This window comes from Protomyctophum bolini (assembly GCF_963924005.1).
Source record: "Protomyctophum bolini genome assembly, chromosome: 10".
Taxonomy (NCBI): Eukaryota; Metazoa; Chordata; class Actinopteri; order Myctophiformes; family Myctophidae; genus Protomyctophum; species Protomyctophum bolini.
The window spans coordinates 31,476,008-31,620,186 of NC_137871.1; the positions used below are offsets into that span (position 1 = coordinate 31,476,008).

The window sequence follows — 144,179 nt, forward strand, 5'->3', positions numbered from 1 at the left end:
TTGAGCCGTTTGATGTAGAGTAGGAGTGAGCGAGACACAACACAGCTGACTTGGAGAGACTAAGGGCTGTATTTTGCGTGTCTTAAGTACCAGGTCTTATTCCCTAACTTGAGTAAACTAAAGACCTGGAGGCGTGATCAATGCCATTTGGCTATTCTGAGTGGCCAAAGAGCATTGATCACGCCTCCAGGTCTTTAGTTTACTCAAGTTAGGGAATAAGACCTGGTACTTAAGACACGCAAAATACAACCCTAAGCATGCCAAGCATAATGCAGGTGATTTCCCAGTAAGCGCTGACAGTGATGGACAGCGGGGGGGTGTTGACGCAGAAGTGGTCATAAATCATACATGACAGCAGTCATGCTGCGTTGCTGAATGTACACGTGTTCAAATCGTTGTTTGACCAATACACTCAAATGTTTATTCAAAAAAACTAAAATTAATTATTTAGCACCTGCCGAGTGCCATGGCTTGCAGCTGTTTAGGTGGGAGATAGGCTTTTCGTTGTACCTTGACTAATAGGCATAGTTGAAAGAAACTACTTTTAACAACAGCGGCGTGTGGAGTAAATGTATTTGTCGAATTTGAAGATAATTGTCAAAGGTGACATCAGCGGAGGAAAAGATGTTTGAGCTGATGGAGCCCAGGGTATTAATTTGTGGATTGAGCAGTGTCATCATGGCCAAAGAATATTATTTCAGTTTGGTTTTCCTTGAGATTTAAAAAGTTTGTGTCCATCCAGATTTTTACATCATCTATAAGCAATCCTGGATACTAGCACTGAAGTGAATTACTGACATTGGCAGAGAGGGGTAGGTAGATTTAAACATCGTCGGTGTAGCAATGGAAAGCAATATCGTCAAAATTGAAATATACTGGGGCCAGGATAGAGCCTTGGGGGAGCCTAGACATGAGGGGGCTGCAGGATATTAAAAATCACCTCGCAAGACGCAAGGTATGACTGAAACCACGCCAGGGTAACTTGATGTATCCCTGGCACCCAAACTAAAAAAGCAGATTTACAAGTTCACAACAATTCACTTGTAGATCTTTTTAAATGTTTATTTTTTATTATTATTGGTATTGGTTGTACAGTATGTATACTGTATTTGATCTTCTTATAGCTGGTATTGCAAGGTGACTTTTCAGTCCCACTGGTCTTTGAAACATCAGGTACCAAACCTTTTCATGTCAAGGACCCCCACATTGACACTCATCAGCCCGACGGACCCCCATTTGAAAAAATATGCCAGGGGAGATTAAGATTAAGAGAGCTTCTCAACCCGTTTAATTTCAAGGACCCCCATTTGGACCTACATTAAGCTACGGACGGACCCCCCATTTAATGGCATTTGTCTCTCTGGGACACCAATTTATATAATGAAATCAATGTTAATTTAACTCTGAGAGTGTACAAATGGAATTCCATTTGTGTTGTACAGTGGGTAGGAACACTGACAAAGCAGAGACTCTCCATCCCCTGCCTTCCATGCAGAGACCAAGCATGAGAGAAAGCCTTGAGAATCAATTGCACAGCATGGGTTCACGATGATGAGAACGATCCGCATGTCAAGCTTTGCCCTGTGAACTATAGCCTGCGAGATGTGCTGTCAGTGGTGGAACAAGTACTCAGATGTTTTATTTAAGTATCAATACTGCAATATAGAAATGCTCTGTGAAGTATATTAATGTTGATAATGGTGGATATATACCATGCAGGCAGGCTTATAAGAACAGAGTGAAGGAGGAATGGTTCCCTGAAAGTACAATCCATTCAACCACGAGGCACTTTATATACTGCGTGTACTATACATGTACTAAGTGCATGTGAATCCCGTGCATGTGTGTGTGTGTGTGTGTGTGTGTGTGTGTGTGTGCTTGGATGTTTGTGTGCTTGGATGTGTGTGTATGTGTGTGTGCGCTTAGAAATGGTATGACCTTTGACCCTGCTGGCTCTCTTGTCTTCAGACCCTAATGATACCCAGATGTTAATCATCAGCAAGAATTTCCTGGGCTATTCAGCCATCTGACCTGTATGACCCAGGCCTGGCGAGGTTGCGGAATTCCCCTTAATATTGGCTCTTAGCTCTCAGCCAAATGCATGACCAAGATTCACTACTAGCTATTGGTGTGTGCGGCCACCTTCTTGTTTATTCAAGATCTCCTCTACAGTTTTCTCCCGTGCGTCGGCACCGCCACAAGGACTTTGGTGTGCGTAGAGCCTCTTTGTACACAAGATTCACTACTAAACATGAAATGTATAAAACTTCACCTAAACAACAACTCTTATTATTGCAATGTGAAATACATGACATATCGTAACATTGTGATATGGATGTAAGTACAGGTGTTTCCATATGTGTATTCATGACTTGATGAGAACAGAAACCATCTTAAGACATAGGACTAAATTCTGTTCTACCTCTGAGGGGGGAAGGGTGGCTTGGACGGTGGGTCTCCATTTAGGCAGCTGCATGCACAACTTGAGTACCCCCAGATGTTGGTCAGACCATCCCAGATCTGTCCCCAGATCTGTTTATCTAAATATATGCCTATGTCTGGGTGCCAATATACTTTGTTACAAGTAAGGCCTCACTCACACCTTCGCAACAGACTGATGTATGCTTGTTGTATACAAAGGCAGGGTGTGATACATCTTGCCCCAATGCATTTCCAATGGGAGTCACATGGTTTGACACATTTGTGTTGTATGAGGTTGTATGAGGCAGTCGAAACACAGCCGAAAGCCATAAAACAGCTTGTAGTCCAAAATGTTGTATCAAACCATGTGACTTCCATTGGAAATGCATTGGGGCGGCCATGACACTTACAGTACATCTTGCTTACATCTAGCATGCATCAATGCTGTAGCTAGATCGAAAGGTGTGAGTGAGGCCTAAGAGTCAAATCAAAATGTACTTGAGTAAAAGTACAAAAGTATTGTTATTAAAATGTACTTAAAGTACCAAAAGTAAAATGTACTCTTTATACACAATGTCCCATTTCATGTTTTCAAATGTATAAGAATCTTTTGAAAAGAGTAGATCTACAAGCTCACAATGTGTCGCCATGCGATGCATTGTGAGCTCGTCGATCGGCTATTTTCAAATGGCCGAAATTAATACATGGAGCTGAAGTGGTTAATGTATGTTTTGTAATAATAAAAAAAAAACTAAAGTTTTCGAATAATTGTAGTGGAGTAAAAGTAGGCCTACAATATTTGCCTCGGAGATGTAGCGGAGTAGAAGTAAAAGTATTGGAAATTGGAAATAGCCTACAATTTTGAGGTATTTTACTTAAGTACAGTACTTAAGTAAATGCAGTTAGTTACTTTCCACCACTTTTGTGCTGTATGCGTGCACGTTTGCCTCTACAATTTAGGCATTTAGAAGACTCTCTTAATCCAGAGCGATAGAGTGCTATACAGTATCTACATAATAAAGTGCTGTTTAGGTTACATAAATTGAGCCTATGCATACGCCTGTAGGAGGTCGAGGCAAGAGCAAGTACTACGCCAAGTGCTATGGGTCTGAAGAGGTGCGTTTTTAGACTGCGGTGGAAGCAAGCATACTGTTTGTCTCCGTTGCTAAATCTCAGTGTGCGTGCGTGCGTGGGTGGGTGGGTGTATAGGTGTGGGTGCGGTTGTGGATTTTGGAAAGGCACATGTTTATCTATTAAAGTTATTAAAGTTACAGCGTGGTTATCAAGGCGTTTTGCAGTGTATCCAAGCTCGACTGTTGATACGGCACCCTCCATGTACTTTTGAGATAAAAATTAATTAAATCAACAATCATCTCTGCCGCCTCATCCGCTGCAAAGCAGCACCGTGGAACAATGATCAAGATAAGTCCTCCAATTTTACACGGTAACACACCATTGGAGTCACAGGGATCACATTGACACAATGTGTGGACTGCTAATACCCCGAACAGATGGAAGGACTCCATTTTTAACACATATAGTCCTTGCTGACTGAAAACAACGTGGGGCCTTCCCGGCCTTAGTTGGCAGTTTTACAAAATTGTGGAAATGACGTCCATGGCATGCATGTGTTGTCTATGGGATATGTGTATGTGGAGATTTGGATAATGTCTGTCTCTTCAACTCAATCTGAGTATCGCGTGGTAATAGATGTTCATGGGTAATTTCACCCACTCATAAAAAATGTTGATCTAGTCTAATAATTTGATCTGGGAACAGTCAAATGGGCTTTGTCTGCCCATGCCCCCCCCCCCCTCTCTCTCTCTCTCTCGTGCATGAAATTGCATTTGCCATAGCATTACTTTCTCGGATGCGGCCACACTTCAGAGCCGTCTAATGGAGGCTTACAGGAAACATTTTCTGCTGATGGGGCCTTGTTTTTGGGGTTCCCGGAATGAAAGGCCCCTTAGTTCCCCTGCCACCTCTGCCTATACTGGGAGACCATAATATCTTCATGTTTGTGTGTTTGCTGTATAGGCAACACACTTTTGTTCTAGGTCCGATATTTTATGCCAGCTAAAGTAAACTTGTGTTAAAGGGATAGTTCAGAATTTTTAACTTAAGCCGTATGAAATACTTGCTATTAATATAGTGGTTGCAATTGTATTAATTGATTGCCTGAGTCCCGTGGTGGGAGTTCTGTTCTGGTTTTGGTGAAATATTAAGTAGTTCCGGTCACCGGTTTTGTGGGGGGCACTGGGGTCACTTATTAAACTTACATGGAACTATGTTTTTTGTGTCCATATCACCCACGGGACTCAGGGCAATCAATTAATACAGTTGCAAACACTATAGTAATGGCAAGTATTTCATACAACTTAAGTCCTTTAACCTTTTTTGTTCATTGAGCTCAATGGACATTTTTGTAACCTTTTCTCTAAACCCAAACCAACGTAAACTTTCTGGGGGTGCATATATATGTTGGTTAGTCATACTAACAGTCCAACAGGCATTAGTCCGACAACACCGTGGCTCCTGACATGCGTGGCAGGATAAAACGAACCCGTGGCTTCCTGTGAGGTTATAGGTTTAGGGTTTGGGTTTTTGGTATGGTGTCGGACTAATGCCCGTCGAACTGTTACTACGTCGGACCAAACACATGCGCCCCATTTTGCAAATGGCTTCCCGCATGAAGAAATACGAATACATGAAGAATTCGAGACATAATTCAATTCCCAGTGGATTCCTCGCGGCCCGCGTCAATACAACCACAATTTCCCAGAATTGCGATTGTATTGACACGTTGTATTGACCGTTACATGACAGAATTGTTCCATATAATTTTTCCGATCATCGGATTTTCCCGATCATTTCAGTAGCAAGAGCTTCAAAATGTCTTCTAAATCTAATCAACCCGGCCTGCAGTAGGCTATGCACTGTACAAAAATGAGCATGAGATTATTTCAATAAACTAGAAATACAAGGAATTGTTAGGAAGAAACAGAATCCAACTCAATCAACTTTAACGTCCGGTGGGAGTTCTCATTTAATGCACGGTAAGACCATGGTAATTTGTATTATTGCCATCACCTGAATGGATCAGTTGTGTAACTTTCCCGACGTTAAGCTGTGTGTGTTCAACAACACAGCCATGCAAAATAACAGCTATGAGGTGACGGAGGCTTACTATCCCTATAGCAACGGTTGCTAAACTATTTGGATTGCATTGGACAATGTGCATTTACATGCATTTGTGCGTGTGTGCGGTGTGAGCGACTATAATGAGACGGACCGAGAGAGAGAGAGAGAGAGAGAGAGACACTGGTGCGGTGTTTACATAAGTCATTTAACCCTGTCTTATCCAGATGATTATTTATGATCTATTCCCCCCTGCTAAATCACACCAACAGAGGGCAGATATTAATTCCAGTCAAGCTATACGTCTCCAGAATGGTCTTTGTATACGTTCATCTTTCCATCCACATGCAAGGCTGGCTTCTTTATGACATACACATAATGGATGAGTGAACTAATGTACATTGAGAGATATGAGATGCATCACTTGCATTTGGTAATCTCTGCATTAGATCATTGATTCATAGTCTACTTTAGGGACGGCTGACATTTTGCCAGTGTTATCTGTTCTTCCAAGAAGCAGTAATGAAAACCTTGAGGCAATCACAGCAATATAGATAATTTGAGTGGAAAGGAAGGAGGAAGAAAGGAAGGAAGGAAGGAAGGCAGTTGAGCTCCTAATATCGTTTACTGACATTAATTATTTTTCTGCCATCTACAAACATATTTGGACCCCCTATAGGCTATAGGGTACGGCATCAGCCATCTACGAACATGTTCGTACCCCCCATATACTCCATATACAGTATGAAAGCGGAGGCCGTCAATTTAGCTACGGAAAAGTAAAGCACTACAATTGCTTTGACAACGAGATGAGAGGAGAGGAGAGGAGAGGAGAGGAGACATGGTAAGATAATTGATAAGGTGATAAGGATATACGAGAAAGTATTGGATAAGAAAATATGTCATGTTTTATTAGCTCCAGCTAAGCATTGGCAGTGAATGGGGGAGGGGGGGGGGGGGGGAGGACAGTGGGGAAGCAGAATGGTTAAAGGGAACCCAGAATATCCCATGGTGACAGGAGTGCAGCCATTATCACGCAGCAGCATTGGATATTAAATTGAGTTATTTCCTGCCGCGTCCGGCTGGCACCCAGAGATAAGCTCTGCTCGTCTGAACCTGTGAACTCACCGACATCAGTGAGACGACGTGGTCCCCTCCACCTCCAAGCTAATTGAAGCATGCGCCGTTAGCTTGGAGTGGTCTGCAACCAGGCCCGGAATAACCATGGAACTTACTGGATCTTAGGCGCCATGGGGGCCTGCAGCTTGCAGGGTCCTGTGAGAGACTATTTCAATACAGCTGTTGCTTCCGCCGAAGCCGTATTCATATAGGTCACCTATTTGTAACGCAACACAGGAACCCTCTAGTGCTTTTGGTCGTCCAACAGTTTCTTAACCACTCGGTGGGAGGAGACTCAAAAACAGCAGATCCAGTGTCGGGACGACGGGGAGCAGCCAGCGGCGATAGTGCTGGCGGTGCGCTGAACGCACGCACGTTCATTGATTCACTGGGTGCGCAAATTAAAAAAGTGTTGTTCTTGATTGTGTTACGCACACGAATCACATGCACGTGTGCATGGAACCTTTTGATTTGGTGTAGCGCCAGGGCCCTCGGAGGGGTTGATTCGGCACTGTGCAACACAACCACATGATAAAACTGCTGTAAGGGGCTGAAAATCTGACTGAATTATTCTGAGTTTGAATGCGATTGCACAAGCAAAACAATAAATAAAATAAAAATAGGATTGCAGTGGTGGAAAAAGTACTCAAATGCTGCAATGTCGACCACTAAAGTGACTACTGGCCAATCACAGTGCATTTTTTCCGGGACTTGTCAGACCCGAACATACGCTCTGTGATGCACACGGAAGCTTGGCAAGCTTCCGCTAAGCTTCGCAAGGAATCTCGGGAAAGCTTTGCCCCCTCTTGAAAACACACACCCCAGAGCCGGAAGAGGCCTTAATAAGTCTATGCCAGCCCATCTAGACCAGAAATCATACAGGCTGGGACAAGCTAATTGATCCCTAACTGCCAGTCGTATATTTTCTAGGCGATGAACCAAAACAATCAATGTGACTATTACGCTCTACCCTGACCGTGTTCGGGATTCGTTGAGCTGACGATGGCCTCTGGCTACTCATGGAGAGCTAAAGACAGAAGCGTAGTTTAATCGATTAACTGGCGGGTTGTTAAGAAAATGTAGAAAGCATGAGCTGTAGCATCGATGTTTGTGATGATAATGATGAGGCCGATGGAGATGACGATAACAGAGATGATGGTAATGAGCAGTGGTGGTAAAATTACAAAAAAATATAAGTAAAAGTATCAATACTGCAATATGGAAATACTCTGAACGTAAAAGTCTGGAATTCAAAATGTACTTGAGTAAAAGTACAAAAGTAAGTAAGTCAATTTATTACAGAAAATTGGAAATGCTCCAGTAAAGTAAAAGTACCTCACAATAATTGTAACAATTGTATTGTTACTTTCCACCACTGGTAATTAGGATGATGATGATGATGGAGTTGGTATGTAGCCTCGGAAACCCAGACGTTTTTATTTCCAGGGAGGAAAAAAAAGTCTGTGTCCGAGTCCACTTCAATTCGGCATAGAGTAGCGCAAACATCACTCACTCTCTGCTGATTTCTGATCGTTTTCTGATCTTTGTTAAATTGACACACACACAGACACACACACACACACACACACACACACACACACACACACACACTCCTCTCTCTCTTTGTCGCTTTAATGAATTAGTCTCATGTCTAGCAGCTGCGCATAGTTTCTCCCGGCGGATCCTGCCGGGAGCTGCCTTGCCTGCCTATGCCAAAAAAAGCACAGGTGAGTTCCAGGCTAGTATGGTAGTGACAAACGCAATTATCATACTGCAAAAAATGTCTTTGCCTTCAAAAGCCACTTCATGTTTTGAAACCAAACGTTGTGATTGTATCCTTGTTTTCTATTGCTGATGTGTTTCCTGTTGCTATGTCATAGCCGCCGGCTAGTTAAACCTTTACAGGAATTTGACCTTCACTTCCCGCTGTCAGTTATACATCAAAGGAGTCCTTTAAAAAGAATAAAGAAATCCATTACACTAACCATCTCAAACTGTTTATGTCGGGTGAAACCAGCAATTACAGCTCAGCCTTCTGTGCATGGCATCATTTAATGTTTCTAAAGATAATGCGTATAGAAGGTCGGCACTTGGCAGCCATTTTTCGGAACATCAGGTGATGGATATTATGATTTTGCTCCTGTCTGTTTGTCTGTGTCTGTGAATCTGAATCAATACAATTAGTTGAGTTGCAGAAGGTTCCATTTATAGTACCCATGTTGTTTTTTGCCATGTTTTAATTTGGGATGTCCCGACTCCCGACTACACTTCTTTCGTTCCCGATCCGATCCCTATACCACAATTTCTGTGTTAGCCGATACAGAATACCGATACCAGTGTTGTGATCTCGTGTTGTGTTTTCTAGCTATATATCTCGTGCTGTCTATAGCAGACTCCTCACTCAAATGTGCACTTGCAGTTTGGGCAACTCGAAAGCAAACTCCACATGTCCCAACATTTTATTTACCTATAGTGTCAACCACTTACCCCTGTGTCGGATCGGTGGTTAGACTGGCATATCCGCCGATACCGATATGACCCGATATGACAAATAAGGGCCGATACCGATACCGCATTTATTTTTGTATACTATGGCTCTGCTCCCAAAACACATTTACATTTTATATGCATTTGCACTCAAAGGGCCACAATGGAAATGAGCTTTTTGGTGTTCTATGCTTTTGACAGGTATGTATAACTATGTTCATGTCACATGTGCACACTGCGTTTGCCAGTAGGCCAAAGAAAACGCTCCACCCACAAAAAGAATAAGGGAGAAATGTATTTCATAGGGATGCTATACCAGCCCACTTTACATTTTGGCCTATACCTTTTTGCAACTCCTGTAATTTTGTCACAGAACTTGCTGCTACCTACCCACTAGGCCACTACCTCTGGAGTCATAACATATACATGTAGGCTATCATATATTATTGAGGAGCACTAGCCCCTCCTATCCTATGCACAGCTTTGCTGCGTGTGTGAGTGAAGCTAAGTCAAGGTGGAGGTAGCAAGTGTGGCTAGGTTATTCCACTCCAGAATCCACGGATTAGGAGTTTAGAGTCTAGCGATTTGCATGTCTGTTGTGCAGTGAATGCTTTGGCACTCAAGTCATTGCCTGTCATCAAACACACTTCTGGACTTACAGTAGGCCTAATAAGCCTTTGCATTCATTTCTGGCCCACAGGCTTGTTTCCCCCCGTCTTCGTCTGTGCTCTGATAAAGCAAGTGATAAAGAGGATGTAAGTGGTGTGGAGCACTCTACTGACCTTGACAAGGCAGCCCGCCTCCTGCCATGATGAGGGCCTGTAGCCTATAGAGCAGGAATTTAAACAGCAGCTTATCTAAACAGCAGACTGACTGTGTGTGAGAGAGAGAGAGAGAGAGAGAGAGAGAGAGAGATGAAGGCTTCAGCTGCTGAACCCTCTTCAAAAGAGGTTTTTTTTCTCTCCCTGGGATTATACTGTAGGGTTTCACAGATCCATGTTGAGAGAGAATGCATGACAGGGTGGCTGCTGCCGATGCACAGGGGAGGAACAATGTTCTTCTCTGGATGGCAATGCATTTGTCTCTCAACAGAATATCTGCCAATTCAAACATAGAAAATAATACCCATGAATTATCAGATTTGGGTAGATTCCATAGATAAAATGTTGCACGATTCACTTCATGTGCTCATATTAAAGAAACGGATATCTAAATGACACAATGAAATTATGTTTAGACCGTAGTCAAATAAATTACTAAATAAAGTCACACTTGTCTTGTTTTAGCATGCTGGGAACTAGAGCTATGGCTGTGAAGCCCAGCCAATAGGAACACAGAGGGGGCGGGGTTTAAGCAATTACAGCAATTAAGCAATTACAGCAATTAAGCTCACAATGGAAACAAGCCTCTGGCTTTATTGCATTGTTTGATATAAAGATATTAAAGATATTTAATCTAGGATATGGTTATGACCGTCATGGCATTCGTCTTTGAACAAGGCAATAATCCTGAGCCCAAACTCTGAAGTAGGCTACAATCAGAATCTTTTCATTTGCCAAGTATTCACAATTTGAATACCTGATTAGAGCGGTGCCCGTTGGGAACTGGCCTACTTGGAATTATGCAAGTTGGAAATGCGTGCCACAGGCTTGTTTGTGTGTGTCTGTGTCCCGTTTATGCCCATATATGGAGTATATGCAGAGGAGATGTCCAGAGCTTGGGCAGGGGCTTTTGTGCTGGTTCTGGACAACCGGCGATCTGACGGACTTGACACCGGGTCCTGCACTCCCTTTGGTGGTGTCACTGGTGTGGAACGTGTGAGTCAAATTTGAAGTCGGAAGGGAGGGAGTGTTGGTCGAATGGTTATTGAGTTATGTACATCATCTCATTCGGTCCAATCACAATTTGCGTCCTCACGGTTTTCTTCAATGTTTGTGTTTACATGAACACTCAAAACTGACCATTCATTGTCAATGGCAGTCAATGTTTGTTTTTGCACAAATATTCAAAACTGACCATTCATTGTCAATGGCATTCAATGTTTGAGTTTGCACTCACAACACTAGCAGAAAACAGTGTGATCATTCCCATTAGGAATAAAATTGTGCCCTGGTGTGTGTGTGTGTGTGTGTGTGTGTGTGTGTGTGTGTGTGTGTGTGTGTGTGTGTGTGTGTGTGTGTGTGTGTGTGTGTGTGTGTGTGTGTGTGTGTGTGTGTGTGTGTGTGTGTGTGTGTGTGTGTGTGTGCGCGTGCGCGCGTTGGGCTCATTGCTCTGCATAATTCATTGGATGATGATGGGGGGGAGGGTGTGTAGAGAGTGGAAACAGATACAATGTGTGTTTGTTTACCCACAAACACCAAGGATCCTCTTCACCTCTGTGGAGACCACATCGATGCCTTGCTTTACTGTCTCCATATTCTTTTGATGTGGAAGCTGCCCCATTATTTCCTTCCAACAGTGGTGTAAAGTAACTACATTAAGTACATTTACTCTAATTGCTCAAGTACTGTAGTGTACATAAGTACAATTTTGCGGTATTTGTACTTTACTTGACTATGTCATTTCTTTACCAGCTGCTGTGTGAAGCACAGCGGAGCTGGTTTATGATCGATCGCTTTGCCTTTCTGGACTAGGAAGCTATCATTCTCATTGGCTGCCATGTTGGCTAGCTCGTCTCTAGGCAACCAGACACTTTTTGGCTCTAGCCTACCTCTCATCCACTTTTACTTAGGTCCACTTAGGGGGAGGCGTTTATGCATGTGCAAATTAAAGCACAGCCACGCATGCATGTGGAAATGAAACGACAGCTATGTGAACAGTACATGGACTGTTATTTATACTGCACACATGCGTACATTTCATAGCACAATTCTGCAGATATAATTAGGCAGGTGGTATTTTCTTTTCTTTTTTCTTTTTACTTCTACTCCACTACATTTCAGAGGCAAACATTGTAATTTTTACTGCAATTTTACTGTAATTTTACTTGGCTACATTTATGTTTTGAAAATAGCAGATCTACAAGCTCACAATGCGTTTTTTCAAAAGATTGTCATGCATTTGAAAACTACGAGTACTTTGTACTTTTGGTACTTTATAAGGGCGGCGGAATACAGACGCACAGTACATTTTGATGCCAATACTGCTTTGTACTTTTACTCAAGTACGTTTTGATACTTTTACTTAAGTACTTTTTCCACCACTGGGAAGAGTGGATGGGTGAGAATTCAGTTCAGAGAATGAAGAACATTGAAACTGTCAACATGGGGGTCATCACATCTGGAATGTGGTGCTTCATTATAGTGCCTCCACAGTCAAACTCCTCCAACCGATCTGTTGTGTTCAATACATTAAATATATGCTTTGTTTTTTGTTTTTTCTGTAGATTTTGTTCTCACTCTCTCCAGTAAATTGTGTGCCCCTATTGGAAAAGAATACTGCAGGGCTTTGGAGGGGGGTGAGGTATTATAATTAAACCCAGATTCAATCTGTGTGAAAACACAGCAAGGATGCAGGCAAGGCAATGGGAGCCGATAACAAACATGAGACATTTGATGTTCACAGTATGAAATTCCCCCCAAAAGGTTTGTAGTGTTGCACACTGCATCCTTTCTGCACACCCAGTGAGTGCAGCGGGCATCGTGCAGTGTTGCACACTGCATCCTTTCTGCACACCCAGTGAGTGCAGCGGGCATCGTGCAGTGTTGCACACTGCATCCTTTCTGCACACCCAGTGAGTGCAGCGGGCATCGTGCAGTGTTGCACACTGCATCCTTTCTGCACACCCAGTGAGTGCAGCGGGCATCGTGTAGTGTTGCACACTGCATCCTTTCTGCACACCCAGTGAGTGCAGCGTGCATCGTGCAGTGTTGCACACTGCATCCTTTCTGCACACCCAGTGAGTGCAGCGTGCATCGTGCAGTGTTGCACACTGCATCCTTTCTGCACACCCAGTGAGTGCAGCGGGCATCGTGCAGTGTTGCACACTCTGCATCCTTTCTGCACACCCAGTGAGTGCAGCGTGCATCGTGCAGTGTTGCACACTCTGCATCCTTTCTGCACACCCAGTGAGTGCAGCGGGCATCGTGCAGTGTTGCACACTCTGCATCCTTTCTGCACACCCAGTGAGTGCAGCGGGCATCGTGCAGTGTTGCACACTCTGCATCCTTTCTGCACACCCAGTGAGTGCAGCGGGCATCGTGCAGTGTTGCACACTCTGCATCCTTTCTGCACACCCAATGAGTGCAACATGCATCTTTCACAGGCAGATGCAAAAGGTACAAAGATGAAAGCTACACAGTGAATGCGCTGCTTTTGCAGCAGCTACAAATGTTGGTTGCATCTTTGCATCTTCATGTCGCTGGCTTCCATTGACAATGCATGGTAGATACTACTAGATAGGCATGTAATGATAATTATAATTATTATATCGTATAAACTGGTGGCAATTTAAATCGTAAAACATGTAATGCGATATATTTATGTTAGAGAATACACATGGATTTGAGATTTGAGAAGAGAAATGCTAAAAAGGTTCCTAAAAAGGTCATTTGTTACAGTATTGAAAACAAACACTGTTGCTACCCACAATACTGGATTTACGTAAGAGAAATAATTTAAAAAAAAAGTTTCCGTCAGAGGTCTGCAGGAAAAACTAATTGTGTTTAAAAAAAATCGTGAAAAATCATATTGTGAACCTAATATCGTGATTCGAATCGCATCATGAGTTGAGTGAATCGTTACATGGATAATGGTAGACTGTAGCTTTGCATCTGCCCGTGTGAACGCAGCATAAGGGCAGGAGGGGGGTTTCCACTTCCAGCACCAGAGGGGGCTTGGTGGAGTGGAGACATTTGGGGCTATAACAATAAAAGCCTGTGGTATAGCGATAAATGCATAAAGGAATGAGCTTGCGGCAAGTCGATAGCGTGGCAGTGGAATCCATCCCGACTGCTACACCAACCCTCTGTTATGAACATCTCTTTTCCATTATAGTATAATAGTATAGTATAGTAGCATTATAGTATCACAGCATGCACTATACAGTCTCTGTACAGGCTGAACAAACCATATAGGCTGCACAAACAAAAGCAAAAGGAAATAGGAGCTGTACATACAAACTTGATACAAATCAAGACCAATACAGTTGTACCACAAGACACAAATATCAAATGTGGATTTCTAAATATTAGATCTCTACGCAAAAAAGGAACATTAGTCAATGAAATTATATCAGACAATTGTCTTGATATATTTTTTCTGACTGAAACTTGGCTAGGTGAGCAAGAATATGTTAGCTTAAATACAGCCACCCCACCAAGTCACACCAATGCACATATACCTAGAGACAATGGGAAAACTGGAGGTGGAGTGGCTGCTATCTTCAATACAGGCCTAGCAATTAGTCTTAGAGCTAGAGCTACATACAAATCATTTGAAAGCTTGATTCTCAACCTTTCACACACAAGCTGGAAATCAATACAGCCGCTGATAGTCATTACAGTGTACCGCCCCCCCGGCGCTTACACACAATTTTTATCAGAGTTTTCAGAATTTCTATCAAGTCTAGTTCTCGAGTCTAATAAAATCATCATAATTGGTGATTTCAATATTCACGCGGACATAGGAACTGATAGCTTGAATAGAGCGTTCATCTCATTGATTGATTCAATCGGTTTCTCTCAATGTGTAGACAAACCTACACACACTCACAACCATACCCTTGACCTCATTCTGGTCTATGGTATTGCAATAGAGCACCTCACAGTTTTTCCAGAAAACCGTGATCTCTCTGATCATTATCTGATCACCTTCGATTTTACATTGATCGATTATACACCACTGGACAAAAATGTCCTTGGCAGAAGTATATCCGAGAGCGCTGTAAGCAAATTCAAGGAAATGGTTCCATCAGCCATCAACTCTGTATATTTCAACAAAATAGAGGACCTTCACACATATAGTTCTCATCAACTCGATCAACTTGTTGATAGTGTCACATGCTCATTTCAAACTACGCTAGACTCTGTTGCTCCCCTGAAAAGGAAGGTAATAAAGCAACAAAGGCTAGCCCCATGGTACAACTCGGAAACTAGAAACCTCAAGCGAACGTCTCGCAAACTCGAAAAGAAATGGCGTTCAACCAAACAGAAAGAATCATGTATAGACTGGCAGAATAGCCTCAAAATATACAAAAAGGCTCTCGACACGGCCAGAGCCACTTATTATTCATCCCTAATAGAGGGAAACAAAAGTAACCCAAAGTTTCTTTTTGATACTTTGGCAAAACTGACAAAAAGCTGTGATTCCACGGACCCACGGATTCCTACGACTCTCAATAGTAGCGATTTCATGAGGTTCTTCAATGGCAAAATAGAAACTATCAGAGATCAAATTGATCTACAACTACTCTCGGCTCCCACTGGACTGCCACCAAATATGGTGGTCTCAGAGGTGGCCGCAGACCCAAATATATATATGGATAGTCTCTCTCCAATCGAGCTCTCTGAGTTCACTTCAATGATATCTTCTTCAAAACCAACGACATGTACCCTGGATCCAGTTCCGACTAGATTACTCAAAGAGGTCCTGCCTCCGGTTGGTACATGCCTACTCAATATGATCAATATGTCTTTGGTGACAGGCTACGTGCCACAATCTTTCAAGGTAGCGGTAATCAAACCTCTACTCAAAAAGCCTACTCTTGATGCAGGCATTCTAGCTAGCTATAGACCTATATCGAACCTTCCGTTTCTCTCCAAAATTCTCGAGAAAGCGGTCGCCAAACAGTTGTGTGACTTTCTACAAAACAACAATATATTAGAAGGCTTTCAGTCGGGTTTCAGAGCTAACCATAGCACTGAGACGGCCCTGCTGAGAGTTACAAATGACCTCCTGACTGCAGCAGATAATAACCTCCTCTCCGTACTGGTGTTGCTGGACCTTAGTGCTGCATTCGACACTATTGACCACCACATTCTGCTACAGAGACTGGAACATCTGGTTGGCATCAGGGGTGCCGCACTGAAATGGTTCGAGTCCTATCTGTCTGATCGTTTTCAGTTTGTAGAGGTCAATAATGGCTCCTCTACACGTGAAAAGGTCAAATACGGAGTCCCACAAGGCTCTGTGCTTGGACCAATACTCTTCTCTTTATATATGCTCCCTCTGGGCAACATCATCAGGGAACACTCCATAGATTTTCATTGTTACGCAGACGACACTCAACTATATCTATCGATGAAACCGAACGAAACGGACCAACTAGTCAAACTTCAAGCATGTCTTAAAGACATAAAGAGTTGGATGGCAGGTAATTACCTACTCCTCAACTCTAACAAAACGGAAGTTATCGTGATCGGCCCTAAGCCCCTGAGAGACAAGTTGGTCGATGGGAACTTTTCTCTAGATGGCATTACTTTGGCCTCCAAGGCCACTGTGAGGAATCTGGGGGTTACCTTTGATCAAGACTTGTCTTTCAAATCTCATATCAAACAAATCTCAAAGAATGCTTTCTTTCACCTGCGAAATATTGCAAAGGTCAGGCACATCCTGTCCAAAAATGACGCAGAAAAACTTGTCCACGCCTTCGTCACCTCAAGGCTGGACTACTGCAATTCGCTATTATCAGGCTGCCCAGGCAAGTCTCTGAAAAGCCTACAGTTAGTTCAAAATGCTGCGGCGCGTGTGTTGACAGGTACCAGAAGAAGAGACCATATCACTCCTTCACTGGCCTCCCTACACTGGCTCCCGGTCAAATACAGAATAGAGTTCAAAGTTCTTCTTCTCACTTACAAAGCCCTCAATGGTCAGGCACCACAATATCTCAAGGATCTCATTGATCCCTACAAACCAAATAGAACAGCAGTGCGTTTGCAATATGCAAACATGGTTACTGTTCCAAAAATATCAAAAGTTACAATAGGAGGCAGGGCGTTTAGGTCCCAGGCACCGCAGCTGTGGAACCTTCTCCCGGCTTCGGTCCGTGGGGCTGACACGCTCTGCACATTCAAGACAAGGTTGAAAACCTTTCTCTACGACAAAGCCTATGGCCAGACTTGTCTCCGGGTCTAGCTGGATACCATGGTCGTACATTGTTGTGTGGGTTTGTCTCCCAGCAGTACTTGTAATATACACTATATAGGCTCCAGTAAGGCCTGCCACTAATCCAGCATCCGGGGAATCTCTCCCCGGAGTCTCTTTTCGTCCTCCCCGTCGCAGTTCTGTGGACCTCTAATATTAACCCCCAACTGACTGCCGAGTGTGACCGTGGATCAGGCCTCTTCATGGAGCCCACCAGAAGTGTGACCTGGACCCGGCCTCACAGAGCTCGACCTGGACCAGATGTGGACCAGACCCCTCCACGGAGCCCACCTGCCTATTCTCTGTCTTTTCTCTCTGTCTATCTCTCTCTCTCTCCCTCTACCCCCCCCCCCCCCCCCCCCGACACGGTCGAGGCAGATGGCCGCCCACCCTAGAGTCGGGTTCTGCCTGACGTTTCTTCCTAAAGGGGAGTTTTTCGTTACCATTGTCGCAATGTTGCTTGCTCTGGGTGGATCTTTGTTGGTTGTAAAGTGTCTTGAGACAACTTGTTGTGATTTGACACTATAATAAAATTGAATTGAATTGAATTGAATGCACATTGCTGCACTGACTGCTTTGTGTCGTTGTATTAATAGTGTCAAGATAACACCATTGAAACATCACTCCATACCACAAACCACAATGAATATTATTATTATTATTCATTTATTCATTCATTCAATAGTCTTCAATAGTTTTGCAGGGTAGCGAATGTTTTGTGTGCATTATTTCCATGCACATTGACTGCAGTGAGATATAATGCACTCACTATTTGCACGGATATGAAATGTGTTGATTTGCATTTTAGACTGGCTGCTGGTCAGTGGTGGAAAGTAACTAAGTACATTTACTTAAGTACTGTACTTAAGTACAATTTTGAGGTATTTTTTTACTTTACTGGAGTATTTCCCATTTTCAGTACTTTTTTTTACTTCTACTCCATTACATTTGAGAGGAAAATATTGTACTAGTTTAGTTACAACATTTCAAGTTGTGATTTAATATTTTACAAGTGTGTTTAAAGTAATGCTATATGTTCTGCAATTGTGTGTGATCACTTTAACAGCAGAGTGTATCAGTAGTCATGTGACCAGCAGAATGTCATGTGATCACCTGTAACCAGGAAGTACATTCAGTTTAGCATATGGCTGAGCACAGAGAGGCTGTGTTTTGTCAATGATAATCCAGCAACATCTACTGTACCTGCATCATACGCCTTTGATAGCATTGTGAGTATGTATCTAATGCTTAGATGTTTATTGATGATTGTACTGTACATGATTATTTTTGATATATTGTGGATATTGATTATGCTTTATTTGTATGTTTCAGTTTCATACTTCCTTGAATGTTAGTAAACCTGTGGATATGGAAACAACTGTCTTCAGAGTCTAAGGCCCAGGCTACACGTAGGCTATATAGATCTTTTGCAAAACGAATATTTTCGTCCTCTGTTTCCCAGTCATCACTGGACTAGTAGATCTATGTATTATTGGATGCAGCAGAGCAGAGCAGAACATGAACAATTGGATAGATATCCGTGTAGTTTCCATGCAGGCACAAGCTTCATTTCTCACCTAATTATAGTAAAAATGAAATGTGCTAATAAGCGGTGACATCATCGTTTCCCAAAAGCTCCGTTTCCCATGACTACACAGATCCACTGATCCGGATATTTTCGAAAATCTTCACTTATTTATCCGTTTGCAAAAACCTCTGTTTGAGTGGCCGAAAACGCTGTTTGCGTGTGGCTGAAAGGCCCAAACACACACAAAATAATGCATTTAGTAAAAGATCCATATACGTGTAGCCTGGGCGTTAATATCAAGAAGGAGTTTATCTGACTGTCATCATATCTAGCCACTTATATTGAGGACAGTACAGTACTTTTACTCCACTATACATTCATTCAGAAACTATTTACTTTGGAGACTGATTAGAAAACATACATTAACCACTTCATCCTTATACATTTTAATTTGCGTCGCATGGCGACACATTGTGAGCTTGTAGATCGGCAATTTTCAAAACATTTTGAACTTGTGAAATGGGACATTCTGCAATATGAGTACATTTACATTAACATTAAGTACATTTTGATATTTTTTTACTTTTACTTACATTTTGAATATGGGACTTCTAGTACACATCTACATTGCAGTATTGATACTTTTACTTAAGTAAAACATTGGAGTACTTTTTCCACCACTGCTGCTGGTGATGCCGTCTCCTTTGGGACCCAACCAGCTCATTCCACTGTAGTTAGCGGTGTTCACGAGAGCCACGGCGATAGCAGAGACTCACCCTCCCGCGGGGAAACACCATGAAAACAACACCACCACCACCCTCCATAGCTTTAAAGACAGCTGCGGTTTCCATAGGAACAGATATAAAAATCACCCTGAATGGGACTCGGAGAATTAGCCCTTCGCTAAGTCCCTCCCTAACTCCAATAGGCACGTTAGCAGCAAAGAGACAGGTCAAGCTGTCCTTCTCACCCATTGAGATGTATGTTAAATGACGGGATTTCTCCATATAAACAATGGATCATTTCAGAAGCAAAACCTTCAAAATGCATGTCTTCTAAATCTAGTCAACCAGGCCTGCAGTAGGCTATGCACTGGTACATGACATTATTTAAATAAACTAGAAATATGAGGAAATGACAGAGGGAGAAATCAACTTCTATCAACGCCCGACAGGAGTTTTCATGTTGCAAAAAAGTAGCATTCTTGAAGACTCATACTTGTGACTCAAGACTCATGTTGTTAACTCGTGTATTGTTAACAGCTAAATCATTCAAGAAGGCAATAAGCATGCAAATCTACTTTGAGTACCAACGCATAAGTACTCAAACAGATTTACATGTGTAACGCCCGGGATTCGAACTCGGGCCTGATGACAATTATGTGTGTCCTGGTCCATTATTCATTACTACAGTCGCTGTTCATGTTTTTTTTTAGGGCTGGTTTCAGTGCTATTTGGCATGACCCTCTACCATATTGTAAAGTTGCAAAAGCATGATGCTGCATGTATGTATTGGGGACAAAATGGCAATTCCTCTCCTCTCCTCTCTCCTCTCCTCTCCTGTAGGCCTATCCCTCCTCTCCTCTCCTCTCCACACCTCTACCCTCCCCTCCTCTCTTTTGCACGAATACTTTTTTCAGAGCTTTTACATTTGCTTCTCCATTTGCATCTTTCCCACTTCTCTCTTTTCTCTCCTCCTACTCTGTTCCCATCTCTCTGTCGGCCCCTCTCCCCCTCCCCCCTGACAGCTGCAGTTCATGCTTTCCTGCCATGTTCCGCAGCCCACGTCGTATCTGGGCATGGATTCATTGCGGCTGCCATTATTTCTCTCCTCCACATAGACCTTGCCCAGAGCTCCTCCAAAAAGGCAATCCATTTAAAAACATAATTCATGACATGGCATCGCACGGCAATACATGGAGGAGTAATGTGTTTTAATGCGACTGTCGACTGTGACCGGACAAAAAGTGTTGTCATTAACATTCATATCGATGTGTATAGGGAGGAAGATTGCAGCGTTGTTCGAATTTACATAGAAAACACGATACACATGTGGGCTTTTAGACATGAAAGGTTTCCCTGCAAATATCCAGTGAGATTTGTCTGCAGCCCACACATTATGCAAATTATGTTTTTGTCAACTTTTATCCAGTTCTATCATTTCTTTCTTCCTCGTGCATGCCTTTCTATCCATCCATCCAACCTCATGCCTTTCTGTCGATCCATTCATCCATCCATGAATCAATCCATCCATCCATCCATCTGGTCTTAGTTATCACAGAATTATTTGTAATTGTTTATTTTTGCTTTATATTCAGACTTACCGGTACTTGAAGAAATTAGTCATTATCTCAGTGTGTAGACAGATTGTTTTGATGGCTTTTTTCCCCTGATATGTCACTTCACCCCTTTTGCAACCAGATGTTTAGGACACAAGAAACACTTTCCTGGGGTTTTGATGTGTGTAATGTGTGTTTTTAGATATTTTACTGATATTGACCCAATTAATTGAGTGACCGCAGTTTATGTTCCTGGACTAAAGAAATAGTTTTTTTTTTCAATCAATATATGAATGAATACAAAATTTGAAGGTCAATCCGATGATCACTTACTTGGCCATGCTTTATTTACATTTGTTTATGTAATTTAATAATTTGAGTAAATTCAACGAATCACACCGTTTGCATGCAAGACATAATTACCTTTCACACCTTTAATTTTATGGTATTCGCTTCCTTTCCTTCTTGCCCCCCCCCCCCCCCCTTCTCTCTCCTTCCCCTTAATTCCGTCACCTTTCCTACATCAGCGCCGAGGCCATTTATAGTACAGTCACTTCAGGTGGAAGGCAGGGCATCAGTGGGAACTGTGATAATATGTCTGTTCATGCATATATGAATAGGGAATTAGTGGATCTGTCCCTCTGTCATGTATTAATGGAAAGCCATTAACCTCTTAACATCCGGCACATTCTGAGGGTCAGTTATAGCTCTCATTACACGTGCATTTATTTATTTAATGTGTTCGTTTTGCAAAGCTTATAAAAGCAGATGGATTCCCAGGTTTGCATGTCTCCACTTTGTTTCTGAAACACATCTGCCTCACTTGCTTTCGCGTGTACGAATGCATTTGACGACATTGACACACAGCATACTCCTTCGTCTGTAATGGCCGGGTGGAGGTTGGGCTGGATCGTTTTCCAGGGAAATTGTTCAATAGTTGCTGTGATGTCATAATTTCAGACCCATTACTGCACCACAAGCATCTTGGCTTAATCTATAAGAGAGAGAGAGAGAGAGAGAGATTTCATCCAACATTTTAAATGCTTTGACACAGAAATCCTGATATGTTACGTAATAATAAGGGAGAGCGGCGGAGAGGGGATAAGCAACACATTCATACCCCAAACTAGTCACAGATGCTTTGTCAGGACCCCTTGGCATACCCATTATGCACATAGTAACAATTCTCAATATGCGTGATTAAGAACATAGCAAATAAAACCTCTCTCTCTCTCCCCCCCCCCCTCCTCTCCTGTCTCTCTGTCTCCCAGTCCATATACTGTTTGCATGCTCCATGCATATTTAACGCACATCAAAGCTTTAAACCTGTTCATTAGGCCCACTGGCCTGAGGAGAAAAAAAGGGGACTGATGACAGGTGGGACAGCCAATCACCGGGTCCACTCAGGTTTTAGTCATTTAATACCTGAGTACCGAGACATACCCGTCAGTCACTACTTGTAAACAGATCTCAGGCTTACCCGAAGACCTCTAATCTCAAGTATTAAATTAAAGAGAGTGCAAAGAAAAAGGCACTGTACAGCTCCTTTTAATCGCCATTTTGGGAAGAGAAGAATTCTTGACACACTGTATACAGAAAATGTTTTGAACAGATATAATTTTTATGAGGATTTTGTAACTCATGTAGAGTGCAGGGGGCCGTGATTTTTACATATTTTTGTTTTCATTTATGTCTTATATATTTTTATGTTAATTTCATTTTAAAGTGAAATATCCCCTTAAAATGAACACAACAGATTTTACTGAGTAGGTGTGAGGACGTCCTTATGTGGTCATAAAGGTCATGGAGGTGCCGCTCTCTCTCTTTCCCCCTGTCATTGTTCTGTTGTCTCCCACTCTCAGCCTCTGCACAGAACACACACACACACACACACACACACAGGAGGCAGCTGGATGCAGGGCTAATTGGACAGGAAACAATGCCTGCCTCCTCTCATTCTGGGTTCAATAATAATGCTGCTGCCCATGGAACACACACACACACACACACACACACACAGATTAAATGAGAGGTTCCTTCCTCAGGGTGGTAAGGGCCAAAGGACACACATGCACACATGTGCACCAATGTCTTTTTTGACACCTGTCTCCTTTGACTGCTCCTGTGTATCTCTCGGTCTCCCCATTTCTCCCTCTTCCTCTCTCTCCATCTCTCTCCCTCTTTCCCTCTGCCTCCATACATGCAGAGAGAGAGATATATCCACGAGGAATGAGAGAGTAATCTGCAGAGAAACAGATTGACTTCCTGTCTGTACATCCCTCCCCGATCCCTCAAAGTGCCTCAAATTCATCTACTATAGCACTTACACAGCTTCACACAAATGCATGTGCACACACGCACGCGCGCACACACACACACACACACACACACACACACACACACACACACACACACGCTAAGATCCTCAAATATAACTTATACAACATTCACAGTCTCACGCAGGCGCGCACACACACACACACACACACACACACACACACACAGGATTCACACGCACACATATGTGTGCACCTAGGCCTATAGCCTAAAACAGTGCCGGCATGCATGCATGCATGCACCGCACCACACACATGTAAACAATAGATGTGCACGCTGGCATACAACACAATGTCCCGGTGTCCCCCTATTGACGGACCTCGCTGCTCTTCATTTCAAATCACCAAGACACTTGTGTCCACGTGTCCAGAGGAAAATGTTTGTGACTTGTGGGTCAATATCGGATGTTTTGAGCTGAAAAGGAAATTGATTTCTCTGCATGCACTGCACTGTGGCCTTCACAAGCTCAGCGACAAGCTCTTTTCTGGTGACTCGGTGAAGGACCCTTTGTACCCTCACGCTTGTTCCAAAACGAAACACAGAGAGCACAGTAAAGAGCACAGCATCGCACAGGAGAATGCCAGCCGTTCATCTTACAGTTTAACTGGACGGGCATGCACTTTCTTCTAGGCTCTATATCTCCTCACATTTGCCTAGATTTAAATTCCATTTCACAGTGGCTGCATGTTCAGTTAAAGATGCTGTGATTTTTCTTTTCACCCTAAAACATGATCATCGGGTACTATGATTATACTAACTAGGAGAAACTAGAAAAAAGTGTACAGGAAGTGTTAATATAAAGTTTTGTTCATGTGGCCACACCCACCAGTCCATGGGCATTTTGCCCATGTCCAGTTTGCTAATTCACAACTACCACTACTTTGTTGTTGAAACTTAGAATTTCTCGTAAATTCACGCTATGTGGGGATTATCTGACGAGGTTAACCCTTACATAGGCTACACTAAATTATAGCCTACTAAATTGGTCAATATAAGTAAAATATAATAGCCTTTCCATAGGAGTGTCCTATATTTTTCCAAGAAGAATACAGCCAGTACTACTGGCTGTTTTAGTTAGTTCAAATATTATGCTACTGGCCCAGTAGCATAATATTTGAACTAACTAAATTATAACTAATTTACATCAGATAATGTTTTCATTCTGGATAAAACCATAAGATGACATGTTATGTCAAGAAATTCATTGCAGGTGAGATTTTTCAAAGTGTTGGGGAAGTGCTCATTGACTATCACTCAATGGCCCATGCGTACCACCTGTTTTGAATTGCATAATGCAGGATGCAGCAGGACGTTGCTTTACTGATAACGAGCACTTCCAAACTCTGACACTTAGAAAATAAATCACCTGCAAGGTATTTCTTGACAGGAAGTAGCTCATAACATGTCTACGGTGGATTTTTATGAAACAAACACTTTTCTCTTTCCATGCTCACACACAAACGCACAAAGCTGGGCATAGGAGGGGATAGCGCCCCTCAAAAACTATTTATTTATTTATTTATGATCTATTTATTAATTCCAATATTGATCAGAGAGAGAGAGAGTGAGTGCAGGAGCTCCAGTTCAATACACAGCAAAAGTTTTGCAAAAAGTGTTGAGAGAGCGATGCAACACTTTACAGTAGCTGTATTGACCTGTCATCTCTCTCTCTCTCTCTCTCTCTCTCTCTCTCTCCTGCCCTTAGTTTACACCTCTCCTCTCCTTCTCTCCTTCTCCTCTCCTCGTTGGAGCCATCAGGCAGGCCTGAGATCATTAGAGCGTCCGTTCCAGTGAGCAGGAAGCACCCCTATCCAGCTGTGGCAGGCATGGTGTATGCAAACACACACACACACACACACACACGCACACACGCACACACAATCAAATTGACTGGGCTGGCGATGATTTCCCTGGGCAAATCTGTGACGGGTGGAAGCATTCAAAAAACACTGCAAATTCTGCTGCAACATATGAGCCATGACATTGGATTGCGCGCGCGTGTGTGTGTGCAATTTGTGCATGTATATTTTATGATTAACGGCAGTGCATTCATACCAGTTTCTTCTTCTTCTCTTAATTAACACTTTCAGGGTTGAAGCGGACAGCTCTCTCTCTCTCTTCCTCTGGCTACTGAAACCAGTGAGTAATAGGGTCCACTTTTGTTCCTCACAGTGTTTTATCACACTGTAAACCTCTTACTCCACAATGCTGGGGAACCCTGCAGTCAAAACATGTATTATACTGCTATATTATTCTGAAGGTATCACAGTGTGTGTGTGTGTGTGTGTGTGTGTGCACCCGTGTGTGCACCCCCTGTGACATAACAGCGATAATTATTCTGAGGATTGATTGTTTAGTGCACTATAACTGGCTGTCCATTCCACCTAATGGTCAGAACAAGTATGGGTCTGACTTCACCTGCTCACATTTCAGCAGGTCCAGTGGATCATTTATTGTCCCCTGACTTGATCTCACACTGTGTCTGATCTCATTTGGGCTGACCCCATTAGCGCTGTGAATTACTAATTTGTCGTGATTGATTCCTAAACGCTCGTTAAGAGGCAGGGAACCACCGGGCAAGGATATTCAGAATGACTGGCACCATGGTAGTTTCTCATGTCTGCATCCCTCGTGAAGAACTCCCAATGACCTCGTGTTACAAATAGGAGACACATCCATTGATTTACAAATCACATCTTGTACGGGGAAGGCAAAACCATGGCATCTCTTTGTTTTCCTTTAGCTGGAAGTGTTCTAATCTACACTATGTGGTTCCTAAACTTTTTCATGCAAGGACCCCCAAATTGGCACTCATTAGCCCACGGACCCCCATTTGATTGAAAAGATATGCCAGGGACCCCCATAAGAGAAGATTTTTACAGCTCTAGCAGTGATTTTCAACTATTTTCATTTCAAGGACCCCCCAGTCTGATATGCAACAGGCTATATGGACTCCCAATTAATGGCATTTCTATCTCTGAGACCCCAATTTATATTGTAAAATCATTGTTAATTTTACTCATAGTGTACAATTTGGTTCCATTTGTACACTCTCTGAGTTACAGAGCCATAAGGGTCCAATTGGTTCCTAATTATCATTTAGCTGGGGACCCCCTGGAACTCTCAAGGACCCCTAGGGGTCCCCGAACCCCACTTTGGGAACCACTGTTCTACACAGCAACCTGCCTACTTCTATCCTCAATGCAGTGGTGGGAAGCAACAGTACATTTCTTAAGTACAATTTTGAGGTAGTTGTACTTGTACTTTCTATTTCCAATACTTTTCCTTTTACTCCATTACATCTCAGAGGCAAATATTGTACTTTTAATCCACTACATTTATTTGGAAACTTTAGTTACTATAGTTACTAAATTTTAGATTTTATTTTTAAATATATGCATTACCCACTTCAGGCCTATATACATTTTGGCCATTTGAAAATAGCCTAGTATAGGGGCTCCATCTCCCTTACCCCTTATCCCTAAACTTATTTGCCATTTTTTTACTATTTTAAAACATTAAAAAAATGTTCAACTAGCCAATCTACATCGACACGTTGTTAGCTTGTAGATATTTGTACTATTTTAAAATAAGTAAATAAGTTTAGGGATGAATAAGTTTAGGGATAAGGGGTAAGGGGTGGTGCAAGATATAGGGCTATATCTACAAGCTCACATCACAATTCCGCATAATGAGTACTTTAACTTTGGTCCTTTCAGTAAAACATAGAATTCCGGACTTTTACTTGAGTACTACATTAATTGATACATTTACTTCAGTAAAACATGTAAACAAGTACTTTTTCCACCACTGCTTCAATGTTACCACGCATGTGTGAGACGGTGGATTGCAGAGCACACAGTCTGCTGCATGCCGCCTCCTCCACGAGGAGGTCAGAGGTATTCACAATATTTCTATTCCTCCCAGAGGAGGGGATTAATCACCATGGGGGCCAGGAATTAGAATTTGTCCCCCCGAAATCTGTCATGTCTGGGTGCGGTGATGCTCAATGTTCCGGAACCACACAAGCATCGACTCCATCAATCAGTATTACCACGGTATAACGTTGAGAGAGAGCTCCACTTCCCCCCGCGGCCGCTGGAGAGGAAAGGCAATTATGCAGCTAGTATATGAGAGAGAGGCACAGACGGATAAAGAAATACCGCGAGAGAGAGAGATAAATAGACAACGAGGGAGTAATATAACGCAATAAAGGGACAGAAGATGTCTGGAAAAAACACACCAATGTGTTTGTCCTCACTCCTTATACGTACTGCATTTGTGATTGAGAAGTTCCTCTAGAGTACTCTACTTTGTGTGTTTATGCTCTCTCTCTCTCTCTCTCTCTCTCTGTCTGTACATAAATGACATCTTCCAGTATATGATCCTAAATGATAAAAAAAAAAAACAGGATGAAATAAGAGTAGTCATAATGCCTTTCCCAATAATCCACTTAGTATAAATTCCCCTAAGGAATAGAGTGCCCCTCTGCACAAACCACCATGCAACCTCATGTGAATCCCAAACTCTAATTATGTTAGCATTATCTGTATTCTGAGAGTAAGTCAAGCTCTTACTCTGAGGCACACTTCGGACAGGGCCAAACAATCAATATTACCGAGGAGGCTAATTAAACCTCACGTCAATAACTCATCCCAATTAAGACACAGGGCAGACGGTGTAGGCATGCATTTCGGTGCACTCCAGTCATTGATTCTGCACTTTTGCCAGGCTTCTGTCCAAGCCTAGTCTGTTTGCTGGCTGTATGGCAGTGGTGGAAAAAGTACTCAAATGTAGATGTACTCTGTTACAAGTAGTAAAGGAGCAAGCCGGGAATTCAAAATGTACTTGAGCTTGTAGCTCACAAGCTCACAATTGTCAGCCTGTAGATTGGCTATTTTCAAATGGCCGAAATGTATTTAGGGCTGAAGTGGTTAATGTATGTTTTGTAATAATCAAAATCTACAAAGTAACTATAGTAACTAAAACTTTCAAATTAATGTAGTAAAAGTACAATATTTGGATCCCAGATGTAGTGGATTAGAAGTAACATATTGGAAGTTTGAATTACAATTTTGGAATTACGCCAACATTGGACTTAAGTACAATACTTCAGTAAATGTACTTAATTACTTTCCACCACTGCTGTATGGTATAGGTCAGTGAGTGCTATAATCAAATCCACTGTATACATACAAAGCAGAAACATGACAAACCATAAATGATTCATGTGTGTTACATGAGTCAGATTCATGAACCGAGGGAACAGAGGCACACTCCCAAACTAAAGCAGTGGTGTACACTGCTGTACACTCAAGACCCTTAGATCTCCATATATGGAACTGACATTCCATATGTTGATCTGACCTCATCACACCCTGTACACTCAAGACACGCTACATATGGCCATTACATAATTCATTCCATATGTTGATCTGACCCCCTCTCATGGCCAGCGCTTGCCCAATCTGCCGTCACGCGACCTTGGTCGCTTCTCGCACTTTCGCCACAATGAACTGTTCCACGTTTTGGCCTCCCTTTTAGAAGTCCCTCCGCTTTTTTATTTCATCCTCAAAGCATTGCTCTGAACCATGCTCTGAACCAAAGCTAGTGTAAATCTATAATTTACTGCATGAGCCACTGTTGTCTCACTCCCTTGCATATATATCATTTGATATGCCACTAGAGAGGCTGCCAAATAGTAATATATATATATATATATATATATATTTTTTTTTTTCCTTCTTCCATTTGCTACCTCCACAACTGATGTTTTGGGTGGATTCCATGACTGTAATCCTTGAAGCTATTTTTTGTAGTTATGAAAAAGCAATTGTTTGAAATATCTTTCTATTGAGCATGGCGTGTCTGTAACGCATTACATTCATGCAGTGCCTGTGTGACTAGAAGAGTAGAAGTACAGTATGCCCGATTGAGGTTTTTATCAGAAACCATTTCTGTCAAATTGCAAGCACTAGGAACTCTACTTCAGCATAAGCCTCTAATCTCCGGAATTGCATTGTCTGTCTGAAGAAGAAAATGATAATGTGCTCTTCCATTTTGTGGAAATAAGTGGATGAACTTAATTTTACCATTAACTAAGAGGAAGTCGTCTGCCTGCAGTTTGAGCTCATCCTTAATCCCAGTAATTGTTTGAAAGGCTGGATTTTCCACGTAGTTTTTCCAAACAAGCGCAGAGGCCTCACCAGTGGTGGAAGTAATTTATTACATGTACTTAAGTACTGTACTTAAGTACAATGTTGAGGTATTTGTACTTTACTAGAGTATTTCCAATACTTTTACTTCTACTCCTCTACATCGAAATCAAATATTTCCACTACATTTATTTGACAACTATTGTTACTATAACGGGGTCATCAAACCATGTGACTCCCATTGGAAAAGCATTGTGGTGGCCCAAAAAAACAACCAAACATTGCTTGATTGGTGTTTGGAACGGGTGAATGAGGCCTCAGAGTTAAATTAACATTGATTTTACAATAGGCTATACATTGGGGTCCCAGAGATAGAAATGCAAATGGGGGTCTAGGCTAATGCATGTCAAACTGGGGGTCCTTGAAATTAAACGGGTTGAGAATCACTGCTAGAGCTGGAACAATCTTCTCTTTTGGGCATATATTTTCTAATGGGGGGTCTGTGGGCTAATGAGTGTTGATTTGGGGGTCCTTGACATGAAGAAGTTTGGGAACCACTGGCATAGGTTACTCAACTGTCATGTTATATGTACTCGGTTCACATACCACCAAGTGTCTGATATTAACTGAAGGTCGATTTAAGTAATAACTATAGAGATAAAATGATGAGATCCTTATAATGCCATTGTATTCAGTGTTTGGAAGAATTCCAGTTTCGGTGCATTAACTTCTGCATTACTGCAGTTATTTATATTGGCCCCGTTGGTCAGCTTCTTAAAAGGAAAACATTAATCAGGAACCCTAAATTACAGCCTTTTTTTTTTTTTGAGAATCAGCAAAGCCTGAATCCTCATGCGAAATCCCTTCAAGCTGTAAATGTTCCTAAAGAAGAAGAAAAAAAAAGACAGACAAATGTATTGATGTTAAAATACAGAATACCATGCATGCAGTTTAGGATTTACATCTGTGGCTGATGAACACTTAAAATTATTACAATGCATTTGATCACTCATTTCAGATTGTACTAGCTTAATTATGTATACAGCTGCAAGCCTATATCCAAATATCTATATCCTAATAGTCTAGTGGTTTTCAAAGTGGTGTCTAGAGAGCCCTGGGGTGTCCTTGAGGGCGAGTCCCCAGTGAAATGAGACGTACTTTAATATTTCATATTTGTAACTATTCTAACAATACTATGATTCAAATCGTCTTGTATGCCTAAAATGTTAAAATAAACAAAAATATTGTTGTTGTTTTTCCATATCAGGGTGGCTTTGACAGAATACTTTTTAATGAGGTCCATAACCTAATGAAAATCAATTTGGAAAAGTAGGCAAACGTGTTTTGCAACTTTACGATTGTGATAACCCCCAACCCCCCTCTCTGTCCTTTCATATTTTACTTTAATTCAGTTCACAATGTTATTTCTATGGCTGACTATTCTAAAACGATAGGATTCAATTCTACTATTTGTCTTGTAGGTCTAAAATAAACTAAAAGAGTGTTGTTGTTTTTCGATATGCTGCAGGGTGGCTTTGACAGAATAATTTATAATGGGTTCCATGACCTAATGAAAATCAATTTGAAAAAGTCAGAAAACGTGTTTTGCAATTTTAAGATATAATACTCCCATGGCACTCTAGCTGTTGCCAGACCTGGGCAGACTAAGCCCACAGTGCAGCTCTCCAATGTTGAAGCACTGGGACCTAGTGGTAAGAGGTGGGACTGCAGGCGGACCCGTGGAGTTAGGACTAGGAAACCCTGTCCAGCTGTGGTTTAACATTGAGCGCCCGTTTGCACTTCCGCATAAAAAATGCGGAAGTAGACGGTTCTTCCGGCTGCTTCAAAACGCCACTGAGCAACTTCCACTGAAATTAATAGCGGGGAGGGGGCGGGGCTATCGCTCCGGTTCAGTCTCTATCCTTTTTATACTCTATGGGGCAGACAGGCGCGGCCTCGACGGCCAGATTCCCGGAAACGCTTGCCCCAGTGGCAATGCCGCATGGGTGAAGATTCTTTTCCATCCACCATAAATATACATTACCTTTATTGAGAAAAGGATATCCCTTGAGATGTATCATCTCGTTTTCGAGGGGGTCCAGCAACATACAACAAATGCAGAACAATACAACAAGTACATACATAATCGAGGACAAAACAAACAACAAAGCTCTCCTAAAACTAGCCGCCCCACCTAATCACCCGCAACAATTTATCAATAAATCAATATACTGTAGTCATGTAATTATACAAGTATGTAAAGATGATGAACATACACAAGCCAAGCAACAGGCCGAGCATCATAACAGACATGCGAATGCGATTTCCTGCATTAACAACATTGTTGATGAATACATAGAGTACAAACATGCACGTGCACCAGTCGTTAAATAGTAAATAGTAAATTCGCCACATGATGTAAGAGAAGAGAGAACAATCAGAACAATCAGAGGCATTTAGAAACGGGAGCATGGGGTTTGAAGATGAGTAATGATAGATAGACACTTAAAATATTGAGGGATCGAGTTAATGGATCTGAGGGAACTGGGGAGATTGTTCCAGTCGACAGGAGCTTTCAATTTAAAAGCACGCCAACCAACTTATTTTCTGATGTTGGTGGGGACTATAAGGTAAGGATAGTCTGTGTGCCTCAGGTTGTATGGTGAGCTGAAGGGACGTAGATATTGTTTTAGATATTCCGGGTAATTACAGTATATGCATTTAAAGATAAATAATAGCCAGTGAGAGTGTCTTCAAGCTTTTGGTGTTGAGGGACTCATACATAGTACAAATTACAATGGTGGGTCATGTAGGGACACCTCAGTATAAATCTGCAGAGATTGTTATATGTTATATGGATAGAGGTGTATATCGGAGGTATTTTGGTAAACAATGTCAGTGTAACATGGTTAATAGTGCTTCCACTTGCCCAGGCATATTGTATATTGTTGACGCTACCGCACTTCCTATTTTATATTGGCTTTGAAAGCGGTAGGTTGTGTTTATTTTTGCTCTGCAGATTATTTTATTATTTTCATTAATAAAGCTCAATATAGGACACAACAACATCAACATCCCATATTCCAATTGCTGAACTGCCATTGTCTGAAGGGCATATGGATGAACGAATGAATGATGGAGTGCCCTGTAGGCCAGCCAGGTGTAGCTAATCAACAGTTAAAGAGCTAAATCAACAGTAATGGCTGCGCCCAGCTAGGGCACGGGCACCCCTCCGTGGATTCGTCTATACAAGCCATAACTCCACAAAGTCAAGACAATAGGCTGTGTACTACTAGCCTCTTGGGATAGTTTGTTTATGAATGCCCTGCATACAAACCGGAAGAACTTAAGAAGGGATAAGTGGACGAGTCAAGGCTAGTGAGAACGAACAGCTGGTTGTAAATAAAAAGCTCTTTTTGTCGACACCGTCGTACTACGGACTATAATACACGAGACCGTCATTGTGCTGTGCGTCTTCAGGAGAACTTGTGGTGGGTGGGTGCGCTCTTTGCGTTCTACTGTGGAGTCACCACCACTCGTGTATTAACACAATCCAAGGACACACGCAGCCAGCCTCGGCGTCAGTAGCGCACAGGAGACAGCGAAACAAGAGAAGAGAAGACTGGAATAGAGAAGAGATTCAAGAGAGAGAAGAAGCCTGACCACCAGGTGTTATTAAAACGAAAACTGTTTCTCCCCCCGTTGAATCGATGGCGATGTGACTGCAGCTCCAAAAGCGAGTAGCGGAGAGGGGGAGGATTTAACACCGCGGACGGTCCTTTATATATGCTTGGATTTTGGCTCATTTTCCTCAAGCCAATGCAAAAGGAAATATGCAGGGAAGCTTCGCCATCCTCTGCGCCAGTTTACTGGGGATGTGCTTGGGTTCAAGCTCAAGTTTTCCAAGTAACATCAACATAGGTAAGATAGACGAATGGTGCATGTCACGAATGTTTGCGCTCCGTTGAGAGCACAACACTAGCCCACATAGACTTGTAGCCTACACAATTGTTAATAAGTTTGATGCCGCATGATCACACATAATTATGGCTATCTCGTTTCATTTCAGTGATAGACCATACACTCAATTATCAATCATAACCTGATTATCATCAGAGTGTGAGTGGTGAGAGCCCATTGGGTTCAAAGAGATTCCAGTAATAACACCGCAGGTTCCTTGTGTTCTTACAGGAGGATTATTCCCAAACCAATCGCACGAATATGAGGTTTTTCGGTTCGCGCTCACTCATCACCAGGACATCCCCAAACTGGTGCCGCAGGTGGATGTGATCAAGATGGGGAACAGCTTTTCCATGACATATGCCTGTGAGTACAATTGATATATAATAACGCATGACTTCATAAAACAGTTTTACACTGCTGGCATTTTCCTGCGAAACTGTTTCCTCAATCTGTTGCTTGATACAGTGATGAAAAGAGCGTTTTTTCTTTAGTTTTTTTAAATTTATACAGAAATAAGGCTGCATTTCTGATAGTAGTCTAAATGAAAAATAAATAGCAGTATGTATGGATTATAATCTCATTAATAATAGCATTGTGCCGAGGATTCAATTGTTTTGTGCCTTGAGCGAGAACCAATTGGCATGGGTAACTACTGTATGGGGCTCAGACTCACAGCTGATTGGATAAAGCTCCCCAGAGGGCGACCATGGAAACCACACAGTTACACATCATCATCAGCAGAGGCTGCCGATGCGCGCGCGCACACACACACACACACACACACACACACACACACACACACAGTACACGTGTGCACCAATTATATCATGGTTGTGTTGTTTATTGTAAAGATAGGCTGATCCATGCAGATTTTTGTTTTGTTTTTACGCACGTCATCTTTTTTTTTGCATGCATTTTAAAACGATCCCCTGCCTTTACCCTGAGGTAAAGAACAGCATTTAATTGTGCCACTGCTGCACAGTAACCCTACAGAGGGAGAAACCTCTTTCAGTGCAATTCCTAATAAGCCATGGATTGCTACTTTATCCCCCACCACACACACGCGCGCCAGGCACGGTTCTAGCCTACCCCGCTAGGGTGGGCAGACTGAAAATATGGGGGGGACGGGGGATCCTCGTAAACCCCCAAAATGCATTGAAAACTATATACATCTATCTATCTTCTCTTTCTTTGACCAACAGTAATCCAATTTCAATTAGCATTCAGCACCGTGTCTGTTAACAGCACTGATGGCAAACGGCGTTCAGGTGGGTCAATGTCTCTAAAAATGCTGCCCACCCAATCAACCCAGCACACTGAAGGCTGGATAGCTGAAACGTCATTCGATGTTGTAATACAAACTAAAATGCAGTCTTGGTGTGTGTGACCCATCAAAAAGTATTGAATATTATAATAAGGGGGAGCCTTATTTATAGATTTTTCAACATCATTATAACATAATAATTATTATCGCAACATAATATAGGCCTATGTAAATTTTTTAGGCCTTATTTTATTCACTCTCTACCTGCTTGTATAGCTGAAGCTATGCAAAGAAAATGTTCAGCTCTGCTTGCTAACAGGCTGGCCGTTTAACACGGTTAGTTAAATGGGTGATTGCCCATAACGCTCTAGCCTATAGTTGACAGTTGATCTGTACCTTTTAGCATTATGTAATTTAATCCTATTACAGTGAAGACATGTGAAGTCGATAAAGCCGAACCTCCTTTTTTATCTCTCTAAATTGTTTTCAGTTGTTCATCGGGGGGGGGGGGGTTTCAAATGTATACAAATCATCAATAGCCGATATAGGGCTGGAGTGGTTAATGTATGTTGTGTAATAATTTAAATCTACAAAGTAACCATACAGTAGTAACTAAGTTTTCAAATAAGTGGAGTAGATGTAAAAGTACTAAACATTGGAAAATACAGGGGCACGGTGCACAGTTGGTGGTGCTGTCGCCTCACAGCTAGAAGGTCCTGGGTTCGATTTCCACTGGGGGCGTGTTCTCGCTAAAAAACTAAATAATAATAATACATTGGAAAATACTTCAAAGCACTTGAGTGAATGTACTTACTTACTTTCCACCACTGGGGAAGGGCTGCCTGCAGTCTTATACCAAATGTAAACGGTGCCACGACATCGGTCTCATTAATGTGACAGTGCTCTCGTTCCAGTGTGGATATGTGATGTCAGGCTGTAGGACGAACGAACGTCCAGCATAGTGGGCTCACACATTCTGTATAGCAGCAGGGGAGGGAGATGGACAGAGAGGCTTCATTACACCGACTGAGTAGCATGCAGCCTGCAGCTCCAAGTCGGCGGCTAGGCGACACATGCAGGATGCGTAGGCGTGACATGGCCAGTGTATCTCCATTCTCCACAGTGATGAAACCGTAGAGGCGGAATGTGGTGTCTGGGTCATACTGTGAGCCCCCTTTTTATTCAACTTAAATCGAAAAAAGATCGAGATCTGGATTCAGACACCTATGCAATCTCATTTTGTGAAGAATCGTAAAGAATCGTGCTGCACATGTTGCTTGTCCAATTCACTTTACGTTTACTCATTTTTGTTTGTTTGTTTTATAAATAATTTCATGGAAAGGAATCATGATCTCAATTCATGGAAAATCGTGATTCACATTTGAGCAAAGATTGTGCAGCACTATGGGGGTGGGGGGGGGGGTGGGGGGTAGGCACTGTAACAATGTACATGTGTGAAAGTGCTGCCGGGGTGGGGGCTGTATTATGCAGCAAATTCAATATACTCGCAGGCCAGGATATATTTTCATTATCTGACTTCACTCAACCTGCCGATCACATTCACGCCATAGCAGTCGCGACCACATGAAGGTGGTTGTCATACTCGTTGTCTGTCAATTCAGGATTTTCTAATCTAGCTTGTGTGTGCATAAAAGGGGCAGTGTTCGCAGCATTGTGGCTAATCCAAAACATGGCCAAACTCAATGGCATCAGAGTATTTTATGAAAAAAGAGCAATGCATAATATAATAATCGGTGTTCAGTCATTTTCCATTATTGGACTGCTATATGAGCTCCCTGGCTCACCTGCATGGCTCACACTTTGAAAGTCTTGAATCAAGAGTGCAAACCTTCAGAGATTGTAGTTCTTCCACATCAAAGCTACACTAAAGTAAATACAATTTTATTGGGAAATATCTGTGGTACAGTAGATTATGTTAACGCAAGACTTCAGTGTTTTGTACCATACAATTGTATGTGTATATAGCCACAGGCCCAAAAGCTCAACGGTTAAGGATTATAGGGTCTACAGAATGAGAGGCCTGCTCTGCCGAAAACATTGCGAAAAAAAGTTATGGCCATTTTTATATACCACACCATAGACAATATAAGGAAACATTTGCCAAATGTCATCATGCTTTAAGTAGCATGTGACAATTGTGACTTGTCACACTAGGGGGTTTTCTATAGCCTGGCTAATAAGCCAGACTCCAATCACACTGTTGTGTGGTATTTGAGTCTGGAGATGCTGTGTATGGATCTTGTTTCCCGGGGGGCGGGTTCAAACAAGTGTGCATCACTTGTTTTGCTATATGCAGCTGTGATGCTTGCTGTGTTTTATTAGAATATGCATATAGGGCTGGACCACACATGGACCTAGCTGCAATTTGCAAATCATCTTTTTTAATAATGGGATGAATCTAGAGTTGCAATACCCTCCATTGACTCCCCAGTCCCCACTTATCCAATAAATATCGTTTTGCTATAAATTATTCATGCATCCCTCTTTTATCCATCCGGCGAGACGGGTCGCCACATTTTGTATCTTGTATCTTATATCTTATAATTTAAGATATGATTGTCCTAATACTGTCAAAATCCGTGACTAAAACTAATAAGCATTTTGTCCAAATGACTGAAATGTGACTAAGACTGACTAATGTCTGCATATCTTATGCATTATCAAATGGGGTCTGTTACATATACTGAACGTGGGATACTATAGGCTACTAGTGTGTAAACTGTGTATATGCTATAGGCCCCTCTTATTTAGCTGCTACAGTATTTATTTACTCTTTGAGTGAGAAGTAAAAAAAATATTCTAAGCCTTGAAAAGTCATTGGTTTAAGAAAGCAGGGCTGTCTGTACTACTGTCACTTTGTACCTTTACATAATCATATCGGTGCAAAATCTTTGCACAATCCTCACAGAAAAGGTGTGTTTTTATTCCAGTTTAAATATAATTATACCTGTTGCATATCGGTTATCGGTGATTGTATACCCTCTATCGTATATAGGTCACAAAATTCCTGTGTGTGTGTGTGTGTGTGTGTGTGTGTGTGTGCGTGTGTGTGTGTGTGTGTGTGTGTGTGTGTGTGTGTGTGTGTGTCGACGGGTTCACACTCGATGTGGAAGCTCTGTGATGTGCAGGGCGAGCCAGCCATGTTTCCTTTCCATGCCAACCAATTGGACCATTCACACCTTTTGTTGTGTTCAGCAGGTGTGCAGTGATAGTTTTGGCATCTGTTATTAAAGGGGAATATCTTGATGATTAATGATTCATACCTCCAGTTCTAGGACTTTTTTTTATTATTTACACACAACAGCTCTAAGGTATATTAATGACATTAATGTTGAAAATGAGTGGTATTCCCCTTCAAGGGACCTTATTGTTTTTTTCTTTTCTTCTTCTCCTTCTTCCGCCAAAAATAGAAGTTCTGGCTGAACCTTTCAGTCGGTTTTTGCTCTTACGTCTACACGTGAACTTTGGACCTATACGGACATGGGAAAGTATAGTCGGATTTTAAATAAATTTGTAACATTTTTATAAACTTTTGATCTGACTTCATATCCTTTTATTATGTTATCCCTTGTTTGAGCCAAGTTTAAAGGGCCATAACAATGCTAGAATCTGATTTGTTTAGTGGGAAACATGTATAAAGAACTTATTACACTGATCAAATCAAGTTCTTTACTCATTAATTGATAGTTTATTTGATGTTGTACAACAGTGATTTTGAAACAAAGTCTTGGACTTGGATTTGGACACCTGGCCTTTCAGGTCAGGTTTTTTGTGTCCTGAAAGGATTCCCTTCCATGGATGGTTCTGGTACCGGATGGTACCAAGACCTGGCGAGCCAACCTGGAACTGTGAACCCCCTTCCCCCCACAAATGTCGTAATCAAATTGGAGAAAGAGACTGATTTCCCTTTAGAACTGAATAGGCGCTGAACTGGGACTTTTCAAGTCAACAACTTAAAGTGGCCCCCATTTGTTTGTTGTTTTTCATGAATGTTCAAAGCTGTTTATTTTCTGTGAAGTTTTATAATAGTTTTTCAGTTAACCTGTAATCCCTGTTTCCGACTCTCATTTCATTGGTTTTCACTCAAAACTCCTCGTCCGAATCTGGTACATTTTCTGGTTTATACGCAGTCAATTAATTTATCTTTACCCACCTTTATCATTAGTTATCCTTGCGCAACTTGCTACAAAAATACTGAATGATTTTGCTGTCCAGTTAGCTTGGTGGGTAGAGCTCTTGAACACATGGTCATTGGTTCAAATCCGGGCGCTGCCAACTCAGTGTATCAGTCTTCAAGAACCCTGCCCCCCACTATAAAAAAAAACGAACCTGTCACAATTCCATGGTCTTCTTTTTCTTTCATGTTTCTATGGCTTATTGTGGCTTATTCGTATTGCTTATTGCCTTCCTGCTTGGTCCTGCCTTATCGCTTATTTCTTTCTAGTTAAAAAAAAAAAGCTCTATATTCTGATAGCAATCATTGCAGTGTTTGTTCGGTAACGGGGGTCTCCCCACTTCTCCACTCCAGCACTAGAAAACACATTTTCAGGTGGGTCATCAATTTCACCCAATCAGAAGAAGAGATCAACTTTCATTGTATAGTGTTCCAATTCTGAGACACACACACACACACACACACACACACACACACACACACACACACACACACACACACACACTTCCAATTTCACCTGTTTAGCTTGTATGCTGTATCTCTCCTGATGGGAAGAAATTGGTATCCCAACATGAAAATGGATTTTCAGTTTACAGTTGCAATGATTACTAGGCAAGGGATCTTTTCTTATTTGATTTTTTTTACAAAGACATCACTTACACCATGTTTAAGGTTTAAATATGTAAATATTAACAAACAAGAAACAAAGCTCCATCTGTAGGCTGCATCAGTACAATGTTGTAAAGACGGAGAGGAATACATTTTTACTTGCATTTGAAGAGAATACTACCCCCATAAAGATAAATGTATAGGATGCTGTTGCAGCAGCTGTCAAAGCGACACGCTCCAACCCGAGAAACGTGTGCTTCTGGTGTGAAAGGCAGTGGTAGAAAGTAATTAAGTGCATTTCTTAACACATAATCCACCGCTGCCGTTGATGTACGGCAATTAATACATGTTACACTACCCGCCATTGCCGTTGATGTACGGTAATTGGTCTTTTATAGTGCTTTTGATTGATCAAGTCGCAATGCTACTCACGTTAGCATCGGGTTTGCTAGCTGGTGTCAATAACACTGGATCGTGCCATCTTGATCGCAGTGCACATAAACACCCATTTTATGCGTTTCTTTCAATCGCCTGTAGCCTATCAACTATTCCTTGTCCCAGATGGCATTTCTGGTCAAAACGGTTTATTCCACGGCCCAGAGCTGACGTTGTGATCCCCCTCCATTATGTTTTAGCAGCACGGACGGTAGACAGGAAGTGATCAAGGATCTTCACACACCCTAACATAAGATCATAACATCCAGTCTGGATTTTTTGCTCTTCAAAATAAGAGTTGAACGGGGGAAAATGCTGGCGTGAATTATATCACAAGTTGGGTAATGCGGTCGGACTAAGTACTGTACCTAAGTACTTTGTATTACCGATTTCCAGTACTTTTACTGCTACTCAACTCCACCACTACTTCTCAGTGGCAAACATTGTACTTTTACTGCACTACTTTAGTTACTTTCTACTAGATTTGTATTACGATTACAAAACATACAGTAACCACTTCAGCCCTATACATTTCGAAAACATGAAGTGGGACATTCTGCATTCAACGACTACTTTCTACTTTTGGTACTTAACCTACATTTTGATGCCAAAATACTTTTCTACTTTTACTTGTAACGAAGTAGTTCTCCATTGCAGTATTGACTTTTACTTGGGTAAATCAATTGAGTACGTTTTCCACCACAGCCTGTTCGGGCCGTCATTTCACGGTGCAGGAAGTGGCAGCGCTTCCGCGTCCAGTGTGTGAACCTGCCGTGTGAAAAAGCCAAGGGGTGAATGGGCCCTTGTCCCTGACGATGAATGAGGCTCCGGATGAGGCTGATACACATCAGCTGGCTCCGCGAGCGCACACACACACACACACACACACACACACACGTGCGCACACACACGTGCACACACACGCACAGGCACACAGGCACAAAAGCGCACCTCGACATTCAAAATGCATGCACACACCAGCACGCAATTAAAATGCAGGGTCACGTACAAACGCATGCATGCATACATCCAAAAAACATACACACACACACACACGGAGAGAGAGGGGGAGAGAGAGAGAGAGAGAGAGAGAGAGAGAGAGAGATGAATGTGTACTTGCTTTCATTAGAAGTAAATTAATGGCAGTTACATCATTGTGTGTGCGCGCACGGTTGCACGCACATACGGTATGTATGTATGCATTTATACGGTATGTATGTATGTATGCACTATGCATGTATGTATACGTAACACCCCTGTTTGTAGTGTATGTTGTTAATGTGTGTAGCCTACCTCTGTGTGCTCGTACTGTACACACATGATGATAGGAAAGAGCTTCCTGGATTTACTCTTTTTACTTACAGCAGCTAAAAATAACTGCATCGGATACCATGTTCACACAACATATTAGTCACTGTGCTCACTTATATCACATTACCATAATCTGCTATTGACTTGGTTTATAATAAGGACGTCGCTGAATCGCTAGAGCTTCATGAACAATCCCCTGAAGGCCTCTTCAGGGGATTGAGGGACTCCCCTCTTTGATATCATATATGTGTGTGATGGCTAAGTCTTTGGGTAGAAATCTCAAATGTAGAAGAAATTTAATTGTGAAAACAGAGAAAGCTGCAATTCGAACCACTGTGGCGACTAGTTTAGAAGATATAATTATATTAATTTTGATTAATGAGCAACCAGCTCTGCATTTAATCGTATGCCCAAACCCAACCATGCAACCCAAAAGAAAACTAAGACTAATTGGGATCAATGGCAAAGACAATTCGTGTTGTCGCTCGAATCATGGCCGGTAGTATTTCCTCAACTCTCAGAGGATCCTCCGAACACTCACAGTAGCGCGAGAGGATCTGACCTCTGTGCGAGCTAGCCCTGATCGATGAACGGAGCACCACACAGATTCACAGGGGGCCCGTCAGCCTGATCAATACGGGATAGATGAGGACGGTGTCGAAAGAGAGAGTGTGTGATTCATACTGGGCAGTCCTCGAGGACGGATATAGAATTATTAGCAGTTGATGGGCATGTGTGTAGTTCCGCGCTACACACAGGCATAGGTTATGCAGCGGTCAAGTCCAGCCACATTGAAAGATGCCTTCGCGTTTGAGTAAGGACTGGCCAGTGCACTTGTGCAAGGACACGCTGGTGATTGGCCAGTAGACACTTTGAGTGGCAGTCGGGGGAAAAAGGTCTCGCCAGGACATTTACTTTTCTGTGCCTTTTATATAACTCTATGGTTAGACCTCCCCTCTCCTCGTGGTTGTACTTTATCGTAACTGTAGGCTACTTTATCCCCTACTACAGGCTTTCTCAAACTGTGGTGCGTGCACCACTTTAGGTGCGCAAACGTTCTCTAGGGGGTGCGTGACATGAAAAGGTGGACAGTTTATGGTGTTATTTAACACAATTAGTCACCACTCACTTTGTCCATGCTTTGCTTTTGTATCTTTAGTTAACCACACTAAAATCCAGGGGGGTGTCAGCTAGATCAGGGGGAAATAGGGGGTGCACGACCAAAAAAGTTTGGGAACCGCTGCCCTACTACTACTAGTGGGGGCCGTGACCATTTACTCCAACATGAAGGCGATTCCGCACTCGGTTGAAGGACATACAGTATCTCAAGTTCGTCCAGCAATAATGCGCACACTGTACCAATACTGATACTATGACATTCTATTGGAGGGACTCTGCACTGTTTCACCTAGGGACTTCCCCTAAACGTTTTTTCAGCTCACATTGGCTCATCTTGTCAAGCTAGAAGCAAAGCTATGTTGGCTACGTTGAAGATAAATTGTTGCTGAACCAAAATAAGTTTCATATCTATGTTGAAGTAGCTATTGTTATTTAAGCAATATTACATGAGAGGATGTGCTTTACCGTTATTAGTGCACGCCAGCGTCATTAAAAGATAAGATATTCACTAAAAAAGAATATTGTTTTAATGACGGATGTAGCTACTACGATCACAACTGTCCCAAGAAAATCTCCATATATGGCCAGTACAGAATTCATTCCATATGTCTTGAGCGTACAGAGTTTGATGGGTCAGATCAACAGATGGAATTTCAGAAGAGGTCAGCTCTATATATCGATGGCAGCGGGGGCAGTGTCTTGCACTGTACAGTGTTTGATGAGGGCCCAGGTAGGGCCGGGCCTTAATTTTCATTTGAAAACTTGAAACAAGATATTCTGCATAATGAGTACTTTTACTTTTGGTAATGTAATTACGTTTTGACGCCAATACTTTTGTACTTTTAGTCGAGTACATTTTGAATTCCGGACTTTTACTTGTAACAGAGTATTTCTACATTGCAGTATTGATACTTTTACTAAAGTGAAACATTTGAGTACTTTTTCCACCACTGCATGTGAGCGTGACGAGGCAGGGGTGGGGTCGAGGATTGGAGGTCAAGCTGTCATCACACACCTGGTGGATTGTGTCAATCAGACTCATGGGAGCCGTGGTTTATTGTGTAGCTGCCGTGTAAGCTGTCTGTTCACAGCTGTGCTGAACGGGTTTGTCCTCAGGGTTCATGGGACGTATCACAATGTAGTCGGCTGAACAGCGTGTCACTTTTCCCCTCCGGACATTTTGGGACAGGGCAGATATTTGTCAAGAAGAAAACCATGCTAGCAGAGAGAACCCACTGAGTGGCAGTGATGGAGTGTGTGTGTGTGTGTGTGTGTGTGTGTGTGTGTGTGTGTGTGTGTGTGTGTGTGTGTGTGTGTGTGTGTGTGTGTGTGTGTGTGTGTGTGTGTGTGTGTGTGTGTGTGTGTGTGTGTGTGTGTGTGTGTGTGTGTGGCAACACCTTGCTCACCCCCACACGCACGGAATTGATTGATTGAATAGTTTAATAGACAGAATGTATAAACAGCAACATAGTACATAGTTGTTTAAAGTTAGCTTAAGTTGTGGTATATCAGCAAAAACAAAATGCTTACCACTAGCTTTCTTCACAGATGTGTTCATAAAGGTGACTACTATCACAGAGAAATGTGTTCCAAGCCAACTCCATTGGGACACTTTGTGGGAGCCAATCAAAGTAGGGGTACCCTGAGGGCATAATATTAGGCTAAAATGTACCAATATGAGCTTGTGAGGTGTGTAATTAGGGGTTATTTGGGGTGCTGAATCCGTTCCAGCCATTACCTTTCAGTAAAAATGACACCCTGGGCATAAAATTGGCCACGCCTACTTGTGTACGTCCCAGACATAAGATATTATATGCATACTGTATCTCTGTGTGTGTGTGTGTGTGTGTGTGTGTGTGTGTGTGTGTGTGTGTGTGTGTGTGTGTCCTTGCGGTCTTGTTTCCATTCAGCATTCAGGTCCTGGGTATTCAATTCATAATCATGACATGAAAAAAAACAAAATTCAAATCATCACAAAATCATATTTTAGTACTGTACGTAGCATGCACACCAATAGGTCTTTTTGAATGGTACATGTGTGTCCCTGCCTGGGTCCCTCGGTCCCTGGCTGTGTCCCTGGCTGGTATGCTGTGTCACTGTTGCACAGCCACACACACACACGCACGCGGGCACACACACACACACACACACACACACACACACACACACACACACACACATACTACTACTTTCAGTCCTGCTTTGAATTCTCATACTTAAAATAATTCTCAGGTGGCTCTGGCAGCTGGGTCCAACTTAAGATGTGTGGGTTTGACAGTTATGACTTGTGTTAGAATATGACGTGTCTGGTGGGGACGAGGGACAACTTAGCTTGGAGGAGGAGGAGAAGAGAGGGACACTCGCTGGGTTGTGTCAGCTGTCATGTTTTTCTGCAGTGGAAACAGATGTTTGGTCCCCACTTCGTCATGAATCTCAGCCACTACTGTCTGCTGTAATGAGGAACAAAGCTTGTTAAACTCTGTGTAACTCAGCCCCACTAACTCTCATGTTGACTGCACTATAGACAGCAGCTTGTCATCCACACACCACAGTGTGTGTGTGGGCGTTGTGCGATGCTAAATGACTGTTCTGATGTAAGAGACGAAGAGAGACATGTAGCACCATGTGTACTGGTCTGTCAGCTCTCGTTGAGGTGTGGGAAAATTGCTCATTTGCTGCCATAAATCAGTGGCTATCCAGCCAGTGTATAGTTTATAGAATGGTATCTATCGGTTCCTATAATACTGTATGCCTGCATCCGCATGTCTAGTCTTCCCCTCTCCACTTCCTCCCTGCTCCACCTCCTCCTGTCAGAGGAGTGAGTGATGGAGGGATCGGGCCTTCCCTCTCCACCTGCTATAGCGCTGATGCGCAGATGGAGGCATTATGTGCTGAGTGAGGGTTGATCGACCCCCCACCTGGAGCGTTTTGGTCCGGGCCAGGCTCTGATCTGCTGCCCAGGCAAAGTGTTTATTTAGGGGCAGACTGTGGGGGCTGTGGGAGGAAGTATGATTGGAGGTGGTGAGAGCAACGGCCTGAGACTGCCTATAGATGATAGAGTGAGTACCAGTGGTGTAAATGAAGTACATTTTCGTAAGTGTTGTACTTAAGTGCAATTTTGAGGTATTTGTACTTTACTAGGAGTATTTCCACTCCACTACATCTCAGAGACAAATATTGTAGGCCTACATTAGTCCACTACAATATTTGAAAACTTTACTTTGTAGATTTGGATTATTACAAAACCAAAACCACTTCAGCTTCGGTCATTTGAAAATAGCAGATCTACAAGCTAAAATGTGTCACGATGCAACGCATTGGGAGCTTGTAGATCTGCTATTTTCTAAATATTGGTCTATATTTGAAAACTTGAAATGAGACTGCATACTGTAGTATATTATAGTATACTATAGTGCATAGTGAGTATACTTTTGGTACTTTAAGTCCATTTTGATGCCAATACTTTTGTACTTTTACTCAAGTACATTTTAATCCCGGACTCTACTGCAGTATACTTTTAGCATACTTTAAGTAGAGGATGTGAGTACTTTTCCATGAGTACCAGGAGCAGTGGGCAGCTTCGGGGGCAGTGCCCCGGGGAGCAGTTAGGAGTTAAGTGTCTCGCTCAAGGATGCAAATCGGAGACCTTCTGTTTCCTCCCAGGTGGCATGGCTATACCAGTATGGCCATACTGGCCCTATTCGAAGGTGTGATAACGGCCATACTGGCCCCATTCAATGGTATGATAACGGTCGAATCCGCTGCCTGCTGCATGTAGCTAGTTCTCTGGGAGAGTGTATACATTGTTTTTGTGTTTGTTTAAATGTTTCTTAACTGCACGAGGGCTCCCTCGAAAATCCTCCAATTCAAATTTGAAACAATATATTACTCATCTAATGAGGCAACAAATTGCCATTGTTTTGCTATCAGTCCGTCCGTCCGTGTGTCCGTCCGTCCGTCTGTGAACAGCTACTCTCCGGCACCGTTAACCCGGTCGATGCCAAATTTTGCACACACACTCCCTGGATGCCAACGATGAACCAAATTGTCCAGAACGTCCTGTTATAGCGCCACCAGGAGGCAGACTTTCGAAAAACTTTCTGTCCGCAAATAGTTAATTTTGCAGGATTTTGAAACAAAAAGCCTCAAATCCTGAACGCAGCAATTTACGTGAAATCTTTCACAGACTTTCCTACTAGGCTGAGGAATATATGCCACCCTTTTCACATTGGCCTGTTATAGCGCCACCAACAGGAGGATTTTTGCAAAACACCTGTTTTGAACAAAATGCCTCAAATCATCCAATTGCCATCAATGGTGTAAGAACAAATGGTAGCCTTTTCACATTGGCCTATTATAGCGCCACCAGGAGGCCACAACCTGACCTGGCCTGGTGGAGAGTATAACCATGTTGTCCCTGTTTCCTCTCTAATGGAGTCTAATGCCTCTAATGTGATGTCTTTTGAGGATCCTCCGCCAATAGATGAACGTTTAAACTACACAATTGTTTGTGCTAATTCTCTCTCTATTCATTCATTCATAAATTTCTTTCTCTCTCTCTCTCTCTCTCTCTCTCTCTCTCTCTCTCTCTCGCTCATTCACAGTAACATACATTTCTACTGCTTCTCTCTCTGTCTCATTGCCTGTCTGTCGTTCTGTCTCTCTGCCTGCTTCTCTCTGTCTCATTGCCTGTCTGTCCTTCTGTCTCTCTACCTGCTTCTCTCTCTGTCTGTCTGTCCTTCTGTCTCTCTGCCTGTCTGTGTCTCTCTGTCTCCTTTTATCTCTCTCTCTCTCTCTCTCACACACACACACACACACACACACACACACACACACACACACCTTGATGTGTGCTGCATGTCTACTGCTGCATTGACCTCTGCTGTCATTAATAGAGCTGATTAGCTATTAGACTGGAGGGACAACAACATGCTCTCCGCTTTTATTAGACAATCCTCTGACAGTTATTAGCCACGGATGGTTGAGTGGAGGAGGATTTGTGTCAGACATGTTTATGTCCCTCTCAGAGTCTGTTTGAGTGACCCTTTAACCCACGGCTGATGAAAGTGTTTGCAGGTCATGAATATCTGGCCTCCATCAATCTTGTCGTCTCTCAGGACAGATGCTCAGAAAGAAGAGGGGACAGATCATCTAGCTAGCAATGATAGTGTGCTGTCATCCATAATGACTTAAAAGCTTTATAGACTTAAAGCTGCAGGAAATACTTGCCATTAATATAGTGGTTGCAACTGTATTAATTGATTGCCTGAGTCCCGTGGTGGGAGTTCTGCTCTGGTTTTGGTGAATATTAGAGAGAGAGTGAGTGCATTTTCCGACAACGGCAGCTGCTGCGGAACACCCGCGGCAGTCGGTAGTGTTTCTCGGCGGCATGAGTCTAACACTATACCCCTGAACATAACCATAACACTATACCCCTAAACCTAACCATAACACTATACCCCTAAACCTAACCATAACACTATACCCCTAAACATAACCATAACACTATACCCCTAAACATAACCATAACACTATACCCCTAAACGTAACCATAACCGCAAGCACGACGCAACGCATCAGCTGCATGCGGAACACCCACTAATAGCTGAATAAAAATATACTATTATAGAGCCCTGAGGGACTCGGTCAAGCACATAGTTCGGGTTTAAATGCATGGTGATGCATGTCAGCCTAATTGAAAGCATGTCTTCATCCTCACATTAGATCACCTTAAAGATCACCAATGTAGTGTATGGGTTAGCGTCCTCTTTTTAAGGCCAAAATGGCCATTTGGCCCGATACATTGTGTGTGTGTGTGTGTGTGTGTGTGTGTGTGTGGGCACACACACACACACACACACACACACACACACACACACACACACACACACACGATCATCAATAGATAATTGTAAAAATATATATATATATATCAGGGGAACTTCAGCATCTAGACCCAGAGAGGACCTTTATGGGTGCTGCGTTTCAGCAGGGTACATACTATACCCCTTCTATCTGGACTCCAATGTCTGTTCAATCCCCTCTCTGTACAGCCAGGCTTAATGATGATTTGTGGAAGGTCTCAAAGCAGAGGAGAAATCCTGTGCGCGCATTTTAAGTTCAAGTCGAATCCACACGATGGATGTGCTTTAGAAATGAAGAAGTCTTTGGCCTGAGGATAGAAACTGAGCCTATACTGGGCTGGTCCAGAACTTCAACCCTATAGCTTATACGTGGGCAACTGGCCACCTTCACACGTGGCCCTCAGGTTAATATCAGGATACTGATAAGTTATTGATTTGCAAACTTGACCCACTTGAATTACTTTGTAGCTTAATGAGTACTATTTATATTTCCAATCAATTTTTATTTAGTTCAGAAAGTTACGTCCACTTCCACTTCAACCCTATAGCTGATACGTGCGGGCAACTGGAGGCCCGAGGGCCACATGCGGCCCCCACCTTCACATGTGGCCCTCAGGTTAATATCAGAACCCTATAGCTGATACGTGGGCAACTGGAGGCCCGAGGGCCACATGCGGCCCCCACCTTCACATGTGGCCCTCAGGTTAATATCAGTATTATTGATTGATTGATTTGCAAACTTGACCCGCTTGAATTACTTCGTAGCTTAATGAGTACTATTTTCATGTCAAATCTATTTGTATTCATTTCATAAAGTTAACGTAACTATTAAAGGCATTTGAAAGGCATTTGCAATTCAATAAAAAAAAATACTTTTCAGGATTCCAATGCAAAAAATAATCGCAAATATATGCGACGCGTTTTGAGTTTGTAGATCGGCTATTTTTGCTATGACAGTAACTTTGGAGTGAGTGTGTAAATATAGTGTCCCTGCTATAGCTCACATTGTGCATACAGTAAACCACACAGCTCAAGTCATGCTGCCACGTCAACCACAGCTCAGCCCATATTACTACATGTAAACCAGTGGTTCCCAAACGTTTTCACGCCAAGGACCCCCAAATGGACACTAACCCATTTTGGGCGGGAACCCCTTTTGGTGTTAGCATTACGTTATGCTTTAGCTATTTAAAAATAGCAGATCTACAAGCTCATAGAGCTTGTAGGTCTGCTATTTTTGAAAAATCGAAGAACGACTGACATAGAAACATAGCTTTTTCAGAATGGGCTAATTAGCCTGCGGACCCCGATTTGAAGAGATATGCCAGGGACCCCCATATAAGAGAAGATTTTTACAGCTCTAGCAGTGATTCTCAACCCGTTTAATTTAAAGGACCCCCAGTTTGACATGCATTATTCTACGTACCCCCATTTAACAGCATTTATATCTCTGGGACAGCAATTTATATTGTCAAAACAATGTTAATTGCACGCACGCAGAGATGGGACAAAAATACAAATACTGGGTCAAAAAATGTATCTAAATACAAAATACAAATACTGGTCTGAGAAATGTGTCTAATGATAAGTAAATTCATAATTGATTGCCAAATATTAAATGAATGACCTGTCAGAATGTCTAGAAGATTATTAAGAAGAACTTGAAAATATGAGCCTTGTGAGGTTAGTCTCCAACAACTGAAGGCCCTCCCTACTCTGCCTCTCATTTGTGGTTCAATTTGAGTGTTTAAGCTTTGATTGATTGATTGAAATATGTATTAAGTTTGCAGAATTACAGTACATTTCAAGCAAAAAATCAATACAAAGACTGTTAACTGTGAGTGGACGACCCAATTTAAGCATTACACTTGTTTACAACAGGGTCCACCGCATTTCATCAAAACATTTAGAGAAGTACAAATAGACACTTCTATATAGTTAAAGAACAGCACAGGAATTCATCATAAAGGAATCAAAAAGGGAAAAGAAACATATACAGTGAGGGGGAAAAAAGGGGGGGTGGTCCGGGGGGATTCAGATTTTCCGGGGGGCAGTTTCGAATTGCAGCCGTCCGTAGGTGCCCTTTGAGAGCGGTTCTGAAGGAGTCAAGGGATTAATATGTCTTAATGACTGTTGGTAGGGCGTTCCACATTTTGGTGGCATAGGAGCGAAAATAATTTAGTCCCTTGTTTGTGCCGAATCTGGGTTGCACATGGTTTGTTGCACTCCCTCTGGTGTTGTGGGTGTGGACTTCGTTTACATTAAGGAAGTATTTAGACAGGTACATGGGTATCTTGGTGGTGTATCAAATCTTGTGGACCAGACCCATTGCAAGATGCTGTACTCTGTCATCGACCCTAAGCCATCCCAGCCTGTCAAAGTGGGCAGGGGTGAGGTGGGTTCGGGGGGTGAGGCCAAGTAGGAGCCTGACCAGTTTGTTTTGGGAGGTCTGGAGCCTTGTTTTAAGGGCCTTTGAGGTGCTGTGGTACCAAGAGGTGCATGCATAGTGATAAAATGGCCAACAACGTAATCAAAAAAGTCAATCAAAGAACAAGATTCCTTTACAGGATCTCCTCACTGGTCAACAAAATCACCTTGAAGACCTTAACAGGAGCCCTCGTACAAGGTTTCTTTGACTATGCATGCACCTCTTGGTACCACAGCACCTCAAAGGCCCTTAAAACAAGGCTCCAAACCTCCCAAAACAAACTGGTCAGGCTCCTACTTGGCCTCACCCCCCGAACCCACCTCACCCCTGCCCACTTTGACAGGCTGGGATGGCTTAGGGTCGACGACAGAGTACAGCATCTTGCAATGGGTCTGGTCCACAAGATTCGATACACCACCAAGATATGTACCGTACCTGTCTAAATACTTCCTTAATGTAAACGAAGTCCACACCTACAACACCAGAGGGAGTGCAACAAACCATGTACAACCCAGATCCGGAACAAACAAGGGACTAAATTATTTTCGCTCCTATGCCACCAAAATGTGGAACGCCCTACCAACAGTCATTAAGACATGTGAATCCCTTGACTCCTTCAAAACCGCTCTCAAAGGGCACCTACAGATAGATGGCTGCAATTCGAAACTGGCCCCCATAAAATCTGAATCCCCCCCACCCCCCCCCCCCCCTTTTTTCCCCTCACTGTATATGTTTCTTTTCCCTTTTTGCTTCCTTTATGATGAATTCCTGTTCTGTTCTTTAACTAATAGAAGTGTCTATTTGTACGTCTCTAAATGTTTTGATGAATTGAACATGGTGGACCCTGTTGTAAACAAGTGTAATGATTAATTGGGTCGTCTACTCATAGTTAACAGTCTTTGTATTGAGTTTGTGCTTGAAATGTACTGTAATTCTGCAAACTGTTAATACATATTTCAATCAATCAATCTGATTTATTAATCAGAAGGCGGAATAGAAGTGACATCACACATTGTGTTGTGTGTATGGGTGGGTGTGTGTATTTTGCCCCTACAGTTTAAACCTGAGGCAGTGTCCACATGTGTCCATTTGAGAATAAAATTACATTAAAACAAAAAAAGTATTTTATGTATTTGAAATACAGAAAATACTCAATCTGAAAGTATTTAGATACAAAATAGTAAATACATCTAATTTCTTCCATCCCAGCGAAATACAAATTACAAAATACAAAAAAGTATTTCAAATACGTATTTCAAATACATACATGTATTTCAAATACTGCCCATCTCTGTGCACGCACCGCACCGCACTGCACGCACCGAGGATAAGCCATGCCTATACAATTACCCCTCACAGCCCTTTCATGCTCTTCTTCAGATGCTGCAGTTCTTGTCAGATATACAGCCTCTCTCTGTGTGTGTGCAGCCGGCAATGACGTGTCTGTCATTTTATATCTGGCTCATTCTAAGCACTAAGGACTCTGGAGGGTTCTCTTCTTAGTATGAGCTGTTCAGTTATACCCTCTTACCAAAAACAGCTGCTGTTTTCAGATCATTCATATAGAAATTGTATATGTTTAGCTGTGCAGATGTCGGCATGTTGAAGAGATAGTCATCTCCATAAATTATTTCTTCAGCTCAACTTCCATCAAAGTCCAAATAACGTCCAAAAAAGCACCCCATGCTTGCGCCCCTGCCTACTACTGGTAATTTGCGGGTGCACGCACATGCTGCCGTTGTCGGAGCGTCAGTAAAACGTGATAAAGTCAGGGACGTGCACACATAGACATCAAAGGGGGCTTCAGCCCCTGCCCTTTTACCCATCTGTAAAACAACTGTCCTCTCCAGACAATTAATGCAGCATTTACTAGTGGAAGAAATGCAAATGCCACTCCTTTCCATGCCATACCGGAAAGCAGCATTCAGGAGAAAAGCTTTTTTCCGAAGTCTCCTGAACTTGGAACGCACCATTTTGCGTTGAACAAATTTGTTTCTAAATCCATGTCGTACAAAGGCATCTCCAGTAGATAAAGAGTGCTGGTTGTGCCCCGAAAATAGCTGATCTACAAGCTCTCAACACGTCACAGCATAGGTCAGTGGTTCCCAGTGTGGCGTCTGGGGACCCCCAGGTGTCCTTGAGAGAGTTCCAGGGGCTCCCCAGCTAAATGATAGTTTGGAACCAAATGGACCCGACACGTTGTGAGCTTGTAGGAGAGGCTAATGTGGTTTATCCATTTTATATTAGTCTTTCATGGATTATTACACCAAGGAAGGTTGTTGATGTAACCTGAGTGATTGAATCATCTCCTATAGACAGACAGGTGTTAGATTTACAATACTTTTTGTGATGTACCGTAAATATAATACAATTCGATTTGTTTTATGTTCAGTGATAATTTGTTTAATTTAAACCATTTTGAAATATTTAAGATCGTGATTAGCTTTTGCCATTAGAGCTGAAAAATCAGTATGTGAAATAATTTTTTATAATCTGCAAAAAGTACAGGAAACTAGGAGGACAAAGCTGCGGCCAAATCATTAATATAAATCAGAAATAAGAGGGCCTAGTATAGACCCCTGGGGGACACCACATTTTAAGGCGGCACTCTCTGATGATTTACCGTTGATGATAACAAATTGTTCAATCATGGCTCCTCTCTGTTTCTCCCACTATCATGTCCCCCTCATGGCAGTCTGCTCGCAGTTCTCCAAAGGCGTCTACGCCATCATTGGCCTGTACGACAGGAGGACGGTGAACATGCTCATGTCCTTCTGCGGGGCGCTGCACGTGTGCTTCGTCACGCCGTCCTTCCCCATCGAGACGGCCAACCAGTTCGTCATCCAGCTGAGGCCCGAGCTCCAGGACGCCCTGGTGGGTGTGATCGACCACTACGGATGGACCAAGTTCGTCTACATGTACAGCTCTGACTCAGGTAGGCTGTTTGTCTGGCTGTCTATCTTTATGAGCGTGCATCATAAGTAAGCTAATAACCTAACACCTGTCTAACAGTAGAATATCTGTACAATTAAACTATGCAAATACTCTATAGAGTGCTATGTCTACATAAAATGCTATCTAGATTACATACGTTGAGCCTTTGCGTATGCCTGTAAGGTCGTCTAGGCTAGGGCAAGTGCTACAGCAAGAATCTGGGGATAATCTCACACACTACTACTACACAGATAACTGTCAGACTTTTTGTGCATGCTGCCAGTGGGACATGGAACTCAACCCACGGATACTGTTCCAATGCTTCAGTGACAACTATATTATTTTTGTGAATTCATAACCTCATACCTGCAATGCTGATTTGGAGGCTATGGAGTGGAACTATAGCTAATCGGGCACAAGCAGTCCGTTCGGCATATGGGATTATTACACACGCCAGAGCGTGTAATTCGACACCAGTTTTTTACAATACCTCAGAGACACAGACATATCCAGAGACACAGACAAAACCACGTGCATAAATATGCACCACACAGACTGAGAGTGACACATGAGTGCCCTACTACAACACAAAGCAGCATTTATTCCGCCGTACATTTGCACACACACTTACACTGTCATAGTCTGATGGATGTGTTCGCCAATATTACAACACCTAATCTAAATAACACATTGTTAACACATACTGTATACTCCTAGGCCTACTGATCCTAATCATCATTTTACACACACACACACACACACACACACACACACACACACACACACACACACACACACACACACACACACACACACACACACACAATGCTTACTATTATACAAGTGCATCTGTGCATGCATGCTTTTTGGGGATTGATGTGATGGCACACATCCCCGCCAATGTCATATATACTGTACTTTGGCCTAATGGAAAATACAAAAGGAGGGTAGAGCCAATACTATTCAATTCAATTTGATTAAAAGTGTCAAATCACAACAAGTTGTCTCAAGACACTTTTTCTTTTTTTTGAGCAGAAAACGACAGAGATCCCACCCAGAGCAAGCAATATTGCGACAGTGGTGACGAAAAACTCCCCCTTAGGAAACGCCAAGCAGAACCCGACTCTAGGGTGGGCAGCCATCTGCCTCGACCGTGTCGGGGGAGAGAAATAGACTATAGATACTATGCAGTAGAAATGTGACTTTACACAGGCCTTGCGGAGACAGTTTATTTCTGTGATCACTTTTAAAGCTACATTCCGTATGTTTTATGTCCACTGTGGTAATTGCAACTACAATAGAGTGCTGAAGTCCTGACGTCACACACTCATCCCCTGGTTTGCGGAAATTGCGGAAGTAATTTTTCAATGGAGAATAACATTTGTCATCTTAAAGTCGTCGCATATAAGAATTGTGGTCCAAATATAAATAAACTGTCCATGTGATATTGTCAAGGAGAAAAAAACAGAAAAAAGGTATTAGGTCATAGTATTAGTCGACGAAATCGACACAATTCTCAATGGAAGGGCCCTTCCGATTTGCTCGTGTACATTATGATTATGTTTATGTTTAATTTACGTCATATTTAGCGTCATTTTTACCTCATTTCTCCGTTAATTGTCAATGACAAATCTTGAGACGTGTGGGGACAAGATTTAGCGGACATTTGTCCTGAATTTACCTTTCATTGTCAATGGCAAATCTTGAGATATGTGGGGACTAAAGGTGAATATATTTTTAAGGGGCCCCTCAAAAATAGTATGTTTTTCACTCATTAGGGTGATGATGTCATGTCCATGTGTGGTACAGCCCTATGGAATTCATGGAATGCATGTGCTAGTAACGAATTGATACTACATAAGATTAATATGAGCATCAAAGCACTTTTTATTAACAATTTATTTTAGCACATTCCATAGGGCTGGACCACACATGGGCAAATTACATCATCAACTTGCGGCAGGAGTTTTCCCTATTGAGTGAAAGATGAGCTATTTCTAAGATAAATAACATATTTACAGTGTTTTTAATTACAGTTATATAAAGCAAGTATAATGTATTTACCCATATAGATGTAGGTGATGATCCAGTCTTCTCCATGTATGGCTATCCAGATTCCAGGGTTTGATGAGGTCAGTGTCGTGATCTTCATATATGGAGACGGCCATATATGGAGTGTCAGCCATATATGGTGGCGTGCCGTGTCACAAGGGGTAACGGACTGACGACCTTATATGGTGTCGCGAGGCATGAGGGACTGACAGCCAATAGACCTACAGTTGCAAATAATACTATTTTAATGATTAATCATCTATTCAAGTTTTGTACATTTTTGAGGGGCGCCAGCCCCTCCTATATACAGGTTTAATGTTTGTTTTGTAAACGCCATTGACAATGAAGGGAACATTTACGTCATAATGTGTCATATTGTCTCTTTATTGTTAATGGCGTTTAATGTTTGTGTTGGCACAGTTTCTTTTACATTTCTTTTACATCACCATAACATCACCTACCCGGAAATGAGTTCGATTTTAATATATTAGCACCCCTCACTTCACAGTTCACACAGGTGTGATTTTTGTTTTTAATATTGGGACATGAACAAAATTGACAAAATAGGGGGTGTCTACTGACAGAAAGAGAAGAGAGAGAGAGAAGCTAGTCTCACCTGCTCTTCTAGATGTTTCCTTTCTTTCGCTTCGGTGGATTTCTTCCCAATATCATATTTGGCTTACTTATGTATGCTTATGTTAACATAACATAAGCATATGTAACATAACATATGTACTTATGTTATGTTTCCGCTGTATCCAGTGTTGCTGAGAGGTAACCACACACAGAAGAAAAACACGCATCCAAACTTAGTCATCCCCTGAATGGGGTCGAATGTAACGCCCCAAACTGAAGTTAGTCACCCTCTGAATGGGGTTGAATGTACTGTAGCACCCCAAACTGCAGTTAGTCACCCTTTGAATGGGGTCAAATGTAGACATTGCGTGGCACAGACACATTTATTCTCTTCCAGTGTCTCTGTATAGGCCGAGGACCCAGAAAATATATATTGACCTTGCACTCAAAGAATGTATTCAAACTCTCTCTTCCATACTCACACTCACACACACGGGAATGAAAGATTAAGCCATTCAGGGCACAGTTTTCACAGCCGCCCACATAAGCAGTGTGGCGTTGGACTGTTCTCTTGTCAGCACGTACGTGGTGGGGGTTGAAGAAGAACATGGATGCATCGTACAATTAGAGTGTGTTTTTTAGCTCGTACAGTTACAATGTTCCTGAACAAACAGGAAGACAATGGACCTGTCAACACCAGGTGTACCCCCAACCCCCCCACCCCCGTCTCCATCCAATCAGCTGCAACCTTCCCATAATGCCGGGCCATCTGTCCCAGGTGTTGTATGTGTTGGTGCATGACCACGGTGTGTGTGTGTGTGTGTGTGTTTGTGTGGGGAAGAGAGTTTGAATACATTGTTTGAGTACAGATTGCATTAGAGAAACGTAATGTGCAAGTGTAGTGTACGTGTCTAGCTTTGTTTGTGTACCTGTGATCAGTGACGCAGATTTGTGTGACTTGATCTTCACACGGTTTCGTCTGCCACCGTATAGGCTTAAAAACCAGAGCACACATAGAGCTTATGTGGTTCCACAACTTGCTTCTTTTTTTTTTACTTCTTTCCTAGATAGAGTCAAAACCGCAATGTTGTCTATGGAGTGAAATTATCAAACATTTGCACAAACACAAAAGTAAAGTACAGATTGTCAAATAGCACAATTTGTGAAAAATCGTGAAAATGTGGCACATATCTTTTAATATATATTATTTCACAGTGATGTTTTTAACCAAAATATTTGCTTCTGGGGTTCTCTGGAACAACGTTTTTTCAGGTGGGGGTCCGCGGCCAAATACAAATAATTCTGTGGGTCCTTGACATGAAAAACTGAGCACCAGTGCACCACTGATACGTTTTGTTGAAAACTGCCAGGATTTGGAAGACATTTGTAGGATCTGGCTTCAGGTCTAAATGTTTTAAAAAAACAATAGCAATAGCAAGAAAATAGTTTCTCAAAGTATCCACTGTATTTTCCATTCTGTTGATTGCCTGTTGCTCGGGTGTGCATAGTGTTGCCGCTGGCCAGAAGGGTACTTATGGGTGGCCAGATTCTATTATGATATTATTCTCCCCCAGGTGGCCTTACGGGGACAATGTGTACCCACCACCAGACAGGCTCTGATTTATAGAGCTGCATCAGCCTGCTAGCCACACTTAACAAAGGCAAAGAAGTATTCAATAGTGTTGTATACTGTGACGAAAGAAAGAAAGAGAGAAAGAGAGAGAGAAAAAAATGCAAGTCCATTTACCTACCATACTTGTCTACTCTATACCCTACCCTACCCTACCCTACTATATGCCCTGTGTACAACTGCACATAATTATAAGCTGTTAGAGTCTATGGGCCGTATTTTCGTCAGTGCTAAATCCCTTATCCCTAAACTTTTTTACTATCTTGAAAATCATTTTTCAAATAGCCGATCTGCTAGTTGAACAATTTCAATGTGTTTTTCAAAATGGTAAAAAAGGGATAATGGGTTTAGCACTGACGAAAATAGGGCCCTTTCCTATCTTGCCCCTTATCGCTAAACTTATTTGCCATGTTCTACTATTTTAAAACATTTTAACTAATTTATTGCGGCTAACTGTTAGCATAATACCCAGTTCCAGGTGCCACCATACACTTTCACTTTAAAAGACGGAGTTTGCCCGCCCCCCCACACACACTCGCTACACACACTCGAGTATCATTGGAACAAGCACACACTGTTTACCTTTTGTCATGAGCTTTTACATGGCGGAGCGTCGCGGTACAAAGGCACAAATTAAATTCAAAATTTGGATGTCAGAAGATCCACCAAGGACAGTTCTCCTGGAGGTTTGAAAATCCTCCTATCAACTGCTTTACACTGATTATATTTTCAATCCCATAGCTGGAGTGGTGGGGCGTTGCCATTGGAACCGGACCAATGTTAAATGCTGCGGTGGGACTCGACCATTATATAGAGTATACGTTGGGGTACGTATATATATATATATATATATATATATATATATATATATATGGACCTGGGATATGACGCCCAGGTCCATATATACCCCCCCCCCCCCCCCCCCATCGTCGGGGTACGTATATATATATATATACAGACATGGGAAAGAAATAATTAAAATTGTTCACCTAGACAATCTTACATCGACGCGTTGTAAGCTTGTAGATCAGCTATTTGAAGCTATCCGTTTTAAAATAGTAAAACATGGCAAATATGTTTAGGGATAAGGCTAAGGGGTGGCGCAAGATATAGCTGTAAAAGCGAGTTAAAGTATCATAGTAGAGTTGTCAGTTACAGTGGCCGTGGAGCTTTCCATGGTGCTGAAACAACAACCACAGCCACTGCTGGCAATGTTCAGCTCTTTGTCTCTCCTGGGCCTGCTGGTCGTTCACATGGCTGTGATTGACTGCCCACTGTGTTCCCATGTCTGTCATCAATTTCATGGCTCCTATTTAAATCTGTCGGTTCACCAATGAGAATCACTGAATGAGAGCGGCAACATGGAATTACCCATAGGGTTGGTGTGTGCACCTTTCAAGCAAATGTGCACCCCTCCTATATAATTTTATGCCCACTCTCCAATCATCCCATGTACAGTATTTACATTTACTATACACACGGTGGCCAAAGCCCATCCATCTTTGCATTTCGTTAATGCCGTGGTGTCACAGACTGATGGGAACCTTGAATTGCCTGGAGAGCAGCTGTCCATACATTACAATAGACCCAAGGAAACATCTGTCAGAGGCTGTGAGCGGGTTGCAGACTCTTGGCATGCCCTGTGTTGTGCTCCCCCCATTCTTTAATGACACCATTTTTGGCACGTTGTAATAATCCATTTCCATAAAAAGCTTGGGACCTCTTAGAAGCCCTGCGAGTGTCCACTCATTCACCTTTAAGCTGGATATAAAAAGGTCAGTAAGTACTTTCCAGTTCTTCTCCTTCAATAGATCCAAGGCAATAGATCTTCAATAGATCCAAGGCATACTGTAGTTTTGCGAAATAAAGAAAGAAAGAAAAAGAGAGAAAGAACTGTGTTGCCCGTGGTGTTAAATCACAGATCTAGGTGTGGTACAAACATATACATACTGTACAGTAGGCTAATCTAAAACATCTATTGGATACATCCGCAGGCCGCATCCGGCCCGCAGGCTGCCAATTTGACACCCCTGTGTAAATCAAAGAGCCAAGAGCGATGTGTTCTCTAATTGCCTCTTATTTCCTGCCTCAGCATGACCCCTCAGCCCATTAGCTGCACCGCCGTCTTCCCCAAAACGCTACAGCACATCAGCAGCCTATCAGTGACAGCTTAAGGGAGTGGGGCTGCATGTCATTTTGCACTGGGATGATGTACTGTAAATCTGATTGTGCCAATCTGCCAGCACACTCAAACTGATTATTCTGTCGGTGAGATATCAGTGAGGATTGTTCAGCCCAGTGCTGTAAGAGCAGTGATAACTCAACCTGTACACACATGTGTGCCTAATGAAGTGTCCACTTGGGGTATCATTCTGATGGATATGTTTATCGTGGAACAGGAGGAAAGCTGTTCGGAATGAGCTGTGTTCATTTGTCTTGTAGCACTGTGCACGCTATGAAATTAGACTCCACATCATTTGTTCTTGTCCCATGTTTCAGGGGGGGGGGGGGGGAATCAAATGGATTGCCTTATGTAAAGCCATATAGACCAGTCATTCATTCTAAGTCACATTAACCCACTAAGAGAAACCGATTCTAAAAATGTCTTCTAAACTGTTTTCTTAAAAAACTTATGTTGCTATATCAGTGGTTCTCAAACTTTTTCATATCAGGGATCCCCAACATCATTTTGTATTTGGCCGCCGACCCCCATCTGAAAATTATTTGTTCCAGCGACCCCCAGAAGCAAAGATTTCAGTTAAAATGTTTCGGTTTAAAAGTAGGGTAAGTGATATTGTTTTGGTTAAAATAAATAAATAAATGTTACACGTTTAAATCACTATATTCTTATAGTAATCATTGATATAGTGCGTTTGTTCACTAACTGGGGTCTCCCTGTCTCTCCAGCTCTTTAATAAACGGAACATACAGGTTTCAGGTAGGTGACAAAAAACTCAGGAGAGAGTAGCCATTGATCAGCTTCATTTTTCCAGTGTTCCAGTTTCAACTGTGTCTGCTGTCCTAGACATTCTTAGATGTAAACATTTAATAACGTCCCTTTATAAAAGTATCTCCGTAACTCTTCCTCATGAGTTAATGTTAGTACCTGTCCCTCAGTTTAATGTTTGCTTGCAGGTGTCTCGCCAGATGGCTATCTGGTATGGGGTCGTATTTTCTACAGATTCTGCAGATTCCCATAACACTGCTCATTTATTTGTCATCACTTCGCTTCGTTTCACTCGCTGAACAAACACTCTATTCACTCGCTGAACAAACACTCTATAGACTCCTGGTTGCTGAACAAACACTCTATAGCAATGAGTACTATCACATTTAGAGCTTTTTAACACAATCATTCCTGGGATTCCTTCAAAATAGGAGCTCTGGGGTGCCGGAAAGACTTGGAGCCCCTTTTACTCTGGAATGTGTTAACACTTATTTTAACCAAAGAAAATCTCCTACCCTATGTATGATGATTTACACAAAGATTCACAATTTTTCATAAAATAGCTGATCTACAAGATCACAGCGACACTCTATGAGCTTATATATCGTATAGAATAATGTTTTTTTAGATACAATTTATAATGACTGGTTAGGAGAGGGGATGATATTGTGATGTCACTAATGTGGTCTATTTCAATTTTACTCAAAGGCTTTCAGCTTTCAGAAAGAAACCAAAAATACACAGGGAACACATATTTCATTGTTCTCACCACACCTGGTTAGAACCATGTTAACTCCATAGACGCATACAAAACACCTGGGGGTCTATTAGAGAAATGTTAACTCCATAGACTCATACAAAACAGAAATCACGGCACTTCATTATTAATTGGTTAAAGCTGTAACTCTGTAAAATGTCACCAGCACAGTTTACCCCTTCTTTACATCCAGACCTTTTTCACCAGCAGGCCACACTGCTCTGCTAGTTCCTACAATTTCCATGGGCCCTTGCTTCGACCTGACCTCTGAACCCTTCTCCCCCTCCCAGGACTGTCTGTACTCCAGAAGGTTCTGGACACAGCGGCCGAGAGGAACTGGCTGGTGACCTCGGTCAACGTGGAGACGATGACGGAGGCCTCCTTCCAGAAGGTGTTCCAGGACCTGGACAAGACGAAGGAGGGACAGATCATCATCGACTGTGAGACAGAGAGGCTCACCGGCATCCTCAAAAAGGTCAAGGAAAGCTTCCCGCTGTCTGCTGTTGCCAGGGTGCTATTTGTACGCTCATAATGTGGCACACCTGCCATGCATTTATACCACCCGCTTCCGATAATCACCAGTAGGTTACTTATCATTCGAATGCAATCGAGCCGCAGCAGGCTCGCCTGGAGCTGACTGGCTCATCATGAAACTGACTTACGTGGCCGTGTAAAGGTCCTTTCAAAGGGGAAGCGATTTAACGTGCCTATAGTTCATTTTCAATGAGACCTGCGTTTTATTTCTGTGCGAGCAGAGAAGTCGAAAGGGCGGCAATCGTATTTACGTGAGCGCGGTCCCGTGAATTTGTTGCGTGCATGCTCGTTACGTGCACACGCCCGCGACTTACCAGACCTGGATTCTGTTTAGCTTCTTTTTTTTCCGCTTGCATTGTTGCGCCCCTCTTGAGCAGACCTGTCGTTGATCCAGGCGACAACGTCTGCACTCATCGCTGCCCGTTTGAAAGGATCTTAAGACCGATATGAGTTTAGTATTAGGGTTAGATTTAGGCTTAGTAATAGTCGGACAACGCGACCAACGTCGGACGTTTCCGCATTTCCTAATGGCAGCCAGTCAGCTCCAGGCGAGCCTGCTGGCTGCATTGCATTCGAGTGACAAGTAACCTACTGGTGATTATCGGTTGACTTTCATTCTAATCCGAATAATTTATACTGTATAATTAGCGGCTGTGTTCAGCTGGAAGTCAATATATATTTGGAAAAACCTTTCGCACACCTAGAAATCAGGCGTATGCACAGGTGCATAGGCCATCAATGAAAGGGATGAAAATACACCCACACACTGTATCTGCTCGGTACACGAGTATTTTCTTTTAATAAGGCAACGTTTGGGTCCCTCCGGACCTTCTTCAGGCATGGCAGAAGTAAATCCATAACATACGGTACCCTACAAGCCTTTATTGTTTAAATCGCATTTATTATTTCCCAGACATGACATCACACCTCTAGCCAAAATTGGAAAAAGCACATTTGTTCTTCCACAAAGGCACAGTGCCAGGTTTTTGCAGGTGCTTATCAGATGAACAAAGGAGGAAGGATAGAAAAGGGGGGGAAATAAGGATAAAAAAAGAGAAAGCAGTGGGTCGGCCAGGCTGTGTTTAGTCTCCTGGAGCATCAAAGGACAGGAGAGATGAATAACATGGAGCTGACATTCAGAGAAGGCCTTTCGCCAGTGACGGGATCTGCACTTACACACACACACACACACACACACACACACACACACACGATAGAACTGGTTCATGCTGGTTCAGACCCGCACACTCGAGCAATTGTATCATCATCAATGTACGTATTACTATACGACACACATGAATCATCACATGTGCCTAGGCACCACTCTAACCCATTCACACATGCCGTAACACACACAAACGCATACTGTACACACAAATTCACCCACATACAGTATGTGGTGATATATATATATATATATATATATATATATATATATATATATATATATATATATATACACACACACATACACACACACACACACACACACACACACACACACACACACACACACACACAGACGTGGGCATGCAGGCACAGGGCGAGTGTTATTGATGGCCTGGTGTGCACAGTTAAGGTTATTGCATCAGTTCCCACCAGTTTACAGGAGCTGAGCCTGAGAAGTTCTGCTTTCAGACAGCAACCATCCATCACACACACACATCTGCTCCCTCCCTGCATAGCTGCGCGTGCACACACACACACACACACACACACACACACACACACACACACACACACACACACGGCATGCACACAAGCAGACCGACAGACACAGTCACACACACGTGTGTGCACTTGTCTGTCTGCCTGTGTCAGCAGCTAATCTCGGAACAAACACTAATTCGATTAGCATCAAATTTCTTGTTCATGCTACCACTACCAGTAGGGTATGTATGAATATTTTCATACAGTATCTCATATACTGTATAGTCTTCTAGCCATCAAATAGAACTACACCTAATCTAAGGAAGGGGTTCTCAAGGTTTTTGGCTGGGGACCCCCGGAAATGCTTTGGCCATGTCTCGCGACCCCCACCCTGCCCCCAATGCAAACTTACTGCAAAACCTTAATAATAGAGAAAATATATCATAAATGAATACTGAAACCAGATATAATCATTAAGGAAAGTTTATGCATGCACTACGTGTACTATGTAAACTCTTAATTTCCATTTTCCAGCCATTCAGTTGCAAAAAATATATAAAAATAATTTGGGGACCCCCAACATTATTTAGCGAACCCTTGAGGGGTCGCGACCGAAGGGGTTTAGAACGCTGATCTAAGGTCCCGTCAAAGACAAAGACTTTTTACAAAATAGTTTTGCATACATTTTTAACTGTTTTCACGCTAATCATTGTTTTGTTCAGCAGGAGCTCGAATTAATGTTTTACACTCTGATCATGGTACTTAATTTCATCATGAGCCATTATGTCACTAAAGATGAATCGTACAGGTGCCCTATTTGGTTTCTGCCGAAAAGCTGCACGTATTGTACTTTGTTACTTTAGTTTACACCCACTGCTTAATGTAGCCCGGCCTCCTCTGCCCTCCATCGTTCATATGGTACTGGAACACTGATCTTAGATCAGATAACGCCACTGACAGCATCCTGAGGGCATCTGTTCTACTCTCTCCTTAGATTCAGAGCATCCACGGAATACACAAGTAGTATGCTATGGTCCTGGATTCTTTATTTATCTGATCTAAAGTCAGTCAGGACAACTCAAGAATGGATGTAATATATATTCATTGAATACAAATGAGCAACACATTTATCATGATTTGACGATGAATTGGATCTGCTTTTAGGTACAGAGATCAAGTGCATCAGTCCCAACCATAGGGACTCCGAATCCCCCGTACCTAAACAGCAGATCCAAAATGACAGGTGGTCGGAGGAGGGTGAGAAGCAAAAGTTTAAGCAGACAGCAGCGCGGCAGTATCAGTGTGTGCAGCAGCAAGTGAGCAAGCAGATTGGGCAGTGCAAACTTCCAGTTTAAATAGCCGGTATGAAAATGGGATGACTGTGTGATTGGATGAAGTGAGCCCAATTAAAAGGCCGGCAGAAACTGCACTGAGTTTCCTGGCTGAACTTGCTCTGCGCATGTCTGTGACAGGCGCGATGCTCATTTGTACCGCGGAACATACTGCACTTAAAGGACCACTTCACCACTTTTCAACATATCTTCATATAATTGCTCCTCACTAATGATTATGATAAAACATCACCATTTTTGCTACTCAGTATGTTTCTCATATAGGAGGGCTGTGGGAAGTTCAGAAACCTGTCCACCAGTGACATCATCGATGGGGAATCCAAGTTAATAGAAACTCAAGGCTTTCTATTTCTGAAAAGTTGCAATGCGGAAGCGGAAGCGATAATACAAATTTGAATATCTTTAAATAGAAATCTTGTTTAAAAATAAATGTCACTGGTGGACGCATTTCTGAACAGCCCACAACCCTCCTATTAGACACAGAACAAGTAGAAAAAAATGGTGCTATTTTTATCATGAACATTAGTTAGGACCAATTATATGAAGATAGGTTGAAAAGTGGTGAAGTGGTCCTTTAATTCTTTCCATGCCAACTACGATATATTTTGCACTTTCCCTCTACAACAGTTGTATGCCAAGTATGAGATATCTTGTAGATAAAGCTAATGGTTTTCTCTGAAAATCTACTTTTAACACTGGCCTGGTTGCTAGGCAACGCCTTGCACCAGGAAATGTGTGCAGGCATCCCATAGAGTCCCATTTAAAGTTCAGATTTTTTTAACTTAAATCCTGTGTGTTCATTTCACTCGGAGTGAACGAACGGCTCTGTTTGCTTACCGGCAGACCGAAATGAGCAACACATGATTTAACTTGTTCTTCCGAGCCCCAGGCTGAGCTGCAGGGTCTGCTGAGTGTTGGAATCACCATTAATAACAAATGCCACCGTCTGCCATCCCCCTGAGCATCATTAAACACACACACACACACACACACACACACACACACACACACACACACACACTCTGGGGGTGCGCACATGCATGCTCATGCACATTATACTTACACATGGGAAGATGCATTTGAAAAATATGACCATTGCACACAAACACGAAAATAGAGATGAGATGGGAGGAGACGAGGGGATAGGAGAGGGGAAGAGGAGAGAGTGTAGGCTGAGAAAAGGAGACATCAAAGGGAACAAGGAAGCATCTTCTGTATGTCAAATCAGTCATTAATTGACCCCTTCCGCTTTAATTTTCTTCAACACTTCTGTGACGTTTGCAGGTCAACCGTTATACTGCACTTTATCGTATTTGTTAGGAGACTTCTCATTAAATGGGATCTCTGTTCTGCTGTTGTCCTCATTATTCACACTGTGAGATCACAGGAAAAGCATGTAAAATGAATATTCAATGTTATGTTCCATCTGTCTCATTGCCCCATTTACAGTATGCCCTGAACTGTACAAGCTCCCAATAATGAAAGTATTATATCTCTCCTTCTCCTTCACTCGGTTGTCACTATCAAATGCATGCATTTTAGTATTTCTCATTCCTTTCTCTTTAACACTCTCATTCCCTTCATCTCTGTCTGTCTGTCTGTCTGTCTGTCTGTCTGTCTGTCTGTCTGTCTGTCTGTCTGTCTGTCTGTCTGTCTGTCTGTCTGTCTGTCTGTCTGTATGTCTGTCTGTCGCTCGCATAGTCGACTATTCAGCTAGTTGACTAGTACACTAGTCGACCTTGTTGGTACTAGTTGACTAGTTGATACTCACACACACGCACACACACACATGTACACACACACACACACACACACACACACACACACACACACACTCTCTAATTAATTAATTTTCTCTGTTCTTTTTTTCCAGATTGTTGAACAAGGCAAGAATGCGAAGAGCTATCATTACATCCTGGCTAATCTGGTAAGGACTCATCAATCGCATCAATAACACTGATTTGCGTTCATAGATTCTCTGCTGACTCAGTTCACCTTCTACGTTCCCTTTTTTACGCTGCTACAAAAACATGGACTCCAGATGCTAAATGCGTCATTACCTTTATACCAAATCACCTCTCCTGAACGTATTCATTTTGTCCCAAGCTGCGTGGTTTTATCTTTAAATACCCTCCCCCCAATACACGTGCGCAACACACCACACACACCACACACACACACACACACACACACACACACACACACACACACACACACACACACAGTAACAGAACAGGTGAGGCTGTTGCAGGTAGAAGTGTGAGAGAGGAGACAGAAGATTGTCTATAAAAAGCAGTACAGAGCTCCAGTGAGGCAGACAATAAAGGTCAGTCACTAATATGCAATAGCTCGCTGCCATTTCCCCATCATGTCACGTGGTATTTAGGCAGCATTAAGGCTCACTAAAATAGCCAAATTAATGGAACATTGATATGAAGAGAAGCCACGATAATAGCAACATTAATATGCAGCTGACAGTCCCAACGATTTTTCACTGCAGCATATTTTAGATCCCCCCCTGTTGTCTGGCCAGTTTCCTTGATTACCTTTTAAATGATAAAGCGAGGACAGCAATAAAGTCTAATAACCAAAACAGCCACTATATTGTGTAATGCTCCATTAAAAAGACCTGTCAGACAATGACTATTCCCCCATTGCCTTTGTCTTTTTCTTTTTGTAAACCTCAATTTGTGTGCGTGCGTGCGTGCATGCGTGCGTTTCCTTCCGACAAGTTCCCAGCATCAGGAAAGAGCGGTTTCTAAGTAACCTGTCCAGCTCACTGCACTGCATTAACTGCATTAACTGCATTAACTGCACTGCATTAACTGCCACATGAAGCAGAGACAAAACAGACATGTCAGTTTAGAAATACAGACACCTACAACAGCACAAACTGCTACAATAGACAGACTGAGGAGAGAAGGCTGAATGAAGGTCGGCGGCAGGGGAGGTAAGGGAGGCAAGGATGCTCTTGGTTCCGCAATATCCGCCTGCCTCTATCTGTCACGGTGCAGGGATTGATATAAGATTGTGGAAAATGAAGCTGCCTGTTAACACCCTGAGCAGCAAGGACGGAGTTCTCCGCTGTATCAATTGGTAACACCCAGCACTCATTGATCAAAAGACGGAGATTATTGATATCAAAACCGATCGTATCGCTCCACAGGCTGTTGCGCAACATTCAATGTTTTTACGACTTAATAACTCTTGATCTAAATCATTCCGTCCAATTCTAAGAAAAGATTATGTGCTAGACGGCCCATCGCGGTCCCGTCGCTAGTCGCGTTAGAATTAATCATACCTCCCGTTGTTGTCCTTGTTGTCGGTCGCATGGAGAGTGTTTTGGCTGCATCAAGCTATGGGAATCGTAGTCCAGGAACGAAGTGTCCATGACATCAGACCCTGGGCTCACTGCTAAAATCTAAAATATCTAAAACCAATCAATTGTTCGCTCCTGTGTTCAGTGCGTAATGAGAACGCTCAACCACAGACATTCCCTGCTGTTCACAGTCACCATAGTAGTTCTTAGCCAGTTTCAGGAAAGACACAATGTACTTACTACTCACGTTGGCTGTTAAAGTTGTATCTGTATCTGTCTGTTTTTCAATGGATTCTGCCCTTCCTGTCTGTCTGTCTGTCTGTCTGCCTGTGCCTGAAGAGCGCAAACTGACAGTGAAAAGTGTACTGGTTAAGTAATCAATTTGCAGGTGTGGGGACTTAGGCTGAGTAGGCCCACTGGCAGAGCCTGAGCAGAGTATTTTTTGGTGGTTCTGGAGACCCATGGGTCCGACCGACTGGATACCGGGCACTGCACTCCCTGTGGGGGTTTGGAACGTGTGTGTCGAATGTGAAGTCGGTGGGGGAAACGCTTCTCGAGTTACGTGCATTACAACCGTGCACGCACGCACGCAGAGACGTGGCGCATATAGGATTTAAATGTTATGATGAAAGGCTCCACCGTACAGCAGTTTGTGCTCGCCTCGCCATATCTGTGGGTAGGATGTCAACTGAGCTCCACCTCGCCATATCTGTGGGTAGGATGTCAACTGAGCTTCACGCACCGAGGTTCATTTGCGCAATTGCGGGCGCGGGGGGGAGGGGGGAAATGAAAGGGATGGGATTGGATTGGATATGTTTTCTTCCATTTCATTCATTAATGGCTCCAAAAATGGAGTCAGGGCTTTATTTATTCTTTCTCTCTCTCTCTCTCTCTCTCTCTCTCTCTCTCTCTCTCTCTCTCTCTCTCTCTCTCTCCCCCCCCCCCACTGCACTAGTCCCATGTAACAATGGACAGCCTTAACAGTAAATCACTCCGTTCTCCTTCCAGGACCCTCCATTGTTCCTGGTGATTCCCAGCTGAACAGAGTAAAAAACTGAAGCCTGTGAGTTTCGGATGGAATATTTTCATCATCCATGCTCACCACGCTCGCCCTCAGGGAAATGACACTCTAGAATAACGTGAAATGTACTTCGCATTCTCACGAATCTCACCCCTCTCACTCTCAAGAAAGATGGAAATGAGACCTCTGTACAATAACCTCCCCTTAGAGCAGGAGAGGGATTTGTCGTTTTCATTATGTATTTGACCCGTGCACACTCTTACTGTCACAGCTAAAAGGGTTTAGAATGTAATGTAGCACAGTAAGCACACAGTATGGAACACTGCTGCTACAATTCACAAATCACTATATGCTTTATTGCCGTGAATGTATGAAGACAATGATTAATTTGATTAATAAAGAAAAGGTACTATCCTACTATTCTATCCTATTTTACTAAAATCTGTTTTGTGAACTCTCACTCCATTAATAGTCCAGGCAATCTAGCCCATTTTAGACCCAAAAATCCGACTAATTAAAATAGATTTTTTTTCAACAGATATCATTTCTATGAGGTGTCTAGAATAACATACTAAAAGTCCTAAGAAATCCTAGATGCGGAAATATATTCAATTCTCATCAATTCAAGATGTGTGCTAATACCTCGAGAAAACTAAACACCCTAATGGGCTTTTTTTTTCTTTTGTCCTATCACAATGAAACTTTCCACAATGAATCTTAACATGCAAACTAAACTTTTTTGTATTACAAGTTTCTCTGAAACTTAATTTGAATACCGTATGCAAATTAGCTTAATATATATTGAATATGCCCACATTTGCATATCACGAAAATTACTTTCCCCCAAAATGTATAATATTTACATTGTTGTTTGTTAATGATATCAAACACACTGATCAGACTTTCATGAACCATTTCATCGAAATATTGTGACTTCATAGAATAACATCAAAAACACCATTCATATGTATGACAAATGCATAAATCCGTCAAATCCTCCTCCAACCAGTTGGCCAGTCCAAAAGCAGCATTGCCATCAACCATTAGCAGTAGGATGGTTGGAGGAAGATTTGACGGATTTATGCATTTGTCATACATGCATAATGACAATTGTTGCATGCTATGATGTGTGTTGTCAAACACACACACAAAAGCCCATGGTACAGTTCGAGGACAGAACAATTACAAATGAGAAATATGAAAAGTGACACCAGTGACAAATGGAGCTAATAATTACTCATGATATACATTTTGGTTTGCTTTAAGCCACCTCTTAAGGTTGAATTTCTTCACTATTCACTACCGTATGAATATAGGCCTATCTCGGTTTCTAGGAAATTAAACGGAAGTTAAAAATAATTTTTCAGAATTTTTCAAATCCATTTATCTCGTATTCTTTTCCCATATTGTGTTTTTGATCAAAAGAAGCTTTATTCACGACCCATAACTAAAGCGGTTACAAAACGTATGTTTCGGGTGAATTCAAATGAGATTGCGGCTAACTTTACATAGCCGTTTTTACTTCCGGTTCACGACCCGAGAGTTCAAAATAAGAGATTGCTCTGAAAACACAGTGGCAAGGGCTAAACACAGAGATAAATACATTTGGCAGTCTCGCACACGTTGTGAGCAGTTATTTTCTACTAAGTATTCCCTCAGACTAGGGGCCAGGAGGGGGCGAGATCCAATTGCCGACCGTCATCGTCGGTCGGTCCCGCCGTAGGTCGGTCGGTAGGTAGGTCAGTTATGGGGTTATGGAGTTTAGGGTTAGGGTGTTTTTGGTCTACTGTATTAGCATGTAGAAAAGAAAAAAATACCGACCGGCGATTGGATCTCGCTGTCTCTCGACTAGGGATGCTAGAGTCAAAATTGATGATGTGTAAAAGAAAACGTACCTGTACAAAATAAAACCTTCCTATCACACAAAGATTTGGCGGCCCCCCTGTAGTAAGTCTGAGGACACCCTAGCGGTCACGGACCCCCTGTTGAAGACCCCTGTTACACCTCTACCTCTACACGTATATATGGAAGACAGAAAACGGCCTATATACAGAATGGTTGCTCACATTGCGTATCGATCTATTCATAATATCTTGTGTCTGTGTGCTTCAGGGTTTCCTGGACATTGATTTGACAGACCTAAGGAAGGGTGGAGCCAACATAACAGGTTTCCAGCTGGTCAACAACTCGGCGCCAGAGGTCAGCCGTGTGGTCGAGCAATGGATGGACTATGACAACAAAGATGCCAAAGTGTTGAAGCGAAGCCTGAAGGTATCTTATCCTCTCTTATCTGTCTGGTTGACATCTTTCTACTGCTTAACACCTTAACTACCCAGCGTCAGTAGGAGCGTTAGTAGGAAACGTTCCCGGAATGATTGCCGACCACCTAATACATTAATTCTTCTACCGCGACGGGACTGTGATGGGCCGTGAAAAACACATGTTTTGATTAGTATCGAAATCTGTGATTTATCTGTGATTTTCTGTGATTTTCTTTTACATCATCGTTCGCACATTATTATTATTATCGCACAAGATCTAAGCTGTGTGATGTACTGTATAGGCCTACATTTTTAGTTAAAACCATTAATATCAATATCTGCACTCTAGCAATTAGTGCACCTGGTGAATGCTAGCCTATCAGTTATTGGTATCTTGTTTAGTCGTGCAATGTAACTAAGTAAATGTACTCAAGTACAGGGCTTGACGCTTAGCATTTTTCCAAGTAGCACGTGTGCGCCTAAGTTGAAAAATCTAGTAGCACACAAATTATTTTAGGAGCACCATGAAAAATGATGTATTTTTAAGGGGCGCTAGCCCCTCCAATATACAGCCTTTGTCCACACATCTCAAAATGAGCCATTGACAATCAACAGAGAAATTACGTCAAAATTCTGCTAAATATGACATAAATTAAACACCATTGACATTGAAGGGAAAATGTATGTCATATGTAAACGAGCAAATCAGCTAACCAATCACAGGCAACAGGCATTCTGATTGGCCAGTATGAGATATCTGATGATGTATGATGACAAGAGCGCCCCTCACTTCACATGGGTGTGATTCTTTTAATTAAGTGATATGAGGTAGGGGTGGAAAATAATGTCAAAATATTATATCACTATCTTTTCAGCAATTATCACAAAATAGTGATATTCATCATGATATCATTGTTATGTTTGTTTTCATATAATCTATATAATCAATTTGTTTTATGCTAATACTTTGTAGATAGATCGATAGTAGCTCTGTTCCATACCTCTAATACGTGCAACACATTAGAGCTATGGACCAGAGCTAGATAGATAATAAGTTGCTCATGGATGGATAGACAGGCTATCCGTTTTTATCCTGCTGTTCTATCATGTTAGTGTGACATTCAGACAGTGCAGAGGCTGCTCGATGGTGAATTAGTATTGTAACATTCTCCTTGGCGTTGACTGACTGATATTAATACGGTAATCCAGCCAGTTCGGTCATTTGCATTATCATTTATGCTGGGCACACACTTTTGTAAGCAAACGCTAAGCAAGGGTTGTTTTTGATAAACATCAATCCGTCCACTCCATGTGTGTGTGTGCGCACTACGCGTGCGTGCACGGCTGCACGCTGTTTCACCCGCGTTTGGTTAAAAGTAAGTTACGTTTGAACTTTGAACATTACAAACAAACTTTGCAAATAACGTGTCGGGGTCCAAGCAATTCCTTCTGAATCTGTGCGATCATGCTAATGCTATCCCGCTGAGTTCGCTCTGACTTCTTTAGCAAGCAGTAACGGGGAAGAGCACGGAGCAGCAACACAGGGAGGGGAGGGGCGGTGGGAGCAAAGGGAACAGATCTTCAAATGAACACCGCATTGAGCCTCGACAGAGTCGACACGTTGTTAGCTTGTAGCTCTTCTCTTTTTGGCGAACGACACCGCCGTTCAGAAATATAAATGTAGGTATAGAACCACGACTATAGAATGTGCACTTGCTGTAGACAGAGACTTGTCTTTATCACGATTGAATGGTCAAATCCTGTAGTCGCACCTGTGCTACAAATTCAATTTTACAACTCGCACAGTGATATTTTTAGTCGCAAATGCGAGTACCTAGTCGCACTGTCGAGCCCTGCTCAAGTATTAGCCTATACATAAGTGCTTACAGTGCACAGAACAATTTTAATGTACTTTTACTTTACTTTCCATTTTTGTTACTTTTACTCTACTACAATTACAGCATTTGTATCTGTAGTGTTATTTTGAAGAATTGATTATAATGCTAAAACCATTGTACATTTCAAGCTCCAAAACAGTTGCTCCCAACAAAAAATTACAAATAATGTAATGCAAAAAAATTGAACACGGCAGAGTATTCACAATGGTGAATTGAATTGAATTGAATTGTAATTGTTCTAGTGTTCTAATTCCAATTATGTCTGCTTATTTATTAGAATCACTTCCAATTCCACTTAATCTGTATCCTGACTGCGTTCTCTATCCTGATTGGATAAAATTGGTATCCTGAACTGGAGAGACATGGAGACTCCTGTTACTGAACAAATCAAACTAGATTGCAATGATTGCTATCACAATATAGAGCTTTTTACATCTTATTTTACCCGACCTTTAACATGCATATTATGGAAAATCTAGTATGGTTGTGTATGGGCCGTGAGGTATCTGTATCTTATATAAATGTTATTAGCTGTTGTGTCTCTGCAGTACACAGGTGCTCTGACCTACGACGGGGTGAAAGTCATGTCGACGGCGTTCCAGAACCTGAGGAGACAGAGAATAGATATCTCCCGTAGGGGCAACGCTGGGGAATGTCTGGCCAACCCACCTGCTCCTTGGGGACAGGGCATCGACATCCAGAGAGCACTACAGCAGGTCACTCACCACACGCACGCACACACCACCTTCTTTATGACGCCCTTCCTTTTGTCCCCAACGCACGCGCGCACGATTACATTCCGACACTGGGAAACAAAGTATAACATACATGCACACGGACATAGATGCATGCATGCACACACACACACACACACACACACACACACAATGTTCAATTACGTAGACACAAAGTGGCCACCACATTCACAGAAGCGCACACAACAACATGTCTAACATGTGTGCATGTTGTGGATTCAGTACACACATAATGTGTACTTGTTGAATCCACAACATTATAGGCACATACTGGCTAAATCACACACAAACACACTCTGGCACACATGCAAATACATAAAGCCATGTGTGCATTCATGCAAGTGTTTGAGTGGCACATTGACTAACAGTTCCTGATCCAGAGCTGGCTGAACAAATGAGGTCTCGTTCTGTGTCGTAAAGGTCACATTAAGTCCCAGCAGAGCTCACCAGTATCGAATGTGACGTCCTCTGTTGGTAAACACAACCTGCAGGCAATAAGTCTCGCCCCAGAGCATCATGGGAAATTACATCAGCATTTGAGCTCAGTAATGCAATGTTTGGACCAGCTACAGTATACTATACTTAAAGATAGAATGGCGTGATCCCCCCCCCCCCCCCCAAAAAAAACCCAAAACAAATCGGGTAATAAAGTGTTTAATGTTTCTTTATGTGGCCACACCCACCAGTTCATTAAGTATGCCTGTTTGTCAGGTGGGTGGTTTATCACCTCAACTGAAGCCGCACTAACAGCTGTTGTTGTATGATAAAGGGGGAGAGGTTAGGGGAGGGGATGATATTGTGATGTCACTAACGTGGTGTATTTCAATTGGCTTTCAGGAAGAATTAAAAAAAATACACAGGGAAGACATATTTCAATATTCTAACCACATTAGATTAGAGCAATGTTAACTCCATAGACGCATACAAAACGGAAAAAAGTACAAAAATCATGGCATTCCATCTTTAGTGTAATAGCAAGTCACTCTCCCCTACATTTCACATTCATATGGAAACGTACTTGCGCACACACCTACCCTGTACATTCACTCATATGATTGGACTGTTTTTAGACTGTAGATTAGTATAGTTTCACCTATTCTTCACTGTGCGTGCGTGCGTTAAAATGTGCGTGCGTGCGGCCTGAGGCTCTGTCTGTGGAATGGCAGTGCACACGTCTGGTCAATGTAACTATCTGCCGGGGGGTAGACTGGAGATTGAAGCTGCTCTCGCTCTCACCCAGCTAAGAAAAATACTGCAGACACACACACACACACACACACACACACACACACACACACACACACACACACACACACACACATTTTAACCTCCGTAGGCACACATGTAGCACATTCACAAATAAATTAATGCAAACACATTCAACCCAAGCTAAACACGCAACGGCGTGTAAAACCGTTGTTGACGCATAAATGTTGGGCTGCTGGTTGACGGAACATTCATCTCATGCATGATGAGATGAGTTGCTCTTCTTTCCGCTCTGGGAGTCACAGTGACACCACAGAAGAGTGACTCACTGACACCATGTGTCCGTCTCCTCTTCACACAGGTCCGTATCGACGGGCTGACGGGTCACATCCAGTTCAATGAGAGAGGCCGCAGGACCAACTACACTGTCAGCGTTATGGAACTGGCCCCCTCTGGACCCAAGAAGGTCAGTCTGGGTACTGTCTCCTGTCTGGGAGGTGGCGGAGAACAGAGGTCAGTCTGGGTACTGTCTCCTGTCTGGGAGGTGGCGGAGAACAGACTTGTGGCCACAAGGTCACCGTCACACGTCTCAGTGCCTTGAAGTAGCAGCTTGAGTGGCCTTCCGTTGAGCGTCTTGCGCCACAGGGGGGAAATCTTAAAAAACACCAATTCAGGAAGTAGTCAAAGGAGGTATTGCGTAATTAGGCAATGTTACTGCACCTGATTTACCTGTATATTGATTTCCTGCTCTGTGCTATTTATGCTCAGTTTTATATTTTATTGTCTCTTTTCATTGTTTTATATTGCTATGCTCTACTGTCTTGTTTTTACTCTGTTCAGCACTTTGGTCGGCTTTGGCTGTGTGAAGGTGCTATACAAATAAAATTTGATTTGATTTGATTTACTGTACAATAATGTGAAGACATTGAGGGGGGGATAATAAGCCTTGAACCTTAGTAGAGTACTTTGCAATTTTTGTGTGAAATGTGGAATCATTTGAGCTTGCGTGTGCTGTGAGACATGAGAGCAAAGCTGTCTCAAACTCCATGGCCATCGACTTGAATTAAGTGTGGCTGGATTGTCTTGGATCATCTGGGCGGCTGAGGACCTCAAGAGTTGGAGATGAATCATTGTTGTACTTTGTATAGATGTATGTATCATGTATACTATACGTTTGTTCCCCCGCCTACTTTAATGATGTGCCCTGTTTGTTGTAGGTGGGCTACTGGAATGAAGATGAGAAGTATGTGAGCACAGCGGCCATGAGAGGCACCAATGAAACATATGGCCTTCAGAACAGGACCTACATCGTCACCACTATCCTGGTGAGAGTGTGTGCGTGAATCCTCTTTTTTTAGGAACACCCTGCTTCACACTGAGTACAGGCTTTAGTTCCTACTATTGGTACGACTGTGTGTCGGGAGCAACGGATGATTTCCGCATATCTGGCATTTGGTGTGTCGGATCTGTGTGTGCGCTCACACACACTAAAACCTGGTAGCTGCCCAGTACAATCACAGTCTTATACTCTCGGCCACTGGTGGAAAAAATACTCAATTGTTTTACTTAAGTAAAGGTATCAATACTGCAATGCAGAACTACTCCATTCAAAATGTACTTAAAGTATAAAAAGTAGAAAGTACTCACTATGCAGAATATCCCATTGCATGTGTGCATGGTTAATGTATGTTTTGTAAAAATAATATAAATCTACAAAGTAACTAGTAACTGAAGTTTTCTAGTAAATGTAGTGGAGTAAAAGTACAATATTTATCTCTGATATGTAGTGAGTATAGCAGTAAAAATAATGGAAATTAGAAGTACTCAAATAATGTACCTTTTTTGACCGGGGTACCTCTATCTACAGTGTATGGCGAACATTCTGAACTTGACGATAATTGAAGATCTAACAAGCTCACATGATGCAATGTGGGTTTGTAACTTGGCTATTTTCAGAAAATATAGATTTGGTGTTTAGACTACACCAAATTTAGGCTGACAATTTAGGAAAATTAGGCTGACACTAGGTGTGATTCGGATTCCATTATGCCTTTGCGAAAATAGGAAGCGTATGTTCATTAAGTCGAAAAAGAAATGCGCTTTGTCTCTTGTTTCCATCCACTGATTATTTGACTCACGCCACGGGAGATACCAAATGAGTTCATGAAATAAGCAGTCCTGTGACACTATTTTGCCAGTAAAGTGAGCCTTACCGTTATATGACATATAACATATACATATATTAGGCTATACAAACATATTATACACGGACTGCCTGGTTTTTGTCCATCGGCTCCTCGGAATTTAATTAACTATTAGACTATATAGCTGGTAAGACTAGAATCACTAGATTGTAAATATTAAAGTAGGCCTAATTTCCTGACTTTCTATTTAAGGGACATTTAACTATAAGCCGAACACATTAATAAATAATAGCCTAAAGATGTTTTTCTCCCCGACAGCCTGCTGCTCCTCGCAAACACAATGAACACACACAGATACACAATATACATGTAGCCCTGTAGCTTACTGTTGCCTGATTTGTGCTTCTTACCACGGTACAGAACTGATTTAGCATCTCATCCGCTGTGATATTGTAGGCTTTAGGCTACATAAATGTTATCTGTGCCACATGCAAAGTGCGACAAAAGCAATCCAAGTTTATGAGTTGAACTTGAGTTGAACTTGCTGTGTGTGTGTGTGTGTGTGTGTGTGTGTGTGTGTGTGTGTGTGTGTGTGTGTGTGTGTGTGTGTGTGTGTGTGTGTGTGTGTGTGTGTGTGTGTGTGTGTGTGTGTGTGTGTGTGTGTGTGCGCGCGCCTCCCTATAATAAAGTGTGTTTTTTCCGACAGCCTCGCAATAAACACACACACGTAGGCTACAGACTGTTGCTTGATATGCGCTTCTGGTCCTTATACGTGCAGGCTTGAACTTGCATTAATATTCGGGGCGCATGGGGGATAAATTTGTTGTTTATTTATTTGCACAGTTTTGCGATATCATTGCAGCTGGTAGGCTACAGTGTAGGCCTACGTCTCTCATCAATGCAAACGGCAGAAGCCGTTCGTAGTTTCATCACGGTTGCTTGCAATGACAGGCAATAGAGGCCTACCAGTTTAAAATCATCCTTATAGTTGGTGGTGATACATTCTCTATGGACATTATAGCAATAATAGCGTATTTTAGTTGTTTCCCCTCGTCCGTTCCGAGGTGTTTTGGAGAATTATATTCATCTAACTTCCATGATCAAACCATCGCGTGTTTTTTTTTTCTTCTTTTCCAACTGTTCAAAAGCGATATAATGCGAGTTCAATGCTTTCTAATTAGAAATCTTTTCCGCAAGTGTTTCCATACCCCATTTGCGCATTTCCCTTTTTCGATATAGCCCCAAAATCCGCCACCTTCAAGTGAAAAATGGAGACTTATTCGCATTTTGAGTTGTTTCCATCCAGGAGATTTTGCGCAAGAGCCTTTAAAGCACAAAAAAAACGGCTTTATGGAAACACCTACTGATGTGTCTTACTGCACTGCCACATCTTTTATGTTTGCACGCACCACAACTGCAGTGTTATTCTAGAACAGCCACACACAGTGTAGCTTTGTACAGCTTGGCAGTAGATGGGCAGCGGACCTCCACTGCGCAGGTTAATGGGGTAAGGGATTTCCACAGCGTGCCTCTTTGCGAACCCTGCTGTTCTGGCTTACAGACACAGCCAAGCCTGATGTTAGGAGGCGACATGGAGGAGCATGGTTGAATGAGCTCAGTCTAGCACTAGTGGTGGAAAAGGTACTAAGATGTTTTACTTAAGTAAAAGTAGCAATACTGCATTGTAGAACTACAATACAAGTAAAAGTCCGTAATTCAAAATGTACTTGGGTAAAAGTACAAAAGTATTGGCATCAAAATGTACTTAAAGTACAAATGCAGAATGTCCTATAATCAGCCAATGTTCCATGACACAAAAAAACAAATGCTGTGTGTCTCCAAAGACACAAGATAGCTTAGCTGAGTGCTGAGGAGAGAGATGGGGAGAGAAAAGGCTATGAGATGAAATGAGATGAGATGATATTGTTAATCCCTGAAGGAGAATTGAGGCGTTACAGCAGCATAATATGAAAAAATACGTATACTACTAGACAAACAGAAACATATCAGACACCGGTGGACATAAACACACAAGACCAGGGCCGACATAGGACCAAATTCATCGAGGGAGTACATACTGAAGGAGCTACCAGGCATACTGGAAAGAGAAAACCCAACTGCTGCGACAGTATAAATCCTAATAAACTATCAAATAAAATAACTGCACCAAAGACAGAGTCATGGAGGAAGAGGTAAAAGACAGACCCACCCACTGGACACAAAAATGTGGTGGAAAGAGAGCGTTCTAACCACCTGCCCATCAGAGACACATACAGTACATGTACTTGATCCCACAGATTACATACGCCCAACATGACCAATGACAAAAAACTCCCATACCTACTGGGAAAAATACAACAATGAGCAGCAGCAAGATGTGTGAATTGTTGCGATAAAAGGTTAGCCAATGGAACATAACCACCCTAAGGACTACCTGTACCGAGTAGACCGCTATACCTACGTACTGCACATACAGAGCTGATACCTTTAAATGCATTTAGTTTAGAGGAAAACAATACTGTGACTGCAAAAGATTGCTGTTACTTGTTTCAAAAAGCTTTAAGCCCTGTACTGTATGTAACATATAACGATACAATGAGGCATAGCTCAAGCAATGCTGTACCACCTCCAACTGTATACTTTCCCAATTTTCAACAGTTTGAAATTTTGATTTTGAATTTGAATTTGAATTTGAATTGAATTGAATTGAATTGAATTGAATTGGATTGAAAAAGAGATGCATTTACTGTATGTAGACTGCCTACACTTTATTGTGATTAAGGTATGATCAAATACCTCATCCTGACAAGTTTTCTGAAAAACTTCAAATATTTATATAGCAGCATCACATTTTTAAAATGTTTGAATACTGTACAGTGTACATACTGTACAGAACCCAAAAATGGGTTCCCAGCCTGAAGGGGTAAAACACCAAATGGGGTTCCCGCCCATAGTGGAAACGCAAATTAAACAATGAAAACATAACTTGTGTCAATAACTTAATTAACTCAATTAACTCATGTAACTCGTGTTGGAGAGGGAAATATGAGAGTTAAAAACAAATCTAACAGAATGAGCACGTGATTGTTACGTTGATATCACAGACGTCTCTTGGACGTGAAGAGACATTAGGCTACAGTGAATCTGTAAGTGTGTGTGTGTGTACTTGTGTGTGTGTGTGTGTGTGTGTGTGTGTGTACTTGTGTGACCTTTCTCTTCACTGTGTCTCTGGGGTCGTTTTCTCTGCCAGGCGTGTAACCATGATTACCTTCCTCTCAACCGTAACCCACAGGGGGGCTGCTCATCTTTACACCATCATGAAATATGGACGTAGGATTTGCTGTGCTCACTGTCGTCTTATAGCTTTATGTAACTCTGTCAGTCGTAACGACCTGAGGGAACCGCGGGGGGCCTCCGTGGTTCGATAGCGGACAATTCAAAACTGGCCTGCTTCAATCCCACTTCCAATGCAGCGTTCACTTTCTTGGCTGCTTGCCTTTGATTTATCTGTTGACTGTGAGAGAGAAAGAATGGAAAAGGCCCCAGGTGTCATGTCAGCTTTAATCTTCTCAGGATGTCCAATCTCTGTGTGTGTGTGTGTGTGTGTGTGTGTGTGTGTGTGTGTGTGTGTGTGTGTGTGTGTGTGTGTGTGTGTGTGTGTGTGTGTGTGTGTGTGTGTGTGTGTGTGTGTGTGTGTGTGTGTGTGTGTGTGTGTGTGTGTGTGTGTGTGTGTGTGTGTGCAATGAATATCAGTGTGATAGTTGTGGTGTAGACTCTGCCATCCACTTGACCTTTTAATTTTGTATAACAATATGTTTATAGTTATAGTGCTCAGTGTTAATGGCCCTTGACATTGCTTGTACATAAACCTACAGCGTGACATACTGTACATACTCATACATGCAGTAAAAACATACAGTACCTGTACACTAAGGCTGTCCCCAAACGGTTTTAGGATCGGAAAATCGCTCGTTACGTTGGCGCTCGAACCTCAGTGAATGAGTTTTTTCTTTTTTCCATTTAAAGTTTATTTTTTTATTTTTTTTAACAGCAAAACAATCATATTGTCCAGCCCGGTCCAGCTGAAGCCCGGCAATGTTCTTTAATACCATAACCCCGATTCCAGCACCAAATTAATGTAATCTCTCTGACATGCACTTTCTCTGATGTGTGCTGCGTGCAGCAGCAGCTCTTGAAGAATGATCTTGCAAACGTTATCCCCTCAAATAAATATCCATGAGGCCTACAGTAACTGTATCTAACTGAAATATATTATAATGCGGCATACTGTATATAAGCTTCATTAATTGTTTATTGTTGCGTCGGGAAGCGATGTGTTAGTTTTGTTTTCATGTGTAGCCGCACAGGTGGAAAAAACTCTTCTTGAGAGCCTTCAGTCCTGGGTATTGAGACAATTCAATCCACTTATTATTTATTATTTAGCTGCCTAAATGCACAACATTATAATATTCCGGGAGCAGCTATGTCCATACCTAACCATATACCATACAGTGATGCCCCCTGTCAGGTTGCTCTGGGTGGTAGCAGAATACAAAGACTTCAGGATGTTCTGTGAAACCTTGAATTTCATTAACTGCCTGAGGTGTTAACAGGCGTTGACTCACCTTCTTTACCACAGACTATGTATGTATACCCACTATACCGGCGGTATGCACAAAAGTGTGTCAATATAGTACATCCCTTTCCTCATGCCTCCCACTTGCAGGAGTCCCCATATGTGATGATGAAGAAAAACCACGAGCAGCTGGGGGGGAACGATAAGTACGAGGGCTACATTGTGGAGCTGGCCGCTGAGATAGCCAAGCATGTGGGATACCACTACAAGCTGAAGGTTGTCTCCGATGGCAAGTACGGAGCCAGAGATGCGGAAACCAAGATGTGGAACGGCATGGTGGGAGAACTGGTTTATGGGGTGAGTGAGAACCAAGATGTGGAACGGCATGGTGGGAGAACTGGTGTACGGGGTGAGTGAGCCCACTTTGACTGATGTCTCTAACAGGTTAATGCTATATTAGTCTTGTGTAGCCAGACAACAATTCCACAATCACTGACTGTCTGGAACTACACCTCCCGAAATCCGAATAAGGAAGCTGCCATTTCCGTTCACGAAAATGTATTTTAAAATATCTTTACCTTTTTAATTATATATATTTTTTTATTTCCATTTATCTCATAAGCAGCGAGCTACTGTATATGCTTAGATGATTTCTATTTATATTAGGATAAATTTGTGGGGCTGTAAAGACTAAACGGAAGTGGGGAGGAGGCTTCACTTCTGCTTTATCTCTTACGGAATGACGGAAGCATTTGAAAATTGCAGGAGGCAACAGTCTGGCCACGTGAGACTGTACATTCATATGTATACTAACATGCACATGTTCCGTTCCTCAGAAAGCCGATGTGGCGGTGGCTCCTCTGACCATCACTCTGGTGCGTGAAGAAGTGATCGACTTCTCCAAACCCTTCATGTCTCTGGGGATCTCCATCATGATCAAGAAGCCCACCAAGTCCAAACCGGGCGTGTTCTCCTTCCTGGACCCGCTGGCCTATGAGATCTGGATGTGCATTGTGTTCGCCTACATCGGCGTCAGCGTGGTTCTGTTCCTGGTCAGCCGCTTCAGCCCGTACGAGTGGCACGCAGACGACTATGAGGACGGGACCGACGCGCAGACGCCCACCCAGCCCTCGGCCTCAAACGGGCTCCAGCCGGGCCAGGCGGGTGGCATGCAGGCAAACCCCAACCAGCAGAGCCCCGAGCAGACCAACGAGTTTGGCATCTTCAACTCCCTGTGGTTTTCCCTGGGAGCGTTCATGCAGCAGGGCTGTGACATCTCCCCACGGTAAGCAGATGACAAGGCTTGTTTATCACATACAGCTGCCGACAGTACTGCCAAGAGTTCAACATGTTGTTTTCTTGTCCCAGCCAGCAGTGCTTTGTTTGTGGGGGGGATCTACATCTGTATTGGCTGTTGTCGTACATAATTGAGATGAAAGTAGTTTGGTTCGCCTGCCTTCTAGCATTGGTACCCAGGCTTTCATTTTCGTTTGCATTCGAAAAATGAAAGTCTGGGGAAATGCATTGGAAACTCTGGTATAGGAAACCCACTTCCTTGTATTTCGCTAACCAATACCAGTGCAGAGGCGCGTCACTCCAAATTTGGTGACGACAGTCTTCTCCGATGTTTTCTCCCGGGGAGGGGAGGGGCGGGGCGGGGGCGGATGCTCAGATCAGCGAACCAATAGGATCCACCATTTTTTCCGTGCCGGCAATCCGACATATCACATAGGCTGCGCCAGGCCATTACTAATCCCGGACTTTTAGACCAATAGAAAGTGTGTTGTTCTCATCCCAACAGAACATGCACCTTGTGGGGAGGATGCATGTCGATGCCGGGCATGGCGATGCATAGTGGATCTACAGTATATGGAACAGAGTTGTGATTGTAATGGCACATATATATTTTCGTTCATATTCCTTTCAAAACTTTTTGGGGAACGTACAGAAGTCAGACTCTTGAAGGACTCTCGTTGAGTATCCCAGTGTGGGGGTGGGTGTACAGTAGCAGTCTCTTATCACTCCCCCTGGAGTGCTCTCCTGCATGAGCTCTGCTATGGAACCACCCTCAAAAAGATCACCAATTAAAAATCTCATTAATGTGTCTGAAATTAGAGACACCGAGGGGTTGACTTTCTGAGCTTTCCGGAGGGACTTGAATGAAGAGGAGAGGAGAAATTATCAACATTAGCAGCCGTCAGATCTAAACCAACAGAGACTGGTGATTGGGCGAGAGAGAGAGAGAGAGAGAGAGAGAGAGATGTGTGTATATGCATCCTAGTGATTTTCACCTGACAATATATATTGTCATAATGTTGCTGATGTCTGCGGTGGGTGGGTCTTTCAGTACCTTCATGATGCTCAGTGACATCATAGACGGTAGGTTTATTTCCCTCACCTATCTCTGTTTTTTTTCTACAGGGTGAATTTCACCTGAGTTTAGTGATAGAGAAAAATCCCACTCAGCCACAATGGGCTTTTTTATATATATATATATTTTTTTAAATAATACCGACATTTTTGTCATGATATATATATATATATATATATATATACAGTATATATATTTTTTTCTTTTTTTGGTGAAAAGTCATGATGAAATATTAAAGGAGATTACCTCAATCCCTAAACCTAACCGCACGCAATGCATTGTGAGCTTGTAGATCTGATATTTTCGTACATTTTGATGTCAATACTTTTGTACATTTTCTATATCTATATTGCAGTATTGGTACTTTTACTTGAGTAAAGAATGTGAATCCTTTTTTTCACCACTGGTGTACAGTAGTACAGGATTGTATAGCGGCTGTCACCTTGTTCTGCCTGGAGACATCACTGCATGCCTTTCCTGGGAAGATAAGGACTAGCTACTCAAGTACTGTTCTGCACCAGGACAGAACATGCATGTGCGATAACTATTGATTTCCTGGTACACCTCCCAGGCTTACACTAGTGATCCCTTCCCCATGGCCTCCGTGCATGCATGCGTGCAGGGTTACACGAATATATTGGACCATGCTTAAAGGAGACATGATTGTAGGTTGTTGGCACTGCTAGCCATTATAGCCGCACTGTACAGTAGCACACGTGCATATTTTCCCTATGGCATGCTGAAGAAATATTGCTTCATGTCAGTTCATTGCACAGAAGAGGGCAGCATGATCACATGGTGGTCATAGCTGTTTAGTAAAATTGATTTAGTGGAATCTACATGGTAACAGTGACATACTGCACGCTCCACCGCTTACATTACAGAGCCTCACATTAAAGAGAAATGTTTGTTTTTTTTATTATTCAAATTTGAGTGTTCCAGGGAGGTGCATTCTGAAGTCTGCCATGCCCATTTGTCATTCCGTCTGGCATCTCCATTTAGTCACAAACAAAAGACCAAGCTACAATTTTCAATGAAAGGTGCTGCGATTATTCATCCATTTTGAGGATGAATAAGGAGGATGACGGGCGGAAGGTGAAAAACGGGAATAGACGGAAGACAAATGAGAAATCCCGGAGGGTCAATTTGCAGAACTGTCTGGATCAAAATATTAATTAAAACTTGAAGTCATGAGTCTCTAATAGCACAATGCCAGAGGAGGACTTTATGCCAGAGGATGTTTATTCTGCATCACTCAAACACAACATTAGACACCAAGGGCAATCTAGGGGCATCTATCTCATGAGCCTCATACTGCCACCCTGATGTGAACGTGAGTGAGAGAAGTCCATGTCATCAAGCAAATGACTTTTGGAACCAGCTGTGTAGAATTGGATAGAATGCTGAGGGATTGTGGGTATTGTACTTTTAACTCTTTGTTACAATACGTTGCATGTAATGGCAGATTTCACAACAACATTTTCACTTTTTGTACTTTATTTATTTCGTGTAAATATTTAGTGACTGGAGAGAAGGATGAACAATCTCAAATTCAACAAGGAATATTCCCTGTTGTAATCCTGACACTACTACTTCTAATAATAATACTAATAATACTAATGTTGCGGCAACTTGTGGCTCATGTTCGCTTGAGACGGTGCCCCTCCGTCGTCTTCTAAAACTATACTTTATCGGCCAAAGAAAGTACTCCACGGTTGTTGGAAAAATAGTAACGACGGTACAACAGCTACTTGGTATTGCATAACTGGATGGGGCATGCACTTCCAACTCCCGAGTGCACCAGAGGAAGAAGACATGGATTATAAAAGATTAAATATATTACCCAAAGTGGGAAAGAATAATACATGCTACTTTTTATGAGCATTGAGAAAATGCCATAGGTGGCTCACCCCAGGTTGCCATATTACAGCAGATACATTATTCATTATTGAATGCTTCTGACAGCCAGGTTGAGAAATTGCTGTTGTGGCAGGTAGACTGTAAATGACACAGTTGATTTATTTCAGCCTAGCAGCGTGGAACTGAAGACACACTCAGACACGTGCACGGCTGCACGCACGCACGCACGCACGCACGCATGTGCACGCACGCACACACACAGATAATGTGAACAGCACACTTGGGAATTGGATGCTAACACAGGCTAAATGAATACATGCTTTTCCCAGAATGTAAGCACCTAGAGGCCGCGCTAAAGCGCATACTGAATAAGTCTATTTGCCGAATGGCTGCCGTGTTAAGTGGTCAGACTGGTGCAGGCCCTGAGACAGAAAAGGTTGAGAACCATGTATTAGTATGAGTAACTAATACGCCTATACATAATGGCTATTCTTACTAACTCAAGAATAGCGATTCCACCTTCAACCTGCGGGAAGACAAGAGAAAGTCTGACGGGGGCTTTTGGGCTTTGTGGAACTTGGTTCTTAGGACTAAAGGATATCCCATAGGATTTAGGATTGTGGGGGAAATGGAGGGCAACTCTGAGAGACTGTGTGTGCGTGTGCGTCTGCTTGCGATTTAGTTAAACCAGCCGAGTTCTATACAGTTTATTGTCTTAATATAATTATGTTTCCCAGAGGGACTTGTTATAACCCTCCTTGCTCCACAGACACACAAATAATTGGAATCTGCTGTTTCTCAAGGAAGTGATGATCTAATGATCACCCCCAAAATATATATATTGTCACATCACAGGTGTAAAACATTGGGTGAAATGCTTTATTATTATCATTATTTTTGTTATTTCCATAAAACATAGAAAAGGAAGAAGAGGTGTAGGGGGGAGCATCAGCCACTGTATTAATACATTGTGAATAAAAGGCAAAAACATGTTCAATTTGCTCATATAACGCTCAGCGTGTGTGACTGGAGTGTGAGATACTGTGCAGTAGTCCTCCCTCACAAAATGATTTATTCATTGACAGACAGGTCAGCAGTCCTTTTCTTGATGCCTCCGGAAATTGTGGGAAAACGGGTTTGATCAGATGTACAGATACACAGACCGAGACACGCACGCACGCTCGCTCGCTCGTAAATACATAAATTCATTATCATCCATGAAAGATAAATGTCTCCTCAGAGGCTCAAAGAGTCACATCTGCATTTAAGACACAAATACACCAGAGTGTGACGGCATAATATGAATGTAACTCCGGTGAATATGAATTATGCAACAGCCAAGGGGACTACAACACCATATAAACATTCTCAATAGGATGAGTAGAAAACGATATTTGGTCCCTATTCGCCTCCGCCGTGTACAATATGTGCATGATGCCACTCAGCTATGTCATCAGAAAGCCCAAAATTGATGTAATTTATGATGATGCCCACGAGTTACATAGAAATGTACATGACGTCCAAATAAGTTTAGCCCAGTTGGCACTTTCGATTTCTGACAGAAATGCATTGGTGGCAGAAAAAACTGAGAGAGAAACTGTAAAATTACAATCACTTTCATTTAGACTGGGGGCAGCGGTGGCCGAACGGTTTGCAGAGCGGTCTTGATATCGGAAGGTCGCTAGTTCGTATCCCCGGACTGGCACGTTAAAATTACCACCATTGAAGTGCCCTTGAGCAAGGCATTGAACCCCTACCATGAAATGTTCCATGAGCAGGGCCTGGCTGTAAACAAGTTATTGAGCTTAGTCCAGTTACCCTGGGTAAACATGGTAACTTTGCTTTGATCAATTTGATTTGCAGTTTGCATAGCCGTTCCAGAGTGGATGTGTGCATGCACGTACTGTATGCGTGTGGAAATTGCTATATGCTGTAGGCTCTCTCAGAATGATACTGATGTCCTGTCTCATCTACTGAAAAGCAACAGTTAGTCACTTACAAGTTGTGCAGAACGCAGCAGCCTATGCTGACAAAGACCACGATGGAATCACACCCATCTGGAAGTCCCTGCATTGGTTGCATATTAGTTTAAAATTTGATCCTGTTATTGAATTTTAAATCACTAAATCTCAATTGATGATATGCACATAGCTGCCATCTTGCCAGCAAGTTGCAGGTGCAACTTCCCATTGGCAGCCCATATCCAGGGGGAGAGGGGGGTTCACTCAGTTCACACGGGTGTGATTTTATTTCTTTCTATGTTGCTGTTATGACTCCTAGGGTCATGTGTGGTTCCTTGTGTCTTTCCTCTGCAGTGCAGTCTGATTGATAGCAGCTGGTGTCTGAATGTGAGTGGCTAACAACTAGGTGGACCCTGCTGCTGGTGATTGTGGAGTATCAATCTGTCACTAGTCTTTGGACATATCTCCTTCTGACCAGCGTCCAAACTCACCAGCACTTTGTTTGTTAGTTATGTATAGATTTGGCTGACCATATTCTGAATTCCCCAAAAGAGGACACGTGCCTCTACTTCCTGAGAAGACTCAAGAAAGCTGGCACGGGCCCTGAAGTCCTAAAAGCTTTCTACCACAGAGAGCATCCTGCCTTTCTGCTTCACTGCCTGATATGACAGCTCCACCCGCCTCAACCGCAAAGCAATGCAGAGGGTTGTGCGAACAGCCGTACGCATCAGCGGATGTGATCTCGCCCCCATACGAATTAGCCCGCGGACCCCCATTTGAAAAGTTATGCCAGGGACCCCCATAAGAAGATTTGTACGGGTCTAGCTGTCCATTTTCAACCCGTTTAATTTCAAGGACCCCCAGTTTGACATGCATTAGTCTACGGACCCCCATTTATTGGAATTTCTATCTCTGTGACCCACAATTTATATTGTAAAATCAAAGTTAATTTAACTAAATGGAACCAAATGGACCGGTTAGGGTTCATTTGGTTCCATTTGTACACTCTCAGAGTTACAGGGTCCATTTGGTTCCAATCTATCATTTAGCTGGGGACCCCCTGGAACTCCCTCAAGGACCCCTGGGGGTCCCCGGACCCCACTTTAGGAACCACTGGACTGGGAGACATGCAGGGGGGATCGGAAGTGTGAGAGAGAGAGAGAGAGGAGTGAGCTGACCAATCTCCCTCCTCTCGGCTCGTCCCTCTTCAAGTGCTTGTCATGCCGAGTGGCTGCCATGGCAACCGGATGATCTTTTCACACGGCGCTGCATGCAGCGCTCAGCTTGAGTTAAAATGCTCTGTCGTCGGAGTTTAATGGCATGCTGCGTGCGTCACACACACGCGCACCATTCATTGTGCGCCGGTGATGTGGACCCAAAATAGGCGATCAGCTTTTTTGGCTGTGCGACAACTAATGAATCAAGCCTAAATCTAAAACATATGTTAAAACATAAAGGTCCGGGAAATGTACCCCATCTTCTATAATTCTGGGGACATTTGGCCCTCACAAGTATTGTAATGAATTAGTACTACTCACTCACACACAGACTTCTTATCTCTCCACATAGTGTTGACACTTATCTCCTTACAACTTAAAAAGCCATTATCTCAATGTGCCCGTGGCTTGTGTGCATCCCTCACTAGAGTGAGGGTGCGTGCGTTGCATGCGTGTGCGCCGGCAGACAGCAAAGCGCTCTCATTCCATCCAGTGGATCAGTGAGGTATTGCTAGGGTTTAGCTTGGGATTACATAAGGCCAAGACAGCCTCTCTCATCATTCAACCAGTGTTTTTGTGTGCGTGGCTGTGTGCACACGCATTTTTGCACCATAATGCTTCAGTTTACTTATGTGGAGTCCCAGCCTTTGGTCTACTGTGCTTACTGCTGGAAAACAATATTACCATAAGCTTCTCACTTTTAGCTGTATCGCATGGTAATACTGACCTTTCCTGAGTTAATTGATGAAGAACCGCTTCCCTCCCATTCACGAGTACCTCGAGTTATGTTACCATTGTTTAATTTGCCGTTTTTAATACGTTTTAAGACCTACAGGGTTTCTATCGGACAGAGTGGGATAGGTGACGCGTTCGGATGACGTCACCGGAAAAACATCAGTCGCACTGGCTTGCTACAGATTCTGGGAAATTAGGCCCAATGCATTCCTTCCTATTGCAATGGTGGCATGCTAGTGTTGCGCGGGTCAGGGTTTTTTATGACCCGCAGGTCCCGCATGTATTAATTATTTGACTCTGCCCAGCCCGCCCCGCAGCACCACCTACATTTTCATGTAGTTGGGAGCGTGTGATAACACGCGCTGTGTATAAGTAGACTATCACAGTCACACTGTTTGGTGATTCATTTGTGAAAGGAGGAGATGTCAACCAGCACAGCAACACAACAATCCGGTAGGCTGCGCACATTTCCTCACGGGACTTGTATTGTGGCAACATCAATCATTTGTAAAAAATCACAATATACATCATTTAACCTGCCTCAACCCACCCCGCCAGTAAAATAAAAAAATTAAAAAAACTATACTCAGCCCGCCCTGCGGGTAACCCGCGGGACCTGCAGGCTACTGGTCGGCCTGCGCAACACTACGGCACGCTATGGTTCCTCCTTCGCTCTTTGTCATTGATCGGTAGTTTGGATTGTTTTTCCAACATGACGACAAATGATTACACCATTTTAAGGCGGATTTTCATGAAACGGAACGATGATGGCGGATGTTTGGTTTTTCAAAGGTCAGTGAAAAACTATGCAGTCGGATTGGGATCACGATTAATTCATCCCGTAGTCAAATTGTTAAAGGAAAAGCCACTCGGCTGCATCCATTGTGTTACCGTGACTGTGAAGATGAAAGACTTCCTAATCAATGCAGACCACAGACTCCAGTCAGAAAGGGTTTGGCAGAATAGCCTATAGTCTCTTTTGTGGTCCATGTCTCTGGTTGAACTGTAGAAGAAATTGGTTTATTATCAAGAAGTTGAAGAACAGTAATTATGTGCAGGGTCACACAGTTATTTATCTGACAATAGATATCTGATTTGCTCATTTGTATTTCTCTGAAGAAAAGCTTAAGTTGTGTATACCTTACAAGGCTTAAGTTAAGCCCCATGTGAATGTGGATAATGTGTTTACTTTAGTGCTGTCTGTAGTTCTGTGACAACGATTCAAGAGCACTTTTGTACCAACAGCAATCAGGCTCTTTAACTCCACGCAGTCCACGGCCAGCCGCTAGGCTTAGAAACTGGACTTTTGGATTATTGGCTTGCTAGCTTTTAAGTTTTAGTTATTTGTGGGTCTATGTGCAATCAAGTGACTCCTTTTAAATTAGTTTTAATGCTTGTGTTCATAATATATTTTTGAGTGGTGCAACCACTCCAAGGAACAGCAATGTCTGTGTTCACCTATGTGTTGGTTCACCTATGTGTGTCCCCGCCTATGTGACGTTAATGAGCACCAGTATGACTATTAGTACCAGTAGTGGCGCTGTTGTGCCAGAAACAGAGGCAGATAGTGCTGCACTGTTGCCTGCTAATGAGAGAGAGAGAGAGAGAGGAGGGAGGGGGGAGAGGGGAGTTGCACCACTCAGTTTACACGGGTGTGATTTTTGTATATATTTGTCTTTCTTTTCGAACCCGTGACCAACCAAATTGACTCGAATGGTCTTGGGATGCAGATGTCTATGCATGCGCATGTCATGCATGTGCTTTGTGACATGGTCTCGCAGTGACGCAAGGTGCTGATTTCAGGGGGCGGGGACATTTGCATGACCAATGACAATGAGTCTACACATCATCCTCAGTAATTGAAGAGATGATGTGATCTGACCAGAGGATTGAAATATTCACTTATTTTCTTTTTTGAGTGGTGCTATAGCCATGCAATTCAATTCAATTCAAAGGGCTTTACTGACACTGTTTTTTGTCATTGGTCATGTTTTCAAAATCTCTGTGTGTGGTTGTAATCTGTGGGAAGTATGTGTCTCTGATGTCTTGGTACAATGGACAGATGGTTAGGAAGTGTAGCTCGGTTTCCACTTCATTTAGTGTGCAGTGGGTGCATAGTCTGTCTTCTCTCGGGATACAGGTCTGCCTATGACGGCCTTTCTCGATCGCGAGACTGTGCTCACTGAGTCTGTACCTAGTTAAGATTTTTCTTTGTTTTGGGTCGGTCACGGTGCTCAGGTATTCTGCCACTGTGTATTCTCTGTTTAGGGCCAGATAGCATTCTAGTTTACTCTGCTTTTGTGTTGCTTCTTTCCAACGTGTCAGATAGTTTTCCCTTTGCTGTTTTATAATTTGGTTTAGTCCAATGGGTTTTCTATCTCGTGGCACTGTTTGTGTTTGTGCCCGGAGTTCCAGGGCCAGCTGGCTGAGGGGGCATCTCTCTAGAGTTTCACTGTGTGTGAGTGCCTTGTTATGGAGTGCATCTAGGTCACTTTCTTTTAGGTGGTTGTAGAACTTAAGTGCTCTCTTTTTTATTTTGATTATGAGTGCCATGCACTCCAACTACCAACTATACTGTATGTGTGTCTGTCTGTCTGTCTGTCCGTCCGTCCGTCCCCATGTATGTGTATCCAAATTAGTACAGCAATAACGTTGGTTGACCAAGTGTCACTGTTGAGCAGGCTAACACACACACACACACACACACACACACACACACACACACACACACTGACCACTGCAGCGTACACACACACACACACACACACACACACACACACACACACACACAGCACCACTCAGTTCAGATGGGTCTTTTTTTGCTGACTCACAGGATTGGCTCCATCCATTCATTAAGAACTCATCTCCCGAATCTGATGGGTGACGATACTTATAGAAGAAACCTATTGACCTGTCCCCGATTTGTCTTAGAATTGCTCTATAATTAGACATTTTCTCTCCCGTTTAGACCTCCGTCATTTCTAATCCACTGTAATGTACCGTCTTATACCGTCTCATTTTTTACACTCGCTAAAGACATTAGCCGTGCTAATTAGCATATCGAACAGAGGAGGCCGACCAGGAGAATTGTAATGAGAGTAAAGTGCTGCACCTGACCGAGGGTGGAGGTGGTCTGACACCGACACACTGAGATGTACAGTAATGTCTGGATAATGTACACACACACACACACACACACACCCCTTCTGCTCCATAGGCCTACTAGTACAGTATGCACACACATGCACATTTCCCATGAGGGAGCATGTCTGTACACACAAGCTGATTCAACACATTTACACACGCACACTCACACACCTCATTATGCGCGATCATGTTTATGATAGCATTTACTGCTTCCGTTTCCACTGCTCTTAATGTTAATGCTCAACAATAATGTATTGGCACAGCTGTGAGTAATGGATTAATCAGTGGTTCTTTACAAGGCTATGAAATTATACTGTCTTTGGCATTATACTGTCTTTAAGGCCACCTGGTGAATGTTTCATTGAGGTGTACTGTCTGTCTTCCTTCTGTTAAGGGCCGGGGAGAGAGGAATAAACTGTGATAGGAGTTTAAAATAAGTTTTTCACACTTATGGACCTCATATGGACCTAACAATCTATACCAAAACAATGGGAAATGTCCATCTTTGTGTATTTGTATATCAAAGTACATAAAAATCGTCTGGGCACCTTGGCAGATAATCCAGTCTGGCAGTGTGCCACGGGTTCGACTCCCGTCCTGACGTCCTTTACTGCGTGTCACACCCCCACATCTCTCCCCATTTCCTGTCACCCCATCCCTCTATAAAATAAAATAAAGGTGAAAGCCACAAAAAAGTCCATAAAATTTTAATTTGAATGACTTCCTTTGAACGAAAAAGTGTTGCGTGATGACGTGTCGAGTCCTGCATGAATAAAAAGGAATCTTCTTACAGAAATCCTCCGTTTTTAATCTCCTTCAAGATGACATCCAGACAGCCATCCACACGCGCCATGCACACGCATGTAGCGGAGCTTCGTCCCATACCCTGAAGGGATGCGACGTTATGATTGGTTCAAAAACACACAGCTTTCCCTTTCTGAGTGAAACTTCAAAATAAAATGCTCCGAAAAGCCATTGCACCCCATCTTTAAAGACTTTAAATCTGGACAAAGTTTCAGACACGTATCTGCTTCTGCAAGATGTCTCTCAAGACATGTACTGTGGCTACAACCTAAGAAAGATTAGAGCTTTTACTTACAGTACTACAGGCTTTTAGCTGGCATGTTTGTTTGTCAGTTTCTGTGAGTATACTGCCAAAGCTAGTCTAGTGTCCTAGAATCTAGTCTCTGCTCCTTCTCCTCTCTCTCTCTCTCTCTCTTTTGTGTTCCCACCTGTAACACCTCTTTCAATTTTATCTCACCCCAACCTTTACTAATGTGAATACAGACTCCATTTCCACAGAGCAGCTAAACTAAAGGCTCAGTGGCAAACACACATCCATGTCTCTTGACAAGACCAACACTTATTCAACAGAATTCAGCTGACAAATATACACTTTGATGCATAATTCAACGTCAGAGAATCATATGCTCAGCAGCTCTAACAAAGGCTTGTTTTGAATCCCTCTGCCAAAACATAACCTTTGACCATCACATGAAAAACTGATCTCCTCCTATCTTCCTCTCCTGCACATGGCTTTCATTTACACACCACCTATGTTCAAAGACTCTCTCTCTGTTTGTTCTCCATTGACTCTAGCTGGTCTCTTTGTTTTCCTGGGCGCTTTGATCATCAGCCTTCATCTCAAAGCCATTTTAAATTACCTGTGCCCCCCGCACCCCCTCACACCTCCTCTTGTTTCATACACAATCATACCATTATGCTCATGTTGTTTATTTTGACAGCAATCCCGAATTCATAATGTAAGCTTCATCCATGATGTGTAATGTGATGAGTTTTCTGCTCACTGTCTAGGCTGTCTTCAGAGAGACTTGGAGAGGAAGAGGAGACGGAACCTGTGCGCGTGTGTGCATGTGTGCGTGTGTCAATCAATATGGCAATATATCGATCGACAATCCGGATAGGTGAATCGATCGAGAGGCTGTTGTATCGATACAGCAATAAAGGGCATGAATTATCTGGGTGACGCAGTGTTGCCAAACGTACCTCTGTTTAATTATCGTTATCAAAGCTCCCCTTGCACGTTGCAATGCACTCCCTTCTCAGTTAACGGGCAATTATGGGCAGCATTGGGCACTGTATTTTGCCCGTAAAACCTCAAGTTTAGCGGGAATATACAGTTAATATACGGTAATATACACATCTGTATTCCATGCTTTTTGTGCGGTGCTTGTTAGGATGTTTAGACATTTATTTTAATTTATTGAAAGTGCTTTATTGTATTGTGGCCTCTGTATCGTGATGTATATCTATCGTGAGACTGCAAGCAATATCCACCACTAGCGCACATGCAGGAGGGCGGGGGGGTGGATTTCCTCGCAAATCAACCATTTGTTTTTTAAAGTGCTTGTACAGTAGTGGCTATATTATGTTCTCTCCTCCCCATTAATCTCCTGCAATTAATGGCTGTTGTTCCTTATAACATATTGGCAACTTTCTTAAAGTGAGATTAATTTGGCATGGTTGAGGTGACTGGGTCTTTGTGGTGCTGGTTATCTTGTCTCAGCACATTGGGCTAAGCTCTCCAAGCCTGGTGGAATGAAGTGTGTGGATACTAGGATGTCATGGAATGTAGGTCACTGGTAGTGTAGTGGTGGAAATCATTTACTTATTTAGGGAATGACTTAAATGAAAATCAACGTTTTCCCAGGCTTGAGTTACTTATCTATTTGTTAATATTTATTTACGTATTTTTTATAACATCTACAACAGACATTGGGCACAGCATTCATGGAAGTGTGAATACCGATACTTGGCAATAATGGTCGATACACAGGGATTTAAAGCTACCGTACATCTGCGGAGGCGGAGGTGATCTTCCAACACTTCCATTCAGCGACGGCTCCAGACATTTGTGCATGGGGGAGCTATGGGGGGGCTGTTTTTCTTTGGCAAAAACAATGAATAATATATACTACGACAAATGACATTCAAATGATTCAATGGTCCTAGTTTATAGGTCACATAACGTAAATACACGTAATAAGTGTGACACAACAATGCAAATCATTATTGTGACACCGTCACCGGCTAATTTCCAAATAGTATGATTCAGGTCGAGACAGAAAATAAGGTTGAGTTCAACTTTATTCCCTATTAATGTTACATGCTGACGGAGGCAAACAGGTGTGCACTTTAATTGTCCTTCAGACAAAATAAACAATTAAGCAGCCATTGTTTCTCTTCTCTTCCGAGAACTCTAAACTATTCTGCAACACCTTCTTCCAATTAATTCCTCAATTATAATGAACTTTGCCTAATTGTACATTCCTTGGGCTCTTCTGGGCACAGTGACTGCACAGCATACACACAGACCACAGTTTGAGAGATCTGCAGAGTGTAAATGGACACACACACACGGAAAAAAGTGGTTACCACCATATAATGTAAACGTGGACACCGCATAAGTGGATTAATACAAAATACTGTGATCAAAACTAGGCTAGAATCGAATACTACTACAAGTAGGCTACTACTATACGTGATCTCATCAATTATGTTGCCAATGTGGAGACAGGAATATACACAAGTAGGCGTACAGTCTATACTCACACAGTGAGGCACCGCGGCCAAACATTAGCATATGAACAGACTGTTTGTGTTGTACTCACCAGTTACAGAAGAACGATCCGCCTGTTGCTGTGGTTGGCTGCAAAGCGGTCAATCACTTCTTCAACATCCAGTTATTTTGTTCTGCTGGAACTGATGGCCAGTACTCCCAGGTTGCTGGTTCGGGCATCTCCTGCACTTTTGTTCCTCAAGTAGGTCTTTAGCCTGCTGATGGAAAGCGATGCTCACGAACAGCACATCTTTTGTGCTGTTAATGACCTCTCCATTTCTTCTTTTCTTTTCAATTGGTCTTTTTCCTCTGTGCAGTTCAGCAGAGGGCTTTTCTTCAGTAATGCCATAAGGTTTAGCCATTGGCCAGAGGGTCTCTTTATCCATGAATGTTTTGTGTTTGGGGTCGAGGGCTGTTGCTCCTTTCAGAATGTCACTGCTTTGATGACTGCTTTTTAATTCACTCAACAATCGGTCGATTACAGGGTAGTAACAGTGCTGTCGATAGTGATCTGAGGTTTCACCGTGCTCTCTTGTCGCTGCGTTGCTGTCCACGACAAACTCCTGAAGGTGGCGGAGGGGGGTGCCCTTGTTCTCACCGGGAGTCGATTCCATCGGCACGCTCCCAGATTGCATGCCATGATTCACCGCTGCGTATCTCGTTTAGGCCGATGATAAGGGTACAGACCAAATCATTGGCAGATGCCAGCTCCAAATTAGTGGCTTGTAGGTGGTCGTTTAGCCTTTTTGTGAGGCTGAAGACGCGTTCTAGCATAGTGACATGCAAAACAAACTCTCCGTCAATCACTCCAGTGAGTGCCCTTGCTTCTGCTGATCTGTGAGGATTTGACTGGCCGCGCACGTCTGCCAAAGTCGCTATGATAGCAGGCATAGTTTTTTTTTTATTGCAGACAGTGCAGCGTACTGACAGGCCCATCTCGTGTCCACCACTGGTTTGGTGGGCTCCAGTTGTCGCTGCTTGCCGACAAACTGATTGTGAACTACAGATCCAGAAAACAAATTGTACAGGGTTCTGCCACTGGTTTTACTTTATGCACACAGTCAACCAACACTAGATTTAACCTGTGGGCAAAGCAATGAATGTAAATAGCCTGTGGCACGTCCCGACGAAACCTTTCTTGCACACCATTACTGCATCCCGACATTACTGATGCAACATCGTAGCACTGGGCGATGCATGCGTTTTTATCCATGTTCCACTTGGCCAGTGTATCTTTAATGGACCTGAGTAAACAGTTTGCATCCAAGCTTTCTGCAACAACGAAATCAAGGAACTCTTCATAAATGTCGTTTATTTTTTAAGTAACGCAAAACAACAGATCTGCTCCTTTTCACTTATATCCTTGGTTTCATCAACCATTAAAGCGAAGTGCTCTGCCTCTTTTATCTCGTCACTCACGTCCCCCCTTATCATGCTAGCCATAATATCTATCAATAGGCTTGGGCGATCATTTTGATATCGGTATTGATGCCGTGAATAATATCGCGATTATCGGTATTATCGATTATCAGCCTTTTTTATTTTCCCGAAATGCTGCCAAACAGCAGTATTTCCAGATGTTTTTTTACGAACCAACTTGCTAGGACTTGTTACTCTCACCAGCGCCATGTTTTGTTTGCTTTCCTGGGCGGAGGCGGTCCGACAATGCTGCTGTCGCCTCGTTACGATATTGGGTATAATCGGTATTCGATATTATTTAATAAATAATATCGAATACCGATTATACCGATTATTTGAATATCGGTAATATCGTGGAGTATATAAATAATATTTATATACTCCACGATATTACCGATATTCAAATATTGCGATAAACGGTAATATCGGTATATTGTCCAAGACTATCTATCAATTTGTTCTGGATGTCATGGTGCATACCCGTCAGTTAACGTTTTTGACACTCTAATGTCAAACTTTATATGTATAATAGTTCAAGGAAATTCCCTCTGTTTGTGGTTTTCTCGTCTTCTCTGACGAGAAATTGAATGAATCAATCTATGCCATTGAAGCACAGTTTTGTGGTATTTCCAAACAAGTGAATTATTTCACCTGTTCTTATCAGAGGCAAATAGTGAGAGGCCAACTGGCCAACGATGTGTCTCCGCTGCTCCGGATGTGTGCTGACCAGAACCAGCCTTACTGGATCCCCTTTGACCAATTGCTTGACAAGCTGTATAACGCAGTGTCTCAATTACTGCCTATTTTCTGCTACCATCACCTTGGAATGTCCAGCATCAAGCTGAGTTAGAATCCGTGACCCACTTTTGTCTCTCAACTTAGATTCACTCCACGCCTCCATTGCTTTTTTATGGGCAGAACTTCCATGGTGCCTTTTCTCCAGTTGCGACAACCCACATCCGTAAAGGTATTTTCATTTTGACCTCCAGGCTGAAAAACATGTCATGCAAAGCAGAAGCATGCAAAGCAGAACGCAGCATCACCTGACACAGAATAGACCCAGAACGAACAGCTTTTAAACGCCCTTGATTGAGATCCAAACTTCCTATTAGGATAAGACCTTAATTGAGGACGCCTCTGCCCCTTCCGCTGGATCCTGGCTTAACTCCATAGGGCCAGGTGGTGTCTTCTTGCCCGTAGCAGGCTGGTTAGCTGGTTGCACCATGCCCATGACAGAAGCTGGATCCTGGCTTAACTCCATAGGGCCAGGTGGTGTCTTCTTGCCAGTAGCAGGCTGGTCAGCTGGTTGCACCATGCCCATGACAGAAGCTGCTCCCCTGGCCTGAGTGGCTTCATTTTCAGGCTGTCCATGTTCGCTCTCTGACCCTGGATCTGCTGCAGAAGACGGCAGGGCTAAGTTTACCTCCTCTTCTTTATCACCCGACGAGTCTGTGTCCTCAAACACCACATTATTATTCACATCATGAATGTCGTCTTCCTCCTCCGTGTTTACATTCTCCTCTCGATTCTCTTCTTCCTCCTCGCCAATGCTGCTGCTGCTCGGTGGTGGTGGAACCGGCGGATTGGGAGCGGCGGCGGCCGCTGTTTCACCACCGTCAGCCGAGTCGTCCACTGAATCTGTTCTCAGACGTCGTTTTTTACCAATTACAATAAAACGGTCCATTATTAAATTCACACTGGGCTTAAACCAAACGTGGCACTATAGAAGCTATAATGTTTTGGTTATGTAGCCGGCTCTACAAAGTTCCCTCCGAAAATTCAGTCAACACAGCCAGGTTAATGTGAACTACTGTATGAACTAAGGCGGAAGCTCTGTTGATTGGAGATTTGCAATGCGTATACGTGACGGAGAACGAATGAAAGGCTACGGTAACCGGAAGGCTCGCCCCCATAGAAAATAAAGGTTATGGATTATTTCAGCATTATCCATCATTCCAAAAATGATGATTATAGTAATGATTTATATAAAAGTAAGTCACTGTCACTGTTCTGTGCTGTATACATGGCACATGCCTATCAATGGTGCACACTTAAGTATGGATAAAAAACAGAAACAACAAACAACCATGCATTTCTGTTATAGTATTGTGATGGCCTCATTTGTTGTATTTATTGTATTATAAGAATGCTTGATTTAATTTATTTATTTGATCTGAAGTAATTGGTTTTGAATATATATATATTTTTAATTTACAGATATTTGGTCTCCTTTGTTTTTGCCATTTTCATGTTTACACACTGGGAAATAAATGTCATGGTCGTACTAAGGGTACAAGAAGTTACATTCTACCATCACCCGACGCTAATCATGTCCTTTGCTTATATTGACTACATAGACACCTTATTTGCTTTTTTTAATGTATCTTTTGCCTTGTTTCTACTGTACTTTTTTATTTTTTCTTATACTTAAATGTATGCTGTAACCTTATCTGCTCTGCCACCTCTGGGCCACTGGTTTCCCCCCACGGGATAGTAAAGGTATCTATATCTATAACAACCTGAACTCGTCTCTCTACCTGTACAGGTCTCTCTCTGGGCGTATCGTGGGTGGCGTGTGGTGGTTCTTCACCCTCATCATCATCTCATCCTACACAGCCAACCTGGCTGCCTTCCTGACAGTGGAGAGGATGGTGTCTCCCATAGAGAGCGCCGAGGACCTGGCCAAGCAGACTGAGATAGCATACGGAACGCTGGACGCTGGATCCACCAAAGAATTCTTCAGGGTGAGGACCTGATGGAGATCATCAGCTGGTGAAAAGAGATATGCACGCAGCATATTATGCTGTTAGAGTGTGTGTGTGTGTGTGTGTGTGTGTGTGTGTGTGTGTGTGTGTGTGTGTCCCACTATTAATTTCAATGGAAGTTGCTCAGTGGTGTTTTGAAGCACCCTGAAGAACGTTCTACTTCCACATTTGACCACCACAATTTGGTGGTCAAATGCGGAACTGCAAACCGAGCGCTCAATGTTAAACCCAGCTACACAGGGTTTCCTCGTTTTAAATGCAGGAGGCCCGCCTGCAGTTCCAGCTTTCACCACTACGTCTCGCAGCTTCAACGCTGGCGGGCCTTGCTGCGGGCTTGGTCCGCCCTAAGACTGGGAGGTCAGGGGTTCGATCCCCCCCGACCAGGTCATTCCATATAGCAGCAGTGGTTCCCAAACTTTTTAGCTCAAGCTCAACAATAATTTATGAAAACCAGCTTGGAGAATGCACTTATACCTCTGTGATTTCTCTCCGTCTGTGATTTCTCTCTCTCTCTCTCTCTCTCTGCCTGTCTGTCCGATTGTCTGTTGATCTCTCTTTCACTCACTCTCGCCCCCCGCGCTGTGCTGTGCGCGCGTCCTTCCAGCGCTCCAAGATAGCCGTGTTTGAGAAGATGTGGTCCTACATGAAATCCGCGGACCCGTCCGTGTTTGTCAAGACGACGGACGAGGGAGTGATTAGGGTCAGGAAGTCCAAGGGGAAGTACGCGTACCTGCTGGAGTCCACCATGAACGAGTACATCGAGCAGCGGAAGCCCTGCGACACCATGAAGGTGGGAGGGAACCTGGACTCTAAGGGTTATGGCATCGCCACCCCCAAGGGCTCCGCGCTCAGGTAAGCGTCTGTATATGCAGAGGATTTGTTGTGCACATGCTTTTAATCGAAGCCCGTTGCATGATGAATATATTTCACTTGACCAATGCGCATTCATCTCATGCTGTTTGGCGAGAGGCTGTTAATTGCAACACCTGGCACATTTTGCTTCACGTCGTCATGTGTTGGATGTATGTCCTCGAAAAATGTCTCACACGAGTATTTTCTTTTAACCTCTTAGCAGGTGTGTCTCATACGCATCTTTTCCATAATGTCATAATGACCCCAAATTGACTTGTGCATGTGTCTGTAGAGCACTGTTTCCCAAACACTGGGTCGGGACCCATTTTTGGGTCGTGGAATGTTTTTTTTTGGGGGGGGGGGGTCCCTAGTTCCCTACATGTTTTGTTTCCTACATTTTGTTTTCAATTATTCTTATTTCCAAACCAAAAATATTCTCCCAAACCAAAACGCTAAATTGTTGATGAATTAAATTCATGAAGAAATCAAAGAAATCTAAGAAATCAAAGAAATTCCATAAATGAGAAAATAAATAAGAAGTAGTGAAAATAGCAGATCTACAAGCTCACAACGTGGCGCTTCGTGCCACGTTGTGAGCTTGTAGATCTGCTGTTTCCACTAGTTTGGGTCCTTGGCAAAAAGTCTCATTTCTTGTTTGGATCTTGAGCTGAACCTTTTGGGAACCACTGCTGTAGAGCATCTTGTGTGTGTGTGTGTGTGTGTGTGTGTGTGTGTGTGTGTGTGTGTGTGTGTTGGGGGGGGGGGGACTACGAGATGATGGCCACCTCCTTCAGCGACACCCTTTCATTAAATCCTGAGCCTTTAGCCTTAATCAAAGCCCAAAGGAGGATTTGATCTGCTCTGAAGCTTCTCAAGGAGGCCCGCAAACTCACACCTTCATACATACAAGTTGGTTCAGACTTGACGCACGCACGCACACACACACACACACACGGAATCTCTCATCCATTATGCAAATAAAACACATCTTCTTTCGCACCAACGGGGCACTTAGAGCGAGAGCACAGCTGAGGAGGGCGCATCTCGTACGTCTGCTTTTCCCACTTATACGCCAGCGTTCATGTCTTCAATCTGAAACCAACAACAGATTTGCAGTGATTTCTCTGCCTCCCGATGTGATAATCAACCATTATGAGAATGCTGAACCACGCTGTGTTTCTATCGCCGAAACTCAAGCTCAAACTCAAACTCAAGGGGGGGGGGGCATTTTAATCTGTTTCTGATAAGCCTCATTCAATTTGATGAAAGCAGCCATATGGGGAGACTTCATTCAAATTCACTAAGGATTCATCTCAGGGTCCATATTTGGTGGACGGGCAGAGGTTGAAATGGACAGACTCCTTTGGCACCTAAAGCTTCACTCAGGGCCCAGGGGCTCTCGATTTACATTTGAACCACAAATTAGATTCCATACAGCAGCTCGACACTGTATTAGTGATAAGACAAGTGGTGAAATTAATCGAATCCCCTGCAACGTACTCTCAGTGGGCTGGGGCGTACAGTCAGTCCGGCAGTGGACAAGTGCTGAAGATATTATCTGTCTGTTATGGTGTTAATTACCAGCAGAGCAGTGTGTGGCATTTAGCCGCTGCCACCCTGACCCTGGGCATTCACACACACACACACACACACACACACACACACACACACACACACACATACAGACGTCTGATACTGTCAAGGAAGTTGGAGTTTCATTAGCAGATAATGGACATTTATTAAAACGAACCGAAATGTAGGGCTTTTGTATTTTTCTTCGTTGTCAGAGGGACAGACTAACTGTTTCTGTCATCCACTCAGAATCAGGCGCTATAGTGAATGTCCTGTGAATACAAAAAGGCCAGGTTCAATCATACCTGCTCTGCCGAGCGGCGTTTTAAAGATCACGTAACGCCAGTCTAGATTGGATTTCATTGATATTTCAGCGCTCGTCTAATTGAACCTGGCAGATTGAAAAGAAACCGTGCTCAGTCGATGTAAATGTACCCTATTCAATTCGCAGGCTGTATTAACAATGTCTTTGAAACACAGTTTTTCTCATGACTATACTGTTTGACATGTGTACTATGCAGTAATGCCATGCCAGTCCCATGCATGCATCCATCCCTCCTACACCTCCCACTCGACATCCATTAGCCTCCAACCAACTAACCAACAATCATTTAACCAGCAGGTTTCTGGACTATTCATGGCCACACACCATGATTTCTTTCTTTCTTTCAATTTTGAAGTGTGAGAAAGAATTCCAAGGTTTTACCGGCTGGAAAAAAAAGTTTTCTACAGCTGTGGATAAAGGTTGTCTGCATTACCTGTAGAGGAAGACAGAATATCCCCCATCCAATTATTAGTATTTTACAACTAATACAGCAAAAGAAAGAAAAAATAAGTAAGTTAAGTTAAGTTAAGTTCAAATGACTAGCTATCAGTTTATTAGAATCTGTCTAGATTCTAATAAACTTCTCCACAGCTGATCAGCTTCGGAAAACACACACACTTGGAGAGAGAGAGAGAGAGAGAGAGAGAGACATGGAGCAAGAGAGAGTAAGAGGGAGACAGACAACCGTGGTGGAGATGTATTGGATGTGTTGTTTCAGAATCGTTCTGTGTTTCCTTTCAGTTGTTCATTGCATTTGGGAACGCTGATAGGTTTGTGTAAATGAACATCACAAACCCCTGGGCAGTCGTACGTACAGTGTGAATATTGAAAGGGGAGGTTGCCGTAGTAACGTGGACGCTAGTGACAACTGAAAGGAGATTACCCACCCACACAGACTGACTTCTGTAGCCTATCTAAAGCATCTTCACGTGCCTGATCTGCCTCCCTCTGAGAGCCCCCTGCTTGGTAAAACCTGACTCCAATATGGCCGCCCAGCATTCCAATCCATTATAGATATGCAACTTACATAATATCAGACATGTAGCCACGTCCCTGCTCCATAGCAGTTGTCATGATCACCACCACCTCCGTAAAACCAATCTCACTAATTCACTAATGTGTCCCACCTATAGAGTGTTCTTTTCCCTAATGGTTTTATTATCATTTTCAAGAAACCCTGTTAACCTGGCAGTGTTAAAACTCAACGAGCAGGGACTCTTGGACAAATTGAAAAACAAGTGGTGGTACGACAAGGGAGAGTGCGGCAGCGGGGGAGGGGATTCCAAGGTCAGAGCCAGTTTGACTAAACCAGCGGGTAACGCCCGCCACAGTGGGGAGGGTAACCGGCAGCCCACACTGTGACCACCTCTCTGCCAACCCACCTCCACTGTACCTCTATGGGGAGGAGAAACAGCCACGGGGATGCCCCCATCGAGGAATCATTCTGCTTTATATTGGCTCCACTTAAGAAAGGGCAGAGGGAGTAAATCGCCTCTGCTTTAGACACAAATGACTCTGGTCTCAATGGAGCCAGAGCCTGGATTTGAAACAGTCGAGTCTCTCGTGTATGCAGTGATATTTGAGTGCCGCGTGCATCCATGCATTATTTTTAACGGCTTTGTAATATTTAATCGGACGTAATTAATTTGGCCGTGTATACCTCGATTTGCGGGGTAACAGGTAATGGAGGGTAAAGCAGTGTGCCGGTTACCCAAAGTGATATAGTAATACACATCTACTGCCTTATAGGGAGAAAGATAACTAAGATAGATGGAGTATTAATGCATATCACTTTGACTGATGTCTCTAACATGTAAATGCTTTGTGTGTGTGTGTGTGTGTGTGTGTGTGTGTGTGTGTGTGTGTGTGTGTGTGTGTGTGTGTGTGTGTGTGTGTGTGTGTGTGTGCGTGTGTGTGTGTGTGTGTGTGTGTGTGTGTGTGTGTGCGTGTGTCAGTTTTTCCAATAATCAAGCATTAACGTGTATGTGTGTTTGCTGCTGTTTCTGAACGAATAACATAAAATAACATGGTATGGTTATGTTATTTATGTTATTTCCTTGGAAGAATCCCAGTAAACCTAGCGGTGTTGAAACTCAATGAGCAGGCCATCTTAGACAAACTGAAAAACAAATGGTGGTACGATAAGGGGGAGTGTGGCAGCAAGGACGCCGCAAGAAAGGTCAGTCTCCAAACCAGTCCCGTCACCTCACAGCACACCCGAATCCCCCCCCCCCCCCCCCCCCTATCCAAAGCTCATCCCTGATCTGACCCGAGACCGGCATCAAATTCCTATTCCAGGCCCCGTACACTGTATCACTCCCTGCAGCTCAATAAACGGCTCGCCTCTCTCTGCCTCTTCACACTGACGACTGTTTAAGCGTTAGCAATTTGTCGGTCATTGCGATCAGGGCCGTGCCTTGCCCGTATAAATAATGCATAACGAGTTGGATGGGTTTATGGAATATGCAGTGATTCACTTGCACTAGAGTTATCAAGCAAGTTGTCTAAAGCCTAATGTCTTGAAGCATAGCGCTGCCCCAGATCAATGGCTCTATAAAGTAAATCGCTATGAAAGAATTATACGTTATGAGCAGAGAGAGGTTTTGTCTGCAGACGTGTCAGGAGAGCTCAGTGTGGAGAGAAGCAGACGAAGCCTTAATAGGAACACGTTGAGCTGTGACCTTTGCCCTTTGGCCTCTGTAATGTTCCTCTCCCAAGTCTCTCCAGTGTAAATTGGACTGTGTGCATGTCTGGATGCCAAGCCCTGTCAGTCAGCCAGCAGGCCTTGCTTTAAGGCAGTATTTCACTTTGGCAAAACACAGCTGTTTTTTTTGTGACATCCGAGAGCTGACCAAGGCAGCCTTTGTCACTATAACCATCCGTTTAATATTTAATTTGATAATAATCAAATATTACACATTGACATTGAGAATAGAGCGTGGCAGTCCCGCCCCCTACGAGGACCCAGGAAATAATTTCCCGTTCATTTTCCATAGACTTTTCAAAAAGTATTTATTTAAAGACGGTTGCGCCCCGGACAAAGCCAAGTCGGATCGTGACAAATCATGACAATAAACACAATGTTTTGTGCAGATAAATAATGTTGCGAGACATGGCCAACCGCCAAAGCATTTCCGGGGGTCCCCAGCCAGAAACGTTGACAACCCCAGCTGTAGGCAAGCAGAAGTGGTAAAAGGTTATATGCTACCAATGTGAAATACTGTTTATAATGTGGCTTTAATCGCTCCAATTGATAAAGAGATTATTCCCTGACCATTTCAGACTGACGAACATTTGAAAATATGCTCAAATATGCCCTTCCACAGGACTCCATAGGTGGATTTAAATTTAATCTTTAACGGTCCCATTACAGAATGTAAATATAGACCTTAATGTAAGTAAATGCAGTTAAGATAAGGATTAAAATCTCCAGGCCACTGAAATATAAACTAACTGATCTAAGGCTTTATGTACAATATGCATGAATGCATGCGTCAAATGCATTTTGACTCTTTTTGAGCTCAGCATATTTTATCAGTACTGTACTGTACGACTCCCCCTCACACATACTGTATATGTGGTTTGTTTACCATTACAAAGGTATTTGGCAACTAGTGGCAGTCTAAATGTTTGGTGTATGTTGTTACTTAATGTACTGTCCTGTGGGCACCAATCAGTATATGATGAATCACTTACAGTATTTCAAAAACCAGTCGTGTCCTTTGGTGAAGTATGTAACGGTAAATGTGGAAAAGTGGTAAATGTATAGGTTTACTGGGGTGTCGTGTGTAGGTCAGGATATATTATTTGACTCAGACAGCTCCGTTCTGTGTGCATCGCAAACTAAACTTAAAGGAGAATTCCATACTAGAAGGCTTTCTTACCTTTATTTGTAGTTGTTACGTTCCCACCAAAGAGGTCCAGGTGTTATTTTTTGCAAAAGTGCATTATTGGCTATTTCCCCTACCATAAGCCCTCAATGAATTGCATTGAATTGAATGGGGCATTGGGGTGTTGTGCTAATTTGCTTATTTCCATCGCTCGAAAATAAATTTATTTGTATATGCTCTCTTCATAATGTAAATAGTATCCCAAGCGGTACACTTTACTACTTAGTTCGATGGAAATAAGAGAATTAGCACAAAACCCCAACCCCCATTGAGGGCTTATGGTAGGGGAAATAGCCAATAATGCACTGTTGCACCAAATAACACCGGACCTCTTTGGTGGGGACGTAACAACTACAAATAAAGGTAAGAAAGCCTTCTAGTATGGAATTCTCCTTTAAACAATAACGTTTGTGAGAGAAAGTGTCCTTTGTCCTTTGTCTGTGTGACCACTGCCCAGCGAGTATATTCACAGGAAGTACTGTTGTATTCCCTCAACGCACTGACATGGCAGAGCTATTCTGCCCTACAAAGCCAAAGTACAGTAACTACGTTTTTGAACACACCAATTTATATGTGTATCCCAAAGGTCAAATTAACACCTTGAGGGCTTTAGATTCAAAGGCTGCCGGGATTGTTTATTAAGTATTTGCCCCTTTGATCCATGAGAATCCCCCTGAAAATAGTTTCATGGCTTGTTGTCGAACCGAACAATATGTCACCGTCGTGATCCGGAACAACAACAGGCAGTGAGAGCTGCTGTAGTCCAGTTGAAACTACCTTTCACTTGCATTGAACTCATTTTCCCAGAAACTCTTGCACCCCAAAGCACGGGTCGATTTCCGGTTTCGTCATCATAACGCGACGGCCTCGTCGCCAGGTCCGCGACAAATGCGCTATTTCTTTTTCATTCTTAAAAACCGGCAAATTAAACATATAAAACAAATAGCGGGTTTAGCGTATTACGCAGGGCATAAACATGGATTAAATGGCGTGGAAAGCAGGTTATGCAGTAGAACAGTTAACCTTTGTGATTTTGGGTGGATAAACAATTACCTCAAGAACATATAATTATTATTATCATATCTGACCGTTACAGTGTAATATCACTTATTTTCCGATATCTTATTTGGCTGACCAGTTGAAACACTTTTAAACCCAATACCAGCCAAAAAAAATGTTTAGTTACTGCACTTTAGCTTCGTAGGGCAGTATTGCTCTGCTGCATTCCTAGGTTATTCCACACTGTGTGTCTCTCACACGCATCGGTGTCTCACTGAATAATGTCTGTACCGTCCAACGCACGACAGACATCATTGGTAATCGATTATACTGTTATCATGACACTAATCAGTCAGAGAGGAGTCTAATATATCGCTGTGAAATAAGCCCTTAATCCTTATAATAAGCATAATTAGGGGCAAATCAAAGATAATGTACGGATTTGAACCTAACACCATGCAGGAAATGTTAGGCTTACCCACCGCATAAAAAAATTGACACATGTACCAGTAAATACATTTCACATTTGTCCCACATTTACTGAGACATACGGTATGGGCCCTATTTTCTCCAGTGCCATACGCTTATCCCTAAACGTCTTTTTTTTTAATCTATTTGGAAAAACTTAAACATACTTCAAATAGCTGATCTACATTAACACGTTGTGAGCTTGTAGATCGAAAATCTAAATCTAGTAAATGCTAAAACAAAATAAAAAAGGCAAAGAAGTTTGGGGATAAGGGCTAATATGAAAATGGGGCCCTATCATATGTACTGTATACTGTGTCTGTCCGTGTGTGGCGACTAGTATCTGTGTCCTCACCTCCTCCCCCCTGCTCCTCCCCACACACAGGACAAGACCAGCGCTCTGAGCCTGAGCAATGTAGCGGGGGTGTTCTACATCCTGATCGGGGGCCTGGGCCTGGCCATGCTGGTGGCGCTGGTGGAGTTCTGCTACAAGTCCAGGACCGAGTCTCACAGAATGAAGGTGTCGACCGCGCGGGCCGCCGCCTCAGTCGCCGCTCAGGCGTTTCACTGCTCGGCCTTAGACAGTGGCGACGCAACTAGCGCCCCCTACACTGAGCTGCAGAGCTACGGCCTGTACGCCAACAACGCGGTTAAGATATAAGAGGGGCAGAGCCCGGCCACGGGGTAGGAAACGCCGGTATGATGATGATGATGATGATGATGATAATGATGATGATGACGATGATGACTTCCTCCTCACCCCTGCCCATCTAACCGTGACCACTCACAGCTTCCACCACAGTGCAAACGCTCTCCTCCCACTGAGCAGTTGTCGGCTATTAGATGACCGTCTAAAACCGGGCTATAACTGGTCCTAAAATGTGTTCTGTTGAAACGTCTAATATAAGCCTAGACCGCTAAAAACCTTTCATTTTAGACCAGTTATAACCCATTTTTAGACGGCCATTTAGACTTATTTTAGATGTCTATTAGCCTGAAAAATGCTCAGTGGGCTGTACTTCTCTCCCTCTGCAGCTCCGTGGCCTTCTTTGATCAAATTATCCGTAACACTAAAAATGGCCCTTTTGCCTGTTTTCACTATTCTGTGTGTAAGGATTCAGCATGCACACTTACAAATGCCTATATGAGCACACACACAAACATAAATGCACACATTTACACATGAACTATAGACAATACATGCACACTTTTACATTTGTACAACACAAGTAAAAATGCAATTGTACAACGTTGTACAAGGTAGAAAGGACATTTTGATCAAAGTTGTACATATCTCCTTCCTCTGCTAATCTCTAATCTTCTCCCTATGCTACTGTCGCTGACTGTCTTGCAACGTAGGTCCCATAGTAGTTGTACATTGTATACAGTATCTGTATCCCATAGATTCCATGTTTCATCTCTGCTTTAGCCTCAACTACTTTCTAATGTTAAAAAAGAAAGACGATCCAGGCACTCAAAGTTAAAAAGAGGAAAGCGTTTCTATTGTTGCTTCTGCTGGACCTGATAACCCCCTATGATAATAATCAGAATATGTATAATTGCGACTGCAAAAGCTGTTAGTCAGTCCGTCCATCACGCCTCGTGACACACTCCATATACGTCAGTCCGTTGTACAGAACTCTTGTCAAACTCTGCATGCGTATCACCAAGGACCCGAGGGAGTGATGTGGGAAGTCAAAGATCCATAGCGCACTAAACCCATAAAAGTCACAGTGAGTGGTGCAACTCCGTGGGGGGGAGGGGGGGGGGGTCCTGTAAAATTGGGCTAATCTGAGTTGATAGGTGTTTCAATGACGTAATATTTTGTTAAAAAATATTTGCACTTCCCCTCGTGTAATAAGACTTTGATTACTTAGAAAAGTGCTATATTAATCTATTATTATTATTATTATTAGTAGTAGTAGTAGTAGTAGTATTAAATACTTAACAGACAACATTTTAGAAACCAAACGTCCTATAACATGTGACAAATAACAGTATTCTTCTAAGACTACTTCCTAAATCAGAGACATGATGAAATGCTCTTTATGCACAAAGCAAACATGAGACGAGGACTGATCTTCTCTGTGAGTTTTTAATGAGACACCTGATCCATATGCTTATGAGATGGTACCTTATTAGTCCAGTCTCGCCTTCTTCTGTTTGGGTTTAAAGCAACAACAGAGCAGATCCAATTAGAGAGCTCCATAAATCTCCGGTCCCCCACGCAGTCCAAACCGGTTGGACTGAATCAAGCTGTCTTTGCTCAAAATGTAATCCGTTATAGAAATGAGACGTAGGCGGACCGGGAAATACACCGCAACACACATACGTGCACAGTTGCACACAGGCACGCCACGCACACACAAAGAGACACAAATTGCATCATTAGCTCCAATTCCGGGGCCCACTGGCTTCCGCTGTAATAAACTGAAGAATGAAGCAATACAACCGATGAGTGACGCTTGCTTCCCCCCCCCCCCCCCCCCCACACACACACACACACACACTCTTGCTCTGCTCCGCTTGTTACCAAATGTGGATGTTGATGTATGTTGTCCCATGCCAGAGAGAGGCGCCCAGAGCTACATGCTACAATGAAAGCCAATGCCCTGTGACTCTTAAGCTTAGTTTATAATACTCCCATCGTACGGCGGCGGCGCTTGCCAACAAGAACTGATCTTCCAGGCTCTTCCAGTTCTCATTGGCAAGTGACACATTAGGCTTTCACAACTCACTCCAATTCCTAACAGCAACACGTTAAGGTGCATGGCGTCATTACAGCTGCTGGTGCTCATCTATTCATTTAATAAGAGGCTATTAGACCGGAGGAGACGCATGTTGCTGAAACATACATTTGATGCTGTCATCTGTGTTCTCGTACAACAGAGAGCCCCGCGGGCGATACAAAGCATACTCTGTTTACTCCTAACCCTAATCGGTGCATTAGTCTTCCCTGCTCCTATGGGGATAAACATAAACACAGTTTCAGATCTAGCCGACAGTCAAAGCATACATAACATGAACCCTAACGTGATGCTGTGTGCGTGTGTTGTACGCGCATGCTTTCCCGTCCAACAGCAATCCATCAACGACGCCCTGCGTTGCTCCACGCTGACGAGGATGGTGAGCGGCATCGACGGAGGAGGAGGAGGAGGAGGGGGCGGAGAGAACGGACGCATCCTCGCCCACGACTTCCCCCAGAGCGTCCAGACTCTGCCCTCCTGTATGAGCCACACCACCAGCAGCAACATGGGACTGGGCGCCTCTGGCATGTGATCACCACCAGCCATCAGATTATGTGTGAGTGTGTGGCTGGGCTGTGGCGGGGGGGGGGGGGGTTTCTTTGACATTACAAACATGGCTGCCCCAGTTAGAGCCCCTCCAACGCTCTCTGCCCCACCACCACCGCATCTATTCCCCCTGGCTGTGGATCTCTGCCCCCCCCTCTCCCCCCAAAAAAAACAACAAAAAAAGAAAACCGACCCGTTCCTTATACTGCCAAAATGCACTCTCGGACAATTCGCTGACTATTGTCGACTTTGAACCAACAACACACTTCCATGTTTTATGTTGTTTCCATTTAGGTTTTTTCCACCAACAAGAGGTTTCAAAAATAAATACGCAAAATAAGGAGGACGAGGAAGGAAAAGGAAGATGTGCTGCAATAAGGAGGTTTTTGGCTTTTTTTCCCCCCGATGTCCATTCATGTTGAGACGATAAAAAAAACAATGGGCGAAAAGGTAGAACAAACGTATGCTCGCTGTGCCGTTGTATACGGAACTGTCGATTTCACGCCTATGCGTGTGCAACGTTCTCATCTGCACCGCTGATTTACTTTACCCACCTACGTGTTATCTGAGGGCTGCATCGTGTGACCTTCGTTCTTCACTAGAGGAAGTCAAATGAAACGCTTTTACAGTCACTAACGAGGATTTTTACATTGTGTTGAGAGAGCCTCCTCGTTTTGACTGTTTCCAGAGGACGCCATGCTCTGAAATCACTCATCCAGTCGTTATGGTGTTGTGTACAGTTTACATTGTGGGGAGCTTCGTCAAAAGGTTTGTTGATATAATTTGTCCTTGATACAGGGTTAACCCCTGTTTAAATCTGAGATTAACTAGCCTATACGACATATACATTGCTGCTACGTCACCATTTTACACAACATGCCTTGTCTTTTTGTAGATCACATTGTACATTGTGTGCGAGTGAACGCACACACCACACACATACACGCACACATTAGCCATTTTGGTTCGGTAGACATCTTGACATACTGACCGTTTACTGACCACGACGAGACTATCATTTCAGTCTGATCTTCAATATTGACCGTGACCTGTATTAAATATGAAGAGAGACGAGGGAAGCAACGTGATGTATCCATACATTCATCTGTGGCTACAGTACGTGCAGTTCTGAGTGTCCTAACACTGTATTTAGTTCTCTGACGGTCATAAATCCACTGTTTGCAACACCTGCTCAACTGCAACATCAGAACCAAGGTTATAATGGTTTTGGATTCTTCGTTATACATTGGTTTTGACCAATATTCTTCTAATTAAGTTAGTTTTAGTGTTAGTTTTAGTTTAGTCAGATACAGGATTGAAAAGGGCCAGAGTAGGTATTGTGTAATCAAAAAATCAAAAAAAGAAACAAACAAAACATTTTGTCTATCATTTCAGTTAGTTTTAGTTCGTTTTGTAAACACAATACAGTTTCACAATTAAGATATCGTTTTTCTTTTCCTTTTCTAGTTTTGATTTAGTTCAGTTAACGACAATTTGTTTTGTTCCGTTAGTTTTAGTTAAATATATTAACCATGATCAGAACTTCCTAGAACTATTCTCACAGCACTTTTTCTATAAGTCTGTCCATCCTATACTGTGATGTCTTTTAAGTATATGGCTTTAATGATGCAAAATGCAGCATATAGCTATACTTTCTCTCGCTAGTGGCATATCCCCCCTGCAGATTGTGTGAGACTTGTCAATGGAAAGTATACGCCTCATTTCCATGTTGCTAGCTGGCTCAAGAAGCATGATTTAAATGCGGGCCAAGTGTGATGGACACATTTACAACCACTCTGGGATGGGCAATATCAATCATTCTTACATCCATGTAACGGTGTCATGAGGTGTTTTAATATTGTGTTATGATAAATTAACACTACAAACTAAAGTCATATTTCTGAAACACACAATTAGAATGCCATCTGAAATTGAGGGGTGGATTCACAAATAACTGATTGCGGCCACTGAGAGCACCATTAAATGTGCATTACTTGTTCCAGCTATTTGCCCTGTCTTTAAATTGTATTCCAAAAAGGCACTGTACAAATTATATGCCAGCATTACACTAATACACACCATAAAGTTTCAGAGCTGCAAAAAACGCACAATCCTTTTGTGAATCCACCCCTAAATGTTGTAGTTCCATGCCGTATCTACAGTGCTGTAAACATAATATACAGTATATCGTTGGTCATATTTAGCAATAACGTCTCCTGGCTATCATGACCTCTGTTCCTATATTTCCCAGCCCTGAAGTATCTTTAATCTCATAATCTATGAACTGTGAGTATTGGAACTACGTTCACAGCAATCATTGCATAATGCCTAATTTTCCCTAAGAACTCTGTCTTTCAGCTTGTGTCAGGTAAATAGATTAGGGTGACAGACTCTTGGAGGGAGTAAGTAGTGAGATGTCACAGGATGCAATATTATTATTATTATTTTCCTAGGATGACAGGGGAAGACATGAATATTTAATGAATTTGTCCTCTTCTGAGTTATAGCGTTTCTTCTTTTCATTTTGACATTGTGTTTGGAGTGATCCAGTCACGATACAAATGTTGATGTTTTACATTTCATCAAAACAAGGACATGTTGAATGTCAGTGTTTCTGAACCATGAATCCGTATCATATCAACATTTCTGATTCCCACACGATCTGTATGCAAGTCTGATGGCGGCGTGTCGATATGTGTGGCCGGGTCACACCGCTCCGCTATCGCCTCGCTAGGGTGAACCTCACGGGGCTCGAGGCAGCTTCTGGTGGCGCATGCCGCACGTGACTTGCTTGGAAAGTGATTTGATGGCCTCGGTCTCCAGGCTTTTGTTTTCGTTCACTGAAATGATACCGTACCCCACCCCTATCATGTACATTATAACAGGCTCTTCTTTCCTCCCCTGGTGGAATTGTAGGCCTATGTTCTTCCCATAATGCCTCACTGTATAGTAGGCCTACCTAAATTGGTTGGGGACACATCACATCTTGTACCTTATTCCTTCCTTTCTGCGGTTGTGGTTTTCCTTTTTTTTGCAGTTGTATTAATGAAAGGCTCAGCACAATGCTCTTCAGCGGAGGGTTTACCTTTGGAAAAGTCTTTTATATGCCATATCTGATTTGTAAAGAAAAACGCCATGTTTGTATAATGGATACACAGCGCTGCAGAGTTTCACGACGTGTTGCAGACTTTGAAGGGGGTAAAAAGAGCAAAAAAATATGAAAACAGAAAATGAATAATCTGCAGTAATGTATTTTAAACCCGTTCAAACCGGTCTATAATTGGACATAACCAAAAAAAAACATTTCTAGACAAAATCATGATTTTAAAGCGTTTGATTTATCTTTCTTTTTCCTTTACTGCCAGAAACTAAGTGACACACTTTGTTCACCAGAGACCTCATTTCTCTTTAAACATTACTGTTGAAACATGTTTCTGAACTTGGAAACAGCAACAAAAACCTGATGGGGGGGGGGGGGGAGTGTATTACTAGGTTAAAACAAAAGAAGAAAACAAAACTAAACAAAAAACAAGATCGCTAAACAGACTTTTGTGGAGAAATAGTTTTCTAGTCAAAGTGTCTCGGAAGGAAACCATGCTTTTGTAACTCAATGAAGAAATAAACTCTCTTCATTTATTTGCCTTTTTGTTTTTGTCTCAGGGGAAGGATGTATCTCTCCATGATGCCTGCAGCAAATGGGGCACGCCGTTAGACATTTGTTTTAAAACGTGTCGACTTGAGATTTCGTTTTCCAATTGCCATTAGCCTTACAGATTGCATTATGTTCATTGTAGTGTATGAATAATTCACATACATTTAAGGTGGAAGCATGTTCAAGTAACCCAGTTTCAGGGGAGCGCTTTGTGGTCACCGACTCGCCATACCCCCCCCCCCCCACACAGTATAGTGAAAGAGAGAACTAGCTCTTGGTTAGAAAGATAGGGGGAGAAAAACATTTGAATGGAAGCTTCATCGACTAATGTAGGCATATTACTGATTTGTAGAGCGTAGATAACTATGATTAAAGAATGCTCGTATGTGCGACTTGCATTGTATCAAACATATGTAGACAGATATGTTTGATGCAATGCAAGTCGCACGAGGCATGAGGCCTATGGGTGTTTAATTCAGTGTTTGATTGATTGACAGATTGGAGAATTACAGTACATTTCAAGCACAACAATACAAAACTGTTAACTGACACCATAAAGTATTACACTTGTTTACAATAGAGCCCCCCATGTTCAATTCATCATAACAATTAGAGACGTACAAACCCTCCCGCACACTCAGATCAGCCAACGTGGGGAAGCTGAAAGTACCGTCACTAAAAACGCTGGGACAACACTCCACACGTCCCAAACTCTTCTCCCTTAGTCCCTTCTGGCTCCAAAACTATGGAATGCACTTCCCATTACAATCAGAACTGCAGTATCACTCCCAATCTTCCGCCGTAGTCTGAAAACCCACCTTTTCAGACTCCATCATGGCCCGTAGCACTTGCCCTAGCCCCTTAGATAGAACTTTATGTAGACTTAGATAGCATTTTATACAGACTTATAGCATGTTATGTAGACAGCACTAGAACTGTAGTCATAGCACTTTATAGTATATGTATAGTTTCATTATATAGATATTCCACTGTTACGTTCTTAGCTTACGCATGTTTCATGATAACTATTATGTATGTGATGTATTCCCATGCTTTTTGTTTGATTCACATGTCTTAATGACTGTTGGTAGGGCGTTCCACATTTTGGTGACATAGGAGCGAAAAGAATGTAGTCCTTTGTTTGTGCCTTGTTTAGTGTATTGCTGTGGGGCATGTGGGTCTGTCTGATTTTTTTCCCTCCCCTTTGTTTTCTGTCTGCCCTCCTCTCAATTACAGGTCCAGCTGAGCCTAACCTCGCGTCACCAGGCTTTCCAGTTTGAGCACTTCCAGTTTGCACTTTGAGCACATGGAAAAGTGGAATTTAAAAATGTGTAAATATCTTTTGAAAATAGCTACAAGTTCACAATGCGTCACATTTACTCAAGTAAATAAAACAATTAAAAAAATGTACTTAGGTACAGTAGCCTACTTATAGTACTCTCTCTTCACAACTGGTGAAGAGAGGGGTGTGTGCACGTGTCCGTGCGCGTGAGAGAGACACATTCAAAGCAATGTTTTCCTGCCCAACGTCTACAACCATTACACTCGGGTCACTCCGAGCATTAGCTTGCAGTCATATCTACAACCCCATTGATTACTTTTCTTCCTCCATTTAAAACAGCATGCCTCATATACGCCATACCAGAGGTGCGCCTGTGGTAACATTCAGCGACCTCTCTTCTTAACAGCAATAATGAAATACAGAGGAAGTGGACAAAAATTACTTTTGGGATGGATGGGCTGCAAAAATCTATAGTGAGGCTTTCCCCATGGAGGTTTAGCTGCCAAATCGCAATTTTGTTTTGTGGTATTATATTGATTCTTAACGATAATATGTTTAGTGGAGGATTACATTAGATAATTGACACTGGGTGAAAAATGGGTTACAACATCATGGGATACATTCTTTAATTAAAAAAAACACACACGGAAGGAAGACCTAAGTGAGATGGGTGTCAGCCGGACGATTCTGTCGGATAAAAACATGGATTAAAGAATATATACCCTGGAAAAAGTATATCCTACGTTTCTGGCAGGCTAGACAATTAATTTAATCCTACTGTTACTACGGTTCTGACGGGCTCCGTGTTAAAATGCTGTGGTATTAATAATAATAATAATCCATGAACGGATGACAGGAAAAAAGTAATTTGGGGGGTGAACTATGACTATCCCTGTAACACAGTGGTTCTCAAACATTTTCATGTCAAGGACCCCCAAAATTGTTGTGCCAGGGACCCCCTTTTAGAGTAAGTGTAATAAGTAATTTGGAATTCCCATTTCTGTTCTGCAGCAAGATAATTTGATCAACCAGTGTAGCAGGACTTATATACTTATGTGATTGATTTATATCCTTGATGATGCTTGATTTGAATTATTCACTGCATTCTTTTTATTGTATTGAGAATTGTCTTCTAATGATTTTACGGATCAACGGTGATTGAGGACATTAGTTAAATGTGATCACCACTAGGTGTACAGTACCCTGTCCTTATTACTGAGGAGCATGTGTGTGATTGGTCACCTTGACCCCTCCGTCTTTGTGTACTGCTATATAAGATTGATGTTTCCACTTGTCAGCAGATGCCTGAGGAAGGCTTTCCTTAATTGAGCATGCGAAGATGTGTGCACTGTGCAGATCGGGGTGCATGCGTCGGTTAGACATACTATACCAGTAAGACGCCTCAGGGCGAGAAGCGTCCTCGCTCTTTAGGGTCAAGGTCGCATGCACGCCTCCGCCTCATTGACGGCAGCCTGCTGGCCGAGTGCTGGCACTTTGGCATGGGGGGTCAGGTCAGATCATGGAATGATGTACTGATGAGTTCAGATCAACATATGGGATGTCAGAACAGGTCAGCACCATATATGGAGATCTAAGGGTGGTTGCGACCCAGCCGGCAGCTGCCCAGGCCTTAATTTTCGGGCCTGTTGCAACTGCAACTTTGGGGCAGGCCCGTCTAGAGTTTGTCAGTCAAAAGAGAGGAAGGATGGATGGGGAAGGATCAACATATGGAATGTCAGAACAGGTTCTGACATATATCTATATATGGAGATCTAAGGGTTTGTGGTTTGAGGTTTTTTTTATTATTTTTTTTTTAGTTTGGACTAGAGTAGCCTTGGCCCCTTGAATGCTGTGCACGTATCTGTGAGGCAAGAGTGTGAATCTGCCACTCAAATGGAAGTTTTCTAGTTGACTAAACATTCATTTTTGCTGACTAAAAACAACAGTGGAAGACTACTTCTCGTAGAACTCGAGAACAACTCGTCTCAAACACTGTACCCAGACATGCAGTAGCATCAAGAGGCGGCAAGATGCCGTCTAGAGCATGGGTCTCTTCTGGGTTTTTTAACAGCTGGTGGATGGAAATGACGCTTGCGAGCGGCTGCAACTTGACGTGTCGGCAAAGCATTTTAGTTTATTTTGCCGACACGTGAAGTTGCAGCCGCAAGTGTCATTTCCATCCAGCTGTTTAAAAGCCCGGAAGAGACGCTACTGTCTGGACAGTCTGGATACACTGTCACAACTCTCTAATTTGAATTGAAACTGCCTGCATGTGGGTCCTATAATACACTCAATTTACAAATTGACATTATGTCACACAATTGACAATTTCAAAGTTAATGCATATACTGATTATGAAGTTGTAGTTGTACTGTCCTACTTTGTTCTGAGGAGCTTATATCCATGTTTTTTGTTTCAAACTGAATTCTGGGAATCACAGTTCTAACAGACAATGTAGTTACCTGGAGCCAGTTGCACAACCTCACACTAAGTTCAAACTTAGCTTAGGTATAGCTTAAATGGCTCGACTTAAAAGCCATTTAAGCTATAACTGATTACAAAAATGTATGTTGCACATTGGGAGTGTGTAAAAACCAAATGTATCACTCTAATTATTTGGAGGGATTTCAGTCCTCAAAATATTATTTGTGCATAAATGAACTCCTTTGGATTTCAGCCATTTATCCATTTATTAGAATTCTGAAAACCCAGGTGACAAATCCATGCAGTGCATCTGGACCCATGCATTTACCCTGCTAGAATATGATTCTAAATGCACATCGCAACAACCCCACAGTTGGTTGTTCTGCCATTCGCACTTCATCATATTAACGGCAGATTACTGGCCATTAATGCAGTTGTGGCGTTACATGAAATTAAAACGTACGACTTTGCGATGAGTTACAGCACGGTATTAGCATTATTGGTAATCTCACTGCTGTTGGCCAGACGGGATATCCAGAGAGCAGCCGAATGGGACCGTCGATCACAAGGAGATATAGTGTTTGCTACTCAAGATTAACAATTTCTTTTTTTAGGTCCTCAAAGGGGGAACAAAAAAAAGAGGCTCTGCCAGCCTCGCTAGAGGAGAAAGGGAAAAGCTGGCATCCTCACTCCATCCCGCCCCACCACCATCCCCAACCTATGTCCCCCATCTGTCCATCGAATTGGATGCGAACAGCAGGCCTGGGGAAGATGGATAGAGGTAGTAAATAGGCACTGGAGAGAGAGGAGCAGAGAGGGAGAGATGTATGGCAACCCGCATTGCCTAAGACAGAATGACAGATGAGGGTCTTATGGAGAGGGGCTAGTCACCGCAGCGATCAAAGTTGGGGTGCCTCAGCGGACAAAGTGGGTGGCCCGGGGCCAATCGCCGTGTTGGATGGGGTCAAACTCAAAGGGACAAGGACATCACTTTCAACGTAATGTTTTACTGGAAACACTGAGAATCTTCAAGATGGGGTTGGGGGGGAATGGGGACGGGGGGAATCTTTGTATTATAGGGACTTTCGACTTTTACTAACCACTTGAACCCTTGCATCCCAATTCTAGGTGGAACATAGCAGATCTCCAAGCTCACAACACGTCTGTGATGCATTGTGAGCTTGGAGGTCATTGTGCATGCTGTATATGCGTAGATTGCATAAAAGTCAATAATATCCATAATAATGCCTATCATGTCTATAATGCCTTACAGAGCATTTGTGCCAAATGTCATCACAACCTGAAAGATTGTATCACTGTCTGCTCCGGTAAGGTGGAGACCATCAAATCCAGATGTTCTTATCATGCTAGTCCCACAGCAGCGCTTTGGCAGTCAAAGTTTCCAGTCCTCTTGGTGACCACCACGTTGGCCGACCTAAAGGCACACAAAATGGCACTTTTACCCAGATTTTACATGCTGCGTTGCACCTCGAAGTGTGTGTGTGTGTGTGTGTGTGTGTGTGTGTGTGTGTGTGTGTGTGTGTGTGTGTGTGTGTGTGTGTGTGTGTGTGTGTGTGTGTGTGTGTGTGTGTGTGTGTGTGTGTGTGTGCGTGCGTGCGTGCGTGCGTACCTACTTGCCTGCGTGCGTGCGTGCCTGCCTGTGTGCTGTCTGACTTGGTTAGGCTCTGTGTTTGTGATGTTTGGTTCATTCTGTCCCGGTAAGAGCAATCAGTGATCCCTGTGGTCTGCCTAGAGGTTTAATAACGTCCTCACTGTCAGGACGCATGACAGCAGAACAAACAAAACATAATCCTTTCTCCCAGAGAGCCAGAGACTGCATGCACTTCTCTTGCATGGTCATGCATGCTCCCCTCTATATAATAAAGAGAGCTCAACTGAGTTCACATATTCCATTCCTCTATCACCACACTGGCAGCATGACAACCTCTCTGGCATGGAAGTTACATAATACCTGATACCTTTGTGTATCGCCATTGTGTGTGTGTGTGTGTGTGTGTGCGTGTGTGTGTGTGTGTGTGTGTGTGTGTGTGTGTGTGTTGTGTGCATGCGTGAGCATGCATGTACATGTGGAAAAACTCCAAAAGTGTGAAATCACACCTTGTTGCTAGGTGACACCTTGAAGTCCTTCCAGCAGTCTTAAGCCAAGTTCACAAAGAATATTTTTTTTAATGTTAGTTTAATGTATTCACTGAAATACTTGATGGGATTGGATGTCACACTCTGGCTCATGCACGCCCTGCCCTACTGTACAATATGCATACCACAACACATTAAACAGGTTTGTTACTGTAGTGTACTGTATAGCTAACTATACCCCCCCCACACACACACGTGTGTGTGTGTGTGTGTGTGTGTGTGTGTGTGTGTGTGTGTGTGTGTGTGTGTGTGTGTGTGTGTGTGTGTGTTTGCTTGTGTGCGTGCGGCACACACACCATGACACATGCACTGATCCTTAACAAGGGCTCATGAACACATCCTGCCCACCATTCCCACTCTCAGTTCCTACACGCTATACGCTACAGAGAAGCCCCTGTGAAATAATGTGAGATGGTGGTGGTTCAGCTTCTCGGTGAGATCAAGCCCGGCTCATCAATAATTGAACAGCAGCAAAAGCGTGGCATTTAATGCATTCTGTTTGAGCTACCACTACACAGAGAGAGAGATGGAGCGAGTACACTGCTGTACCACTACCTCGACACACCACCACGGCTCCATTATAGTCACTGTCCTTGTATCTACATTTTTCAACTTTTGGGTTGTTTTTTTCCCGTCATACTAGGCCTACTGTGTGTCACACAAAAGAAGCGACGTGGCTCATAGAATAGCCTAAAGAAAAGCAAAAAACAGCTTGGTCTACAGGCGGCTTCTTCTTTTTCTTTTGGCTAATTCCCATCTTATCATCACCGTGTTTCCTAGCTCTGATCCATATAGCCTTAAGGACTTCTCCCACCCACCCACCCCTTTTTCCCCTCAATGTATAATTATTTTTCTTTTTTCCCCCCCTTTTTATCTCCACTATGATGATTTCCTGTTTTTGTTGTCCCTGTTTTTAATTGTGACACACTAAGACCTCTGAATTATTGTCGTTGAGCTGAAGCAAGTTGCATCCAGTTTTAACTGTTAAACGGTTAAACTCTCTCTCTCTCTCTCTCTCTCTCTCCCCCTCCCCATGTCACATTTATTTTCCTCTCACTCCATCCCTCTCAAATCCGAGTTTGGTGCAGGAATTCAGAAGATGACCAAGCCACCAGAATGTGAATGTCGACTGCCATTCAGGTGGGGAAATTGTGTGGTGCATGGCGTGCGTACAGGATGGCCCCTGTCCCATTGTGTGTTCTTTTTCTCCCTCCTTTCTGATAATTATTCTAATCCCACCAAGGACCTCTCAGCCTGAACTGGCTGCCCTTATCTCCCCTCCACAGTCATTCTCTCATTAAAACACAATCGTAGGCCACCAACTCTAATAAACCTTCAAATTCCCCCTTTAAAAAGAGGAGAAGGGGGTGGGTGGGGGCTTGCACAGATTAACAGTCCCTCTTTACAGTACGTGACATGAGGAACAAAATGCTTTCTCTAATCACTTCTAGTGCAAAAAAATGGCATTTAAATATCAACGGGATTTGGCGATATATCCATGTTGGAAAAGGTCACACTTTTAATGGAGGCTATGGGGATTATAGAGAGGCTGTATTAGGGACTTAGGTTGCATGCACATTGATTGTTTCCTGTTGCCTCAGAGAAGTGATTACAAGTGAACTTCTTAAGTCTGTGTTGTCGAGAAGTAGTCGTAGGGTAGTTGATCCCGGGTCAAATCCCTTGGAGCCAATCAGCAGCCAGCCACACATTTGCAGTCATTTTGACTAGCAATGTCACCTGCTCTCTGCCTCCCTCCCGTCCTCTGCCCCTCTCTCTTCCCTGGCTGCTCTCTTACTCTTTCACTCATCTTATTTCTCTCTGTTGCTCTCTCAGCGCACCCTCCAGACTCCGTATGAAACCCTCTTTAATCATGAGCTGAAGTGCATACAGTATCAACCCCTGCAGCTTGGCTTTAACTAAAATACAGCACAGTGAAGCTGGCATCTTGAAGCTAACCTGCCAAAAATGTATGTTTAATGTTTAATGTTTCCAATGCTACAGCAAAAACAAAATACAAAAATTTAAAAAACATGCAAACCATAATTTGCAGCATCAAGAGAAATTACATATATGGGGTAAATCCAAGTGAGATTTTATTCTGCATTGTAGGTGAAGTCCATAGACTTAAGGCCTATTCATAGTCTGGATTTTCGGTGGTAAGGTGACCACCGCTCCGGTGGTGAGCTGACCACCGGAACTGAAATAACGTTGAGCGGTGGTGAGTAAAAACAGAGAGAAGGGCTGGAGCGGTGGCGGTGGTTTGCTCTTCACCGCGGCTCGTGACGTCATGTTGTAGTTCGGTGGTCACCCCACCGCTGTAAATCCAGACTATGTATGAGCCTTTAGCTGCCACATGACATGTCTGAAAGCCAGATTGGAGGGGGGCGCTGTCACATTCTCTCTCTCCCTCAGTCTGTGACACTGGCCACTCCCATATCCCATTCCAGCACACCCAGTTCCATTTACACACCTGTCTTCAACTACCTCATCAGCCCAGCAGTGAACACTTCTCCAATCAACCTGCTCACTATAAAACCGGACTCAGTGCAAACACTCATTGTCAGTTCATAACCTGTGTCACAGATGTCCTGCCTGTTCCTGTGTTGACTTTGATGTCATTCTGATTCATGCCTGATTCCTACCTGCATTCCCCTGTGTAAGATATCTCGTAATTCTTTATTAAATACGTTATTATTCTACTCTAGTTTGTTGTGACTTTGCTCCTGGGTTCAACTCTGTCTGCATCCTTGACAGGCGCAAAACAGCCAACCTAAAAGTAGTCTACAGCCTTCCTAGAAGTTTAGGTAACCCTTCATTTTACGGTACAACAACAATAACAAAAAAACATCGCATGGATGCACCTGGGACGTATCCTCAGTGATGTATCCTGAGGTCAACGGGGTTTCGGGTCTCGCAAAATCATACCCCTCACTCAGGCGACCCCGCCGGGAGTGATCAAGTCCCGACTTACGTCCCAGTAGCTACCCTCAATCAGTCCCACTAGGGAAAAACCAGGGGCACACAATCCGTTGGAACTACTCCAGAACTACTCTGCCAGGGCTGGGAGGTACACTTCTGGCACATGGAGGGACTAGGCTCTGTGGGTTGTCTCCTGTCCGGGCCCCTCCTACGTCTCACCAGGTCCACTCCTCTCACAAGAGCGAGGACCTGTGCGTTGCACCAGAGTCCCAGGACCAGACAGTTCATTCAGGAGTGGTAGGCAATGGTTCCGCAGGGTCATGGTACTGCGGTTCCGCTTGCTGCTTGCATGGCCCTCCTGAAGGCCTCACCGAGGGTTGTTACCTGGTAACAACCAGGTAGTTCACACCTGGGTATATAATTACCTGGTAGTCCCTGACAACTACCAGGTAATTACCCAGTATGTATAACTATATATACTGTATCTCCTGGTATTTACATGGAACTTACCATGGTAAATGACACACTGGTTGCCAGGTGATTACCAAGTATGTTCCTGACAATTACCAGGTATTTATCTGTTTTTACTATTGTGGGAGGTCTGATGTGAGTCAAGACTCAGATGCAGGATCAAGGGTTTGACACACGGTGGTGCCCCTCGTTTTATTGAACACAAAGGAGAATAAATGCCACTTATTCATGCATCATCTTTCTTTCACGTAGTCTGGTTTCTTCAGGAAGGTTTCCCACTGCAGAGGACGAGAGGAGAAGGTTAGTGTGAGTTCATAGGTCACGTACAGTGTCTAGTTGGGGCCTCAGGCTCCCGTCTGGGCTATCTACCAACTATAGCACTGTCTAACTTTCTTCTTTCTTTCTTCATCAGGCAGGATGAAGAAAGTTCCGAATGACTGATGACTACAAAACAATACTACAACATGACGTAGTGATATGATCCGCTCCCGACCGGATCATAAACCCGAAAAGGAATGCTGCCCAGGCTAGTGTAGCACTGACCTGTCCTTTACTTTACGCTGATGTTTCTTGGATATAGCATCGTAGCCTGTCTGTCTCAAGCCGTAACCTTGCGAAGTGTGCTGGAGATTCAACTGATTAATTCATGTGCCCTTTGCATCCTGACACAGCTTAGAGATGTAAAGGAGAAGGCGGGGGGGTAGGGCGAAAGAATTTATGGAAATAATATGCATTAAAAATATGAGAGAGGAGTCAAACTCAGCGCAGGCTACTGTCACTGCAAGTGATTCTGAGGCCGCTCACTTTGTTCCTAAATTATTCATGCAATCTGTCAGTGCGGCTGTGTAGACAGCCTCCTCTCCCCATGCGCTCAATGATGACAGCCATCCTATGCTGTGTTCATCGCTATCTTCTCCAAACCCCCCACAGGAGAGACTACACATATGGCACACTAACACAGCTACAGCATAGGATTTGCTACAATGCTTTTGTGCGTGTGTTTCATGTGTGCATGTGTATTAGTGTTTTTCATCATTTTTGAAGATTTGAAAAAAATGACGAAATGACAAAAACGATGGGTTATAGCCCATGTTTTTTGAAATTTTGAAAAAAAAAGTTAGCCTCGTTTCTCATCATTTTGGACCGTGGGCTATAGCCCATATCGTACGGCATACTATAGCGCGCAGTTTTTCATCATTTTTGAAGATTTGAAAAAAATGACGAAATGACAAAAACGATGGGTTATAGCCCATGTTTTTTGAAATTTTGAAAAAAAAAGTTATCCTCGTTTCTCATCATTTTGGACCATGGGCTATAGCCCATATCGTACGGCATACTATAGCGCGCCGTTTTTCATCATTTTTGAGGATTTGAAAAAAATGAAAAAATGAAAAAAAAATCCGCAATTTCCGCAATTTCCATTTCCGCAATTTCCGCAATTACCATTTCCGCAATTTCCGCAATTCCGCAATTTGACAAAAACGATGGGTTATAGCCCATGTTTTTTGAAATTTTGAAAAAAAAAGTTATGCTCGTTTCTCATCATTTTGGACCATGGGCTATAGCCCATATCGTACGGCATACTATAACGCGCCGTTTTTCATCATTTTTGAGGATTTGAAAAAAATGACGAAATTACAAAAACTATGGGTTATAGCCCATGTTTTTTGAAATTTTGAAAAAAAAAGTTATCCTCGTTTCTCATCATTTTGGACCATGGGCTATAGCCCATATCGTACGGCATACTATAGCGCGCCGTTTTTCATCATTTTTGAGGATTTGAAAAAAATGAAAAAATTAAGAAAAAAAATCTGCAATTTCCATTTCCGCAATTTCCACAATTACCATTTCCGCAATTTTCGCAATTCCGCAATTTGACAAAAACGATGGGTTATAGCCCATGTTTTTTGAAATTTTGAAAAAAAAAAGTTATCCTCGTTTCTCATCATTTTGGACCATTGGCTATAGTCCATATCGTACGGCATACTATAGCGCGCCGTTTTTCATCATTTTAACTTGTAACTAAGAGGCAAACTAATATTGTTTGTACAGTTTGCTTTGATTTAATAATTGATTGAACAACTATGATTTGATTTGGATGATCATAATAATCATAATGATTTCTGTCTAATAGTACTAATACTAAAAAGATAAAGATCAAGGGAAAAGATACCTTTTTACAGTACAATAATGTTTGCCTCTTCTAAAAAAATGTCATTCTCTTGTATTATATAATATCGCCTCACCCAGGCTTTCCACCACCTCAGAGGCAGGTGGGGCGTTACCATGTCTAATCACGGACGTATAAAGAAATCACGCGTTACACAACAATACCAAAAACAGCTGATCTACAAGCTCATAAGATGACCCTGTGATTATATGAACTGTTGCACTACCTACAGGTTTCGAGAGGCGTGCCATGTTAGGGGGCAGACTTCAGCTACTAATTTGGCTACAAGAATTCTGAGGGGCACCGTACAAACAGCTGACATGAAGAGGGGCCTGGCGATGGAGATGGAGGCAGCAATGGAGTATGCCAAGAGGAAGAACATCAATTATCACTCGTGTGGCCTTGTGATTCACCCTGATGCTCCCTGGCTGGCAGCCTCTCCTGATGGCAAGGTTTTCGATCCTTCTGAATACCCACCTTTCGGTTTGGTAGAGTTCAAGTGTCCCAATTTATCTAGCTATGTAGACTGCAAGTACATGACCATGAAGAATGGCTCACCGGTCTTGAAGAAACAGCATGCCTACTACTGGCAAGTTCAAGGCCAGCTCCTAATGTCAGGCTTGCATTGGTGTGACTTTGTTGTGTGTGCGCAAGAAGACATTTCTGTAGAAAGAATCTACAGGGATCCAGAGGTGTTGTCACAAATCAGACTGAAGGGTGACTGGTTTTATTACTATTTTTATATGCAGACCTTTTTAGGAAGGGCATAGCTGATAGTTTGGTGTAGGCAGAAGAGGTGTGTTCTGTACCTATGTTGCACAGTAGCCTGGACACCATTTTCGTCTATGCAACACCCGGCATTCGAACCCCAGGTCTCCCACGTACGCTGGGAAGCATCTTATCCACTAGCCTAAAGGGTAATTTCCGCCACGGGTCTGGTGAGATATTGGGCTTTTAGTCTCTTGAGCCAATTCTGCTACGCCAATAGAGTACCGAAGTCCAGACGTCAATAAAATTGGATCATCTCAGAATCATCTCAGAATTGTGGTCCAAAAATAAACTGTCCTGGCGATATTGTCAGGTACGTGGCTCTGTATCGTTTACGATAGTCATTCATTTTTGATACAGTCCGTTTCTGGCGAAATGTTTACTAATTTGTCGGTGTGTAATATTAGTGTGTTAGTGTTTTTTCGCAGTCAGTTGATACTTCATATCCATATTAATCAAACCGCCATGCTCTTTGGTTTAATTTGGAATACAGTTCTTATTTATGAAATTATTAAACAAGTCTATGGGAATTCAGAATGGGGGAGGGGGACTGACCCAGGTAGGATGCATAAATGACATCACGACATGGCCAAAACATGGATGGCGCCGCACGTTGAAATCTGCTCTTATAGATCTGCTATTCCCTGCCAATGTTCCCCCGAGAATCGGGATGGTTGGTCTAAAACTCCATCCCCCAGAATTTCTGACACCCTGAGGACGCCCCCTGTTGAAGACCCCTGTACGTTGGGGTCTAGTAAGTGTTCAGGTCTTCACTGTGTGCATTTATTTTTATTGCACTTTATATAAATATGTAATCTTATCTCATTTTCAGCCATTGTATATTATGACATGTTGTGCTTTTGTTCATAAAGTACAGGTTCACATCAGTGTCATATGCCAACATCTTTGTATTATATTAAACTTGACTGTAGGCTACATTTTATATTCTTTGTATTTGTGTTTGTTCTTTCTTGTGTAAATTGGATGTTTGTTGCATGACTTTCAACATTTAGATTTTACAGTGCTGGAAGACATAGTGTTACGAAAATGTAAATGCATAAGTTAAACTCTGCGTATACTTTTGTTTTGGGCAGCGTTACGGCTGTAACATTGCAGTAGCCTAGTGCCTTGATGTGTCATTGTTATTCTGGAAGGGCTTTGCTCCTTATTGTATTTCAAGTGTATTTGGTAGGTTTCCGCTTCCTCCATTTATTGCATTTCTGTCTTCAAAAAATATTTTTTTTTCTGGAAAAACCTCATGTTTCTATATCAGTGGTTCTCAATGTCATGTCAAGGACCCCCAAAAATTATATATGTAATATGCTGCCGACCCCCATCTGAAAATATGTTGTTCCAGGAACCCCCCCAGAAGCAAAGATTTGAGTTAAAAACGTTCGCTCTGAAATAATATGTATTCAAAGATTTGCGCCACATTTTCAGAATTCTTCAAAAATAGGTCTACAAGCTCGTAGGAGCTTGTAGATCTGCCATTTTTCAATAGCTAAAGTATAACAATGCTTAAAATAAGAAAAGGGGTTTAATGTGATCTTTAGGACTGACTGTCCAGTTATTAAATGTCAATAGACCTTTTCAATCTGTAGCATACTAATGGAAACTTTAGCAAAGTTTTCCTTGTGACACTATCATGACAAATGTATTGCAATAAAGTAACAATGTAATTCAAGGATGCCATAGATTTATTATTTACAGGGAAATGAGAACCACTCATGTTTATACAACGCTGTCTCAAGATGATATACTGTACCTGTACTTTCCTTCAAAATAAATGTACGTATTATGATAGACCAGTGGTTTTCCACCAGTGGTCCTTGAGAGGGTTCCAGGTGGTCCCCAGCTAAATGGAGAGTTTCTAATCAAATTAACCTGTACAGCAGTGATACTCAACCTCAGGCCCGCGGGCCACATCAGGCCCGCGGGACCATTATGACTGGCCCACCAATGAAAATCTAAAAAAAAGAAGAAAAAAAAATCTGTAAAATGAAATAAAAATAAATAAATCTGAATGAAGTTATCTTTAATTACATTATTATAAGTAATACTATTAGAGTTGTACTATTACTCGAACGAAAATAAAAGCTTGGGGGGGGGGGGGGGGGGGATGCAATGCAAATGAAAGACATATACTGTGTATCCCTATTCCCTGACATAATTTTATAGCTAAACGGACAGAATTCTATTTTATTTGAATGATGAAACCCAGCTGCCATTAATAGTTGGAAATGGAAATTGGCCCATCGTCCAACTGCTCATTTATGGCAAACCAAAAACTGCACACCGTGAAATTCTTTAGTGACGGTTTGTCCTAGCCTGGGTAAACCCACGCCCCCTGCTGGACAACATTTCATTAGGTTTGTCCTCTGCTCCGTTTCTCTCCCAGGTTATTCCTTATTTCCTTCTATACCAATGAATTCCCACTTCCCACTGTTTTTCGTTGATATATCAGATGTTTTAAAAATGTATAAATGTATAAAAATGTGCTTCTCGATTAAGCTATAGGCCCACATGAGTAGCATTAAGTCGATGATTGGTTCGACGTATATGTCGCCGAAAAACCAGATTTTCATAATTTATTTTAATATAGCCTACATACTTATGTTGTTTTTCATGATTTTCAACGATAGAAAATGTAGAAAAATCATGAAAAAACCTGAAGACATAGCCTACTATTATCACTCCCCAGCTAGCAAGTCATGGCGCGCCGCCTGCGGGAGGCGGTCGCCGCGCGCCGCCGATCGTGTCCTCCGCCGGGCGCGTCGCACGATGTGGCCGCGTCGTTCTTGATCAGCGTGTGCCGTGCGCGCCGACGCGCGTGTAGCCGGCGCCCCGCTTCTCTGCCGCGACTCGAACGTCAGCTACCGAAGGCAGCAGCAGGACAGCGTGGAGCTGTCTTATGACACCCCCCCCCCTCCCATATTGCGACCCCGCACCCCTCCTCCCCCATGCTCACCTCCCTCCCACATATTTATAGAAACATAATAAAGCAGCAAATGTATACTTAATTTTGTTTCTTTATTAGGAAAAAAAAGGTTACAATGAAATAATTTAGGCACATAGAAAAAATATGTAAACAACCAAGTTTAGAATACAAGAAAACAGTCATACCATTCAAACACTTTAACCATCATTGTTGGCTCACGAGCTTGTAGATTTGCTATTTTTGAAAAATCGTGAAAATGTGGCCCAAACACAGTGAACGTTTTAACTAAAAACTGCAAGGATTTAGAAGACATTTTGTGGAATCAGTTCTCAAGTTTAATTTCTATAAAACACCAAGTCTATTCTGTGTGGAGTTAGTTATGTAGCGTAGGCCCAGTAATGTTGCAAAAACAGTTACACAGCAATAAACAGAACACACAATCGAGATTCACCTTTTGAGCAAGAAATAGTGCAGCATACATTCAAGAGTCCATTTGGAAAACCCTATAGCGGTGGGTTTGAACCCTTTTCATGCCAAAGTTATTCAGCATTTGAGCCACGGACCACCGTTTGATGAGCTGCCTGCCATGCCTGTCCGTTTCCTTCCTTTATGAAGCCTGACTGGTGGTGGCCGCCAGCAGAAGTTCCAAAATGCACCCTGTCCAACGTCTCCGGCTCTCAGACCCCAGGTCCCTGTCACTGAAGTCCAAGATCCAGTGGTTTTAGCCACTTTAACCATTATTTAAAAAGCTGTAAGCTGTTGAAAACGAGTTTGCTAATTTTGAAACATCGTGAAAATGTGACACAAATCTGTAAATATATATTCTTTTGCTGCAAACGTTTTAACTAAAATCTGTGAGGATTTAGAAGACATATCAGTTCTCAAGTTTAAGTGCTTAAGTCTTTAAAACACCAATTCTCTTCTGAGTGGAGTCAGGAGTTTCTGAGCGTAGCAATGTGTGTATGTCCCCGTGTCTGTATGTCCGAGCACGGAAAGCTGGGTGCGTTCCTTGAGGTCTGGATGTTGCATATAGTAGAGGGTCAGGGAAACCCGACTGGTGGTAGAGCAGAGGTTGCATTTGAAGTCGATAGGTCTTCCTCCAGCGAAAGCTCGTCTGAAATCACAGAATTAATTAAATAGATTATTTTCACCTTAATCATTTCTCTGGCTTGTGATCCATGACTTAACAGTTGCCCTGTGGGTAAAACCCAGCCATTTTCTAATTTCTATTCCTGTGCTAAAATGTGACATGTGACAAAATGTGAAAATGTTCTTACCATTATTATTATCCATCACCATCATCTCCACGTGACCTCCTCATCTGTAATTTGAACAAAATCAAATACAAAATTGATATGGATTGCATTTGTATAGGGCTCACAACACGTGAGCTTGTAGATCGACTATTTTCACCATGCAATCAAGTGTAAATTCAGGCATTCTGAAATAGGCCTACCTACCATCACTGCTGTGAAATGTGGGATAACGAGAACCACTGCCTTAACCTATTTAGACCTGAGGACGCATCTGTGTCGCCTCATAGGTTTTAAACATTATTTTAAAAGCTGTTAGCTGTTGAAAAATAGCAGATCTACAAGCTCATCTCCCTTCTACACCTCAGTCATTTAAAATGTCATGATGGTAACAAATTAACAATGGTACACATTTCAAACTTGAGGCAAGAGAGCTTGTAGATCGGCTATTTTCAGCAGGATCCAAAGGCCAATATATACAGACGTTACACAAAATATATGGCTTAACCTTGTTATGTAGCTGCTGTTGTTGTTGTTGCCATGATGTAACTGGAGTAGAAACCAGGTCAGGGTGGTAGAGAACGCAGGGTTCCAGTCCTGAGAAGTTTAGACAAAGACAAAGATACAAAATTGAAATTTGTTTTCAGTAAAAAACGTTCAGTTGTTTCAAAAAGTAATTACTTAATTCAGTGGTTCCCACCAAATAACTGTTCAGACAGAGCAGAGACAGGGCAGTTTAATAAAGATTCAAATTAGCATTGATATTTAAGTCCACAGTCATCACAGTAGGCCTATACTTAATTTAGAAAATGCGTTTCATGGTGCAAGTTCAGGAACAAAGAATGACAAAAAATGTGATTTACAGCAAAAATGCTGTTTATGTAGCCTATACACAAGCAACGTATCAAATCTTATCCAATTCGAATAATTGTGGACTTTTATCAACATAAGAAGACGTTAGAAAAGAACATCATGATACATTATTATTGTTCGCTACTAAACCATTTTACTTCTGATGAGGTTGCTTTGTTTCCCCAGGCTCCACCAGCTAGCTAGCTAGCTATAGCTACCGGATCGGATACACCGGTAATCTATTCCCTCTGCTAGCGTTAGGAAACGAAACGATTCTAACACGTGCAATTACACGACACACAGTATATATCAGATATAAAAATACACTGACCTTTCAACTGAATTTCTCCGGAGAAAAACTGTGTATAACTAATATAAGCATTTGTTGGGCAGTCGCACCGTCTTCTGCCTCCACCTTAGCGTCGAGTCAACAAAAACAACAACACTGCAATGCATGCCGGGTGAAGCCTTGGTCCCAGGCTTCACCATAGAGAGGGGGGGGCTTCACGGGTGAATTTACTGCACGACCACAGTAAAGTGTTACTATTAATACAAATTAAAACGAAATATAGCTGCAAGAAGAAGTAGAAGAAGAATCCACTTATTTATATTCAATAATAGTTAAAAAAAAAACCCATAATAATCCTACAAAATATAATATTATTATTATTGATTTATTGAGAGAGAGAGAGAGAGAGAGAGAGAGAGAGAGAGAGAGAGAGAGAGAGAGAGAGAGCGCAAAAGAAAGAGAGAAGAGAGGAAGAGAGGGGCGGGGGGGGCAAGCCTCAGGACAGCGCCACGAGGGCTGTAAATGCACACTGTTGCGCAGAGGAATGAAAATCTAACAGAGGCGTGACCGTTTGTCGCGGGGACAGCGGGGGGAAGTCCAAGCCAGCCCGGGCGTGCTACGCTGTGAAGGCGACAGCGGGAGGCGGTAGCTAGCGGGGAAATGTTAGCTGGGTCCATTGAACCACCTCATTTACTTTACTAATAGATAGATATACCAGTTGTAACCAAAACCCAACCTTTATTCATTGCAGCCAGCAACACCTTCCTGGATCTCAGCCAACTCCCCCACCACCACCATCCCACCCTCCCACACTTTCAGGAAATCCCAGTGGGAACTGTAACTGACTGACTTGACTAACATTCCGTTCACCACAGCAAACCCTCCTCCTCCTCCTCTTCCTCCTCTTCCTCCTCCACCTCCTCCTCCTCCGACCGACAGCAATGTGAACCGATTCATTATGTTGAACTGTCCATCAACTAACTGTCTGTCTGTCTGTCTGTCTGTCTGTCTGTCAGTCGTGTGTGTGCGCGCGCATGCGTGCGGCTTCCACACAGCTGTGATCCATACACTCTGACGGACCAATGACCGACGTTCTAGACCCGGATACAGTAGGCGGGGCTTATGATTTAAAATGGACCGCACGCGTTCCGTAGCAGTGTGTTTGGGGCGTAGCTGCAACAAGGTAAGGTTTGTGAGAACCGCATGGTTGTTAGCCAACATTAACTCTGTTGTTTTTTTAATATTAGTGTTGTTAGAAGGACTGTTGGTTGTTTATTGTGACTCTAAAGGACAACAATATGAGGAATGTGTTGGTACTTTTTGAGACACAAACAAATAAACAAACAAACAAACGGGTGGAAAGTAAATAATTACATCTACTGAAGTACTGTGGACAATATATTGTACTTTTATATTTTATTTGGACACTACTAGTTGTTTTGTAGATTTGGATTATTTAAAAAAAATATCCCTTTGGCTACATTGGCATTGGCTACACAATTTACCACTGGGCTACAACCACATTTTGGCCATTTGGAAGTAGCTGATCTACAATCTCACAATGCATTGTGATGCAATGCATTGTGAGATTGTAGTTCTGCTATTTTCAGATTAATTTTTCTTTCAAACATTTGATATGGGACATTTCTGCGTAATGAGCTTGGTCATTTTTTAAGTGCATTTTGATGCCATAGCCATACCCTTTTACTTTAGTACATAATGGTAAAACAAGTTGTAACTGTGGCTCAGACACTTCACCCCTTTTGCAACCAGATCTTATTTGAATGATTTTTGAGACACACTTTCCTGGGGTTTTTATGTGTTTTTAGATATTTTAGTATTTCAAAGTGTCCATGGACTCCATGATGTCATGGACACCGGGCTCACTTCCTTCCTGAACTACAATTCCCACAATGCTTTGGGCCACTGCTCCTCCTTGTGGATAGGGGGAGGGCTGTCTTACTGAGACAACATTTAGTCCAGGAAGGAAGTGAGCCCAGTGTCCATGATGACATCATGGACTCTTTGAAATACTGAAATATCTAAACGCATAAAAACCCCAGGAAAGTGTTTTTTGTCTCAAACATCATTAAAATAAGATCTGGTTGCAAAAGAAAAATGCAAGAATTTCCTAAAGATGTGTTTTCTACAATGTATAATATCTGGATAAAGAGTAATGTTGGTGTATGTTTGTGTCTTACAGGTTGATCATGTGACCTTGGTGTCATGCGGTGACCTTGGCTGCAGTCTTCAGGAGATAGCTGGTATTGATAATAGAGTGTCTACTCGGCTGAGCTGAAACGAATAACGGTGTCAACGAACGCTCCCTGAGATTACGAGGCGTACGGTGCTCGGGACGTATTGTGCCATACAACCTACGCGGCTCTATTAATACCGGCTATCTTCAACAGAGTGACGGAAGGCCCCCCATGGTAATTACATACAGAACTTTTTAGCTTTTAGGCTTCATAAAAGAAATGGTTGCACAAGGCAGATTATAGCCCTAGAATGTGTGTAATAATGGTGACACAGCTCTGTCAGTGACTGTTATGACTTCCAAAATGTCATCCTGTAGGCCGACAACTAATTTTCTTTTCCCCTGCCATTTCAGAAAGTGAAGCGGACTGGAGGTGTGAACTCTTCTGTTGCCACTGCTGGGTGAACTCTATGCTGTTGCCACTGCTGGGTGAACTCTATGCTGTTGCCACTGCTGGGTGCTGTTATCAGTGAAGGTTAGTTAACCGTCTGATTCCTGCTGCTTGTTTAAGTGGGCTACATGCTACCATACCATATAGGTTGTCTTTCGCGCCATGTATAATTTCACTTAATTTGTGTGTATAATGCCAGTCCACATCACAGTTATGTGATGTTTGTGGAGGCATGTGATTTATTTATCGTTTAACATAATTTACGGGTAAAGTCTGTCCACATCCACATCACATAATGTATGTTCTCTTGTGTCTCCTCTCTATTCTTTAATAAAGTTGTTTATTTTTTGTTGTCATAGTTTTTAATCGCATTTTGCTTTATTTTATTTAGGTAATTTCTTTCTTCTTGCCTATCTTTCCCTAGTTCTTCACTAGTGTTTTATGTGATGTGGAGGTGTGTGCTTTATGTCTTGTGTCATTATGGTAGCATGTAGCCCCTTAACACTGTGTTTACAGCTTACTATGCTGTAGGTCTGTGTACACTAACAAGAGGAAGCAAATGATGGCCGCTGTGTCATTTGCTTTCTTCGTTGGTGTGTATTTTGTTTAGTGCTGATATTGAAGGTAAGTGAGTAGTTTATTATCCTTGACTGTTGGGCAGAAACCTTGTATCTCCATAGTTCAACCTTTTGTAAATTAATTTCCTTACTTGGTCATGCTACAGTGTCACACACAAGTAGCAAATGGCCAATCTCATGAGGCAAAGATAATCCATTATTGAATATTTAAGTAGTATTCTGTTTTTCAAACCAGTGAAGTATCAGCAAGAGCTTGTGACTAAATAATAACATTGGAACACAGATTATTATATTAATAATATTGGATCAGTTGTTTTGGTCCATAAAAGTAACCATTTTGGACGTACAAGGTTTTTACCCAACCTTCATCTTTTCTCTCTTTGCTTTAATAAAGTTATTTGTTTTTGGTCTCAGAGTTTTTAATCGCATTTTGCTTTATTGTATTGTAATTTCTTATTTCTTTCTTTCCTATCTATGACACTATAGTTCTTCACTAGTGTATGTGTGAGTCGGGTCATGTCTCGCGTACAGTTTCTCATTTGGAGCTGTTTCATGTAATTTACCAGTAAAGCGTCATCACGTCAGTTCACATCAGATATGAACACAGGCCGATATGTGATGTGCATTTATGTGTTTTTTTTAAAGGTGATTTTTCACAGCAATTGCGGCTAGCTCGTCATTCACGTCTGTTGGCATTGCGCCATATGAATTGTGTTTATTGCTGTTCATGTTGTGTACTAATGTTCATAATATTGCTGACAAATACTGGGGTGCAAAGAATGCTGCTACCTCGTATAATTTATGTCAATCGTCCACAAATGGCATAAATTGTACAGTCTTGCCCCATGTTTCCTACATGGGACAACTAGATAGAAAAATACTTGCGCCACGGAAACCTAAAGGCCAACTGCTTGGGCAGAGACCAAGAAAATCTATTTTGTTCATGTTCATAAAGCGCTCAAAGTGCTTGAAGTGAAAAGTGCAGCAGCAAACATCTAGGTCATAAGACCATTGTTCGTGCTATATTATCAGATCTAATTTGTGAGTAAAGCTTCATTACGTAAGCCCACATCACCTATGAACACAGGCCTGGTATGTGATGTGTGTTTATGTCTTGTCTCATTTCACATTTGTGAGTAAGGCTTCATCATGTCATCCCAACATCACATAATTAACTTATAGGGTTAGGGTAGGGCTAGGTATGTGATGTTGGTTGATGTGATGTATGTCTTATAATGTGCAAGCTTCATCGTGTCAGTTAACATCACATTATGTGGTGTGTATTGATGTGATTTATTTATGCTGCCATTTGCAGCTAAAACTTTGGCATTGACGATGGGCCTATGACCCAAACGTTTTCTGCTGCACTTTTCACTTTTAGCACTTTGCAGCACTTTATGAGCATGACAAAATATTTTCTTAGTTTATGTCTGAGGAGTTTTCCTTAAGGTATTTGTGGAGTGAGTCTTCCGGCTTTCAATTGTATAAAGACATGAGCATGGCTATCATTATAGTCAAGATTCAAATTGAGTGTGTAGGCTCTCTCTTTTTTTTTTAAATTATATTGCAAAATTGAAACTAATGACTGATTTGGACCTGTAAATTATAAACATAAACTAAGGCACTGGTGTGGTACTCCTGGTTTACCAGAACGGGGTTCAACTCCCTGCGGTGCCCTCAATTTGTTGTATTTACATGGTTCATTTTCTGCTCATTGTTTCCTTTTCATAGATGATAACCCCCAGGTTCTTTACTGTGTTTGTACTCCCTACAGTTGGGTTACAAGTCTATTTAGGGACCAAGCCCGAAGGGACTCTTGGTCCCTTATTTTTCTCTTCTCCTTCCACCAAAAATGTTAGTTCTGGCTGAACTGTGCTGTCGGGTTTTCGTCAAACTTGGCAATATGGTAGCCCTCCTTTTTTTTGGCCTCCCAATAATTTGAAAATGACGATTTGCCCTGATTTCCCATCACCCCATCTGATCAGGACAACCTAGAGGGCAATGCCAAACGGCGAGGACACAAAGCCCACAACCATTGTCCAATAGGTGGCGCTATAGCACTCAACTGAAAATTCAAACTTTAAACGGGCATGGCTCATGGACCGCTTGACCGTGAGCAATAAAACGTTGATACCCATGTGTAGCGATGGAGCTCGATACCCGAACAAAATCCTTAAACTTGAGTACCCGTTATCAATAAGCTTTGGGCTTGTTGAGCGTAGTGGCCCGTTCATGTTTGAATAATCAAGAGGTGAATCAATAAATGCCAACCAGCACTATCTGGGTAAACTCAATTACGCTTTTAAAGTGGCGGAACATATATTAACCTGTTAACAGTTTCTTTATTTTATTGGTAAAAAGGTCAATTGCCCTAGTATTTGCCCCATTGGGGCAATTGCCCCAGTAGATACTGGTTCTGTTCAGAGTTTATTGTCTCCTGTCTTTCCTCAAAATAATATAAATTGCTCTAAGCCTGATCGATATAAATTAATGAGCTCCATCCCTACCCATGTCTCCTCTTGCCTCACTTTCGTATTCTGACTTTTGTATTTCTCTCCTCCTGGGATCTTTGCTCAAAATGCCTAAACATTTATATATGGAAATTAAGTAAAAGACTGAGTTTACTACAAACTGTAGTCCTGTCCGAACCTGGAAGGACCACAGACGAGGGTTTTAAATGTATAACAATCTTTATTAAAGTAAATACTCAGTGGGTTATAGAACAACACTAGAATGAGGCAAAACGGTAAACTACGACAAGACATTTCATATAATGCAAAGCACTTAAACACAATTAAACTCCCATCACATAAAGCCTTTCTCTATAAAATACTAGCCTCTATTACGTGTACATAATATACTGATATATATACAACAGTGTTTGGTTGTGCAATTAACTCGCCCTGGTGGCGTGACCACGCCGAGGGGTTGGGTGGAGGGGTTCTCTTCTCACCCTCTTTACTTTGTCGGGTGACCTTTTGTCATAGAGGTTTTTAATCTAGTCTTGACTGTGCAGAGCGTGTCACCCCCGAGGACAGATGCCGGGAGAACTTAAACGCTCTGCCTCCTTTTGATATTCAGGACTAAACATTTTTGTAAACTATGAACACACTGTTCTGTTAAGATTGTAGGGATCGATGACTTCTTTGAAATATTGTGGTGCCTGACCATTGTGAGCTTTATAGGTGAGGATTTTAAACTATATGTATTTAACCGGGAGCCAGTGTAGAGGCCAGTGATGGTTCTGATCACATGGTTCTCGGACCCCTAGTATAGGGTTTCCTCGTTACTACAGAGGAGTGCCAAATCTTTGATTGCTACTTTTTTCATTTAATATCCATTCATTCGTTCATATCATTAATGTAATAAATCAAATTTTCATTTATGTATTTGCTACATTAATTACATTAACCCTAGAATCACTATTCTGAGGGGAACATTGGCAAAAAATCTGATGCTACAAGCTCATGATTTAAGAGGATTGGAAAAAAAGCTTTCATGACTATGCCAGGCCCAGGAAATTAATCCCAATGCATTTTTCCCATAGACATTTCAAAGTATTTATTTAAAGACCCAAGTGTCGTACGAAGCAGAGTGGTGACGAATCATGACAACAAACACAATATCTTGGCCCAAACAAAGAAGAAAAACAAAGTGTTGTACCTGTTTTTTCTTTCTAATTCTTTGTTTTGCCCAAAACATTGTGCCGTCATGATTTGGTCACAACTCCAGTTGTCTTTGTCCGCGGCGTAAACGTCTTTAATAAATACTTTCTGAAAATGAACGGGGATTTCTTTTCCGGGTCACTCGAGGGGGCGGGACTGCGACGCTCTATAGTATGCCGTGGTGCAACTCAGCAGAGTTGCAGCACTTACTTCACACAGGTGTGATTTTTCAAGATTTGAGGATTTGAAAAAAAGATGAATCACGTAAATACTATAGTCCATGGTTTCGCATGACGTTTTTCATGATTTTGCAGGATTTGAGTACAGGATGAAAATAATGGACCTGTAAATTACAATAAAACGAACTAAGGCACTGGTTGTGGTACTCCTGGTTTACCAGAACGGGCTTCAAGTCCCTGCAGTGCTCTGCTCAATTTGTTGTTTTTACATGGTTTATTTTTTTCTTCTGCTCATTGTGTTGCCTTTTCATAGATAACCCCAAGTACTAGTAGTAGTATACTTATATTTATAAGTAGTATAATAAGTATAAGTAGTAGTATACTTAGCCCATGGTCAAAAATGATGAAAAACGATGATTTGAGAAAAAGACGAAAATCACTCCGAGACCATGGGCTATATATAGTCCATTGTCTCGAGTGATTTTCGTCTTTTTCAAATCCTCAAAAATGATGAAAAACTCCATGCTATAGTAAGACTATCCATATAGGCCTATCTGCCTTTTGTTTGACAGACAGACAGACAGACACCCATGTTGTTGCTTCATGTACTGTACTGTACTGTATGTACTGTACTTTACTGTATGCTCAGTGAATATGCTGCTGCACAGATAGTTTCTAGCAGATGTGGAACCGCTTCTGCACGTTTTGCATTCAATAAACCATGAAAGGCTTTCGGTTTAATAACTATGTCATATGATATCGTTGCATGACAATAATATAGATGCTGTACATTGTCCTGGCATGCCAGAGGGAGGGGGGGTGGGGGGGTCTGTGTTCCAGACCAGAGAACAGCTGGGCTCTCAAGTTTAACCCATTCTGGGCGGGAACCCCTTTTGCTGTTAGCATCATGTTATGTTTTAGCAGATCTACAAGCTCATAGCGCGCGCTACGAGCTTGTAGGTCTGCTATTTTTGAAAAATCAAAGAACGACTGACATATATAGAAACATAGCTTTTTCAGAAAACTGTCAGGATGTAGAAGAGATTTTTTAAATCTGATCTCAGGTCAGAATGAAAACTGTCAGGATGTAGAAGAGATTTATAGAATCTGATATCAGGTCAGAATGTGTTAACCTGGTTTGACTCCTGGAAACAATGCAGATCTCAGAGGATGCCAGAGGGAGCGAAAGGGGGGGACAAAATGGCAAGAGTCCAATCGGAAAATGTTGGTCATTAATGATTTTTGTCTGTTTCCCTTCCCTTCCCGGGGGGGTTTAACCCATTTTGGGCGGGAACCCATTTTGGTGTTAGCATCATGTCGTGCTTTAGCTATTGAAAAATAGCAGATCTACAAGCTCATAGCGCGCCACCGAGTTGCGCGCTATGAGCTTGTAGGTCTGCTATTTTTTTTTTTATCGAAGAGCGACTGACATAGAAGACATTTTTAGAATCTGATCTCGGGTCAGAATGGGAAACTGTCAGGATGTAGAAGACATTTTTAGAATCTGATCTCAGGTCAGAATGGAAAACTGTCAGGATGTAGAAGACATTTTTAGAATCTGATCTCAGGTCAGAATGGAAAACTGTCAGGATGTAGAAGACATTCTTATAATCTGATCTCAGGTCAGAATGGAAAACTGTCAGGATGTAGAAGACATTCTTATAATCTGATCTCAGGTCAGAATGGGATAAGGAAAGATTTGGCCAGAGACACAATGGTTTGTCTGACGCCGTGTCCAAAACAATTGAACGGCTCTATAGCGTAGAGAGAGAGGAACAGAGAACTGGACAAAGGAGGATTTATTGTACTGCATGTACATGCGTGCACGTCCATCGTCTGTGTGTGTGGGCCTGTGGTGTGTGTGTGTGTAGGGTGTGTGTGTGTCTCTCTCTCTCTCTGGAGGGAGGGGAGACTACTGGGCCCAAAGCCTGCATGCATTCTCATTTGTTTCCGTTGGCCATTTCTAACGCAAAGATAATAATCAATCACTTAGTTAATGGATATACAAAACTGGCGAGCGAGCGTGCGTGTGTGCGGCCGTGCGTTGAGTGCGGCCGTGCGTTGAGTGCGGCCGTGCATGAGAGTGTGTGTCCGTGCGTGTGTGTTGTACAGTATTAGGAGAGAAGTAATTTTCCACGTTGGGGTCTAACCGTGCCATGCAGCAGCCAGAGTCCAGCCAGAGACCTGACAGACAGACATGCAGCTTCAATTAGTCCAGTATATACTTGATGATAATGGATCTTTCAACTGAGAACGAAGACGCAGTCTGTGAACCGACAGTCTGTGAACTGACTGTCTGTGAACCAACTTACTGCTGGCCTCTGCTCCGGCCCTCTCGTTCTCACAGGCACTGTGTATACTGTCTGTTATAGCCTGGAAAACAGACAGATCTGGAAAAACAACTAAATAATAATCCAGGTTGAGATTGGCTCAATGGCAGACAGTGGCACGTACGTCAAAAAGTCACTTTCACCTAGAAACTCCATTCACATTTTGTATAATTCAGCTTACTGTGGAGACACATGCTGGAACTTTTTACTTTGAAATGTTTTGTAGTTTCTGAGTCATTTAACTTAAACGCCCAATGAATGCATTCTCTATGGCAATAGCACAAACTTTGGCATGCTACTAGTCCTACATACTTACACCTAGAAACCCCATTCAAACTTTTAAAATGTTCATCTTACGGTGGTCTGTATACAAATCTTGTAAATCTGCTGTTTTCAAATAGCCGAAATGTATATAGGGCTGAAGTAGTTAACGTATGTTTTGTAATGATAATCAAAGTACTAATCCAAAGTTTTCATCAAATAAATGTAGTGGAGTACCAGACCAGTACAATATTTGGATTCCAGATGTACAGTATATAGTGGAGTAGAAGTAAACTTGTACTGTAAGTAGGAACAGTACAGTACTCACCATACATTTGAACTCATTCACTGGCTCATATTTGAAGCATATTGTCCTCTGATATAATAACACATTTGAAGAACACATTTGAAGAACAGATCTACAAGCAACGTGTTGCGACTCGCTTGTTCAGTGGAGAAGAGGAATCTCCCCAAAGAAGAACACAGTAGAAATGGAGGCGATACTAGCAGCGAAACACTTCTATGCATTATTTATAACTTAACC

General features: G+C 42.5%; 1 protein-coding gene across 1 annotated transcript; it reads left to right on the plus strand.

Annotated features, from left to right (window-relative positions):
- Positions 1 to 33,378: 33,378 nt before the first annotated feature.
- Positions 33,379 to 112,785, plus strand: LOC308322519 (glutamate receptor 1-like; the record flags this gene model as incomplete). Its single annotated transcript, XM_080773816.1, has 16 exons — positions 33,379 to 33,466; positions 33,737 to 33,871; positions 53,429 to 53,668; positions 61,920 to 62,104; positions 67,039 to 67,092; positions 71,618 to 71,776; positions 74,213 to 74,380; positions 75,987 to 76,091; positions 76,843 to 76,950; positions 82,496 to 82,702; positions 83,182 to 83,630; positions 101,181 to 101,379; positions 102,005 to 102,252; positions 105,322 to 105,436; positions 109,892 to 110,026; positions 112,588 to 112,785. The coding sequence occupies 16 exons, from the start codon at positions 33,379 to 33,381 to the stop codon at positions 112,783 to 112,785; spliced, it is 2,793 nt and encodes a 930-aa protein (XP_080629942.1).
- Positions 112,786 to 144,179: the final 31,394 nt, after the last annotated feature.